This window comes from Enhydra lutris, unplaced genomic scaffold (genome assembly GCF_002288905.1).
Source record: "Enhydra lutris kenyoni isolate GAN:26980312 unplaced genomic scaffold, ASM228890v2 scaffoldscaffold1, whole genome shotgun sequence".
Taxonomy (NCBI): Eukaryota; Metazoa; Chordata; class Mammalia; order Carnivora; family Mustelidae; genus Enhydra; species Enhydra lutris.
Window position 1 is genome coordinate 46,620,921 of NW_019154085.1, and position 138,060 is coordinate 46,758,980.

Consider the following 138,060-nt stretch of genomic DNA (forward strand, 5'->3'; position numbering starts at 1 on the left):
AGGCGGTGTGTGTCCAGGGCCCGGGAAAGCAGGGACCTTTTACTCCCCGCAGAAACGTCCGACCTTGTCCCCTATCCTTGTGAACAGGATAATCTAGTCCCCATATTCACATTTTTCATATTAAATGTATCACATGTACGGAAGAACTCATAGAACATACCCGTACATTTTAACAGAATACTAAGTGCCTCTCATATGGCTTGAGAAATACAATAAAATCGATCTGTAAAGCAGGAAGATTTACTAAAGGACGTGTGAGTGGATTGGTGCCAGCTTTACACTCGGATGGAGGGAAATTGCATGTTCATTTTTGCTAAGTTCCCATGCCTTCCTGAAAGGGGCGATGGCCGAGGTCCCCCACCCTCACCACCACCACACTCAGCTGTGCACACACTCACACACTCACACACTCATGTGCACTCACACGCACTCTGCCTGGGAGCCCAGCATAGCTGGGGGCGTCCCAGAGTGCCGGTCCCGCTGTTCTGCCTTCCTCTGAGAGCCTCTCTCAGCCCCACTGCCAAGGCCTTGTGGCAAAGACCTGCTTCAGGAAGCTTCCTGCCTGGCCCTAGGCCAGGCACCCCCACACCATGCCCCCTTCTTGGTTCTCACCGCCTGCAGGGCCCACGCAGGGCTCGGACCAGGCCAAGTCCAGGCCTCCAGGCTGCAAACATCGCAGCCCCTGGGACAGGCTTGCTGCAGGACCCTCCAGGCCCCCCTTACCCCCGGAACCTGGGGGCTTCTGTGCTCTGGCCAGCTTGGCCCTGCTGGCCCTGCTCTGCCCTGGCCCTCCTCACGGTCACGGACATGACTCTGGGCCCAAGGCTCCTAGCTGACAGCAGCGGTGACTGCAAGGCCATCGGCCCGCCCTGTCCAGCAGACATCTGGAGACGGCCAGGCCCTGAGCCATGTCCCATGGAAGCTGCTCCCCACAGTCCAGAAGCCCATGCTCAGACGTGTGTGCAAGAGCGGTGCCCCAGCCCAGCCCCAGGGCCAGAGGGGGAGGCGGGAGGAGAGGCCTGGCCCAGAGGGTCCCGTGATGCCAGCCCAGCAGCAAGGCCAGGGCCACACAGGCCGAGTCACATTCCTCAGGAGTGAGGCAGAGGCCTGGTTATCGAAGGCTGTCATTGGGGGAGCCCACACTGGCAGCCTCCCAGCCCCACGGCAGGCATTCATCTAGGAAGTCTGCCCTTGGACACTCACGCAGCCCTGCACCCGGACCCCAAAGCCTCGGGAGGCAGCCAGGGTCCCAGGACAGGAAACACAGGGCTCCCAGACACTGGGCACCAAGGATGGCCTGGTGGTGGCTGTCCCATCCAGAACCTCCAGTCCCAGGCCTGGCTCAGTGGCCCAGGGAGGCCACAGCTGGGTCTCTCCTCCTCAGCCCCTGGGCCCAAAAACCCTGAGGACACCTGAAGGCCCAGCCTTCTGGGTGTGGGCGTCCCTTCCCCAGTGACCCCAGCCCTGCCCCTGAGAGAAACCTCCAGAACAGCTTTGCAGGGAAAATACAATTCCTATTGCTCTAGACTTGACTGAAGTTGGCTTTATTGTAATATTTAAACATATTTAAATGCACAACTAGATGTTTGCAAACTCAATGCCAAGTTTGCTCATGCTTGCTGCGCCGAGGGGAATGGCTGACAACGCTATCTGGGAGCCCCGCATCCCCCGCCCACAGCACGGGGTCTGACGCACCTGTGCCCTCAGATGCCATGGCACTTTGGCTCAGTTTCCCCCACACGTCTGCAGTGTCCTCAGGCAGCGCCGAGAGAGGCCTGCCGTCAGCCACCTGGAGCACATCAGGGCCGGGAGACCCCGACCAGTCCCCGCTTCTGGGCACCCCTTCCCATACCAAGGGCTATTTCCGTTCTCCTGCGGCCATGCGGGCCATTTCCAATTCCCAGAAGGGAGGAACGAGGCCACGAGGACCGTCTGGCCCTGTATGTTGGTGCCGTGCACACACGGATCTTGCTAAGGATCATGTCAGGAGCTGAGATGAAGATGCCGAGTCGGGGGGCAGGGTGAAGGGTACACCTTCCAGGCGACACCATGTGAAACCAGCTCCCAAAGCTCACAGGTGGCCAAGTTCCCATTGCGCCCCTGTGGGGTTCATGCTGTGTCTTTGCAACCCTGGGGGCCATGTCGCAGTCACACACCATAGCTCGGCCTGCAGCTCCCTGATCCCCACGGGGTTAGGTGTGAGCCCACAGGGTTCAGCATCCGGCCTTGTCTCCTGTCCTAGCTTGCCCCTGCGTCATGGGAGCTCGTGATACACTTCCCATGTAAGTTTTGTCCATTATACATGTTACAAATATTTCTTTCCAGTCTGTGGCTTGTCCTGTTTGGGATCTGGGTTCTCCTCTCCCAATTCATTTAACAAATCCTTATCAAACACAGAGGACTGGCTGCTGACTAGGACAGAAGAGGGCGTCCCTGCCTCTGGGACCCACCAAGTGCAGGGAGGATACATAGGGCCAAGCCGGCTGCAGCAGAGAAGGGTCCGGTTGGCCCACTGGTGGGGGCTTCCCCACAGGGCAACACTCGACATGGGTGGGTATCACGCAGAGGAGGGAGGCTGGGTTTTTGCCCGTAGAGCTCATGGTAGGCCATGTGCAGAGAGAGTCTCACCTGCCGCTCGCTTCCAGGAGCAAGAAGAAATGCTTCTCCCCATCGGTGTATCTCTGTCCGTCCTCAGAGCATGGAAGGGGGGCCAACACGGTGAGGGCCCAAAGCACACGGTCAGTCTGGGCAGCAACTACCAGACGCTGAGCCCGCAGCTCCCCACCCTGTGAACTTACCAAGGCTCATGGGCTATGACGAGCAGTGGCCAGGAGGATCGGGTGTGGACCGCCAGCCCTTGGCCTTGAAGCTCTGTGGGCCCCTCACCAGCAGCGGGAGGACGACCTCCCCTCCCACCAAGGCAAGGGTCCCTGGGCACACACTTCCTAACAGGAACGCAGTGAGCGAGTCATCTGATGATGGTGGCCTGCTGATTTATACGACTGGACGGAGAGCCTCGGTGACAACGCCAGCAGCCTCTCCCTGCTATGGACTCAGCCGCCCGCGAGGACAGGAACATAAACTCTCCCTCTCTGGAAACGGAAGACAGGCAGATGACAGGGGTCAAGTCTGGGAAGTTGGAAGCTCTCAGGGGTCAGACCAGGTGGAGGGAACCCCAGCCCCAGCCTGAGCAGAGAGCTTCCAGAAGCCACACCCCCTGTGCACACCTGGCCCTACCCAGCCGGGCAGACCCCCACGGGGCCCCCAGCCCTGCTGCTGCTCTTCTGCCAGCTGGATCACATGGGGACACGAGGAGCTGCAGGGCTACAGGTCACACAAAGCCCTTGAGGAGTCCCAGGGAGTATGGCCTCTCGGGAGCTCTGCCTTTGCCCAAAGCACCAAGCAGCTCGACCCCCGTTCCCACCCACTCCTGGCACCACAGTTGAGTCCCCACAGGCCAGAAGCAAAGCCAGGGCCCTGGGCCTCAGTCTCCCAGGGCCATGTATAGGCCTCAGATCGCAGGCACTGACCCCAGTGACTTTGCATAAACCATGATGTGGGGAAACGACTCCTTTTTTAAAACCAGAATGAGGAGAAAGTGATGGGAACAGATTTGCGCACAGATTTAAAATTGTACCTTAAAATTTTACCTCTGCTCCGAAGGTCAACGAGGCCCAAAGCAGCAGATGGAAATCAGCACCAGGCACCAATACAACAGGCTCAGAGCTAGCGAACACTGCCCCATCCGTCGGCAAGGAGGCCCACCATTGAGGGCCCTGGGCCTGCCCTGGGGTGCAGCTGGCCTGAGGAGAGGAGGTGGCTCAGCAATGCCCCCGGGGGGTGAGCCCTGTCTGACAGCCACCGGCCCAGCACCCTCGGGGCCTGAGATGAGTCAGGGGGCTGGGAGGGCGCCCAGGGTGGCTGAGAGGCATACTTCTGCACAGAAACTACTGTGGATTTAAATAAAACAATTCCTTTGCACTTGAATTTTATCCAGAAAAACCCTTTGGCCACGCAAAAATATTAAATATTTCACTAATGAAGTATAATATAATTGAAAATACGTATGCAAGCATATAAAGCTTCACAACTTTCCGTAATTCCTCACCTGCATACCCTACTTGGTGCTCTAGGACCAGTGACCACGCCCTCTTCTCCAGCGCCCACACACTTTTTACAAATGATCCCATACTAGGCCTAACAAATGTCATGATAAATTCTATGTCAGTCTTGCCTCTTTTCTCCATGGTGTATTTTTAATTAATGACTGTATTTTCTGAGCAGTCTCAGGCTCACAGCAAAATTGAATAGAACGTGCAGAGACTTCCCAGATGCCCCCCACCCCCCCAACGCATGCATAGCCTCCCCAACTGCGACCTCCCCACCACTCCTAGAGGTACGTGCGTATGGTCACCGAGAGCCACGTGCACGAGAGCGGGGCAGCGCCCTTCACCGTGGCCAGAACTGGACACGAGTGCCATCGACCACAGAACAATCACGGTCGCACAGCTGGATACGGCAATAAAAGCAGAATGAACTCCTGAGGGTAATAACCTGGACGTGTCGGAGCCCGAGAAACCAGACACAAAGAGTTCTCGCCGTATGATCGCATTTTCGCAAAGTCCAAACCCAGACAAAACCCCCAACGGTAATAGAAGTCAGAGTCGTGGCGCCTTGTTGAGAGGAGGCGAGGAGGGGCCGCAGGGCCCAGCTAACGTTCTTTGCCTTCGTCTGGATGGCGGGCTCGTGGGTGCGGTCGCTCTTTTAAAAGCATCAAGCTGCACATTTAGGATTTGTGAGCTCTTCTATGTTATTCTTCAGTGAGAGGGTTACTACGGAGAAAAACCATGCCCGTGGAAGGGCGTGTGCAGGTGTTGAAGCTGAGGGACCGTGTGGTCCCTGCAGGCCCCACTCTGTCCCATGGTGGAAGTGACTGGCCGCCAGGAGGGATGCGGGCCCCCCCAGAGGTGAGGCGTGCTCCAAGGCCTGGTCTCCAGGCAGCGCCACCAGCCCTCAGCTCCTGCTCACAGCCCAACCACCCGAAGAGCAAAAGGCTGCGGGCTGGGGCCAGGGCTGAGGGGAGGCCGGGAAGCAGGTGGGCCCAGGGCAACCAGACATCCTCCCAGGTCCAGGTGTCCCCAGGGCTGCAAAGCAGCAGGCATGAGTATGGCCAGCCCACAAGCCGGTGTCCAAGAGAGACTTGGTGGCCAGGAACAAGACTCGCTCAGGAACTGTTAAGTCAAGGAGCCTTGGCGACAAAGATGCCAGGAACACCCACAGTCCCAGGAGAAGGCCCTGGATATTCGGATGAGCTCCCTCTCCTGCCCCAGCATGTTCCACTAAACACACTTGGTGTTCTTTCTTCTCTCTTGTTTATGTCTCTCCGACTCACTAGGAGTGCCTGAGGACAGAGCCTGCGGTCACCAGCGGACCCACTCAACCCAGCCGGCTGTGCTCACTGGACAGAGAAAGGGGGCAGGGAGGGAGCCCACCCGCATGCCCAGCTTCGGCGCTCTTCCGGATCACAGAACACAGGCTGTGTTGGGGGTCCTCCGGGCCACCCCAGCAGCAGGGGACTGGGCTGGAGAGCTCCCCAGGATGAGCCTGGGTCTGGCAGCCCTGCCTGCCCCAGCCCACGTGGCCAGCCCTGTTCCACGTGCTCTGGCCCCAGTGTGAAGCCCAGCCCTGGAGGGATGTGAGCTCCGAGTCCCAGCTAGAAGCAAGCCCAGAGGTCGGTCCCATCGACGGCTGCAAGGTTCTCCATGCACCCTGCACGTGGCGCCCACATGGGCCCAGGCCCTTTCTTCCCCAGGGGGCCATCTGTCCCTTTCCACAGCACAGGACCTGTGGCCCTGGAGGCTGGCCCAGTTCTGGGGGTAACACTGATCTACCCTAATGTTTGTGACATCAGCAGTGAGCTGGGAAGTGCTTGATGCTCAGCACTTAGGAGGGCCAGACTCCACAGTGGCACTGGCTCACTTCCATGGCACTGACCTCAAACCGTGACCCACATTGGGTCACTGAACGGGGGACTGGCTCCATGCACTGGGGAGCATGTGCGGATTTGGGAGGCCTGTGATCAGCGACATAGCACTTTTTGCACATCCCATCACTGCCTCCACCCACCCCCTGGCTCCACCATGGGGACAGCTGGCCGAGGAGTCCTACCAGCCACAACTGCATGGCCCTGGGGGTCCTCCTCCCTTGGGCCTCGCCTCCAACACACGCTTCCCCAGATGCCACCAGCTCCAACCCACAAGCACACCGTGCTTTAGGAGGTGTCCAGGATCTGGGCAGGCTGAGCTGAGCTGGGCTGGGCTGGGCTGGGCTGGGCTGGACTGGGCTAAACTGGGTTGAGCTGGGCTGAGCTGGGCTGGGCTGGGCTAGACTGGACTGGGCTGGATTGGGCCAGGCAGGGCTGAGCTGGGTCCTAGGCTGAGCTGAATGGGCTCAGTTTATGGGCTGGTAAGTTTGAAGGACCAGACCAGCCTAGAGGAGACCCCTGGTTATGCCTACTCCCTCCCTTCCTCTTGGTCTGAAGGCTGGTATGGGACTGAAGCAGATGGTCTTGGGGGATGAGGGGGACTTGGGGACTGCAGGGCCCAGTGTACACCACACAGTGTGCACACAAGCTGCAGACCAGCCTGCCAGGGTCTGTTCCCTGGGGTGCAGTGGTGGGGACAGGGTGGGGGGCACCCCATTGCTCCCACCAGGGGCTGTGGGCGATAAGGTCTGCCCAGAGCCCAGGAGAGCAGAAAAGAGACCCCAGGCCTGACGGGAGAGGTGACAGAAGAGCTCTTGGGAGAAGACCAGGGGTGCGATTTTGGGAAACAATCTCCTGCATATTCCACATGCTCACAGAGAGAAGCCCTACCCAGAGGCCTCATGTGGCATGACTGCACTGATGTGAACGTTCCCGAACAGGCACACGTGCAGAGACAGAGAGCAGATGGGCAGCTGCGGGGGACCGGGGTGAGGGGCAAGAGTGACTGCTGTCAGCTGGCGGGGTTCTCTTTGGGGCAACAAAGACGTTCTGCAATCCCACAGTGGTGAAGATCGCACAAGGCCGTGACCACGCCTGAGAGCTGCCGAACGCACGCTTCACACGACGGAGTGTCGCCAAGACCACCCTTACTGAAAACCAACCCCGGCCAACACATCCGACCCCACCCCAAAGCTGGACGTGGGTCCCTGCCAAGCGCCCGCAGCGGGGGTGCCACACTGACCGGCACACGCCCCCCAACGTCAGCCGCCGCCTTCCAGCCTCTGCAGGCCCGGGAGCTGTGAGGTTCCTACGGCGGAGAAGGAAAGCGAGTGAGTTCATCCTGGTGTTTTCAACTCGGGCTCACGACTGCTAATGACGTGCTCCCCTGCCTGCCCCTCTTGCCTCTGGCACCAAAAACCTTGGTCCCCAATCACTGAACTACGTCCTCTTCTGCGTTCTTCAGGAGCAGAAATAGAAACACTTGACTGCCCGTGAGAGCTTAGGCCACAACACTTTGTCGCCTGTGACAAACCACTGTCAGGTCTCCGAGCAGCTCTGCTTTCCCCAGAAGAACCACATACCTTGAAATCACAGATAAATGTAACCTCAGCATTTCCATCAGAGCATTCACATTTCAGTCCTATAGGAGACACAATAGCATGACCTTAATAGAATCCCACAACCGTAATGTCACCAGCTTGTGCACTTAAGATCGATGAATCACAGGACTTTAAAACAGTCTAGTCATGCTTTCTCAGACGGCCAAGTCATAAATCAGATGATCCCTGAGTCACCTCACAGCTGCTGATTCACGGCGTCCCCAGTCCCAAAGCTCCAGAGTTGGAAGGGTCCCAGAAGTCTTCTCCACTGGGAAAGCTTGTCCAGAGAAGTCTGACCTGAGGCAACCATGCCCCTGCTTCTGGCTGTGGCCCATCCACCCAGGAGAGCCCTGAGGGACACCTCTTGACAGAGGGTCACCTTGCAGCCGCGGGGCCCTGGGCACTGTGCCCATTTCCAACACATAAGAGGAGGCTTCATCAGGCTCCAGGGGGTATCACGGGAAGGCCTGTGGCCAAAGGGACGTAGGTCCCTTCCACTGCTGCTGGCTGACCTCACCTTCACGCCCTCACCCAGCCCACAAGCAGGTGCTTCCCAGGAGGGAAGCCGGGTCCAAAGCCGGCCAGACATGCAGGCCTTGCACAGACCGAGCCCCCAGGGCAGCCAGCACCATCTGCCCGGGACAGCACCCCACAGCCTCCAGGGAAGTGCAGGCTGGCCGAGGGATCTCTGGTGGGGACTTTAGAGCTAGGACTAGGAAGCAAGTGTCCCGCAGGCCAGCTCAGCACTGAGCAAGTCATCCAGAAGCGTAGCCCCAGTGACCTAACCTCCAACAAGGAATGTGGGGGTTCCTCAAGACATGGGTAGTGGAAAGGCAGGACCGTTGGGGGCCTGAGTGAGACACAAAGCCCCTGATTGTGGGGTAGGGATCGTCAGGAAACCAGGTCACACTGGCCCATGTTATGAAGGGTCAACACCAGATTCTATCCTGAAGGTGACCCAGGTGCAGGACTGACCACTGGCATTCGGGGAGACCTGTTGGGCTGCAGCATGGAGAGAGCCTGGGGCAGGGACAGGCTGGGGGAACTGGGCAGCGAGCAGACAGAGGTGACCAGGCCTCCATAAGGTAGGAGCTAGGTCCAGAGGGAAGGAGGGCTCCACTGGGTCCAGTACCTGGAGCAGCATCTGGGGAGAGATCCCAGAAGCCAGCTGACAGATGTGTGGGTGGGAATGACGGGGGTCCTCGGCATCAGGCTGTCCTGGAGGCCATCGGGGAGGGGTGGGCCTGTCCAGGTGGGGGGGCCCCCAAGGGACCACATGCATCCGAGGACAGGAAGCTGCAGATGCCTCGGTGTGTCTGGACAGGGTGCTTAGGAGCGAGCACCACCTGGTCCTGGAGGAGTGAAGGGCCCTGCCCCCTGGTGACTGGACATGGGAGAAAGGACCCCACGGGCAGAGGAACAGCTTGCTCAGGGGGACAAGTCAGGGATGGTGAAATGGGCCTCCCCCCCCACCCCGGCGTCCTGGACAGGACCGAGCACCTGGGGGACTTTTTGGAGGCTTTTGTCTGACTGTGGCCATCCCAAGGAGTGCCACAGAGCATCCGGTTCTTTGTTCATGCCCTCCACGCCAATCAGAGACCACAGGACTGGGCTGACAGGACAACCCCCCCCCGCCCCCCACGGTGCTGCAAAGGGCAAAACACGTCTTACCCATCAGACAGCCATGGACACCCATGGACAGAGCATACTTGATCCCACTGTTTGGTCTTGAATGGCTGAGCCCTTCTGAGAGCCAAATTGGAATTTCCCCTTTAGTTTAGGTACCTCGCTGAGGTCACAAGGGCCCCACGTGAGCTGTGTTAGGAAGGTGGAAGCCTGGGGCGAGGGTTGCATGCCGGGGAGAAGGGCTCAGACAATCCTGCACCTACCACATCTGGGGGCCACCGGGGCCCACGCTGGACCTGGGATGGGCACAGGACTTCCAGAGTTCCCAGTGTGCTCTAGAACCCACACTGAGGAACCAAGGGTCTGCTAAGGGGGGCTCTGCACGTCTCCCCCTGACACTGGCTTCTATAGCCTCGGCGACTGGGAGCTGCCCTCCAAGGGACCCCAACCTGGGTGCAGGGTCTTCTGACCTCAGCACCACCGTGGGGAAAGGCTGCCCTGATGACACCCTCCATCCCATAAACGTGTCATGCAGGGTGGTTGAGAGGACCCAGCAGCACCAGCCCCTGGGGACTTGGGTAGTGGGCATTTGGGGACAGCAGCAGAGAAATTCAGGGTTCGGCTGTCCCTGAGAGCTGACCCTGAAGGCAGGCTCCAGTGAGGGTCCCAGCAGGGACCCCTTGTGTGAGACCCAGCCTCCCTCCTGGACCAAGGGAAGCAGGGGTGTCCAGGGAGAAAGGGAAGTCCCCCTGTACTTCAACCCCAAGCCCAGGACTCCCACAGAGGGCTTGACATCGGTTCCCAGCAGGGCAGTCTCCTTGGAAGAGGCCACGGCTGCTCCCTGTAGCTCCCTCCCACCCATCTCTGCCCTGGACACCACGGAACTGCAGAGGAACCTGGCTGCTCCCCCTTCCCCTCCTGTGCCCCTTCCCTTCCCATGCCCTACTCCCTGCACCCTCCCCTCACCCTGCTCCCTCCAGGCAAGGCCCTGATTCCAACACCTTGACCCCATCTGCTCCAGGTGGGAGCTCACACTCATCAAGGCAGGATTCCAGGTGAGGGTGTGGCCTACAAGCTGCCCAGGTGCCTGGGGCTGGAGACACAGGCACTGCACCTCACGTCCCCCCTCAAGTACATGGGGGTGGGGGTGATGGGTTGTCTGCAGGGAAAGGAGCATTCAAGGATGCTTGGGGACTGGAGCAGGGGAGGGTAGAGAACCCAGACCCCGGAGACCAGGAAGGGCGACCACGGGGCAGTGTGGACACGGTCCTGCAGATGGGGGGAACGGGACACCAAGTGATCTGGGCCCAGGCATCTGGCGTGGGGGCTGCAGAGAGGGGCAGCGCCAGCACCTCCCTCTGTCTTGCCCACAGAGTCAAGGGCTCTGTGGCCTCCCTGCTCAGGCCCCTTTCATGTGCCTCCCACGCCAGCCACAGTAAAGCCTCCCAGCTGCATAGCTGCCACGACTGCTCCCTGCTGGGCCTCCCCGCACTGGTCCCAGCCCCTTTCACTGTGGCCCCTGCCTCTCTGACAGCCTCTCCCAGCTCTAGGCCTCCCCCCGTGGCTCCCACAGCCCAGTTACTGACCTGGGGACTCTGCCAGGGGCCTGTGACCCAGTCTATCCCAGCGGAAGCCCTCGACCAGTGCAGTAGGATTCCAGGTGAGGGCGTGGACTCTCAGCTTCCCTCTCGTGGCCCTGGTACATTCTCACTGTCCGGAGTTCTGCCCCCAACCGCCCTGAGGTCGCGCACCTACAGGGACGTGGGGAGCAGGCCCCTGGCTCAATGATGGTAGATTCTCAGTCTGGGAGCTGGATTTCTGTCATTCCAGCAAGATCCTTTGTCCTGACCACTACAGAGGCTAGCCCAGTTCGGGCCGATAGGCAAACACAGGGCTGTGCATGACAGGGCCCCGCTCAGGCCCACACCCACAGGCAACGTGAGGTTCCATTCCCTTCGTGAGGCCTGAGGCCAAATGTGCTGACTCCAGACAGTAGGTTTGGGGTGAGTTTTCAGAAGTGACAAGGTGGAGGAGGAGAAGTTTGGATTTCATCCTGAAGCCCCAAATGGCATGGAGGGGTCCTCAAAGGGGTCAGACCATCAAGCTTGGGGACACTGAAACGTGGTCAGAGACAAGTCACAAACACCTCCTGCCCTGGGCACTAGCACCCAAGCAGCCAGTCTGGGGTCTGGGGTCCTAGAATCCACGACTGAGGACCCCTGTCCCTGCCCCACCCCAGGGAAATGAGCCAGGCAAACCCCAGCCAGCTGAGCGGTAGGGTCTCTCCAGGAGCCCGAAGAGGAGTGCCACCACTCCCACAGGATCAAGATCACAGTGCGCTTATGGCCTGTAGACACCACCTGCTCAGCCTTGCAGCCCAGAGCCTCCCAAGATCTCAGGGGAGACAGGGGTGTGTCCCAGCCCCCCAGGCCACGCAGGCTCAGCCCCAGGCTGAGCTCTAGAAGCAGGAGCTGCCCCAGGAATGAGCACATTCAGGGTCCCACAGGGAGAGGGATGGGCCCGGGGAACCGTTACACAGCCTGGGCTGCCCCCCTCCTTCCAGAGCAGGTGCCCTCACTCCGCAGGCACCCCCACCCCAAGGTGTGCCCTCCAGGGAGCACTGAGGACTCCAGCAGGCCAGGGCTAGAGCTACAAGCCTGCGCTGGTGGGCAGATTTCATGAAGATACTGTTTTTTTCTCTTATTTCTCGTTCTGCTCTATCTCCTGCCAGCAGTGAGCAAGCAAGAGGCAGGGAGCCGGGACCTTTCACCTAGGCCTCACCCGCTAAAACCTCAGCACGCTGCCTTTGCCCACCCACCGGTGGTCAGGTAGGAGAGAGGAGGGTGGGGGCGGGGCCAGGGGGCGGGGTGGGGGGCGGAATGGGCGGGGGCACGTGGGCAGGCCCCGCCCCCTGCCCTGTGCCAGTGCCTGACCCACCCATCCTTTCCCACACCGCTTTCCTGCCCAGTGTGTTCCAGGCCTGGGTCCTACCCTGGAGGGTCTCCACTTTCGTGACATGTGTCAGTGCAGGGTGTGGTGGTTGGCAGAGCCCGAGCAAGGGGTGTGGGGGAGGGCGAGGGGAGGGAGGGGGGCTGGGCTGTAGCAGCCCTTGGGGCAGCTGGCAGACCCAGAGAGGGCACGATGCCGCCTTGTAATCCCCTCCCCGCCACGGGACCTGGAAAGATCAGTTACTTAACAGAGGCCTCAGCAAGTGTCCCAGGGCCAGCAAAACCTCCCCTACCAAGCTTGGGCGGGGCCAGAGAAGGGACAGCCGCCTGCAGAGTCATCTCCCCCACTCAGGCCTCAAGAGGGCACTGGACAGTGGCGTCCCCCCGAAGCCAGGGTGGGTCCCACTGCAGGGCCCTGGGGCCGTCCTGGCTGAGCACTCCTCTCTGGCCCGTTCAGTCCGCAGTGGCTGGACGGGCTCAGCCGGCCCTCTGCCCACGGCTTGTGCATTGTTTTTACTTCTTCAAAGTGAGCCCAGGAAATGCTGCCCGGCATCTCTCCCTAATCCTCCTCTGTACAGCCTGAACCCCTGGGAGGATGCCAGCCCCATGGCCTACATTCACTCCCCGAAGCCCCATCTCCTGAGGAGCATCTAAAAATAGGGTGTGACCAGAGGGATGCGGCCAGGTCCTTGGCATGTCCGGCCAGCGCTTAGGAAAGAGGCCTGGGAGCCACGGCCCATCATCTGTTACTCACAGAAGCAGGACAGAAGCGCCTCGTCAGAGGGAGGCCTCGCCATAGACACCCCAAAATGCCAGCCCTGCTGGTGTCCGGCAGCCGGTTCTCCTCGTCTCCAAATGCCCTGCAGCGTGTCTGAGTCCCTTTGCGGTGGACTGAAGTACAGAGCCATGCACGGAGGCCATACCCCTGTGGTCCAGCAAGGGGCAGGCACAGCAGGTGGATGCCTGGCATTGCTCGGTGCCCAGAGAACGGGGGCTCAGGGGGGTGGGCCAGCTCTGCTGAGGGAGATGGACATCACGGAGCAGGAACAAGGGAGCAGGCTCCACCCGCATCCCGGTGTCCCCCTGGGCCCACGCCACTGGCACCGCATGAGGTCTGGGGCGAGCAGGCCAGGCAGGCGCTGCCCCTCTGTTGTGTCCAAACATCTTCCTGCAAGCCTCCCAACCCAGGACGCTCACGTCTCCAGCAGTCCCCGAGGGACTCGGGCACCATTCCCCCTGCCAATCCCCGCCCTGTCTCTGGAGTCTGTGAGCTCGGGCAGGGCACTGGTTCCAGAGGGAGGGGGGTCCTTAGTAGGGTGTGGGAGAAAGACAGTACACATGCTGAGGTCCTGAGCCCCAGCCTCCTTCCCGGTGTCCACGCTGGACACGCAGGGTAACAGGTGGCCCGTGCCCTGGCTGGAACAGATTCGGGGAAGCAGCCCACCCAAGCCACCCCTTCATGTCCCCAGAGAGGTGGGAGAAGCCACAGGCTGGGGACTCGGCTGGCAGGCCTTCTCCAGAGCCATGGTCAGCTGTGGGCAGAGGGGGTAGGTGGGGGCTGCAGCAGCAGCTGGAGCAAGAGCTGGGTGTGCTGTCGGGCCAGCTGGGGCGAGGCCAGCCCATCACTTAGCTGCCGAGTCACTCAGGGCAACTGTTCAACCTCTCTGAACCTCACCCGTGGAGTGCAGCGGACACTGCCTGCCAGCTTTCAGGATCGCTCAAGGACTAAAGGAGCCACTTTGTGCAAAGCCCCAGCGCCCAGGGCCTCCCAGCACCCTTCCCAGGCAGGCTGCACCTTCTCCATTCCTGGGAGTTCTGGCTGCCCGCTATGCCCAGCGCTGTGAGGGGTGCTTCCGCATTGATAGCACCAGTGGTGGCATGCACTGCTCACCAGGCCTCCATCCTCAGGATGGAACTCTGACTGTATGGGGCAGCAATGCCAAAACTTTTTTCCCAGCATCCCTGCAGCCCAAAGGCCCCACAGTACGAAAGCACTAGAGGGCTTCCAGGAGAGAAGGCCAAGTCAGCTCCGAGCGTCCCCACTGCCCTGGGCCTGTCCCCTTCCTCCCACCTGGAATACAGACATGAAGGAGGGAGCCCCAGCAACCATTTTTAACCATGAGGCTGCCACGAGCTGCTGTGCCAAGCACAGTGGAGTAGCAAGGCAAGAGGAGCCCGGGTCTCCGATGAGTCCGTGGAATTGCCACGTGGCCCCCAAACTTCTGCAGAAGAGAACCAGCAGCCCCAGACGTTTTCCAGTGCAGCAAGCCAGAGCTCTGTCCACAATCACATGCATTTTCTCATGGCTGCATCCGCTGAGAAGCCCTGACCTAAGGCCCAGGGCCATGTCCACTGTTCACTTGGGCATGTGATCCAATTGCCACAACCACCCTAATCCACCCTACAAGCTGGATCTTGCCCACCTCTGTCCTGTGAGGGGAGCGGAGTCCAAGAGGGTCGGCAACCTGCCAGAGAGCCGCAGCCAAGAGCAGCGCCAGGGTCAGACCCCGGGCTGTGGACTCCCAGGCACCACTTGGCCAAGGCCCCCAAGCACAGGAGCTGCAGCAAGAGTTAAACACCAGGCCCTCCACACGATGGGCTGGTGGCCAGTCCGAGCAGTGTGTGGGGCATGAACATTGGGGATCACAGTGGGGCTCATCTCCGGGGAGTGGGGCGGGACTCAAGAGACCCAGGCCCATGGGAGAGGCCCCTGCTCTCAATCCACATCAGCACGCATGGCACCCGGTCTGCAGGCCGGATCCTCACACTCTCCTGGCCCTCTCGGGGCCCGGCACCTGGCTGCATGGGTGGGGGTAGGGGGTGGTGGGGGACATCCCTCACCTCAGCATTTCATACCACCTTTTTCTGATTATAAACAAAATACAGGAAGGAACGCCTGGGTGTCTCAGTCAGGTAAGCATCTGACTCTCGGTTTTAGCTCGGGTCGTGATCTCAGGGTACTGGGATTAAACCCCACTTGGGGCTCCACGCTCAGCAGGGAGACTCTCTCACGCTCAGAGTCTCTCCCTCCCTCTGCCCTACCCCCTACCATCTGTTCATGCATGCCCTCGCTCACGTGCTCTCTCTCTGAAATAAATAAATAAATCTTTTTTTAAAAAAAGAAAATACAGGAAATTTAGAAATTGCAAAAAATTTCTCATCATAGAAATCACCATCCTTACAGTTTGGAATATCCATAAAGTTTCTAATTCAAAACAAGCCTGTGGCATTTTTGGCCCCAAGAGCTGGGCGTTCCTCTGCATGGTCTCTGCCGTGGCCACCCCCAGTGGGGAGGTGAGAGGTGAGTCACCTGCTCCTGGGAGATGAAGACCTGCTCTTGCACCACAGGCAGCTGTGGGCTTTCCATTCTGCTGACGTGCTTTTGGAAAAGCACACCTGTAAAATTTGCAGGTTTTCAAATCGGATATCTTCGTCTCCAGTCCCATTCCTCACTTTCATGCAGTGCTTTCCAAGTCCTTCTGGACGTGCAAAATGTGTTATTTTGCACGGGACCACTAACATGCGTGTGAAGGCAGGGAGGCACGGAACTGGCAGCAGATGCAGACCCATGTCCCAAATGCCTGATGCAGGGCATGGTGGGGGTGGAGCAGGACCGGCAGCCCCCCACCCCCCACCCTCCCACTAAGAGCTGGGCTTGCCACCAGGGGAATCGGGCCAGCGGGAGAACTCTGCAGAGACCCCACTGCCCTCCAAGCATCCCGTTCCAGCAAAGTGGTCACAGCCACCACGGCCTCCAGCCCCACCAGGGACCCAGCCACCACAGGGCCACCACATGGCCACAGGGCGTGAACCAACTGCAAGGCCGTGCCCATCCCCTAGGCAGTGGCTTCAAGGGTCGGCTTGGTCCCCAGGCATGCATCTAGAAGGCTAGAGATGACCTGACCAGGGTGGACAGCAGTACTGGTGCCCTCCGGCGGCTCGGAGGCAGGCTCGTCCCTAGCTTGGGGGACAGCCAGTCTCCCAGCATCTGTTCAGATGGGCAATCCTGGACACGAAGGCTGCACCTGTGGTCTTGTCTCTGCAGAGCCGGACACCAGGCTGGGGTAGGCAGCACCTCCTGGGATGCCCAGGCCCCACGAGAGTACAGGCTGTATGGCCACCGGGACAGCTGGCCTCCTGGACCAGGAAAGAAAAAAAGGACTAAGGGAAGGACCAGGGGCTCTGTCCCTTCAGGCCAGGCCAGGAGGGCACCAGACCAGCAGCCAGAGACCCCCTGCCTGTGTGCTACACCAGACATCCCTCCTCCGGCCCCAGTCTCGCCCTCTAAGGACTGAGGGCAGTGGGTGGAGGGATTCAGGATCAAAGGAGAGAAGTGTGTGAACTGGAAGACGGGGAGCCTCAGGCCAGGAGGCAGCAGGAGGCCCTGCTCTGGTCCCCTGCAGCTGCAGCACCCACGTCCCTGCCCTCCGGCCCCACAACCCAGAAGGTGGGGGCTGTCGTGCCTGCCCAGACAGAGCCCAGCCCAGCCAGGACCTGGGACACAGACATCAAAGGAGCCAGGCCGTGGGCAGAAGGAGTCAGGCAGGAGAAGGAGGCCTCACTTCTGGGCGAATATTTGCCTGCTGCCAGATAAAGCGCCTGCCCCTAAAGAGAGGGGTGACCTGCCTCCCAGGAGCCAGCTCCGCACCCTGGTCAGAGCCCCTGCCTGGGCCTGGGGGAGGCATGCACACTCCCCTGGGGGTGGGGTGTTTGCCGGCCTGGCTTCTGAAAACGCCCTCTCAGGAGCACGCACGGGCCCGAAAGTACTTGTTTTGGGGAGTGGCCGGGGAGACTGTGCACCTGCCTCAGGGGTGCCCGTGTGCACAGACGGGGATGCCCCCAGCCCTAACCGTGCTGGGACCACACACGCACAGACAGTCACAGGTCCTGCTGTCTGTGCTCCATGGACTGCATCTCCCAAGGGTCTTTGAGACCCCTGCCCACAGCCCCTCCCTGTATAGACAGGACATGACACTGGGCCGGGGTCTCTGGACAGGGCTGTACCCTGCAATCTGGACATCTCATGTTGCACCTGATGGGAAGCTCACCCAGGGGCTCTGGAAGAGCTGATGGGGGGACACCCAGAGGGGACAGAGGCATGGACAGCAGCACATCCCAGTCCCGCAGTCCCAGCCCTGAGCCCCCAAAAGGTCCCGGCAGGAAGCTGAATGTACACCTGCCTTTGGCCCGGCAATCTCAGCCCCAGAGTGTCCCCACCAGACAGCAGCACACACGTCCACCTGCAGGGGTGAGAACGTCCTCAGCAGTGATGCTGGCGACAGCCCCAGAGAGGGACAGAATCATGCCGCCTGAGACAACCACAGTGAATGCTCCAGACCCAGCAGCACAGGCCCCCTCATGCAGAGAGGACCTTTGTGGGGCCAAGGGGAGGATCCCAAGATGGGCCACTGTCCTGGGCTCTCTGGGGGCCCGGTGTCATCACGTGGGTCCTTACAAGAGTGAAGCCACAGGGTCAGTGAAGGAGATGTGTCAGAGAGCAGCGGGAGAGTGATGGGGCCACCAGGCTCCAGAAGCTGGAAAAGGCCAGAAGAGGGCTTGTCTTCTGGAGCCTCTGGAAGGAGCCGGCCCTGCTGACACCTTGACTTTGGATGTCTGACCTCTGGAGCTGGAAGAAGAAAATGGTGTTGTTTTAATGCATTAATTCAGGCGGACTTCTCAGCACAGGCACAAGAAACTCCCAGAGCCCCAGCCAAGCCCCAGCCGGGTGCAGGGGGAGAAGGACGGGACACAGAGAATGTCACGCACGCAGGGCTGGAACCTCCCCCCAAGTGAGCCCACCCCAGACAGCGCTCGCCTTTCTGGGGCCGGGGCCACAGTGCCCAGGAAAGGGCCTGGTTGTATCCGGCCTCCCGATGTGGGTGTTGGTTCGGGAATGCGTCCTGCTTGTCGAAACTCGCCCCGCGGGACACGCCTGTCTGTGCACCTGTCCAGCTACAGCTCACACTCCAGTAAAACCCAGAGCGAGATGCAGGGAAGCCAGAGGGGGTCCAGGGGGAGAAGCTGGAGGGGGCAGTGGGGTTCCTGACCACCCAGGAGCCTGACCACACACTTGAAGTCGGGACGCAGCCCAGCCAGCAAGGAGGTGCCGCGATCGCGGGCACGGGACCCCACGCTGCACCTCCACCTGTCGGCTCCACCCAGCCCCCTGGGGGCAGCAGGGGTCTCCAGCCCCACCTCAGTCAGTGACCCTGAGGCACAGGCCCATAGCACAGCCCGTGGACAGGAAGCTGGGGATGGTCTTCCTGCCCCCTCCCTCCCAGAGGCCACCCTGGGCCCAAGCATTTCACCATAGTGGGGGCGGGAGTGGGCATAGGGGTCCCTCTGGCAGAGGCTCCACTGGTAGAAGCAGATTCTACCTCTCTCGGCCCAGGAACCCTTCATGGGACAGGCAGGCAGACCGAGGCTAGAGAGGATGGAGTCCCCAAAGACCCTCGCCCTGTCCCCCAAGCACAGGCCAAGCCACCGTGGTTAGCAGACAGTGCCCGCCCACACAGCCCACTGCCTGTCCCAGGCTCACCCTGCCCTGATGCCAGTGCCCACAGACTCTGGCCCCGGGGCTGGTCTGCACTGTGTGTCCCCCTGGGTCTTCCCAGAGATTCCTGCCTGTCCTCCTCCCCAGGCAGGGTACAGGGGGTTGGGCTCCGAGTCCCCAGTGTGGGGCTCCCTTTCTCTTCTCCCCAAACTCATGGCAGCTTTGGTTTCCCTGTCTACTGCCTGCCATCTCTCAACCCCCGGCTCAGGTCCCAGGCCCTCTGGGTCCCAGCCGCTGGTAACCCACCTCCCTCTCTGCCCTCTGGTTCTCAATGATTCCTTTTTGCAATGTGTCTTCACTGAACAGACAAGGGAACAGAGGGACCCCTCTCACAACCAGGGTCCCCACAGCCCCTGTCCTCTGGCCCAGAGGAGCTTGACACTGGACCCAGGAGACTTTCTGCCAAGCTGAGTACCCCTTGGCCGGGCCCAGAGCTCCAGCTGCCCACCTGGGTGACCTCGCCAGGAGCATGAACCCCGGACTCTTCAGACTCCTCATTCCCTCGTGCCCTCATTGTGACCCTCCCCTCTTTTGGAACCCCCCTAGCCAAGGCCTCAGTGTGGTATCCTCATGCCCACCGGAGCCCACCATCACTTCTCCTGCCCACCCCGTGGGTGTCTCACAGCCTTCCCACAGGCCTCTCTGCTCACACCCCCGCCCCCCCGGCCTCATCCACTGTCCTGTGTCGCCTGAGGATCCTGGCCTCCTTCATGGCTGCCCCAGCACCTGGTTCCCTGGGAGATGTGAGTCCTGGACCCTGGCCTGGGGGGTATGCATGTGGCCTGGGGGGAGGGGAGGCCAAGGCCAGAATTCCCCCTGGGGCAGAGCTTGGAGAGGGCTGAGGGCAGAGGGTGGGACGCATAGCTGGGAGGTACAAACACTGGCTGGAAGCGGACCCCAGCATCCGGGACAGGACCATGGGAGGACCATGAGTCCTGCCGTGATTTCCTTCAAGTTAACAAGTTCTCCCTACAGTGTGGAGCCTTCACAAGTGGGGTGCGTCCTGGGCGCTTGGGAACCATGCGTCTACCTGAAATGACTGCTCCATGCAGTGTTTTCAAGTGAAAGTCCCCAAGTTTCGCTCCACACACAACATCAAGGAGACCCTGCGTAGTGCAAGTAAGATGCGGAAACAATATCATGTGGAAACGTACCAAGGCTCGAACCTTCAAGACCAGATTTACAAAATGTTGCATTAATCTCTGATGTGATCTTTGGCTATGAAATTGCTCTTTTCTATCAGATCCTGTGTTTTATGTCGTAACAAGGTAAAGAGATTGACACTGGCCACACACAGTGACTACCGTTTGCTGTTCCAGCCACGGAAGGGAGCCATGGGTCCTGAGCTGGGGAGACAGCCCTGGAGACCGAAATCTGACAGAGTCAGGTCCTCCGGGGACCCAAGACCCACGCGATTTCCCCACCTCACCCCACCCCAGCCCCCACCGCAGCAGGCAGCAGGGCTCTTCGCAGGAAATGTCCAACATTTTTAAGAAGTGCTAAGGACTCAGGGTTGTAGGGAGGGGGTGGCTGTGTAGAAGGCCCAGGAGTCCAGACGCCAGGGGGAGCATGCCCTTGGGGGCCACGCCTGCCCCAGGCCTGGCTGAATCCTGGGGGGGTGGGGAGGATTCAGCACAGGGGGCTAGGGAAAGCCTCCCTGTGGCTCAGGGCAGCAGCGGCTGGGGTCTGTGGGGACAGGTAGAGCAGGAGAGCCCACCCGGGCGCCTGACGCTGCCTGATGCCAGGCAGGTGTCCCTGCAGTGGGGACATGGACCCACTGGCGTTTGGGGCACTGAGGAAGAGGACAAGGTTGCTGCCTTGGGGAGCGGGGGGTGGCATAAAAAGTCTGCTCTGAGGACCATGGCGGGTGGGGGCAGGAGGCCCGGCATGGCCTGTCTTGTTTGGGGTTTAGTGAATAGGACTGTACCCAGGCTAAAGGTCAGTTTGGACAAATGCACTGTGGTTATGTAACGTGTGACCCGAGGGGGCAGGGGGTCTGAAGGGTCCATGGAAACTCTCCTGTCAGTCTACAATTATTTCAAAATAAAGAGGTGGGTTTTTGTTTTTTGTTTTTTTTTAAGATTTTATTTATTTATTTGACACAGAGATGCAGCGAGAGAATGAACACAAGCAGGGGGTGTGGGAGAGGGAGAAACAGTCCTCCCCCGAGCAGGGGGCCTGATAAGGGGCTCGATCCCAGAACCCTGGGAACCTGACCTGAGCCGAAGGCAGACACTTAAGGACTGAGTCACCCAGGCGCCCCAAAATAAAGAGTTTTAAAAAATCAACAGAGGTGAGGAGCAGCTGACACAGACCCGTCCTTCACCCATTCTCCGAGTGGGGAAGGGGACCCGGAGGCCCTGAAAACAGACCGCTGCCACTCCGCCTTGACCTCCAGGGTAAGAACAGCAGGGACTAAGTAATGAGAAGGCTAGCATCTCAGCTCAGACAGACAACCCAACAGGCACAGGCTCCTGCGCAGAGCAGGCCCGGGCTCCCACCACAGGAAACAATACAGCCCTGGAGCAGGGGGCCCTCTGCTCCGCTCCAGAGGGAAGACCTGGAGAGAAGCGCACAGAGGCCGTCCCACCCCACCAGCCGGAGTGAACTGGTGTGTGGATGCCCGCGGGAGCCAGGAATCCAGGGAGGCAGAGACCGCCCACCTTGGTGTGGGGGTGTCAGTTGTTGAAAGCCCTGGGAGCGGAGGGGACAGAGCCCTAGACCAAAATGACTGCCTCCTTGTCAGGAAGGACCCTTCAGCTGGACCTCAACTTCTGAGAAATGACTTGAAGACAAGGCTGGGAACAATCCACGCGTCCATCGAAAAGGGCAGGTCCAAGGACGCGCGAATGCGTAGGGGTGCGCGTGTGCAGGGTCGCGCGTGCGCATGGACTCGCGGGGAGATTTAGGGAAATGAGAACATCATGGGGTGGATTGAGATAAAAAGCCGTGGGTACAACAGTGGGAAGAGCGCACTCCCTGCGTGATCGAGAGGGTGGAACAGTAGGTGCGTGTGCGCACAGGCCAGTGTGTGCATCCAGTCCATGCAGCTGTAGGTTTGCAAATGCAGGACGTCCCCTCCCAGACCCCTCCCTGCGAACCGCGGAAGCTGCCTGAGCAGGAAGGAGACGCTGCTCTGCACAGCTTTTAGCATCCCTGAATGCTGACCGAGGGACTTCTTATTTACTCAGAAACATCAGCTCGTTGGAAAGGTTCTGAAATGGTCTGCAGCTGCTGCTGGGGAGGCCAGGGCTCCAACTCGAAAGCCCTTTGGGTTCACAGCATAGGGCACAGAGCAGGTGCCTTCAATGCAGAATGAATGGCCTTACCCTGAAGGTGAGCACCACTACACAGGCCTCTGCAGCCTTGTCTTACCCCCATCCCTCACCCCCAGGATAGCTGCAGGGGCCACAGGCTTTGGCGTCCAGAGCAAATTGAGCAGACAGGTCCTCTGCACCAGGGAGAGATTCTCTGGATACACATGTACCTTCACCGGTCCCTTTCCCTCTCTGCCCCATCACTATGTTCTCATCAGGCCGGATCCCCCCACCATGCTCAGGTGGGGCAAGGGTCCCAGTCCACCCTTGGGCAGAGCCCTGCACAGGCATGGGGGCAGTGCCCGCCAAACCCTGGTCCATCCTGAGATCCAGGTAAGCAGAGACACCTGCAGATGCGTCCCCAGTGCTCTGGAGCCAGGATGTCCCTGGGGCAACATTCAGTGTCATGCGTGTCTACTTGGCTAAGCCGTAGACCCCAGGGATTCAACTAAGTGCTAATCTAAGAGTTTCAGGAAAGGCTGAAGGGAGTCAGCTGACCTCCCTAACAGAGAAGAACCCCCGGGGTGGGTGGGCCTCCAAAAATCTCCTAGTATGTGTATAAATGTCCTCCTGTCTTCACCTCTCTGAGCCCTAATGGACACAGTGGGCTGGAAGGCTGGAGTGTGGGGACCCCACCCCTCCCCCAGCACAGCGAGCTTCAGCCTCGTCCATTTTTTAGATCAAGGTGGAGGTCCATGTAAGTTATTCTTTTAATTAAGTATTTCCTGCTAAAAATAATGTCTGCAAACCATTGATGGAGCCAATCCTCATCAGTGCCCAGAAGGAGGCACTGCGGTGGAGGGAGGAGGAGGCCCGGCTGGTCGGCTGGTCCAGGACGCTACACCAGCTGCCAGCCCCCAGCCTCCTGTGTGGCTGTCCTGTCCACCACGTGGGGATGGAGCTGGCCTGCACTGCAGGCAGGGGTGGGACCGAGACTTGGCAGGGAGCCCCCTGCAGCCATGCCTGGCAGCCGGCACCTCTCCCTGCAGCCATGCCTGGCAGCCGGCTCCTCTCCCTACATCCATCCCTGGCAGGCAGCCCCAGCTCTGTCATCAATCACCCAGGGTGGATGGAGCCTCTCTCCTGGAAGATTCCAGAACAATCTGCTTCCACTGTTCCCTTTCCTTCTCATGAAGTGGGGAAGGGGTCTCGACACAGGGAGCCAGTGGCCTCTTCTTTCTCTGACCCACCGTGACTCAGGATGGGGCTCCTGGTCCTTTTCCTGAGGCTGAGGCCCGGCACTCACCCCAGTCATGCATCTGGGACCCTCAGGGGGACTTGGGGGATGACCGTGAGGACTTGGGGGATGCTGCCTGCCTTCTGCAGTGAGGTGGAGCTGAGCTAGAAGACAGGCCAACCCCGCACCAGAGACCCCAGGCCCTCGGGAGCCCCTAGCACGCACACCCTGAGGGTTCCGCCCCCGCTTCCATGGAATCCAGTGGAGGGCAGCCCTCAGAGCCGGCTTGGGTCACCGGGCTCGAGCCAGGGAACAGCACAGTCTGGGGACTGCAGAAGCAGCTAGGCTGGTCTCCCGGGGCAGGTCTAGGGAGTGGAGAATTCTGCCTTGCCCCAACCGAGGTCTGCCCTCAGCTTCTGGGAGGTGCTCTCCGAGCCCTCAGGATATCCAGCCCAGTAGGAGTGCCTTTGTCCCCCCCCACCCCCACCGGGGCCTCAGGCACACCCACCGAGGCCTCAGGCACACCCCCCCCCCACCGGGACCTCAGGCACACCGGGGCCTCAGGCACACCAGTGACCATGCACCTCTGGGTGGGGGTCTTCAGGTCAGTATCAGTTGACTTCAAAAAGGGCTGGAGACTGAGGTCAGCTGCTTGCACAGTCAATCGATCCGAGAATCGTGCTCTGTGATGGGGCCACGGAGCCCCAGTAAAGACTCGGGACAGGGGCGTCCCGTCGGCGTGCTCCGTGCGTGCTGACCTCACGTTGATGCCTGGAGGGCACACTGTGCTGACTCCACGCGTGGACAGGGAAGCATCTTGTGCGGTGTGTCCTGAGCTCTACACCGCACCCCTCCCCCAGCTGCTCCTTTCCCTGAGTGCGAGTTCTGAGCACCGTTCAGGTGACTCATAGGACTTGAAGGTGGTCTTGGGGACCACAGACTTGCCACTGGTGTCAGAGTGAGGGCGTCTTGGGTGGATGATTCCCTCCAGCCTATATCTGGGGAACCCTGGGCCTTGTCCCCCTGGACCCCCATGTGGGAGAGCCCTAGACGTCTGGGGGCCTGGGACCACCCACGCCCTCCTCTGAATGCAAACGATTGTGCTCTCAGGTCGGGGAAGGAGGGTGAGGGCGTCTGGGAGCAACCCACTGAGCACTGGCCACTGCCCTCTGCTTTCCCTTGCTGGAGGGCCTCTGGGGCAGGCGCTGGGGTGGAACTCTACCTCAGCCACCTCCCAGGGCCACTCTGCGGTCACCTTGGGGGGCCGGCCCGTGGCTCCGCCTCCGCCCAGTGGCCAGGCTCAGCTTCAGGGCCATCTGCACAGACCTTGAACTTCAAGCAGAATCAAAGTGTTTTTAGAGTTTGGGTAAAAAAATCTCGTGATTTTTTTTTTTTTCAAATAGTTTGGGCTTGGCAAGTCTCAAGCTGTAGTGTGCCAAGCACTCCTTCCTCCTATAATTTAAAGAAGAAAATAAAAACAAAAAACAAAAAATAAAACCACTGTACATTTCAAGAGAAACTCGGCCTGCGTGCCACCGATCCTGCCACAGCCATCACAGTCACGGCTTAAAGAATCTGCTCCATGTCGGGCAGACTCCCGGGGCCTCCTGCCCAGCTTGGTGACTTCCTATTTATCTTACTTTTGTCTGTCAATGAGGTGCTACCCCTGCAGGGAGTGAGAAGCCAGCCCAGGCCACAGGTGGCCAGGTGGGGCTTGCCAAGAACCCCTCCCCAGGGCTGGTGACCAGGAGGCCGGGCCACGCACCCCAGCCTGTGCAGGGATCCTGGGCTCTGAGGCCTGCTCTCCACCCTGCTGTCCATGGCAGAGGTCAGGAATCTGCCAGCCAATTGCCTGAGCCCCCCGTCCCCCACCACCCGGTGTGCAGGACAGAAAACAGACCAGCCAATGCCCCCACACACACCCAAAAGGCCCAGGCAGGCTCTGCTCAGTATTTGGGGGCACATAGAGAGAGCTGCCGACTGCTGTGTGGGTCGAGGAGGGAGCATGAAGAAGGCCTTGGGGTCACAGCCAATGCCGGACTAAGTCCTGCCTCGTGAGAAGTCCCCCGGAAAATGCACTGAGGGATGAAGGATAGAGGACGGTCTCCTCCATGGGCAGACGCCAAGCATCGGAGCTCCGGAGGGACCAAGAACCCTGGCTGGGCTCCCAGGACAGGCAGCAGGAGCCCCAAGATGCAGACACGTGGCCAGGAGCTTATAGAACTCCTCCCTGAGGCCCCACGTCCTGCATTAGCGTGTTTTCTGTGGCCTTCAGTGGAGGATGGGACTGGTCCTTGCAGGGCCCTGTACCATCTGCAGATGGGCCCCACATCCTCGTGTCACCACCAGCCACCAAGCCTGTTTATGGGCCCAGGAACCAACCGTCCACAACGTTGAGCAGTGATTCCTGCTCAGACTAGGGGGTGAGCTTGCTCATACCCTCCACGTGCCCCATCGTGCAGATCTACCCAGGGAGCAGAAGCCTGTCAGGCACAGAGAGCCCCCAAAACTGTGCCCAGAGTGGCACCCAGGCCTCCCAAGGGGCCATCTCTGTCATCCAGCCTTACACAGTGACCCACTGTCTAAAGATGGGAGAGGAGGGACGGCAGGCCCCGGGCAGGAGCCCTCCTCTGCAGCAGGTGGAGGGTGTGGAAGCCCACCTGGAGACCCCCCCCCCCATTTCCAGGTCATCCTGGGAAAGCCCAGGCCACCAGGCTCCCTGTGGCAAGACGGTGCTGTCAGGATCATGCATGATGCTGAAGGAGTCTAAGAGGCCATGGGAAGCATAGAGGGAGGATGGGACACCGCTGGCTCCTCAGAGAACTTGCCAGACGGTGGGCATACAGCCCTGACAGCCGGCCACAATAGGGACATGAGCACCGGCCCCACAGACACAAGGACATGGAAGCCCCCCAAGCAGAAGTCAGCCAGACGGTCAGAACTGAAGGGCTTGGAGGCTGACTGTAGCAAACCACAGCAAGGATGTTGTTAAAGATGCTTCCATTTCAAGTCGGGCTTAACCCTGGAGCACGGGATGGTTCAGCGTCAGCAACTCTAGGAATATAATCCATGACAGTGAGAGGAAAGAAGAGAAATACGATCATCAAAACAGAAGTGGAAAAACTCCATGTCCTTCCCCACTAAAATTTTAAAAACAAACATCTTAGCAAGGAAAGTGTAGAAGTGAACTTCTCTAACTTGATAAAGATTTCTTCTAGAAACCTTCAGCCAACATCATGATGAGCGGTAAAACTTTAAAAAGAAGTCAGGAGGAAAAAAACAAGTGTCTTCATGATTGTCAATATTTTAAAACATTGCATCATCCACCAATATTTTACTGGAGATCTCAGGCGAGATAATAATATGTTAAAAAAAAAGAAAGAAAAGACAGAAATATTTGGAAATTAAAAGGTCAAGTTCTGGCTAATTGTAGGCGCTACCAAGAAATCAGAAGACAGTCAACTGAAATCCTATTAAAACTAGTCAGATAATTGGGGCGCCCAGCTGGCTAAGTCCCCGGAGTGAGGGTCTCCTGATCTTGGGGCCGTGAGTTCGAGCCCCATGGTGGCCATGGAGCCAACTTAAAACACAGAAAAGAATTGAATTAGTTGGGTGGTCTAGTCGGATTGTGAGTCAGATTGGAAGATCAGTGTTCCACAGTCACCACCTGTCTTGAACACAGCAACGACCCATGGAAATACGTTGTCAAAAATACTGCTCCTAGCAGTCAAAAACGTCTAAAAATAAATCCAAAAATTTAAGTCTAGATGAGGAAAAGTATAAAACTTTACTGAAAAGCAATAAAAAAGTGAATAAAAAGAGAAATTTGAAATATATTGAATTCTCAGTTTTGAGGGGAAAAAAATCGGTTCTCCTAAGCACTTATCTACCAATTCAGGGCAATTCCCATCTGTTATTCATGGGATTTGACGGGTTGAAGCCAAAGTTCTTGTGGAGGAGAACATTTGAATGAATAGGCAAGAAATTTTCAAAGCTAAGAAATATACGTCCTGTAAAACTACCATGTTCAAGTGAGCGTGGCCTCCGCCCAGAGAGAAATATACAGAGAAATCCAAGGATAAGAGCCCAGAAATAGATCTATGTATGTTGGGAGCTATTTACTGGCTTATCATCCGTGGAGGAGGGGGGAGGAGGGAGGTCTGCAGCATGGATTGCAGGCAAGAGCCCGATCTTTAATCCACAGAGAGCTCCTCCATGATCAATAAGACAAAGACCAACGATGAAGGGGGAAATGGCGGCATGCTGGCGCAGACAGGCCATGGGCTGAAGGAAACGCGCTCTACTCCTCCGTCCTCAGTATCTGCTGAGAGTACTATCCCACATCCCATAGCTCAGCGGACGTGTTTCGGAGCATCTGTCCTGTAGAAACAGTGACATGTGCTCACAGAAAGCCCCCGGTGCCGCTTTAATGTCAATTTTTCAAAATAACAACACTCTAGAGCAGAGGCGTGGATTCACTGAAGGAAAATGCAGCCATTTTGCAGAATGTAGGCAACGCATTGCAAATACCAAGGCGATCCACAGGTACAAATGCCAAAGGATCACAAGGACTTTGGGTGTAGTTAAAAAAAAAAAAAAAAAAAAAAAACCAGAAAAGAAAGCTGCCCAACAGTCCAACAGTATGCCTGCTCAGCCCAAACAGATGTGCCCACGTAAAAGCCCAGAGAAAGTTCTAGAAGGGCACACCTGCTGTGTTAACCTCAATCACACTGGAGGGAGGCTATGAATTGAAAGCATGAACAGGGACTTTCTGTCTTTATTATTCATATATTTCTGAATTCGGAATTTTGTTTGAACAATCACGTAGACATGCATTACTAGAGTCTGGAGTTTTGTTGGGGCTTTTTTTAGGTTTTTAGAAAATTTTAAATGCTGGTGTGTTGGTCACACAAACCAGATGTGGCTGAGAGCAGCCATCTTCGGCCACTTTCACCTCCTCCTCCTCTAGCCCCTCCCCCTCTCCAATAGGGGCTGCTGCCAGTGGTCCCTGTCCCAGCTGATGCGACAGCCCCACTGCGGGTCCAGTCAGGCGTGTCAACATGGAAGCACCGGGGTTCCAAGTGCTCCTGCTAATCGGTACAAGTGGCATCACTGCAGGCCCCCAGGGTCACTCCGGGTGTTTCTGAGCACTGGAGGGGGCATGGCCAGCAGGTGAGGCCTCTGTGTGTTTCGCATACCACGATTACCTTACAGTGCCCAATTCCAGATGGCTTGAGGGTGCAGCTGGAGAATCGGGCACTTGTCGAGAATAGCTCCTTCTGGAAAATCTGCAGACAGGGTGGGAAGGAGCTTGAGGCCAGAGGAAGTGGGCCTGGGGCTGGGGGTCTTCCTGAGGCAGTGAGAGTAGCAGACCCACTTCTCTGTTAGAAGCTGGACACATCTGCGCTTCCCACTCGAGCCTCATTCTGAACCTGGCCTTGAGGGTGTGTCTCACCCACTTAAGAGAGAGGCTCTGGGGGGCCAGTCACTGGCAGTGTTCCTGGTAGACACAAATCCTGGGGCCGGGCTGTTGGGTCTGGACAGGGCATGGGGCAAATATCCAGGTAGGGATGCTGCCCTCGGGTGCTGCCAGCCTGGGCAAAAGGGACTGTCCCCTTGCCCCAGGCCCTACTGGGAGTTCTGAGCTCAGGAGCCAGAGGTGGGGACGGGGAAGGGGCTTGGCGGGTGCAGCCACACTCCCCCATGGCCCCGCCTGGGCTGGGCGGCCGGCTTGCAGGGGAGGTGAACAGAGTAACTGACACTTAGGCCAGCTCCTCTCCACACTCCTGGTCTGCTGTGTGTGGCCCACAACCTCCCTGGGCTGGTAAGAAATGGGATGGGTGCGCATGGGGAAGCCTCTGTGGCAATTTGACACTGGGAGGGCATGGATCTTGTGCGTTGCAAAGGTAGCAATCCATTGGACGTGGATGGGAAACCAAAAGCAGAGCCCAGAACCCCTGGCCCTCAACTCTGAGTTTGAGAAGCTCAGCTCTTCCCAGGGAACTTCCTCTCCCCCCATCCCAACCATACCCACCAGAGGCTCCTGCTGTCCCTGCAACCCCAGGCTTCCTGGGACAGACTCCAGCATCCCAGTGACAAGCACAATCCAACCAGGGCCTCAAGCTGCAGTGGGGACCCCCGACAGCTGCTCCGAGTCCCAGGCTGTCCGCGTTCTGGAACACACACATCGGGACCTCGGCAAGAATGTGGGTGTCCCACCCGGCTTCAAGACTTCAATTTACACTCAGGACAGCCCAGCTTTGTTCTGCTTTGTTTTGTTATTGAAGTAAAATCCACATAACATGAAATTAACCATTTGAAAATGTTCATGCACTGAGCTCATTCGAAGTGTTGTATGATCACCCCCCTCTGTAAGGCTGTAAAATATTTTCACCCCCGGGGGTGCCTGGGGGCCTCCATCGTTATGTGTCTGCCTTAGGCTCAGGTCATGATCTCAGGGTCCTGGGATCAATCCCCGAATTGGGCTCCTGCTCAGTAAGGAGCCTGCCTCTCCCTCTCCTCCCTGCCCATGCTCTCTCTCTCCAGTAAATTAAAAAAGAGAAAACAAAAACAAAACCATTTTCATCCCCCAAGAAAGAAGCCCCTTACCTATTTGGGGTTACTTCTTGCCTCCCCGTCCCCCTAGCTCGGGGCCTCGCTCAGCTGCTTCCCGTGTCTGTGGGCTGCCCCGCTCCGGACCTTTCCTGTAAGTGGAACGCACGACGTGGCTTTTGTGTCTGGTTTCCTTCACGGAGCCTAACGATTTCAGGATTCGTTCATGCCGCTGTGTGTGTCAGAACCTTAGTCCTTTTTGTGGCTGAATAATACTCTGTTGTGTGGGTGGGCCACACTTTGCTTATCTTTTCATTAGTCAATGGGCATGTGCTTGTTTCCAGTTTTGACTACTGTGACTAAGGCTGCTGTGAACATTCATGTACCAGTTTTTGTCTGAGTACCTGGTTTTCATTCTTTCATGTATACACGCAGGAGCAGAATGGCTAGATCCAACGATAAGTCTATGCTTTCCTTTTCGAGGAACCGCCAAACTGTTTCCCACGGCAGCTGCCCCATTTCCCATTCCTGTCAGCAGGGCACAAGGGTGCCAGCCCCCCCACACCCCCGGCCAACACTATTTTCCACCTGATCCCAGCCATCCTAGTGGGGATGATGGGCATCTCACTGGGGCCTGGAGTTGCATTTCCCTGGTGACTGATGACGTGGAGCCTCTTTTCATGCGTTTTTGGCCACTTACATGTTTTCTTTGGAAAAATGTCTGCTCCAGTTCTCTGCCCATTTTTCAGAGGGTTGTTTGACCTTCTGTTGCGAAGCCAGAAGAGTCCATTCTAGATCCTGAATATGAAATCTTTCTCAGGGTTGTGATCTGCAAACATTTTCTCCTGCATGAGGGCTGTCTTTCCACTCTCTCCCTGCCAGGAAGTTTTTAACGCTGACAGTCCAATGTATCTAGCTTTTTCTTGGCTGCCTGGGTTCTGGTGTCGTAGCTAAGAAACTGTCGCCAAGTCCAAGGCCGCAAAGATTCCCCCAGGGTTTTCTTCTGAGAGTTTTTATAATTTTGGCTCTTCTGTGCAGGTTCCTCTGATCCATCTCGAGCTCATTTTTGTGTGTGGTGTGAGGTAGGGACCCAGCACCATCCATTGAAGGAACGAGTCTTCCTCTCGTTGGACGGTCTTGGCCCCCTTGTCGAGAAGCAGTTGACCATCAGTGTATCGGGCCTTGTTTCCGACTTTCCATTCTCGTCCATTGGTCTAGAGATTTACCTCTAGGAAGGTATCAGGCTGTTTCAACTTGCTTTGTAGCGATGCGGTAAGTTTTTAAATTGGGAAGTGTCAGCCCCTTGGTTTTGTTGGAGGTTTTTTTTGGCCAATCAGGGAACAACCATGTTTTGTGCCCATTTTTCCTATAAGAACATGAAAGCAGAGGCAGCAGGAGACCACGTGTGGTGCCCAGGTGGCTCAGCCAGGCGCCCACATGCTGGAGGGAGTGATGGGGTGGGCTCTGGGGAGCTAAGGGCTGTGTCTTCAGGGTCAGGGGCTGCTGGAGGCCCTGCCCCTGCCCCAGCTCCACCCTCCCCTGGCTGAACCCCCTCCCAGCATGCCTCCTCAGGAAGCCCCCACCTGCCAGAGAGCCCCCTAATCTCCCTGCAAGGCCAGCACCCTGAGAGGTTCCTGGGCCAAGGCTGAGGGCACAGGGGGGTGCGGGGCAGCACCCCAGCTCCCTCCTCCAGTTCCTGTCCCTCCCTAGCCAGACCAGCCTCAGCCCTCAAATCAGCCCTGGGGAGCCCTTTGATCAAGGGCCCTCAGGAAGACTGAGCTGCCCTGTCTGTCCCCTTCTCTGGAACAGCTTTGCCAGACCCTCACTGAAAGGTAAGCGTCACTGCCACGGGCTGCCTCTGGGGAAGGGCCGCCCTCCCCCCAGCACCTGCTCCTCCCTAGCAAAAGTGGGCCAGAACTGACCAGGGGCTGGGGACGTGGGTTGAGCTGACCCCACGGGCCACTTTCCAGCGGCAGGCTGTGCTCACCGGCCTCTTCCCTAGCTCCTCAGCTGTGTCTGGTTCTGGCTCCCTGCCTCCTTTATCCATGGAGACATCCCTGCTGTGCTTGGGGGCCCCCAACTTCCCTCACCCACTTGGCCAGACCATCCCCACCCTCTCCCCTGCCTCTGAGGCCAGTAGCCTGGCCCTATCTTGAAAAGACCACCCCATCCCACAGACCTCAGGAGTCCCACTTCCCCGCTTTAGCCCTGTGTCCCTGGGGTGGGCTGGTGGGTCAGCATCAGATGCCCCCTCCCACCAGCAGGATTTTACTGCTGTACAGATACACACACAGGTAGACCCGGCACTTCCCCTCAACCTGCCACAGGGGGCTGGAACCTTCTCTCAGCTCCACCTGTCAGTGTCTCACCCCAGGGTCCATCTCAGGACTCGGCCTCACCTGTGCCAAGGCGGCAAGATCTTCCTCGTCTGGCAGGGCCCCTCTCCAAAGAAGGGTCTTCACTGTGAGCCCCCAGATTTCTTCCCCACACCCCAGCCCTACCCTGCGCCAGCCAGTGCAGGGTATTCTGAGCCTCGTGGGGCCCGAGATGGGCCTGGGTCCTCCCCAGGTCCTCCTCCCTGCCCCTGATCAGGAATTGCCAGCAAGGCCCCGGGAGCCACAGACATCTCCTCCTCCCTGACCACCCCTGTGGCTCCTGGCCCGTTGTGGGGGACAGAGACGGGACTTTACTGCTATCTGCTCCTCCAAGGCTGGCTGACTCCCACCTCGACTCCCTCACCTCTCTGGCAGCCTCCCTGGAGAAGACCCTGGGACAACAGCCCCGTATGCCAGGCCCCTTCATCAGGAGCAGCAAAGATCAGGAAGGGAGGTCAGTTCCTTGAGCACAGCTCAGTGGCCACGTGGCCTCATGGAGTCACCAAGTCTCTCGTGTTTTGGCATCTAGGCCCACAAGGTGACCACAGGTCCCACACCTGCAGGATCTCAGAAAGTGCTTGGGGCTGACCGCATGAGGTCATGTCCTTGGACACCGTGGAGAGTGGTGGGACGCTCTGCAGGTGCTGAGGCAGCAGACTTCCCGCCAGACCCAGATGCTGTTGGACATCCCTGAGGCCAATAGCAGGGGGTACACAGATGCCACTGAGACCTGTCACACACCCAGCACCAGGGAGCATCTGGCCAGACCCAGCTCACCCAGTTCTAAACAATGGTACGGCTCCAGAAGAACAAGTTAGTAGCTTGTTTTAGATGCTGATTTGTTCCTTTTTTAAAAATGACAAGCAGAAACCAGACCCTCCTTCGGCCTCGAGGTGGACCCCTGGCTGCCACAGTATGGGCAGAATGGGGCCCGGTGCCTGGGCCGCCCTGTCTTCAGCCAGCTCATCCAAAGGGAAGTCCTTCACTGGGCTTTCAGAGGGCACCTGGACACCACGCATGCCCTGGGGGCAGGCCTGCCCACACCCTAGGAAGGGTGATAAAAGGACAGTGGGTGGCCTCACCCAGCAAAGAGTGACCCCCCTCCCCCTCCCCAGGTTTCAGGAGCCACATCTGCGGGACACACAGCCCCTCAGCTCCCAACCTCTGCAGCTGGAGGCCACCTCTCAGGCCTGCCCTGAGATTGAGAGACAGTTCTGGGGGTAATCCACACACGTCTGGAGAATGGTGAAGAATTTGGTTTGATTTAACGGACGGTCGGGCCAGCCATGAGGCCGGGAGCAGGCCAGACCTGATGCAGAGCCATACCAAGCTCCCCGGCTTTGCTCTGCAGGCGGGCTGTGATTGGAACTGGTCTGGCTCGCACACTGAGAAGCCACAGAGCCCGGGACAGCGGAGGTGTGTGGAGGGGAGCACCGGCAGCCCAGCAGGAAAGCACCGGCATCCCAGCAGGAAAGCAGCGAGCTTCCGAGGCCCAGGCGCCCAAGGGGGCCAGGCATACATGTCTGTGCGCCAGGCAAATGGGTGTTCTGTCCCAACATGTCAGCCTGCGCCTGGGCATCCCGGGACTGGGCTTCCCCCTTCCTCTAGGAGCCAGGGAGGGGAAGGCAGCCCGGGGAAGACCGCAACCGGCCCCAGGCCAGAGCTGAGTGTGTGGGCCTTGTCCTCCAGCTGGGTGTGTGCTCAGACCTGAGAAACCGCCCCCAGCAGCTCCTCCTTGAGGTGCGGCCGGCCCCTGCCCCATGTGGATGACCGAGCCTTGCTGCGCCATCGGCTTTCCCTCCCCTGGCCGTGGATAAGAGAGGCATGCCCCGACTTCTGGCAGATCAAAGGGCTTGCTGGGCCCAGCAGGCTGCCAGGGAGCCTTGCCTTGAAGTCCACTGCCCCAGCTGGGGTTTGGAGAGAGGCGGGGCTTGGTAAGGGTAGGACCACTTTTGCAGAATAATGGCACCCAGATTTTCTGTGTCCTGCAAACTTCCCCCAGATGCTGCCCCAAAGGGCCGTCTGCCAAACTTGGGGAGCAAGGGTGCTGTGCAGCTAAGACTCAGAGCTGAGCTTCTCTGGAGCGCATACCAGGCCTAGGCTTAGTGGCAGGGGGTGGGGAGGAGGGGGTAGATGGAATGGGGCTTCTAGAGTCCCACTGATTGTCCAGCAGGGCCAGACCAAAGCCACATTTCAGAGACTGCACACTGAAGCCATCCCTGGGGGTGGTCTTGGGCCCAGGTCCTTCCTAAGGACAAGAGAACAGTTCAATGAGCTGACATGAGAGACTCAAAGCATTTTTCCCAAATGCTACCATCCTGAGACAGGGCAGCGGAGGCCAGAGAGCAGCTCGCCTCCTGTCTCCAGGGTCCTACAGAGCCACTCAGAGCCCGCCAGCCTGAGCTTCTGTCCATCAGGGACTCTGAGTGCCACTGCAGAAAGCCCTGCCCGGCCAAGCCTCACCGAGGCCCAGGGTCACACCCTGTCCATCAGCCACACCCTGTGGTGCCCACTGCTTCCAGCAGGCTGTCCCTCCCCCCAATAGGGTCCCTAGCGTCCTGCAGAGCTACAGGACCCTGTGTCCTCTGCTCTGGCCCAGGGCATCACACCACCTCCCAGGGCCCCCATGGATCAGGGTGCTCCAGCCCAGTCACCCCTGCCCTGTGCCCTCTGACCTCACACATCTTATCGCCAGCAGGACTCAGCCCTTGTCAGGGGACACAGCTAGCAATAACATTCTGAGCAGGCACACATGGATAGAAGCAACTTTTGACTGTTCAGTCTACTTGGAAACTTGCTTTCGGGTTACCAAAAGTCATCATGAGGCCCAACAGAGAAAAAACCCTGTTGCTCCCCAGTAGCACCGCCAACGGGCTCACACCCCTAGGTCGAAATCGGGGGCCCCGCGTGCCCAGGCTCCTCCTGGGCAGAGGCAGGAAGCGGAGGGCAGAGGGACCCTGAGCTGCAACACGTGCCCTCCAGGACTCAGGCCGCTCCTCCAGAAGAGGAAATGTGGGGGAGCCCACAGGCGCCCCACTGAGATGACCCTAAATGGCCCCTTTCTTCCCAGCTCCTCACTTCACAGCAGGGCCAATCCAGCGTCTGTCCCATGCCGCTGGCTCAAGGACCCAGGCAATTTTCGTTTTTATGAGTGGGCAAACAAATGGCCCACTCGAACCTTCCCCCTTGCTGCCGTACGTGTGCACCCACAAGCGGACAGGCCGACACCCCAAGCAGGAAGGGGTGGCCCCATCCCCGCGGCTGGGCCAAGGGGCACACACAGCGAGGGCTCGTCAGCCCTGCACCCTCACCCCCAGGGATCCCCTGGTGAACCCCCCAATCCCCACTGCTGCTCCTGCCCAGCCAACGGAGGCTGTGGTGACGGCATGGGGGTGCTGGAGAACAGGGTGACATGGACCTGGCAGGCTCAGGTGGTCCCTCCCCAGTGTGGCCCGGACCTGGTCCCCATGTCCCCAGCTGCTTCTGCCAAGCTGTGCCCAGGCCTGGCTGACGGGCGTCCTTCATCTGGCAGGAAGGGTGGCCCACTGAGGCAGCCTGGGTCTCGGGAACAGGAGCTCTTGGCCGGCACGTGAGGCAGCTGCTCCCAGCAGATGACCCAGGATGGAGTTCAGGTCTGTAAAACCCAAGTATGCCCCTTGGTGGGGGGAGGGGGGCAAGGAAGGCTCTGTGGGTCAGACAACTGGACAGAAAGATGGCAAGGGATTCCGGGGTGCAGCCAGGACCTCCCCCCCAATATGCCCCCGCAGCCCCCGTCCCCACATAGGCAGCCTTTGGGAGAGCCACCTCCAGCAGTGACCACCTAGCGGCCACATGTCTACAACAAACTTGCTGGCTGCCCCCTGTGCTCGGCCTCCCTGCTCCTTGTCATCAATGCTCTCCAGCAAGTGCGGCCCCCTCAGAGCCAGGAGGACCACCCCGCCTACGGCCCTCCTGGCCACGTGCCAACCCCACAGAGAGGCCCAGTCACAGCTCCTCTCCTTGCCCCCAGGGCTAACTGCAACGATTCAGGGAGCCGGAAGCCCTTCTCGAGGGGATGGAGCCATGCCACACCTTGGAGGTGCCCCAGCTGGGCCATCCTGGAAACCTGCCATAGAAGCATGGCCCGTGGACCTTCTGGCCACACTGCTGTCTGAAGACCCAGCAATACCCTGGACACTGACCCCACCCTGAGGAATTTCCCAGTCTGGCTAGATTAAGAGGTGGCAACAGTGATCACCAAAACAAGACAGGAAGACCCTCAAGCAGGTTGAAGCCTCAGTCCTGGCTCCCGCCAGACCTGGAAGCACATGGCTATAGACGGGGCCTGAGCCAGTGCTCCTAACCCTCCCAGGGGTGGCCTCCGCCAGGCAGGCATGTGGTGTGGCAGGGAGAGGTGTCCAGGTGGCTGTGCCAGGCGTGGGCAAGGAGTAAGCCTGTGTGTATGTGCGCGCTGTAGGGGGGGGGGGGGGCTCTATGAGTCACCAACACGATGAGGCAGCAGGTGCGTGGGGAGGGCAGGAGGTCTGTATACTTGGGTTGGGTCCTCATAGCCTCCCTCCGTACAATGACTCAGTGTCTCTGGGTGAAGGGAGCAGCCTTCTCTGGGAGGTGGGGCAGGAGACCCCAGGCCCCTTCTGGGGCAGCTGAGTCAGTCCCTCAGGGAGGCAGGGGAGGGATGGCGGTCCCCCGACCCTGCTCACAGCCCACCCGGCTGATGGCCTGCAGACCAGGCAGGGAGGTGTGGGTGGCACCCCAGGGGCCTGCTCCCAGCAGGGAGGTCCAAGTCCAGGCACTCAGGGCCACGCTGCGGGTCATCTCAGGGTCCTCCTCAGGGATACCACCAGGGGTGCCGGATTATTTGCTTTCCTCCCGTTTCTGCCAGTTAGGCATCCAGGTTCATGGCCTGGTGGTCTCTGAGGCCTTTGCCCACATGGCAGTGGGGAGAGCAGGAGGCCAGGGGAGAGGCCCAGCAGCCCGAGAAGAAAGAAACGGAGAAGCCCTCCAGACACCAGCGCCCTAGTCTTCTTACCTGCCTCTTCACAGATTCCCCCCACCCCACCCCCGCAGGCCCGGTTCCCTCTGCAGCTAGGGGCGCTGCCCACTCACTGCACCAGCCTGCACCGGGCCTGTCAACCCCACCAGCCTCACCAGGAGCTCCCCGTCAAGCCCTCTGACCTGCACGCTAGCCTCACCTCCCAGACTACCTGACCTGTTGTTGTCTGGAGAGGCTACCTGCCACCGCCCAGCGCCCCAAGCCAATAGGGACGTTCTGCCTCGGTCACATTTGTTTCTCCGGGACCCACGCGGAGGGACCAAAAGCCCGCTGACAGTCTCCAATAACTAAGTCGTCGGCCGCCTGTCTGCAGGGCTGGGAAGGGTGGGGTCTGGTCTCCCAGCTAGTTTCCAGCGCACAGCCCCCCATCCGCCCCCACAAAAACCTCAGGTGCGAGCTGGAGCCGTGGGGGGGGGGGGCGCCGACTGCAGTGGACATAGGGGGCGAGGGGCTGGTAAAGGGGTGCAGGCGAGGAGGGGGCGGGGCGCAGAGGAGAAGGAGGCGCTGCGGGAGGGGAGGAGCGGGGCGCGCAGCCAGGGCGCACGGAGGCAGGGCGGGAGCGAGGGAGGCGGAGACCGGAGGGAGGCCCAGTTCGGCCGGGGGCGGGGAAGCCTCTGATAGGCGCGCGGGCGGCGTGACGTCATGTCCGGCGGGGGAAGCCCTGCCTCAGCGCCCCCGCCCCCGCCCCCCCAGGGGGGTGCCGCCACCCGGGGCGCTGGACTGGGGGGACCCGCCCCCGGGGACCCCGCCACGGCCCGCGCTCTCCCCGGCGGCCCCGCCCCCCTCCGGCCGTCCGCAGCTTCCCGCTAGCCGGCGAGGCCCAGGACCGGCGGAGCTGGAAGAGCGCCTGGCGCGCCCCTCCTCGCGCCCCTCCTCGCGCCCCGCGCCGCGCGGGGCAGCACAGCTCCCCGCCCCGCGCGCCCCGCCCCTACCCGCCCCGCCCCTGCCCGCCCCGCCCCTGCTCGCCCCGCCCCGCCCCGCCCCCTCCCCGGCTGCCGAGGGGCCGGGCCGCCCGCAGGGGAGGCGCCGAGCCGGGACTGCGCGCTAGCTCGCGGCTCTCTGTGCAGCCCGACCGAGCGGCAGGACCTCGCGCCCCGCGCGCCCCGCGCCGCCGGCTTTTGTTGTCGCCGCTTTCTCGGCCGCCGCCGCCTGCGGACCGCGAGACGCACGCGCCGGGACCTTGGCTCTGCCCTTCGCGGGCGGGGGCTGCGCGGCCCCGGGCGGGATCCGAGAGAGGCGCGGGCGGGCGTGCGGCCGGGGCGCCCCGGCCCCGCCATGGAGCTGCGGGCCCGAGGTTGGTGGCTGCTTTGCGCGGCCGCCGTGCTGGCCGCCTGCGCCCGCGGGGACCTTGCCAGCAAGAGCCGGAGCTGCAGCGAAGTCCGCCAGATCTACGGCGCCAAGGGCTTCAGCCTAAGCGACGTGCCCCAGGCGGAGATCTCGGGTAAGTGAGGGCGCGGCCCGGGGGGCCCCGGACCCCGGCGTGTCTGGGGATTCTCCTGCGCTCTCCTGCTCTCCCCTGGTCTGCCCTGCGCCCAGATCGCGCCGCCTGTACCCCGCTCTGCACCCCTCGGGCCCTCGCCTCCAAGTGCCGCCCGGGTCTCCTGCGCTCCGTTCGGCCGCCCTCCAGCCCCCAGCACGCACACCGGCCCCTTCCCCCGCGGAGCTGTCCTCGTGGGGCTGTGGGCCGGGCCGTCCCCGGCGGGGAGCGTCCTCCAGGGCCACAGCTAGAGCTGAGCGTCTTCGGCCATTGGCTCGGCACTGCGCGGTGGCGGGGCAGGAGTCGGAGCCCCCGGGCGCGCTGGGCTGGCTGCGGGGCTGGCTGTCCGGGCGCAGCTGACGGCGGTCTCGGGCTGGGGACTCCCAGTTGGCTGTTAGGGCTTCTCCGGGAGCCGCCTCCGGTCGGGCCTGAGGATTCCTGTGGGATCCCCAGCAGCGGCAGCCTAGCTGGGTTCAATTAGAGGTCCCCCATTCCTGGCGGGAGTGGGGCCCCTGCGAGGTGGAGTGCTAGCCCGGTGCCTGGGGTGGGGGTGAGGCACGACCTCTGCCACCTGGAGCGGGAATGCCTGTAAACCCGGATTCCTGCCTTGGGAACTTGTGCTCGCTGGCCCGCTGGCGGGGCACTCCAGGCTGCCTCTGGCGGGGAGTTGAGCTGCAGGTGGTCGGCGCCTTGGATCCCGCCCAGGGGCCTTGTCTTTTCTTTGTAAGAGCATCGACCCTCCCAGGCATCCTCAGGCTTGCAGCTGCCCTCAGTCCTGCTCACCCTCTCCCTGTGAGCCTCTGAGGAGCTTTGGAGCCAGGGTATGTGAGGGTGGGGGGTGGAGTACAGTGTCCAAAGGACCACCCCGACCCCCGGGCTCCTCAAACTGCAAACGTGTGGGGAAGCGCACTGGGTCCTGTGTGGTGTGCCTGGGACCAGGGAGCAGCAGCAGAGCAGTCCAGCATTCCTCCAGGGAGGGATTTCTCCCAAACTAAGGGCAGGCATGTGCAAGTAAGAGCTCTGCTCAAATGGTGACCCCGGGAGGACGAGGAATGACCACTGCAGAAATTCTGAATGACAGAGATATGGAACATTGTGAGGCCCATGGCCCTGCCTCTCTGGGGAGTGGGAGAAAGGCAGCTGGGCTCTGGCCCCCTAACCCCCAGAAGGTCGGACACAGAGAGAGCTGCCTTGAGAGGTCCTTTGACCTATCTGCCCATCCTCCAATGTTCTGGAGAGCCCCCCCTCACAGGGACCCCAAAGCAGGCCTTCTTGTGTCTCCCTCTGCTGAAAGTTCCTATCACTAGCAGGACTGCCTCTCTGGTGGGACAAGTGGACATGCCTGGGTGCCTGGGGCCGGCTCGGGGCCCTCTGCCCACCACTGCCCCTCCTCCCACACAAACAGGAACTTTTGCCTGGGTGTCCCTGGCCTTCCCGCTGGATCCTGCCCCATGCCTGGGTCTCAAGGTCCACTGAGCCACTGCCCCCACCAAGCCCCAGATCTTGGATGGAAGCCTTCCCCTGTGCCTCTCTTTCTTATATCCACTGCCATTGGCCATTGTGTCCTTAGGGACCATCCTAAACTTACTCGAATCCACAGGCCTCTGTCCTGGTTAGGCCGAGAGACAGAGTGGCAGAGTCTGGGCAGCCGCCAACGGCTGGGAGACAGTGGGGCAAACGGAATGCAGAGGTGGGGCTGGGCTGGGGCTGGGAGCTGGGTTTTGTTCCCCTTCAGTTGGACGCAGTGGAGTAGGGACCCAGGGCGATCAAAGTGCATCTCAGTCTGTGAGTGTGATGGGTGCACATGGGGTGCTGTCTGTCTGTCCAGCTGGAGGAGGATGGCTACTCAGCAGCTGTCTTAGCATCGTGCAGGTCAGGGCTCGAGTGCCGCCCTCCCCTGGGCCTGGAACGCTGGGGACTGTGCTCCGGGCAGGGTCACCACCCTCCCTGCCAGGGCCCCTTCCTCCCGGCGCCCCAAGCCTTCTCCATCCTAGGGCCAAGGTCTTCAGAGGAGCTCCTCTCCCTGACCCCCTGCAGCTAAAGCTCCCATGAGCACTGCAACTCCAGAGGGCCCTACAGGGCCAGGCACTGAGATGAGTGCCAGCGCCACGTGGAGCAAAGGATACAGGGTGACCTCCCGGGGCAGCAGCAAGCCCTGTGTCCCCTCCTGTTGCGACTGGGCCTGGCCTCTGTGGGCCAGGCGCCCTCTGGTGGCCCGAGCCACACGGCCTCTCTGGGAGCCCTGGCTTCAGTCTCCTCTCCCAGGCGCCCGGCCACCAGCTCCCTGCCCTGGGGTCGCCACCTGGTGAAAACCCACCCTGATTCAGCTGGCCCAGGTGGTGGGGGAGAGGGTAGGGAGGCAAGAGAGGGCCCTGGGTCTTCGGGCTGTGTTTCCAGCCTCCGTTGGGGGACCAGAAATGTCAGTGAGCTTGTGAGAGTGGGGAATGTCGGGGCTCCCGGGGATCCCAGGGCTCCTGTTTGGGACTTCCTGTGATGTTTTTGGGTGGCTGGGCCTGGCATTCGGTGATGACAGCTGTCGTCGTTTTACAGGGGAAGAAGCGGTCCTGGGGGTTTTGCAGCCCGGTAAGGCCACAGGGGAACCCTCCCTCTGGCCAGTGTGCTTCAGAGCCAGTGAGGGCCACCAGTCCAAGCCTGCCCAGGGCCCCTCTGCCAGGCGTGGGGCAAACGCCAAGCCCCATGCTGGCTCACACAGGCACGTAGGCCCACCGGTGCTGACCAGCTTGCTCCTGGTTCCCAGCTTGCTCCTGGCTCCTGGACATCTCTCAGCACCATTCTGCCTCCCGACACTCGAGTGATGACCTTTGCATGGCTCTGACCCTTCCTGGGCTGCTGGGGACAGGGACCACCTCTGTCTATACACTTCTCTGCCATAGCCACAAAAGCTGGCCCAGTTCCCGGCACTGGGGAGGTTCTCAGTCTGGGGACCCACCTGTGTCCTGCTCTCTGCTGAGCCATGCAAGGTGGGCGGGGGCTGACCAAGGGCCTGGGCAAAGTGGGAGGAGTCTAGGGATCCAGCACTGGGGGTTGGAGGCCGGAGGGGCCTGTCCATGCAATGAGAACCAGTTAGCTGCCCCTCTGCCCCCTTGCCAGCAGGGCTCCTGTGGACTGCGGAAGCCACAGCAGGGACCACACTTGGGCCCATCGACAGAAACTATGGCTTCTGTGCACCAGCTTTGACTGCGGGGGTGGCAAGGGATTCTAGGGGAGAGCCCTCAGAAGCTCCAGCCCTGCCCCCCACACCCCAGGGAGGGCCATCCTGGCTGGGCCCAAGAGAACCCACCCAGCATCTGTCCCTGAGCTGGGGGCTGGGGGCTCTCCCAAGCCACCTGGCTCATGGCCTGCGTCTCCAGGCCGTCCTCAGCCCCCAGTTGTGCCGCCACTCTGGCCCTCCACTGTTCGAGGACCTGTGGTTTCATCATCCCCAGCTTTGAGACGGGGGAGGCACGTGGTGGGGAGGCCCAAGGGAGCCAGGATTCGCAAGGGCCACCCGCATGATGCAACGGTCTGAGCACCTTGCCGGACATGCTACTGTGCTCCTGCGAGAGGAGGGACATCCTCCCCGGGCCTGGGTTCAGAAGGCAGTCCTGTTGCGCCAGCTTCCTGACCCACTTGGCTTCTCTGCCTCTGCATCTTCACGTATGACAGAGTAACAGTCACAAGCCCCCTGAAGATCCCCAGGAGGGACACTGGCCCCATGCACTGCCTCCTGGCTCTGGTGCATGTTCTGCCCCTCACCCCTGCCCCGAAGTCTCTGCTGGCCCGGGCAGAACCCCTCAGTCAGCGGTGTCCAGCGCTTGAGAGCCCTTTTTAGGACCAAGACTCGGTGCACGTCTCTTTCCGCTTCTGTCTCCCTGACCCATCAGATGAGGACAGGTGTTCTTAGACCTGACTTACCGATGAGTAAACCAAGGCCCAGGGAAGCCACGTAACTTTGCTAAGCGCACGTAGACCACATGAGACAGGCCACTAGGGATGGCAACCCAGTCTGTTGACCCCAAAGCCTGTGGCATTCACTGCTGCCCAGTCCTGGGCTCCCGAGTTTTCTGGAGGTCTCAAGCCCTTCCAGTCCAGAGGCCAGGAATAGAAATCCCAGGCCAGGCCACAGCCGACTATCAGCTGCCTTTTCCCGATGCCTCTCTGGGGCCTGGCTCCGTTTCTGAGGCCAGCTAGGAACCTTTGTGAGCCGAACTCCCCCTGAGCCTTTGGTCTGGCCTCCCTGTCTCCATCAGGACAGGGCTGTGGGTGAATTGGCCTTCTATGTAGCTGGGCTTTGTCCTCCGCCTGGTCCTCCATGCCTGTCTGCTGAAGGCCAGCTCTTCAGTGGGCCTCGTGGTGTACTGCTCCTGCCCTGCTAACTAGGGCTGTTCCTAGGCACCAGGGTGTGAATCAGGTGACCCCTAGGCGGACACAGGGTGGCCCGGCTGTGTCTTACTGGCCAGTGCAAGGAGCAGCCAGTATGTCCCCCGCACCACACTGGGCCGGGTCCCCCAGGAGTCACAGACAAATGCCTGGGCAAGTGAGCCTAGGAGACAGGAGACGTTGGTCTGGTTCCATGCAGGCAGTAATGAAGGAACAGTGTAAGCCTGAGCTGGAAGGCCTTTGGGGCCACAGAGGCCTCCTGGGAGAGGGACTGGGGACATACTGGCCTGGCAGCAGGCCGGGCGTCAGAGCCAGGAGGAGAGCCCAGTTGGCTGGTGTGGGCGTGTCCAGGCCCAAGCTGGGATATCCACACCCACAGGCACAGGTGTCTGTCTAGCCGGCCCTGGACAGGAGACAGGCCGGGAGAGGGGCTCACCCCGGGCCACCAGGAATCAGGTCGGGCATGGGACCAGCATCCACCACTCCCAGGCCTGGACATGCCTGGGCAGAGAGAGGCTGGGCACCTCTCTCATAACCCAGAGTCTTCTTCCAAGACCTGCTTTGGTGCAGTGTGTCACACCAAGACACGGGTTTCCAACCTGTGTCAGGGCCTGGAGGAACTGGACCCTGCCGCCTAGTTCAGCCCTTGCCGGTCACTGTCTCCTTGCTGGCACCATCCCTGATCATGTGCAGCTGTCCGCACAGCCCTGTGGGGTCAGCTCACTGCCCACATCTAGGAGAGGAAACGGGCCCAGCAGCGGGAGGGCTCCAGCTCGAGGCCACCCACCCTGGAGCCTGCCTCCTCACTGCCACAGTGGCTGGCCGCCTTTCTTGCTGCTGTTTGTCTAAGACAGGCCTGGGCAAGTGCCCTGAGCTGCCGGAAGTCTCCTGTGGGGGGTGGGGCGCACAGATTGGGGGATGTTTCCTCCCACCCCAGGCCTTATCCCGCCTTCCCAGGTGGGAGCACACAGTAGCCAGGTGTGAGGTGAGGGCAGGCCTGGCCTCCCAGCTGTGTCCTCTGCACTGTGGGGCAGGGTCCAGGCCACTAGCCTCCTCCACCGTCTTCAGACAGGCGGTGGATGCCAGGGAAGCTCTAGGTGGGAGGGTGCACACGTGCTCTCCCAGCAAGAATCCTAGAATCCTAGGTAGGTCTAGGAGCCCCTGAGACAGCCAGGTCAGCCTCATCCCATCCCCTTATCTGCCCGCGGCCTTGGGGTCACCTCCCAAGAGCTCCTGGCTGGCTCACCTTTCTGGCACACACCCTCCCACCAAGTGGGTCCTCCCGGTGAGCACCCATGGCACATGGCCGGGTCCATCCTCTCCAGGGGTTTTGGCCCTGCCACTCCACTTCCCTGGGCATCCCCCAGCCGCCCACATTCTGGGGCTCTCCCTGCGGTGCTCCCCAAGTCTGGGCAGGCCTCAGCAGGAAATGATTCCAGGCACCTCCCGTGTGCCAGGCCTGGGTCGGGTGCCGGGGGTCTGGGAGCGCACAGGCTTCCCAGGGCCATGCGAAGACACACCGGCGGCTTACACTGCAGAAGGTTCTCTTCTGGCAGCTCAGAGGCTGGAAGCGCAGGATCCAGGTGCAGCAGGGCTGGCTCCTCCCACTTCCAAGAGGCAGAGCCTGCTCCAAGCTCTCCGGGCTTCTCTGGGGGTGGGCGGGCCATCCTTGGCATTGGTTTCTCCGCCTATAGGTATCTGGCTTCCTCTTTGCAGGCCTTCTCCTTGTGCGGCCTCCAGACTTCACCCTATAGAAGTGAAGACAGCAGTCCTGTCAGATTAGGGGCCCACCGACTCCCGTGGGATCTTGTCGTAAGCAGTGATCTCTGCAAAGACTGCATACTCAGATATGGGCACCATCCCATATTCTGCGGGTTAGGACTGTGGCACGAGTTGGGCCACGGTGTGGCCCATGGCTGCTGGTGGCCCCGCACATCTGCTCCATGCTCTTAGGTGATCCTGGGCCCTGAGTGTGTTGTGACCATGGCCCCTCAGGAGAGGGCCATGCCTCCCAGGTCCCCATGTCTGCCACAGGCTCAGGGGCCCTGGTGACCCAGCAATGTTGTCAGGCCAACTCCTGGCTTGCTCTGCACCCCCGCCCGCCCACAACCTTCTTGGGACACATCCCTGGTGTGGGGGTGCTTAGAGACCACGGATCTGGGCCCTGACTGCCACCAGGTCTCCTGCCCCTGTAACCCTCAACTTCTCTATCCCAGTCAGGGCAGGAGGGCCAGGGGGCCTCGCTTTCTGACACTCAGTGCCTGAATGAGCCCCCAGCATGTGGCCTTTGTGTCATGGCCCAGAACCAGGGCTGGCAACAAAGGGGGCCAGCCTTTCCACCCTCGTGGGGTTGGGGGCACCTGGCTGACGTGGTTGTTACCCAGTGACACCAGTGTTCCTCGGGCAGGCTCGGGGTCCCCACCTGCAAGCTGGAGGGCCCCCAAGCAGGGGACAGAGCATTCAGAGCAGGCGAGCCCCCAGGTGGAATGCCAGGGGGAGGGAGTGGGGCTGAGGGGCCAGGAGGCCAAGCAGGGCTTGGAGCCGCAGGGAGGTGGAGGGCAGCCAGTCGCACACAGCCACCTCCTGGTACAGGGAGGTGGAGGGCAGCCGGTCGCACACAGTGTACTCCCGGTACGGCAGCCCAGGCGCGCTGCTCATTTGCGCTAAGTGCTCCCTGGGTTCTGGAGGCTTGGCTGGGTGACAGGGCAGCCCCGAGGGGCTCCATCAATCCTGCTCCCTTGCTGTCTGCCCTGACCTCAGCCCCCCAGAGGCCCAGAGCCCTGCCTGCCATCCCCACTGTGTCTCACAGGGAAGACCAGGCTGTCTGCGGACCCACCAGGTGGGGGCTGAGGGTGGGAAGACAGAAAACCAGACACAGCGCTGGGCATTGGTGCTAGGGGAGGGTCAGCTAACAGCCCCGAGGAGAGCTTCCCTCAGCACAGGGCAGGGGGGGGGCACTTGCAGGGGACCCTCAGCAGGGGGGAGGGGTGCTGTGCTGTGAGCTGCCCCCGGAGCCCTGCAGGGGACACAAGGACCAGAATAGAGGAAGTGGGCTGGAGCTGGCAGGTAAAGGGGGCCCTACAGGAGCCTCAGCTCTGTGCCTTTCCATCCCACCTACTGAGGAGCCAAGACCCTGCTTCCTTCCTCACCCTGGCCTCCTCTAGTCCGTTGCTCAGTGGTGCCTCCCACAGTGTCTGCAGGGCAGGCTGAGGACCATCTGGTCCAGTCATTTAGTTTGTGGATAAGGAAACTGGGTCCCAGAAAGGAGTCCCCAGAGCTCAGAGTCCTGTCCCTCGAGTGGCATCTGGTGTGGGTACCGAGTGATGGGTGGGTACCTGAGAGGGATCCCCTGGAGAAGAGTGGGGCGGTGGGGGAAGCAGTGGAGGAGGCCAGGCCCACCCGCCTCAGTGGGGCACTAGGGGACATTGTGTGGCCCTGTCCCATGGGTGCTGGGTAGGTGGTCCCGAGTGCAAGGATGAGGTCAGCCAGAGTACAGAGAGCTGGGGGTTTAGGCCCCAGAGCACCCGCAGGTGCAAGGAGAGATGGGCCCTGGTTTTCATGGTCGGGGGAGGGAGGCCTGGGGAAGGCCCAGTAGAGAAAGGGGCCAGGAAACCTACAGGCCCACATGAGGCCCAGTCAATGCCCTTGCGACCACTGGGATTACAGGAGGGCCTCCTGAGGTCAGAGCTGGTCGTGCTGATGAGCACCAAGTGCCTGAGCCCCCTTGCCCTACTCCACTGTGAGGGACGAGGGAGGCTGGCCAGGTGGGGTGGGGGGACAAGGACCCCCACCCTGCCGTCCCTTCATCCATGTGTGCTCACCCTCTGCTGGTCTCTGGAACACATGATGAAAAGCCATGGGCTCTGCCTCCCAGAAGATCAAAAGCTAGTGAGAAACTCGGTTGGGGCCTTCAGACCATCCCAAACTCAGCAGTCCAGAGCCTGCAGACCCTGGCCAGATCTGAGCCTCATCTGTACCCCGGCTGGTCAGTCCCCAGTGCTGCCAATACCTGGAGGGACAGGCCAGCACAACTCCCTCCCTGCTGGACAGCTGGGCCCTGACTAGGGTGCCTCCCTGGGCTCCCTCCCCATCAGCAGAGAATCTGGGGTTCAGTGGCCAGTGCCTACCTTCAGGCCAACCCTGAGGACCCACTTCCCAACCTGCAAGTAGCCATCCAGGCCCATCCCTGTGTCTGAGCGTGTCCTTGGTGCCATATGGAGCCATTTGGGCCACCATGGGGAGCTGTGTGTGACATCTAAGTGTGTCCTCAAGCATCGGGGCCCTGAGTGCCCATCCTTGGCTCTGGGGGCCAAGGGAATCCATCCCGCCCACCTGTGGGCCCCTCCGGGCCCTGGGGAGAGATGATGCCACCCACTGCCAGGCTTGGCTCAGATGATCGCTCACACCCCCCGTTGTCATGGAGCATGGGACACACCGGACTAACAGTTATTTTAAAAGGATGAGGCTGTCATTCAGCTCCACCCTCCCTGACCTCCTCCGGCTTGCAGCGGCCTGCCCACGCCACAGACCCGACACTGCAGCTGTCTCGGCATCCTCCCTCCAAGTGACCCAGGGACTGGCACCTCCCTGTCGCTGTGCATCTAGGGGGCTGGGGGACATGAGGGCCGCTATGGGCCAGACACACAGCCCTAAAGCCCCAGGCCTAGGACGAGGTGGTGTTTCCGACAAGGAGCAGTTACTAGGTGGCATTTTTGGTTGTCCCAGAGACTTAGGGGTGGGGCTGGGGTGGCCAGGGACCCTGAGAAGTGCCGGACACTCTTGAACAGCTAGGAGGCGGCTTCCAGAAATCCCAGCAGCCCCTCGTGAGAAACACTTCAAGCAAAGCTCAGAGCAAGGTGGAGGGAGTGGCCTGTGGAGCACAGGGGCGGGGGCACCCGTCTTTGCCCAGGGCGGGACAGCCCTGAAGGGTGGGTGGTGGGGTCGGCTATAGAAGGAGGGTGAGGTGGGTGGACGGACACAGGTGTGGAGGCAGGTCATTGGAGGCGAGGGTTCGTAACTGGGGTACATGGAGAGGCCCAGGGGAAGGAGTCAAGGAGTTGGTGAACGTGGCTGAGAAAGTGACAGCATGTCTGTGCTCACCTCTAACCGAAATGCAGTGTTTACGGCAATGGCAGGCCCCAGAATCTGGGACGTGGTCGCCGGGAGAAGCTGCCAATGCATTTGCAGCCTTTTCCATTTGCTGTGGGCAGCTCCGTGCCACTTGGCGATCCCAGCGGGTCTTGGACGTGCTGCCCAGTCGTGCGGATCCCAGGAAGGCCTGCAACGTGCGCCACCACACCTTGGTTTTCTCACCCTCTGATCGATGAAGCACTTGCCTTTGTGATCCGCTGCAGAATCCTCTGCTTCCTAGACACCTGAGGAGGGGTCGGCAGGCTTCTGCACACAGTCTCAGAGGCTCAGGGCACAGAGAAGAGACTGCACCTGAGAGAGGCTTTGGGGGCAAGGGCGGAGCGGGTGATGGGGACACTCAAACCTGAGTCTTTCTGCATCCCTGAGCAAGTGCTCCCTGAGCTCCTCCTGCGCATTGGAGCTGTTCTCCCTGCCGAAACCCAGCCACAGACCGTGCCACAGGCTCAGGGTCCAGACAGGAATCGGGGTTCTCCCGTGAGCCATAGGTCCACAGCCACAACGACAGGTGTTCCTTTATAAGTCAGAAGTTAAGACAATGAACAAGTGAATTCAGACAGACGCAGGGGGGTTGCAGTCACACCCCCAACCTGGAGCTGTAGAACAAAGACCCCTCCCCATGGGGCACCCCAGGGCCCAGCCTCCTGGGCTGCCCTTCCAGGACCCCTGCCTTGGGCTGCTCACTGGTCCCACTTTCTCTGATGCTGAGAGCTTGCAGTTGGAGGTCCTAGAGCACCCTGCCCACAGCTAGAAGAGGAAGGGAGGAGCGGGCTCTTTGCAGAAAGTCAGCAATGCCACACAAGAGGCAGAGGCCCCAGCTCTGAGGGAAATGGCATGCTAGCCTAACAAGCATGGTCCCAGAGCCACTGTCCCTCGAATCCAGTGGCCATTCCCAGGGGCTACCGTGTTAGGAAAGAAGCAGGTCTCCAGAGGAACCCAAAACCAGGTCTGCTGGGGTTCGAGTGCCAGTCCCACGTTCACTTACTGTGTGACCTTGAGCCAATCCCTGAACCTCTCTGAGCACCGCAGTGCTCTTCTGTAAGAGAGGGCTGATAGGGGCAGTTGTGAGAATCAGTGCCCTCTTGTGCCCAGCCTGAGCCCGTGCTGCAGGGCCCTGGGGAGACAGTCCTTCTGTCCCCAAGTCCAGCCTTCTAGCAGCACAGGAGGGGAGGTGCCCATGGTGGGGAAGCAGAGGACCCCCGGCCAGCGGCAGAGGTCTAGGCAGAGGGAGTGTTCTGCCCTCACTCAGTTAGCCACTGCCGCTTCCTTCCCCCACATAGGCTCCCGCCTGGCCTGCCCTGCTCACTGGTAGTTGAACACCGTGGGGAGAGCTGGCCGGGCCCATTCTGGAGGGTAGCCCATGATGAGGGACTGTGGGTGGCCTTGGAGGATGGCAGCCAGTTTTCAGAAGAGAACTGTGGGTGGAGGCACCAGAAATCAGCGCAGGCCCTGGGTAAGATTGGAGGGAGATAGGAGATGGTGCCGGCAGGACCTGCACCCTTGGTGGGCCTGGAGCCGGGCCTGGAGTCTGGCGGCCTGCATTAGAGCGGCCACTCCTCACAAGAGGGTGTGGGGCCTTCTCAGCATCCCTGTGGCCACTGTCTGGGGATGGAGCTCATTCTGTCCCCTTGGTCATCCACTCCAGGATTGCCCTGGGCAGGACCATCCCACCTCTGTCCAGAAATGTGTGCCTCTTTGTGTGCCCTTCTGCCTGCTGCTCAGGGCTGGACAGGGCAGGGCCAAGATGCTGGATGCCTGGGGGACCTGAATTCCCCCCTTCCTGAAGGCCCTGACCCTCCTCTGACATGCTTACAGCTTGACTGGTCCCTGAGAAACTGAGCAGGAGAAGCCAGGGAATGGAATGGCCCTCAACATTCCCACCTGCTCCAGGACCCACAAGAGGTCAGGGCTCCACCTCTGGGGAGGCCACCAGACTGGCCTCCAGTGGTCTGGGAGGTCTGGGAGCCCTCTGTGTGCTCAGCAGGGCCTGATGGGGGCTGTCTGTAGTGGTGGGTCTATGCTGCTGGCAGGAGCACCCAGCCAGGTGTCCCTCCACCAACAGAAATGGGCAGGCCTGCTCCAGCGAGGCCCACTAGGCCCTCATGTTCCAGGAGAGGCCTCATGTCCATACCTGGGACTCTCAGGCCACTGGTGGGCCCCAGGGCTCCTGTTTCCCCCACCTCGATGAAGGCAGGGAGGCCCATGGGCCAGTGGCATTAGGCAGCAGGTCTGAAACATTGAGCAAGTCACGTAACCTCTCCCAGCCTCAGTTTTCCCATCTGTTAGATGGGTAGAATGGTATCTTCTTGTTCAATGGTATCTTCTTGTTCCAGTATTCTCTGAGGAGGCTGGGGCTGTAGGTCTGAGGACCCCAGTGGGGGACATGTGACTGATCGTTGCAGGGAGGGAATCTGTGTGGCTTCCGTGAGACCTCTCCCCACATCCCCAGAAGGGCTGACAGATTTTTTTTTTTTAAGATTTTATTTATTTATTTGACAGAGAGAGATCACAAGTAGGCAGAGAGGCAGGGGGAAACAGGCTCCCCGGAGAGCCTGATGTGGGGCTTGATCCCAGGACCCCGAGATCATGACCCAAGCCGAAGGCAGTGGCTTAACCCACTGAGCCACCCAGGTGCCCCAGGGCTGGGTTTAGCAGGTAGAGCTACCAGCAATCCAGTTAAATTGGTGTTCGGGAATGTGAGTAACCCTACAGCGGAGGTTTGTCCTGAATATTTTAATTTGAAGTAAACAGCAAATAAGATTTTAGTGAAAGTGTGCCCCACATATTTAGTGTAAATGTGTTACACATATGGGGCGGGCTTGCTTTTTTGATGATAAAATGTGCATAAAAAGATACATCATTTTCGCTGATTTTGTGTACAGTTGAGGGTCATTACTTGCATTTTCGCTGATTTTGTGTACAGTTGAGAGTCATTACTTGCATTCGCACTGTCCTGGACCCGTCACCAGCCTCTGTCTCCAGAATGTTCTCATCTTCCCCATCTAGAACTCTGTCCCCATGAAGCACAGACTCCCCGCCACCCCGGCCCCTGGCTCCCATGCTTCTGCTCTGTGTCGCTGTGGGTCTTACCACTGCAGGGGCCTCATGTCAGTGGAGTCAGACTGGATTTGTTGTTTCGAGTCTGGCTTCTCCCCCTCAGCACGTTTTCAGGGTCGAGGTTCATCCACATCATAGCAGGTGTCCTACTTGCTCCTGGAATATCTCATCGTGTGGACGGGCCACACTTTTTTACGCATCCCTCCCTCCATGGATACTCGGCTTGTTTCCACCTTTTGACTGTTAGGAGTAAAGCAGTTCTGAACAGGGTGTGCAAGATTCCCTTCCCGTCCTTGCTTTCAGTTCTTCGGGGCCAGATTCTTTTATACTAAAAAATAACGCAGGTTATCTAAAATTGCTGTTTACCTGTGTCCTGGCCTCTGTCTCCAGCCCCTCGCTGGGGCAGCCAGGGCAGGGCGGGCAGAGGTGCTGCCCAAGCTGTACGAAGCCTGGGCGGGCCAGGCTGGTGGAGCATGCCTGCTCCCACGTCCACCTCCACTCTCCCGCTCCAGGATCCCCCTGGGACTGGAATCAGGGGCGGTTTTACAGCGCATGGGGGCAAGGGAGGCCCATCCTCCATCTCCCGCCAAGGTGGCCAGGTCTCTGTCAGAACAAGGGAGCCCTTGTGGGGAGCAAACTCACCCTGAAAACCCCCCCGTGGCCCCAGCACGCCGCTGGCTGTCCCGTGGCCCCCGGGGAAGGGTCGGGTCAGGGAAGTCTGAGACTGCCGCTCTGGGGCCCGGCTGGGGTTAAGCCTTGAATGGCAGCGCTGGACAAAGAATCCCTCTGTACCGCTCTCGTGCCCAGTTGTTTATTGACCCAGGTCTGGCCTGGGTGCTGGGCGGGGAGACAAGAGAAGGGAAGTGGAGGCTCCCAGCAGCAGGCAGTGTGGTGCTCCTACGGCCTGGGAGGGCAGCCAGCTGGGATCCGGGGAAGGCTCCGGGGTGGCTGCTGGCCTGAGCAGGTGCGATGGCCCCGAGGGAGCGGGGAAGGCTTCCCGGAGGGCAAGCTGAGTGGGCATGGGAAGAGGGCTGAGCCAGAGGGAAGGGCACCGAGAACCAGAGTTAGTGGAAGTGGCAGGTCATGAGCTGGGTAGGGGCAACGGGCTGGGATGCCAGGCTGAGCTTGGCTGTGACTTTGGACATGGCTACCAACTTTGTGGGAAGTGGTTGGGTCAGAGGGGATCAGCTGAGCCCTCTACCCCTTCCCAGTTGTTTTTCTAGCCCCCAGTATTTATGGGGCCTGAGCTGAGAGCGGACCCAGGTCACAGTGTGCCCCCACGAGCTCCCTCAGTTGGAGGGTCTGCTCGGGGTTCTGGTGCAGCTGAGAGTCTGTGCTCCCTCTGCCTGTTGGGCATTTACGGAGTGGATGGATGGGCCTGTGCTGTGTCTTTGCAGGGAGCACAGCTGAGAGGGTCTCTAAGCTTCTCTGTTCCCTCCTGCTGTTCCAGGTTGTTCCCTATGGACTTGTCATAGGGTCCCCTCAGCTGGCCCAGACCCCAAGGGAGGGTAGGCAGAGCCCCACCACTGCCCAGCCCCAGCAGGGACTGGCATGTGCACATACCCACCAGAATGCTCTCTGCAGCCCAACTTGGGCCCAGGATGAGAAAGCAGGGCTAACTTTGGCCCGATGGGAGAGGTTCCGGGGACACTCAACCCTGGGCCCCAAGTGTTCCCTGCCCTGCAGCCGAGACCTAGGGTCCTAGGTAGCACAAAGCCAGGGTCCTCTTCATCCTGATTTGTTCTGAGGCCATGGTATGAGCTGGGAACCTTGAAGCTGAATGCTGGGGAGGCTACTTGGAAGGGCCCGTCCTCTCACCCAGAGCTGTGACCACGTGATTGAGGCCCACTGCCTTGCCAAGGCACCCCCAAGCCTGGTGGCCACTGGCAGGGTGGCCTGCCCAGGAGGTCCTCGAGCAGGAAGCAGGCAGCACAGAGAGCAGCCTTGTGAGTTACCTCTGAACCCCCCCTGCTTCTGGGGCCCTGAGATGCCGAGGCCTTAGAGAGAGGACTTGGATCAAGAGTTGCTTGCCAGGCACATGTCCCCGCGGGCTGGCTGGCTGACAGGGGCACAGCCGCGCTGCTGAGAGAAGCCTGGCCTGGGTGGGTGCAAGGGTGGTGTTCTCCAGGGGGAGTGGGGGCAAGCGGGACCAGGGCCAGGGCTCCAAGAAGTAGAGGATACTGGTGAGAGGTATCCTGGTGTCCTGGGAGGAAGGGAGAGGCACCAGTGTGGGACAGCGCCCAGGGAGGAGGTAGGGGCTGGGCCGGTGGACTGTGTGCCCAGGCCGGGTTTACTGTTTCCTAGGGGAAGGATATCAGCAGTGGGGATGGAGGCCGAGGTCACCCAGGTGAGAGACTGGGGGACTGGAGGGAGTTAGGTAGGGGATGTGGGGTAACTGATGGTGGCTTTGAGTACCCAGGCAGCATTGGGGATCTGGCCACTGTCGGCAGGAGAGGTTCTTCCAGGTGGTCAGCTGTCATTCTCCATCCCCAGGGAAAAACCTGACACCCTGCCCCACCCAGACCGCCCTCAGCCTCCTGGGGTGGCTGAGCGGAGAGCCCCAAGCCTGCGCTGGCTGTGCTGCAGGGGCCGATCCGGTCCTCCCAGCCGGTCCTCCCAGCCGGAGCTGGAGATCCCTCCCCGGGAGGGGCCGCGCGGCGGGGAGCGATGGGTCTGCGGACCGCAGGGGGCGCGGGCAGGCGGCCCGCGGGTTCCTGGGAGACGGGGCGGTGCCGAGTGCGGCGGGGCGGGGGCTGCGGGAGGAGGCGCGTCCCCGCGCCTGGAGCCACCGCCCTCGCCGTGCGCGCCAGTGCGGTGGCGGGGCTGCCGGGGCCGCGGTGGCCGCAGCTCCTCCCCGGCTCGCGTCCGCCCGCGCCTCCTCCGAGCCCTCCGGCCCGGTCCTGCTCCTGCTCCTTCCCCCGGCCGGGTCCCCAGGCCCCCACGCGCCCGCACCCGGAGTCGCGCGCCTCCTGGAGCGTCACCGCCACCGCAGCCTGGGACGCCGCCGCTGGAGCCGCAGCCACCGCCGCGCAGGGCTCTCGGGCCACAGCGCGGGTGGCGTCTGCGGGGCTGAGATCCAGGCTGGGTCTCCAGCCAGCCGTCTGCCCCAAGCCATCTCCATCTCCCCGCCCCCCCACCTGCATCCCCATCCTCAGGCTTGCCACCCTTACCTTCACTCCCTCCGCCTCGACATCCTCATCTCCACCCCTGTACCCCATCACCACCGCCTTGGCCGCATTTTCTGTCCATCCTGCGCCTACCCTCATCCGCACCACAAGCGCATGGGGGCCCTCCTCCACGTCCCATCCCCTTCTCCACCTCTTCCCATCAGGAGCCCCATCGCCAGTCTCCATGCCCACCCCATCACCGCCGCACCCCAGCACCACCCCACTTCTTCTCCCCTCCCGTTCCCCACCTCCCCTTCCCTGGGTTCCTCTCTGCCCGTTGCCCCGCAGCATCCTAACACCCCTCCCCACCCCATCCCTTCCTGTGCTTCCCAGCGCCTGCCGCAGCCCCCTTCCTGCAGCAAGCCCCCCCTCCTCTTCCGTCAAACCCATCCCCCTCCCCTTCGCTTGCCGCAGCCCCCAGGAGTCCTCTCTGCTGCCGCGCCCACTGCGGCAAGCCCCTTCCCCGCCAATCGCTTGCCCTCCTCCCCCCCCCCCCCCCCCCCCCCCCCCCCTCCGCCCCCCCGCCCCTCCCCCGCGTGGCCCCCCTACTGCTCTCTGCCTCCCTGCCTGCCTGATGCAGCCCCCGCACCCCCTGGGCGCCGACGGGCCCACTGCACCAGCGCCCAGTCCCCGCGGTGCTGCTGGGCGCCTGAGCATCGCCACACTGCCCGCTAGCTGTGGCTCCTGCCCCATGGGGCGCAGGGCTCTGCACTGGCCAATGGGGACTATCCAGGGCACCCAGGCGCCCAGCCTTTGTTCCACCACCTGCAAAGCAGTCCGTTGCAGGCCTGGGGGGCCGACCCCTCCCACCCACCAAGGGAGGAAGTGTCTGCAGTGATGCCCCCTCGGCTGTGGGTCCTAGTGCGTGGTGGAAGTGACAGAGGGCTCCTTGGTGACGCTGTCGTTTGCCTGAAACGGGGGCGGGGGGGGGGGGGGCGGGCTTTGGGTGGTGGGTGAGGGGTAGAGAAGCAGGTTGGGTCAGAGGAGGCAGGAGGAGGCAGGAGGGGTTACTGCTGCTGTTGATGTGTTAGGAGGGAGGGTGAGAGATTGCGGTTGAAATGTCCTCTGCAAGGGGGGGTCCGAGGCCATCCTTCCGGATGATCAAGTGTGGCCCTCTTTCAGGGACCAGTCAGGGGCAGAGGCTTCCGGACAGAAGGATGAGAGAGGAAGGCCTGGAGCTCCTGTGTGGACAATGACCAGGGAATCTTCCTCTGTGTGCTCAGTGCCTCCCACCCCCAGCAGGCTGGTGGCCATGCCGGGGGGACCCCGTGGCCACCAGGGCTGGATGGCAGCCGGGAACAGGAGTGGGCAGGGGGCAGTGGTCCAGAGAAGAGTACTGCTTGGGAAAGCCTTCTCTACCTGGCTACCCCCGTCCTGCCAGCAAGGCCCGATGGAGGGTCCAGAACTAAGGAAAGAGGAGGAGTGGGGAAGCAGTGCCCTTCCTGCTCTTCCAGAGCTGGGCCTCTCACGTGGTGTGTCCTGGTACCTGGGGCTGTCCATACAACCGTGTCTCAGCCCCAAGGCGGCCAGTGCAGGCGAAATGTCGACAAGGAATCAGTGTGCTAGGGGTGGCTGGGTCGGTTGGTGCAGAGTCTTTGGGATGTGGCTTTAAAGACAGGTTGAGCAGCAGGCTGCATACTCTCGTGTGAGCCTTAGAAGCTTCTGGAGAGATGGGCTTGGCATGGCGCCACCTTCCCTCTGCAGTCTCCACGGAAGGGCTCTAGCGCCACCACCACAGGTGGCTGCCAGGCATGGCCTGGACACATGAGGTCTGTGTCCAGCACTGGACAGAACGAGCACTGTTGGGGTGAGGGTCTAAAGCGTTGGGGTGACAGTGCTGGCGAGGGTGGCTGCTGGGTGGGGACGCTCTTGGGAGGCTGCTAAGACAGGACAGTGGGAGCCGTGGCTCAGCAGGTGGCAGGAGGGTGTGGGCCCTAAAGATGTTTGGAGCCCCAGACTGGTAGGGGCTTAGTGAAGAGAAGTCGGGGATCTGGGGTGACCCCAGCAAGTCTGGGACTGGAGGGGAGAAGATGGACATGGGTGGTCTGCTGCCGAGGAAGAGAAGCCATTGCTGATGGGGTTAGGGAAGTGGGTGCAAGAACTTAACCCTGAGGAGCAGGATCAGAGGGCATCTTGGAATTCAGGGGCAGGGCCTGGAGGAGCAGTGCCACAGGGACTGGGGTGAGGAATGAACCGCCCTTCCCCCTTCCCCCCCCCCCAAAATTAGATCACCCATGGGAGGAAATGTCCCACAAACTAGGGAAGGCTGTGGCCAGCTTTTGCAAAAACAGCAAAGCGACTGAGGGAGAAAGGAGGGATGGTCGCTGGCCGGCTGGGGGAGGGGTCAGTGGGAAGAGTGGACCTGCCGATGCCTCCCAAGGCTAGGGGAAGCATTCCCTCCCTCCTGGGCAAGCCTTCCTTCCTCTGCAGGTATTGAGCTGAGAGGAGAGGTGGGGGTTTGGGGGCAGAGGGTCTGGAATGACAGAGTACAGAATGCCACCAGTGGGATTTGCACACCGCCAGGGGCAGGGAGCTCATTTGCCCTCCTGGCGGCCCACCACCCCGGCACAAGTTGGCTCTGACCAGACCAGGAGGCGCAGGCTTGCTATTTTTGAGGGGGGGTGCAGGAGGTGCCCTGCAGAGCCCATGTCCAGCTGGCTGACGTCCAGGGCTATCAGTGATATGCACACTAGGCCAAGCTGGGCGAGAGTGGGCAGGAGGAAAGCACAGAGCTCTGCATTCTGACTGTCACTGTTGCACCAGCCTCTGCATCCGCCCTGCAGCCGGATGGGGGCCGCCTCGGCCCAGCCCGCCCGGGACCTCAGGCCGGCGCCCGGGCTCTGGCTCCGTGTCTTCACTCCCGTGTGTCCGAGGAGGGAGGGAGGGACGGGGGCTGTGCTGGGGCAGCTGGAACGGCGCAGGCCACCGGGCGGCTGGACGAGGTGGCCAGGCAGGGCTGGGAGGCTCCGGGGAGGTTACTGGGGTGAGAGTGATGGCTATGCTGGCAGTGCCCAGGGGCCCACTCAGAGCCTGCCCACAGGGTCGGGGGGGTGCTCCCTGTGTCTCCCCAGGTTTAATCTGCAGCCCCATCTCTCTGCTGCCCACATGTGCTAGCAGGTTCGGGGAGCTGGTCGGTTACCCCAGGGTACTGGAGGGCAGCCAGTCACGGACGTTGTCCATCCCTATGGCCTTCCAGTGCTTTCTCGCTTTGGCAGCCTGTGCCCACCCAGCCAGCCCGAGTGCCCAGTGCAGCAGAGCCCAGGCTGGCACCTGCCCCCGTCCCAGGGCACGCCCCCAGTTCACCCCCCAGCCCGCCTAGACCCTGGTATGCAGAGGATCCTGAGAGAGGATCCTGAGAGAGGATGCTGAGACAGGGAGCTCATCCTGCCCAGCGTCCTGCTGCCTGCTGACAAGGGTCCAGGGCCACACCCACGAGTCAGCAAAGGCCCCAAGACAGAGGGATGGGAGGCATTCTTCGGCCCAGCCCTTCCTGCCTGGAGGCCCCTACCCACCCAGCCCTCATGAGAAGGGGTGCAGGAATGTGGGTGGGTGCCTCCTCGCTCTCAGGCCCTGGGGAGCCAGGCTCTGACCCTTGACCCCAGGTGGCCCTGAAAGCCCTGATTCACCCCGGGGGTCAGGTCTCAGACCCCCAACTGTCACACCCCCTCAGCCCTATCCCAAGGTGGGGGCCAGAGCCCCCCTCAGACACACACGCTACCATCACTTCCAGGCCCTGGGAGCAGGGGTGGTGGTTCCCCAGACGGGCAGCCCCTGCAGGGTGAAGGTGTTTGAGAGCTGAGGGCACCTGGGGCCTGGGGAGTGGGACTGCTCAGGGCCCATGTGGGAAGGGGAAGAAGGAGAGACTGGCCTTCTCCCTCCATCTCCACACTCCCAAACCTCCCCTCCCCCGCTGTGTCTGAGTGGTCTCCTCCAGGCACCTCTGACATCCTCCCTCCAGTCCCACCCAGTGTGCAGGGCCTGCAGCCCGCGCAGCATCGCACAGCACACGGTCGGCACAGGGCATGTACACGGCCGCTCTGTTTTGTCCGCTGCTCACCCAGCCCAGGCTTGTGCAAGTGAGCATGGGAGACCAACACACTCCCGCCCAGTCTGACCTGGTGGTTCCCACCAACTCTTTAGGATTAATTCAGCCTCAGGATAATTACCTTTGTCTCCCACCCCCCACGCCAAGCTTCTGCTGGAAGCTGCCTGTGCCCTCCAGGCCTCCTGCTCACCCTCCTCTGAGGGTCACCTGGGAGCCCCCCAGCCCTCAGGTCAGCCTCGGGACCCCCAGGGCTCTGCCCAGGCTGATCCAGCCCCCAACAACAGCGCACGGGGTGAGCCTTCCACAGACCCTGTTCAGGTTAAACCGCCGCCTCCACTCGGGGCCCAGCCTCCTCCACAGCCCTGGGGCCAGAACCACAGCCAGTAGGGTGTGGAGGGGAGTGGAGGGCTATGGGGGCCTGACAGCAGGCAGCCTGACAGAGCTACTTGGCTCCTCGAGGCATAGCATGGACTGGACAGGAAACCGAGTCTCCACCAGCCTGTTTCCCGGTCTGTAAGATGGGGTCCCAGCACCCGCCTCAGAATCGCTGTGGTTGTTAACACTGGCCCCACCGCATTTTCAAAGGCTCCTGCTGTGTGGCCCACACACCTCCCTGCACAGCTCCATGGTGTGTCCGCAGGGCTGTGTGCACTGAGCCTCTGGCCCTGCCCCCAGGACAGAGCGTGGGTGGTGCGTTGCTGGGAGATTAAGGGGTGAGGAGGGCTTTGGGGACAGAGGAAGGGGCGCACACCTGATGGGGACCCAGGTGTGTCCAGGCCCCCATGTGCAGGACCACTCCTCACCAGGCACCCCATTCCCCCAGTCAGTAGCCCCACTCAGGCCTGCAGTCCTCACTGGAAAAGTGCACCTCTGGACTAGGGGTAGGAGGAGGCTCTGATGGTCCTGCCCTGCCCTTCGTGGTGGGGGTAGCCCTCCCCCCCCATCCTCAGCCTAGGCCAAGGGCACCCTGCAGGCCTGGAAGCTTGCCCTGGGAAGCCAGCAGTCTGGCAGTCCCACCCCTCTGCACAGACCCAGCGCCCTGAGGCCGTTCTGTGCTGGGGCACACATGTCCTGAGCTGTGCCAGGACTCCTGGGATGGTCACCTCACCTGTGTGGTGGCAGCAGGGGACATTCAGGGGCTGGGAGGACAGCGGACATTCCGGCCCTAAAGTTCAGCCTCCTGCACCCCTGCTTTATGCCACCCCCTCTGGCTTTGCCCCCGAGGGCCTGGAGGCCATACACAGAGGGCAGCCCCACTCCTGTGTCCTGCGCTGGGGACTGCACGATCAACCCAGGCCCCCGCTGGAGCTGTGTCCCATTCCAGGGTCTGCCCAGCCTCCGGGGTCCCTCCTCTCCCTCACAGCAGCCCCTCCCCACAGGAGAGCACCTGAGGGTCTGCCCCCAGGGCTACACCTGCTGTACCAGCGAGATGGAGGAGAAGCTGGCCAACCGCAGCCGTGCTGAGCTAGAGGCTGCCCTCCTGGACAGCGGCCACGCCCTGCAGACCACGCTCGCCACCCAGCTGCAGAGCTTCGATGGTGAGCAGGCCCCTGGGCTTGGGGGGACCTGGGCACGAGGGCAGCTCTGGGCGAGGCAGGAGCAGAAGGCTGTGTGCAGGCCTCCTCGTGCATCCTGTGGTGTGCACAGCAGTACGCGTGTCCGTTTGGGGAGATCAGGCCCAGCCCCTCAGGGGGGACCTTCTCTAGAAGTGCCTCTTTGTCACCAGCAGACAGGGATAGGCCTTGCCCCGGCCACTGGTGGCGCAGAGCCAGGACGGGACTGAGGCTGGGGCTGCCCTGCTATGGGAGCAAGAGGCGGTTGGGGCCCCGGGTGTGGCCTTCCTGTCTCCAGGGCAGCGTCTTGGTGGTTGGGAGACTCTCACCAGGTCTCACACCAGGTCCAGGCAGAGAGCAAGTGCCTGAGACAACATGGAGCTGGCTGGTATGATGATGCCCACAGTGGTCACCTCAGGGGAATGAGGTGGGAGCTGGGGTGGGGCCCCCAGGAAGTGACCTAAAGTCTAACTGGAGGGGGAAGGTGCTCTGGCAGAGCCTGAGTGGACAGAAGAGGGAGAGTGTGTGTCTGCAGTCATCAGGCAGTCCCAAGAGGCACTGAGGTCCATGATCTTAGCCCCTGAACCCCTGCTCACCGTTCCACAGCCTGGCCAGGAGCCGCCCACTCCCACCTGTGGAGCTGTGGAGGATCTCTTGCCCCAGCCAGCCCGATAGCCCAAGGCCTTGGGGGACAGGGGTAGATGTTGGGGAGCCTGCCCAGGGTCCCAGGGCCTGTGCAGGGAGGGTGGCCATAGCTCTCAGGGACAAGTCTGAGTGGAGGGTCTGTGTGGTTACAGACTCTGCTTCTCCCTGCCAGAGGGGGTGGGAGCTCTTGAGGGTCCCATTCTGGGCACTTAGGGTGCAGGGGCATTTCCCCAAAACCATGGAGGTCTGCTCCACATGCTCATGCCCTGCTCTCCCCCAGAGGGCTTCAGCACGCCTGTCCAGGTCCTGGGCACATCCCAAAGGTGACAGGAGACCCTCCCCGGGCCATCAGGCAGGCCAGCTTCTGGGTGCAGGACAAGAGCTGAGGCTTATGGAACCCAAGGGAGGGTATCTAAAAGAAAGAGAAGGACAGCCAGACTCATGGGGGTTGGGGGCAGTGCAGGGGGCAGGGGGCAGAATGGAGGTGGATCCCACCCCCTGGCTCAGGACCCACCTTACAGGTGATCCCAGTAGGTCACTAAAGCACCCTGTGTCTGTGCCCGGCCTCAAAATGTCAACTGGAGTCCCAGTTGGAGGCCCTGAGGCCCAGGAGGGACCCCCAGGCAGGCTTTTGCACCCCAGGCAATCGAGGAGTGGGGGGTCTGAGAGTCCCGGGGCACCCAGGGACCTTCCAGCCTCCACAGCCTGGGCTCTGATTCTCCCAGAGCATCGGGGATGCTGGGCAGAGCCTGCCACCCCCAGGAATCCGGCTCTGGCTGAGACTTGGGGAGTGGGCAGGGGGCCAGGAGACCCTGGGAGGCCTCACACCCACTTCCCCGGGCCCAGATCACTTCCAGCACCTGCTGAACGAGTCGGAGCGGGCGCTGCAGGATGCCTTCCCCGGCACCTTGGGCGAGCTGTATGCGCAGAGCGCCAGGGCCTTCCGGGACCTGTACGCCGAGCTGCGCCTCTACTACCGCGGCGCCAACCTGCACCTGGAGGACACGCTGGCAGAGTTCTGGGCCCGCCTGCTGGAGCGCCTCTTCCGGCAGTTGCACCCGCAGCTGCTCCTCCCCGATGACTACCTGGACTGCCTGGGCAAGCAGGCCGACACGCTGCGGCCTTTCGGAGAAGCCCCTCGCGAACTGCGCCTGCGCGCCACCCGCGCCTTCGTGGCAGCTCGAGCCTTCGTGCAGGGCCTGGGCGTGGCCGGTGACGTGGTACGGAAGGTGGCCCAGGTGCGCACAGAGGCCCCGCCTCCCAGCCCCACCCCCATCCCTCTGCCCTGGGCTTGCAGACAGCGGTTCCATCCCGCGTCCCATCCGGGCACAGAGCTCTAATGTGGGCAGCAGTCCCTCCTCTGTCGGGCTGGGTCCCAAGCAGGATGGGGTGGGAGGAGAAGAACAGGGAGCTGGATGCTGAGCCAACCGCAGTGGTCGGGTGGACGGGAGCGGGGAAGTGGGGTGGACAATGTCGGGAGGCCAGAACAGGCTGGGCCTGAGGCCTTGAGGGCCAGCAGGATACCTCCCCCAAGAGGCAGCCCGAGTCAGACCCACACAGCCCTGGGCGTGAGCCACCTCCCTCTCAAGCTGGAGTCCTTAGTGAGTCCCCTTCCCAGCCGAGCCCCAGTCCCCTTATCAGCATGGAGGGGAGGCGCACACACACTTCTCATGAGGCTCGGGAACAGCGCTGTTCCAGGGACTCATGCGCTGGGATGGCTGCAGTGAGGAGGATGGCCCGACCCCTGGGAGCCTGCTTGACCCTCTGAGATGAGACAGGGTCCCCAAGACAGGTTGGGGCTGAGCTGCAGCCTCCTGACTTCTGTCCTGAGCCCTCTACCCTGGGGCTCCTTGGAGGGCTGGACATGGCCAGCTGCCAGCAGGGCTCAGACGGCCTTGCCTCCCCAGGTGCCCCTGGGCCCGGAGTGCACGAGGGCTGTCATGAAGCTGGCATACTGCGCACCTTGCCTGGGGGTCCCTGGCGCCCGGCCCTGCCCGGACTACTGCCGCAACGTGCTCAAGGGTTGCCTGGCCAACCAGGCCGACCTCGATGCCGAGTGGAGGAACCTTCTGGGTGAGCCGTCCCCACCGCCACGCGCCAGAGGAGGGGTCTGCAGGTGCAGGGACACAGCCAGCCTGCCCTCTGGAGCGTGGGCCATGGCCCTGGGAGGGGGAGGGGCCTGGAGTCATGGGACAGGGAGGCCATTCGGAACAGAGCGTGACTCCAACTGCTACCTGGCATGCAGCCCTCTGGGGTCATGACTCCCCATCCTCTCTCCCCTCCCCACCCCCGAGCAAGTGCCCCGCTGTGCACACATACAACACACCTGTGACCTAGGGCAGGCCACCCATGCCTGAACTAACATGCACGTGTGGCACACGTAGTGGGCTGACATTCGTGCACATTTGCACGTGTGCGCAGACATGGCTGACGGAAGGTGTACCAGCAGGCCCAGAGGCCAGCCGGTGTACGCCCTAACGTGTGCTGGCACGGCTAACCCACACACGTGTGCTGACGTGTGCTCACACGTGCGTGTTAGGATGAGGTCTGAGCACATGTCAGCTGGCACAGGCACATGGTAGGCCAATGCAGTTCGTGCCAACACACACATGAGGTTCCGTACACATGTTGCGTGCATGCACCAGCCAGCACACATAAGAGCTAACGTGTTCGTGAGCGGACGCCTGGTGGGCTGGCGTGCATGTGTGTCAGCACGTGCATGAGCTAGCATGTTGACGTGAGGTAGCTAGCGTGCATATTTACAAAATGCTCTCTGTGCGTGTGTTCATACTTGGGCCAGATTCCATGGTGCTCATCACTGACAAGTTCTGGGGCCCCTCGGGAGCAGAGAGTGTCATCGGCAACGTGCATTTGTGGCTGGCAGAAGCCATCAACGCCCTCCAGGACAACAAGGACATACTCACAGCCAAGGTGTGGGCAGGCAGGTGCAGCGGGCATGGCGGGGCAGCCCAGAGTTGGCCTTGTGCCCCTCTAGGACCCCCATGGTCTTCCCCCAGGTCATCCAGGGCTGTGGGAACCCCAAGGTGAACCCCCAGGGCTCTGGGCCCGAGGAGAAGTGGCACCCGGGCAAGCTGGTATTACAGGAGAAGCCTCCCACTGGCGCATTGGAGAAGCTGGTGAGCGGCCCTCAGCCGGCCAGGCCTGGGATGGGCAGGGGACGGGAGGGCATGCTGAGCGGGGTTCCCCATGGCCTGGCCGCTGCCCTGCAGGTCTCGGAGGCCAAGGTGCAGCTCCGGGATGCCCAAGACTTCTGGATCAGCCTCCCTGGTGTGCTGTGCAGTGAGAAGTTGGCCATGAGCAGCGCCAGTGATGACCGCTGCTGGAACGGCATGGCCAAAGGCAGGTGGGTGCTGCCCAGCTGCCCATAGGCCGGCTGGCCTCAGAAGCCTCATCCAGGCCCCTCATCTGGCCTATGTCACCAAGTGCTATGTGCATGGGGCCATGCCTGACGCCGGGCATGCAGTGGGACACGGGAAGCCTAGACAAGGGCCTGGGCCAGCCCCTAGTGGCGTGCGCCCCACTCGGTGCATCCACACCATGCTCTGTGGGCTCCTGGAAGCCCCGACAGGCTGCGGGGGTCTCAGGCTTGCCAGCACCTGGACAGGAGGAGAGGAAGTGGGAGGGCATGCCGGAGTAGCACCCCATTGCAGGGAGCAGGCAGTGACCCAGGGCCTGTCCTCGGCCGTTCCAGGTACCTCCCAGAAGTGATGGGCGATGGCCTGGCCAATCAGATCAACAACCCCGAGGTGGAGGTGGACATCACCAAACCCGACATGACCGTCCGCCAACAGATCATGCAGCTGAAGGTCATGACCAATCGGCTTCGCGGCGCCTACAGTGGCAACGACGTGGACTTCCAGGACGCCAGTGCGGGCGGGGCCCCAGGGACTGGGAGCCACAGGGTGGTGTGTGGGAAGGGCACAGAGCAGGGTCCCTCCCAGCCCCTGGGCCCTCATGGTGGCTCTGGTTGCTGCTGCTCCCTGGGCATGGACACCAGGCACCCCCATACACACACAGACACCCATATCCCCAAGCACAGCTGCCTGGCCAGGATGTCCATCAGGACTTGACAGGTCCAGGTGGAGCACAGGAGGGCCCCATGGCGGGAGGCTGGGCTCTGGGTCCCTGGTGCTCAGGGTCCATGGCAGGGCAGGCCTACTGGAGCATCCTCTCCTCCCCAGGTGACGACAGCAGTGGCTCGGGCAGTGGTGATAGCTGCCCAGACGACCTCTGTGACCGGAGGGTCAGCAAGAAGAGCTCCAGCTCACGGACAACCCTGACTCATGCCCTCCCCGGCTTGTCGGAACGGGAGGGCCAGAAGACCGCGGCTGCGAGCTGCCCCCAGCCCTGCGTGTCCCTGCTGCTGCTGCTCCTCGCCCTGGTCCTCTCAGCTGCCAGCCCCACGTGGCGGTAACTGCCCCAGGCCCCAGGGACCGAGGCCAAGAACTGACTTTGCCAAAACGCAGAACAGATGATATTTAATTCTCCATGGCCTAGAGGCCCCAGGGCAGGACAGGGAGGGACAGTGAGGGACCCCGGCTCTGTGACTGCACTGGAGGGGGTGGGGGGCAAGGGCGTTGGCCCTCCCTCCTGGCTCCACCGGCCACCCTGGCTTTTAGTTTTGTAGGAGGCCCTCAGGTCAGCCAGGAACAATGTCCCCAAAAGCCATGTATTTCAGGGATCTGGGGGATGCCGGTGGCCACCTCCCGCCTGCCCACCTGCGCCTCTCCCCCCAGCTCCCTGAGCAGCATCCCGCTGGAGAGAGCGAGCCTGTGCCTTCCTCTCCTGCCTCTTCCCACGGAGAACTTTGGGCTCCAGGTGTCAGAAACCGAGGCCCAGCCCTGGGTGCCTCAGGATCCCCGGGAGGGCAGCGGGGTGTCTGCCATTTAGGGGCGAGCGGACCCCTGAGATTATGCATGAACCTTCCGACTCAGCCAGGCCCCCGTGATCACACACACACACACATCCGCCGAGCCCCTCAGCCTCCAGGAGAGTTCTACCTGGGCTGGAACCCTTGCTGACTGTCCATGTGGACCTCATTCTCTCCAAGGACCAGCTGCAAAGGCCTGGGGTGCACAGGGGCCGCCATGGGCACAGCCTCACCCCTCTGGGCACTGCTCTTGGGTGACCTGTGTGCGGGGCTGGGGGTGCTGATCCTGGCCTCCCCAGGAGAGCAGGCTAGGCCCTCCGCAGACATGGGCACCCCCTTGAACACAGGGCCCCACGACTGTGCAGAGGGCCTGCCCACCTATGCTCCTGCCTCATCCCCACCAGACCCGGGGCCCCAAGCTCCAGGTGATGCAGGCAGTGCTGGAGGCCACACCTGGCCAGAGGATCTGGGTGGCCGGTGAAACTTCAGCTCGGCCAGGGGGCCTGACCCCGAGAGCCAGAGGGCCACCTGGGTCCCTCCTGACCCCGCCAGCTGTAGGGGCCTGGGGGGCTTTGATAGTTAAGGGCTTTTCCAAACGTACAGACATTCATAGACGCTTTCCATCTGTTCACTCAGAGCTGCTTTTCAGCTCCTCCTCCCAGAGCTTAGAAGGGCTGGGGGTTCCCGGACCTGGGGGCCACCCCTGCTCACTCGGGCTGTCCAGACCCTCCCCCAGGCTCAGGACCTCCCTCCCTCCCTTCCTGGCCCCAGCTGCCCTGGGCCCTGGGGAGGGGGCTGGACCCCGCCAGAAAAGGGCTCAGGCAAGAGGACCCTCGAGGGTCTGTGGGATGCTGAGCCACTGTGGCCAGGGACAGCAGTCCTAACCAGCACCAGGGCCCGACAAGGCCACTTAGCGCTGCTTTGCCTCACCTCCCATGCTGGCCAGGGCCCCCAGCCTATGTCCCACCGAGCAGCACACTCCCACAGGCACTCCCACCCCACAGTAACCCTGCTCATGCCAGGCCGGGGGGCAGGGCCTGGGGCCTCCTTCCCTGTAGGTGAGGGCCAGCTGGACTCTCAGGGTCTCTGGGGCGGTGGCTGCCTGCGTGCCTGGATGGCAGCATATGGCTGCACATGGCTGTCCCGTCGGGGGCCTACACTATACGTCTCCCTGCAGAGGCGGCCCAGCACAGCCCCCAGCCAGGTGGTAGCCAGGTCTGCTGTGTCCTGCTGCACGGTGTCAACTGGCGTCCTATGCTCTTGAGTCCTTGTACGAATAAAAGGTTGGAGAGCTTGTATGGCTGCCGCGGACCCCTCCTGCACAGCTTGGGCGGGTGCATGCCCCTGGGCCGCACACAGCAGGACGTGACTAAGGCACGTGGAAGGGGTTCTTGCGCCCAGACAGCACCCCTGGTCTGGGTCTCCCCGTCCCACCCTGGGCTCACACAGTGCCTGGGAGAAGGAGGAGGCCAGGACCCACCTGCTGTCTACTCCTTCTCTGCTCTGGACTCACATCCTTTCACCAGCCCCGGGAAGCTTCCAGTTCCTCCAAGTAATCTCCAAGACACCCAGGAGGCCAGAGCGTGGGGACCGCGTGGTTCTGAGGCCAGGCCTGTCTGGACATCCCAATGGTCCAGTCTGTCCCCAGGGCCGAACAGGGCCTGCACCCGGGGCAAAACTGCCAGCCCCACCCTCTGCCCGGAAGCAAGAGCTGCCGCAAGGTCACTTTATTTGGGAACTGCGGCCATGCTAGTCTGCCTGGAAACGCCTCGCACAGCCTCTCCTCCGTGGGCCTATGTGCCAAGGAGCCAGTGGCCAGGACCCTGTTCCCCTGTGCAGGGGTGGGGGGTGACATGCCCTGGGAGGGAAAAACAAGGCTTTTCTAGGGCTTGCGGCTCCTTGTGGCCCAGCAGCGACCAGGGGCTCACCAGCCCACCCACCCTAGAGCCAGGGGATGGCAGGGTGGTCCAACTCCTCCCAGCGGGTGGGGTTGGGGGACGGCCTCCCTCCCTGGGCGGGCTGGGACACAGCCTCCAGAGTCCACGGAACACGTGGATCACCAGACACTCATTCCTGGTTGTATGTGGAGTAGTTTTTCGGCCGGCCTGGTGGCTTTGGGGGCTCAGGCTTCTGGCTCGCCTTCTTGCCCAGGTGTTTTGAGGACTTCTGGAAGTTCTTTGTGAACACAGCTAATTCTGTTTTCCCTGTGGGGGAAGGACACAAATGAGGTGGGCTTCCAGCACCAGCCAGGGGCAGGTGGGGACCAGGTCAGGGAGAGGCCGCTCCCTGGCTCTGGGTCCCAATTCATTCCCCTGGAGACAGCCAGGAGGCCGCAGACATGAGGACCAGCCCCTGCTGGCAGCCAAGAGCAGCCAGCCCCTCCAGCGGGCAGGCCGGTGCTGGGCTCCACATGCACACATGCGTGGGAAGTCATGTCCTCCTTCCCTCCAGGAGACCAGGGCTGGAGGGAAGCCCTTGATCTACCTGGAGACAAGCCCTCTGGCCAGAAATTGCACGTATAATCAAAGGGCTAGCTCTAGTTCAGGGTAGACAACAGATCTCCTAGTAAACGTGGAAGGATTGGAACTGGGGGCCTGTGCTCCTGCAGGAAACAAGATAGGTGGCAAGTCGCGGGTCCAATCAGTCAAAGGTGGGGGTGGGTGTAGGGCTGGTGACGGGGCACGGACGGACAGGACCCAGTGACGGGCAACCTCGGTGAAGGGAAATGCTTCCCTCCTTCCTTTGCGGGGCCTGAAAATGCAAGCAGGACCCTGCACGGTTTCTAGCAGAAACCCATTTCCGGGCCCGACCTGGGAAGGCAAAGAAGCGAGGCAGCCAGGAACCTCTCAGGAGCCTCAAACCACACAGCAGCAGCAGTGGGAACCAGACAGACTGTCCCAATCAAGCGTGAGCCTTGGGAGGAAACACCAGGAAATGTCTGGTTATGATGCTCACAGCGATGAGCCCGCCCCTGTGGACAGCTCGGCGGACAGCTCTGCGTGCTGCACACTGCACGAGGCAAGGAACGCCGCAAAGCCAGTAGCCGTCCTGGGGCTCCGGAGTATTGGGGGGCGGGGCGCTGCTGCCGGGCAGGGCTCTGCCCAGAAACCATCTCCCCAGAGCGGAGTCCCACTGGGTCCTCAGCCCTATCAGGCAGGATTCCCCGACCCAGGCAGAGTAAGAGGCCCTTGGGAGAAGGAGTCCCATATCACCCATGATGGGAACTTAAATTAAAAATTACAGCATGCCCCAAAGACACCCACCACTGAGAGCCAGAGCCCAAGAGCGTCAGGTTGGCGGACAAACCGTCTACAGAAGTTTGTGTGGGGTCAGAGAGACGGAAGCCCTCGGGTTAGAACAAGCCCATTGTTTAAAAGAAAACAGCAGACTGGGAAAAGCATCAGCCAGAGCTGAGATGGGGACCCCCCCAAAGGAGACAGGGACCCCACAGACATGGGGACCCCACAGGAGGCAGGAACCACACAAGAGGTAGAGAGCCCCCCACAGAAAGCAAGGGCCCTCCCCACAGAAAATGAGGACCCCACAGGAGGTGGGGCCCACACAAGAGGCAGGTTGGCAGGAGCTCCATGCCTTTGGGCAGCTGTGGCAGGGAGGCAGGTCAGGGGCTCGGTGAGCTGGTTGTTTCAGAGAAAGGAAAGCCCCCTGCACCTCACCCACAGGCTGGCAGCCTGAGTGCAGCCCCCAGGCTACAGAGACCAGGCCTGTCTGAGTCCCTCTGGAGGAAATTCTGGAAAAGGCAAGTCTGAGGAGGGGAGCAGATGAAGGGCTTGCCAGGGGGTGGGCGAGAAGGGCACATAAAATAACCCGTGGGGGGCCCTCGACTAGCTACATGGCGAAGTTCAAGCAGTCCCCTACCTTACACCAGCAACATGTGAACTGGGGACAGACTAAGAAGCAAACTGTGGAAAGCCACGCTTCAAGCACAGAGAAGACAAGGGGACATTATGACCCGAGGGCACAGCAAGCATCCCTGGAGACAAAGAGCCTCAAGCCGCAAGGACGCCATGGGCATCTGTGGCCACTCCAATGTTCCGTCCTGCACAAGATGGACCAGACACGAAAGCACAGGCCATGGCACACATCACTCGAGAACAGAGCCATCCCAGCGAGAACATGCACCGCAATCCCACTCCCATGGAGCCCAATCCCTGACACGGGACTCCAAATGCCAGAGAAATAATAAAGAGGATGGCAGGGCAGCTCAGTCAGTTGAGCATCTGACTCGACTTCGGCTCAGATCGTGGTCTGAGGGTCATGCAATTGAGACCGAGCCCCGAGTCAGGGATTCTCTCTCTCCTGTCCCTCCCCCCGCTTGTGTGTACGCACTTCCATGCTCTCTCTCAAATAAATAAATCTTTAAATAATAAATAGGATAAATAATTAGTTACATATGAAAAAGTGCTCAATTTTCCTTATCATCAGAACGCAGAAAGAGATTTTCCAAAGCGCTATGCAGTGTAAAATCTTACAATAGAAAGCAGTCCCACATGCCTTTTAGGGACACAAGAAGGAAAAGTGAAACCATCTAAGGGGACAGGAGTGGAGGGCTGGCTGCCTCTCATTCCAGTTCTTTAAAAACCAGGCATGGGATGAGCACAGCTCAGGGTGGACATCAGTGAGGACAGGTGTCCCACCCGAGTGGTGGTAGGTCAGGGATCCTTGTATTGTTTTGTGGATTTTTTAAGATGTTCAAGGTGAAACCAGCCCAGATACAGGTTTTGTGGGGCTGTGAAGCTTTTCAAGTGTGGGGAGAGGTGGGTTCTTCAAAATAAAAGAACCCAAACCACAAACAAAACTAAGCCAGACACACTGGCTTGTGGTCAGTCTGCAGCCGGGGCCCAAGGAAGGGGACAGGGCAGTGCCTGCCTCCCAACGACAGGGTGGGGGGTGCCTCCAGTCTGTGGCAGGAAAGGAACCCACAGCTCCTGGCCCTGTGTTGTCTGTGTCCTTCCTGTGACCCACCAGGCCACCCCACTGCCCGTCCCTCCGGAGGTCACAGAACACTGGATTCTGGGTGGAACCCTGACAACTGTGGGTTCCAGGCCCTTGGAGTCCATCACTAACATTCCAGACGGACCGTCCCTCTCCATCCTGAGCTCATCTCGGGCTGCTCCTCTCTCAGACGCCCTGGATCACTTCTGTTCCTGGCTACCTGGGCATCTCCTCCCAAGGCTTCCTTGACCTCACCTGGCCTCCCCTCAGGGTGCCACCCGCTCTCCCAAGGGCCCAGGAAGGGGTCATAGCAACGAGCCCAGTCCCTCCATCTCCCCAGCCCTGGCCCTCCGCTCACACCCCGAGGATGGGGCTTCCTCTCAAATGCCTCATCCTTGCCTGGCCCTGTGGGCTCCCCTGATCCAAGTGGAGCCCATCAAGCCCTCGCTCCCCCTCCTGGGCCTCGCCCTCTCCAGAGCACACCGCCACAGATGCCGTGTGCCCGTGGCCCTGCACGCTGGCTCCCCAGCCGGAGCATCCCTCACCCACCCCCTGCCAGGCCCTCTTTCTCCAGTGCCCTCCTGACCCACTGCTCCCCCACTGAGCCGGGCTCTGTTGTAGGCCAGGTCCCTTGGAGCCATGGGCACTTCCAAGCTGTGAAGCCACACATCTGGTCACCGAGGGCACCCCACACACATCTGCCGTCCTGCTCCCCACCTGCCCCAGCTCACCTGCACCCGGCAGTGACCTCCTAGCACCCGGGAAGGGAGCAGGGCATGTCTTTCCCCACCAGAGAGAGGGTGCCAAGGGCCCAGGTGAGTGACCAAGTAGAGCCCAGAGGTTCAGGAAGACAGGAGCAAGGGTCAGGGGATGGGTGAGCAAGGGGGTTGTCTGGGCACACTCCCAAGCCAGAGGAAAGGGGGGAGTGGCAGGGAGAGAGGAGGTGGGTGGGCTAATCCCAGACCAGCCTCAACAAACCTAGCCCTCGGGAGCTGCCTGGATGAGCCCCCTGTTAACCCAGCACTCCACCTGCTCAACACTACCCTCTACACACACATGCACACACAGAGACACACATGCATGCACACATGCACACACACAAGCACACAGACAAGCACACAGAGGCACATGCGCAGACACAAAGACATATGCACACACATGCACAGACATACACACACAGAGACACATATACAGGTACGTGCACACATGCACACAGACACATGTACAGACACAAAGATATACCTGCACACAAACATGCACACAGAGACACACATGCACACACAGACATACGTGCACAGAGTCACACACACACACAGACACACATGCACAGACTCATGCGCACTCAGACATATGCACACACACTTGCACAGACACACGCACACAGAGACACATGTGTAGGTGCACACACACATGCACACAGACACACAGAGACACATGTACAGACACAGAGACATATATGTACACACAGACACACATGCAGAGACACAGAGACACATATACACATGCACAAACACATGTACACAGGCACACACATGAACACAGACACACATGCACACACACACACACACATCCCCTCCACAGTCCAGCGGAGCAGGAGGAAGTCTCACAATCCACTCCTTGTTCTATAGGCCACCCCCTCCTCCCACAAGCACTCCCCACAGCAGGACCAGCCGTGAGATCACACCCCACCCCCAGTACAACTTCCATCGCTGACCACGTCCACCCTGAGGGCTCTCCCACAGCTCCTGGAGACACAGGGCATGTTCTCTGCAGCCCATCCCCCACAGGTGTCCCCCACATGCTGGGTGTTTCCATGCTGTGCTCTGCCCCTGCCCCAGCAGGTTCCCCCTGGAGCACCCATCCTTCCCACACCACTGCCTGGCTGGCCTACACTCCTGCCCTCACGGTCCCGAGGCTCAGGGGAGCACCCAGACGGACCTCTGTGCCAGGTCTGCTGAGGCGTTCCCATTCCAAGGTGAGTAGGCCCTCACAAGTCACCAGGCCCTGTGCCCTATCCCCTCTGAGTGCACACCCCCACTGCTGTCCTCCCACACCCCCAAGTCCCAGGGAGGCCAGCTCCCCATGACAGTGGAGCCCACAAAGCAGGGGCATGGGGACGGGGGGGTGGCTTGGCATGGGGCCTGACCTGGGCACAGTGGGACCCTGACTCTGCAACAGGGCCCAAGTGACCCCAACTCCATGTTCACAGGGAGCCAACAGGCTGCACACACTACGGTCAGAGGAGAAGGAAACGGGTCCCCCCAGAGCCTCAGGGACACCTCATGCTCACAGAGCAGAAGCAGGGAGAGGGACTCAGCGTCACAGAACCTTCTAGGAGAGAGCTGTGTGCTGCAGCTTTCCCCAGGACAGGTGGCCAGACAGGCACCCCTTGATCCACACTCTGGCAGGACTGGGCCTTGGCTCCAAGTGGAGTAAAGACAGTTTGGTCACGGAGATTCTGAAGACCAGATCAGCTGCCCACTGCTCTTGCAACAGGCTGGCTGCGCCCTGCTCTGGCTGGGGTCTCCGTGGACCACCGTGGGGGGGATTGGACCGCAGGGAGGACACAGTACTGTCCTGCCAGGCCAGCCTCCCTACAGCCCTCCCCCCACCCCGGACAGAGCTTGGCACAGAGCAGGGTGATGAGGCGCACAGCACCCACCCCCACCCCAATGCCCCAGCGCCCTGTAAGGCCCAGGGAGGAGGCGCCTGGGTCCGGGTATTCCCAAGATACAAGCAGCAGGATTCCTGAGGAACAGAATGTTCTGGATGACAGAGGGGCCACGGGTGGGGGTGGGCAGGCGGGGGCGCTTCACATGGAAGGGAAAACACACAAAGGCACCCAGACCAGTAAGTTAAGGGAAGTCCAGAGGAAAAGATTTAAGCCGGGATGATTAACTTTGGTGTACAATCCCTAAAATGTAGCGCCTGTATCCTTTCAAGAAACCGGCTAGAAGCATCCCGCGTAGACACAAGGCTGCCGCACTGCCACTGGCAACAGGGAAGAAGGAGCCACAGGCTTCTTCCCACTGAAGAAGGAGCCACAGGCTCCAACCCAGAGAACCGGGGCCAGGTTCGGTGCCATGGACGCCAGGGAAACCCCAGGCCCACAGGGAGGAGGGAAGATGGGGCCTGTGCACCCCCAGGGGCACGGGGGAGGTGGAGCCTGTGCCCTTCCCCACCCCCCACCCGCATGTATGCAGGGAGGTGGGCCTGTGCCCTCCTGGTGGGGCCACCCCTCCCTGGCCCCAAGGAGCCCTGCACAAGCTGGCGTCCTCGCAGCCCGGGAGACTCTGCTGGAAGCACCATTCCTGTCCTGCTGGAGTCTGGCAAGGAGGCATTTGTCCCACAGGATGGCTCTCCCTTCTAGAACGCAGACTCCCGCATGGTAGGGATCCAGTTATCTAGTCTATGATATTCTGGAGCTGGGAGCATGGCAGTCAGGGGTAACAACCCAATGCTCCTGTGACCCAGAAGCTGGAGAGGACTCCACAGTGGCCTTCTGGGAACAGGAGGGGAAGAGCCACAGGGACTGAGGGGCAAGGGCCAGTTGGGGGCTGAAAGGGGGGCTGGAGCAGTCCTAAGGGGGACAGTGAGCTATGGGTACAGGGGAGCAGCCATGCAGGGGACTTGGATGGGACACAAGTGAGTGCAGGAGCAGCACGGGCTAGCCTCTGCTGGCTGCAGGGACAGAGAGGAGGGCCTTGGTGGTGGGGGCAGGAGGTTCTGGAAGTGGCCCAGTTGGGAAGAGCTGAGCAGACTTCCCCAGGGATGGTGTGGGGAGAGACAGGGAGAGCAGCCAGTGGGGATGCCTCTGCTCAGGAAACTGTCAGACTCGACCGGACAGGGACAGCACAGACTTGCCTGGAAGCCTTAAGCCACTGAAGATGCCACATGTCTCCCAATCACACTAAACAATTAGAATAGTTACAAAGTGTCAACAAGACATTTCTGAACCCAACAGGCCAAATCAAGTCATCTGAAGAAGCACCTAGTAACAGCTAGCGTCTTCCGCAGGGACACGGAGCCCTGGCGAGACTGTCCCATGGCGGGGACAGGGCATTCCGAGGCTGCAGGAGCCACAGCCTGGAGCATCCCTGGGAGACTTGCCCCTCAGTGGGATTCAGTCAACACTAGCCCCGTGGGGAGTTCTTGCCAACTGGCTCTCAGATCTTACACAGTAATTCCGGGCTGACTATAAAATTATAAGTGAAACAATGCATGAAGATTAAAATCTGATCGAACCTTGTATAATCTTAGTCTGGTGACTGCTTCCTAAATCTGCCAGCAAACCAGACCCTGAAGGACAGGACAGATGGATTTGACAACAGAGTGAACAACTCCACGTAGCAAAGTTCAAAGGGAGAGAAGGTCCTCCCCGAAACAGGCTGCAGGGAGGGCGGCAGGGTCTGGAGAGAGCTTTCCGGAGGCTGGAAGGGCAGGCGTCTCCAGTAAGGGACCCGAGGAAATACCTCAATGCCACATTCCCGCATCCGTGTGTGGAGAGGACCTTCAGCTCCTGCGTGAGTCCCCGGAAGACGGAAAGTGGAAGCTCCTGGCAATGCTCCCTACGGACCAGGTGTCCCGGGGGCGCCACTCTCACTGGCCTCACCAGCAAGCAAGCTAAGATGATTATGGGAACACTCCTAAAACCTGAAAATGCAACCTCTGTGAATTCTGCCCAAAGGAAAACTAGGTGGGAGGTGTGTGTGTGTGTGTGTGTGTGTGTGTCCCATCCACGAGTGAGCCCTGAGACAGTAGACGTCCAGTGGGGCAGGTGGTGGGCCGGTGCCTCTGTTCCTCCAGGAAAATGGTAGGACACACGCAGTGCCCCAGGAAGGCAGGTTAAAATCACAGAAGGAGCCATTTAATCAAAAACAAATGGACACATGAAAACACATGTGTGCATGTGCATAGGGGCGTGTGATATACTTGGTGTGCACCTGGGCACAGATTACAATCTAATCTGTTCAGGGGATCTGTTCCTGAGCAGTACGATGAGGATTTTCAGTTTTCATTTATTTTATTGTGTCCTTTTTTTAACAATGGGTGTAGATTGCATGCATCATCAGAATAAAAATACTATTTTCATTTGGGGAAAATTACGTTGCAGAAAAATATATCCTAGCATAGAAAGATGGGTGGTTAAGTTTAGAATATACCGATCACGCTCCCACATCACGCGCGTGGTATGTGCTGTGTGGCGCGTGGTGCGTGTCTGTGGTGTGGCGGGTGGTGTGGGAGGGTGTGACGGACAGCGTGTGTGATGTGCGTGGTGTGTGTACACAGACACAGATGGGATTGGCAGCACACACACCAAAGTATTGGCAATGGAAACTTCCAGGTTTGGGGATAATTGGCATCCAATTTTTTCTTGCTTTTGTGTGGACACATATCTCTGAATGTCATAATTAACAAGAAGTTCAAAATTAGGAGGTGCTCATTAGGAGCACTCTGGAGGTGGGAGCCACCCACACCTCTCCATGGGCTTCCCCCACCCTGGCCCCGGCCCCTCCCTGGGAAGTCCCCCCAGCAGCCACAGCCTGGGGCAGAACTGGCCAACACACACCTGCAGAGCTACACAGGTGCTCAGGTGCCCTCCTCAGCCCTTTTTCTGGGAGCCCCCCAGGAAGCTTCCCACAAAAGGAGTCCCATCTTTTATGAGAGCACCAGGAAATCAGGCAAAACCATGGCTGCCGGTGGGGCTGCCTTGACGGGCAAAAAGCTGGCCTAGTTGGGGTCCCTGCCCCAACTCAGCCCCCTCCCTTTCCCAAGTTCCTCTCCCACCTGCCCCACCCCGCCCCCCTCCTCCTCCCTGGCCATGCCCACCACCTTCTTGCTCTGCGGCCTGGCACCCCCGTCTTCAGTCCTCCCTTTCTGCCACCCTCTCTGTGAAAGCAGACCCACCACCACCACCACCACCACCGATGTGCAGCGCTCCTCACAGTCACGCCCACACCCGCTCTGTCTCAATCACTTCAATTCTCCTACCCAGCGTCTCAGCCCCAGAGGCTGCCTGACACACACAGACACTCAATAAATGCACCCAGAAGAAATGGATGCGTTCCCCCTGCCACCCTGCAACTCTTCCGGGCACCAGCAGGGGGCCTGGAGCCTTCCAGCAGGAATGCAGAGGGACACCCCCTGGGAAGCCCCCAAACGTTCCTCAGGGGTGCAGGAGTGACCTTCTGATAGTCATCTCTAGAGCTCCAGTCTGGAACCTCATCCACCCAACCTTCCCGTCAACTGACAGATGCCAGGCACCAAGTAGTCAGGGAGACCCTCGGAAACTCCAGGCTTGGCGTGGCAGGGGCGGGCGGAGCAAGGCACAGAGGGTTAAAAACACCCCCCATGGGACCATTTTATTCTGAGATCAGGAGGGCCCTTGCCATGCAGGTGCAGACAGCCTTCATGAGGCCAGAAGAACCCAGGGCCAGCAGCCTGGAGGCGGCCCCGGGTTGTGGGTGCCCGCAGGTGGGGATCAGAGCCACCTGGCCTGCGCTGGGCCCTCCCTGGCCTCAGGCATCCAGGGCTGCTCGCTCCGTTATTGAGTTTCTTCTGCCCTCTGGTGCAAGTCCTCCAGGTGGGGCCCTGGAGGAGGAACTGGCAGGGAGGAGGAAGGTGAGGGGTCTGGGCTGTCCCCGGGGAGGCAGAGGCCCCTGCAGGAATGCAGAGGAGCCCCACGCCCCCTGGGGGCCCTACCAGCTTGCCACAGTTTGGGGCATCCCCCCAGCTCTGCGAGTCCCGGGCTCCCCACTACATTCAGAGAGACAAGAGCCCCGCCCGAGCCCTGCTTGGCGTCATGCTTGCACATGTGTGGCATGCATGGCGATGACTCAGTCTCTTCAAAGTGGGGAGACTCCCAGATTGGGCTCTCCATGCCAAGGGTGCCTTGTCCAGGCTCACGTGCACCCCACAGGAGCCCCAATTCACAGAAAGGGCCTGGAGACGACGGAGTGTCAGAGCTCAGAGAGGAAGGGTTCCAGTGGCACAGGCCCAAGGGCAGCAGTCAGCCCAGCCTTTCTGTCCGTCCATACCAAGGACAGGCTCGGAGAAAGAGTGAAGCAACACCTGCCCCTCTCCCTACCTGGTCAAGTCCCAGGGGGCAGCTGTGCACACAGCTTTGTTCCCCATCAGCTGCCCTCAGAGCAGTGGAGCCCTGGTCCTGAGTCACCATGCATGTGCCCACAGCTCCTCCCCAGATCATCCAAAGGAGGGTACATTGGGAGGGTGGGCTAGGAAGAAGCTTCCAGAACCAGTGCCAATGCCAAGGGCGCTGTGGTCCAAGGAAACTGGTGCCCACCAGGGCCCCCACGTGTACAGAGGAGCCCCAGGGATGGTGCCCTGGTTCTGCAAGGCCCTGGCCACGCCCACCTCCAGGGAGCCAGGGGCTCATGACCCCTAGAGGAGGGGAGGGGAGAGGGTGCTCAGCCCCACCCTGTCTGCACAGCGGGCCCACCTGGGAGTTCTGGAAAGCAGCTGGAATCCGAGAGGTTTTGGGGAATAATACAAACCTCATCCCCCTCCCCACCCCACAGGCCCATGTCCCCAGACACAACAGCCCCCACGGCAGCCCCCACGGCCAGGCGTGCAGACTCACCGATGACCGACAGGGAGCCGCAGTCCCGCTTGTGGAAGTCGCCCCAGGCCCTGGTCTTGCAGGACTTGCTGCAGGTCAGGATCCCGTAGCAGCGGGTGCAGGGAACCAGGCGCACACCCACAGAGCGGCCACACTGGGAGCAGAACTTGAAGAAGGGAATCCTGCACGGGAGCCACGGGAGCCACAGGGGCAGTCGGGCGGATGCCCGCCCTCTGGGCCCTGCCGTCCCCCACAGACGGGTGCTGGTGCCAGGCCCACCGTCCTCCTCACTGGGTGGCCACTCGCATGCGGACGGGGACCTGAAATCCCTGTCCAGGGATGTCCAGCTCTTTCAAACCGGAAACACAACACCGTGGTCGGAACAACACAATGCCACGGCGTTGGGGACCCTTTTGGGCCACAGCGCAGGTGGAGCTGACCCTGCAGGCCCACTCACATGCTCTGCATCAGGAGGAAGGTGAGCCCCCAGGGTGGACACCACCCCCTGGCCTGTCCCCGCTCAGCACCCCCTCCTCACCCACCGGGGTTTCCTGGGCAGGCAACTTCCATGATGCTCACGGGGATAGCGAGGTGCCCATTTATTTAGAGACCCCGTTCTGGAACAGCAGGCTGTGTACAGAGCCATGATCCCAGGGAAGAGCCGGTGGGGAAGGGACTGGGAGGGCTGCAGGACCCCAGGGCAGCCCAGCTGCTGTGACGGCAGAAGTGCCTTCAAGAAGCAGAGCCAGGGCTCAAACCCCCCGGGCCATTCCACAAGGGCCCTGCCACCCCATCTGCCACCCTTATCTTGGCCCGCGCCCATGGCTGTCCGGGGCAGGGGCAGTCCAGCCAGCCACACAGCCCAGCCCACAGCCCCACTAGCCACTTACATCTCCTGCTCCTCGGTGCGCAGCGACTTGGATGGGCTGGTGCTTTTCCGCTTCAGCCTCTGGTAGGGGGTCAGCTCCACTGCAGCGACAGAGAACCGTGGGTCCCCCTAGCCATGCCGCAATGCCCGCGGGCAGCAGGAACCCGGAGCCTCCTGCCTCAACCTCTCTCCTGTGGTGGGCCCATTTCCAGCACTGCAGAGAACCAGGGGGGACCCCAAGCCTTCTACAGCCCAAAGCAAGTCGGAGGACACAGAGCAGGGTCTGGGGCACTGGGGCATCCACCTCTGGGGAGGGGGCTTCCCCTCCTTGGCTTCCCTCTGCTTCTGCATCCGTCTCTGCCATCGGCTGGCTCAGATAAGAGGCCAGGCTTTGGCCTTGACTAGCTCATGATGCTCTCCGGAGTGAAGACTCCTGGAGGGCTGTCAGGCAGTTGGCAGCAGGAAACACGTGGGCTGGGGACCAAAGGCCAGTGAGGCCCCCCACCAATGACAGTCTCAGGTTCTGCTCCACCCGCCACCTTCCTCTCCTCAAACAGCATGTCAGCCCCCCAGGAAGGCCACCTAACCTCTAATGTGGCAGAAACCTCCCAAAAACCTGCCGGCCCCAAGAAGAGAGATGGTGGGAGCTGCTCCTTTCTCCCCCATCCTCCCTGTGCCCACCAGCACCTGGGGCCACACTGCAGCTGCTCCTGGGGGCTCAAGCATGGGCCCAGGGGCCTGCTCTGCAACACTACACCCCGAGTCAAAGCCCTTGTTGTGAGGACCCCGTGGTCCCAGAGCCAAGCTACCAGGAGAGGTGACAGTCATGCAGAACCGGAAGTGGGGCTGAAGGGGCCATAGCTCTGCAGTCAGTTCTTTTGAAGGACATGGGCAGGGTGAAAGGAAAGCACTTCCTTGTGTTAAGGCGGTGGGACTCTTGCAGCTCTGATGATCTAGCATTCGCATTCCATCCCGTCCACACACGTGAAGTGCACAGAACAGTGGCTCGCACATTTGCAGTGTGCAGACATCACCATCCTCAACTTTACAACATGCCCATCCATCCAGATGGGAGCCTGGCCCCTGACAGCTGCCTTCCCCCTGGTCCTAGGCAACCACTGACCTACTTTGTCTCTACGGATCGGCCTATTCTGGACATTTCCTATGAATGGAATGGTATGTGTGTGGTCTTTGGTGACTAGATTCTTTTGCTTAAAACAATGTTTTTTGAGGTTTATCCATGTCCTAGCACGCACTGGCAGTCCATTTCTTTTTCTGGATGAATCATATCCCATTGCGGGGATATGCCACAATTTGCTCATCCATAATCCTTTGATAAATACTTGGGTTGTTTCCATTCTTTGGCTTTTCTAAATGTTGCTACAAACGTGTGAGCACGAGTTTTGTGTGGACATATGTTCCCATTTCTCTCAAGTGTATACCTAGGAGCGGAATTGCTGGGTCATATCGTAACTCTATGATGAACATTTAAGGAATGGCCAGACTGCTTTCCGAGGAGGCTGCGCCATTTTCTGCTCCCACCTGCGGGGTGGGAGTGCTCTGCTTTCCCAACGTCCTCGCCAGCACCTGTTACTGACTTCCCGATTATCGCCATCTTCGTGGATGTGGAGTGACAGCTCAGGACAGTTTGATGTGTACGGGACTGGAAACTGATGATAGCATCCTCTCATGAGCTGTTCACCATTTGTAGTATTTCTTCAGAGAAATTTCTATCCATAGTCCTCGTCTATTTTTAAATTCAGTTGTCTTTATTATGGAGTTGTAAAGTTTTTTAATTTATCATACATACAAGTCCCTTATGAGATATATGATTTTCGATATATCTTCCCACACCATGGATTATCTTTTCATTTTCTCGATAGGGTCCTCTGAAGCATGAAAGTTTTTTAATTTTGATGAAATCCAATTTATCCATTTTTTTCTTTCATCACTCGTGCTCTCAGTGCCATAGCTAGGAATTCATTGCCAACTCAGAGGATTTGAAGATTTGTCCCTATATTCTCTCTGAAGAGATCTATAGTTTAAGCTCTTGCAGTTAGGTCTTCAATCCAAATTGAATTCAGTTTTGTATGTGGTATGAGGTAGGGTCAAACTTCATTCTATGGTGTCTGGATAACCACTTGTCCCAGTCTCATCTGTTGAAAAGTCTGTTCTTGCCCTCATTTCAAAGTGTGGGCATCCTTGTTGAAAATCAGCTGACATGCACATGTATTTATTTCTGGGACCTGCGTTCCAGTCCATCGGTCCATATGTCTGTCTTCTTGCCAGTGCCACACTCTTTTTATTGTCATTTCGCAGTAAGTCTCGATTTAGGAAGTGTGAGTCTTTCCACTTCGCTCTTTTCTTTCCAGATCACTACAGTTATTCTGGGACCTTTGTAATTCCATATGAATGTGAAAATCAGCTTCTCCATTTGTACAAAGGAGGCAGTGGGATTCAGATAAGGAGATGTCTTCCCATTTATTGAGGCCTCCTTTAACTTCAGCAACATATTGTAGTTTTGAGAGTGCAAGTTTCACATGGCTGTTGTTAAATGTATTTCCAAGTATTCTATTTTTATTGATGCTACTGTAAATGAAAGTTTTTTAAATCTCATTTTTGGTTTGCTTGCATATTGATCTCATATCCTGCGACCTTAGCTTAATGCATTTGTTAGTTTTAATAGTGTAATCATTTTATATTTTGTATTTTAATATTTATATGTTTAGTTGAATATTAGTTGCAGTTTAAAAGGATTCCCAGGATTTTCAATCTTCAGGATAATTTCTGCAAAGAGAGACAGTTTAAGTCTTTCCTTTCCAATCTGAATGACTTTCTTTTTCTTGCCTAGTTACAATGGCTAACAACTCCAGCACAACATCAAAGAGAAATGGTGAGAGGACACATTCCAGTCTTCTTCCTGATCATAGGGCAAAGCATCCTGTCCCCCACTGTGGGGTCTGATATATGCTGTGGGTACATCACAGCAGTGTAGGACCCCCTAATCAGGTTAAGCGAGTGCCCCTCTCTTCCTTGTTTATTGTATGTTATCATGAAAGGGTGTTGGATTTTGTCAAATGCTTTTTCTACATCAGTTGAAATGATCATGTAGTTTTCTTCTTCAGTCTAAAAATGTGGTGTATTACACTGATTTTGCTGTTGTTAAACCATTCTTGCATTCCAAGTTCTGGCTGCAAGCAACCAGGGAGCAGAGGGGACAGAGCTCAGAGGTGGAAGAGCCAGGGTGCAGGAGTCAAGCTGTTGGGGCACAGGGGTCCGGCGGCCGAGGCAGAGCTAGGTAGAAGCAGCAGCCACCATCCAGAGGGAGAGCCTGTCCTATGCTACCGCGGCCAGAGCAGTGACCTATGTGATTCCTGGCAGACACAACCCCAGCCCCCTTGGTGACGTGAGTGCAAAGGCCACTGTCCTGGGTATATGACTCTATACTTCCTGGGGATACCCCACTGTAGAGAGGAGACACAGATGGCTGACCAGCATGCTAAGGGGCTGGTCTCGCACAATGTCCTGCTCTCTGGGGAAGTGTGCTCGGCTCTCAGCAGATGGCTTTGTACCAGGAGTCCGGCTCTTGTTAGAATTGCCATTACTACATCTAAGAAGTAAATTCCCTGCATGCACTTAAGTTTTTTCCAGATCCTTCTGGGGATCCATAAACCTGTCTTCCGGGGCACCTGGGTGGCTCAATGGGTTAAAGCCTCTGCCTTCAGCTCAGGTCATGATCTCAGGGTCCTGGGATCGAGCCCCGCATCAGGCTCTCTGCTCAGCAGGGAGCCTGCATCCCCCTCTCTCTCTGCCTGCCTCTCTGCCTGCTTGTGATCTCTGCCTGTCAAATAAATAAATAAAATCTTAAAAAAAAAACAATAAGCCTGCCTTCCAAGTCTAATGACCTTGCAGCCCCTCCTTCCACTCTCTCGCTCGAAACTCCACTGCCTCAGGCTGGCTCTGCTGTGTGTTGCCCCTTGGCCAGCCCACGTGGGGCCTCAGGACCCAGGGCCACACCCCCCAAACCAGGCAACACCAGGCAGGGGCACGGTCCCCATTTCAGCCCCCGGGAGGTGGCTCTCCAAGCAGAGGGCAGAGCGGGTCCCTCTTCCTCCTGCTCCAGAGCTGATCAGCCCACCTCGGGAGCCTGTGGCCCCAGGCCGAGAGTGTCCTGAGGTTACCCTCAACTACTGGCATCCCATGGAGCAGTGGGGTCTGCCCCCATGACCCCCGCCCACAAGAGAGCAAAGCAGGGTCCTGGAGCCACTGAGCTGTCATGGAGCAAAGCCCCTGCTGCTTCCCATTGGAGGGCGGCATGGCAGCCTTAACCAGCTCAGCCAGAAACTCTCCGTGTCTCAGGCGTCAGGCCTGTGCCATGGCCTATGAGGACAAACGTCACGGCCTGTGACCCCCACCTTTCTTGCTCAGGGTCAGCAGCTTCGGATCCCACTGACTCTCCTTGGCAAAGACAGCGCGACGCAGCTGGAAGCCCATATATTCCAGGAGCCTCTTGCGGGCCAGGAACAGCTCCCGCTCGGCTGGCATTAGCATGTGGAAGGGGCAGTGGGCGATCTTCCGGTCCTGTGGCACAGCATCCCATCACCACCAGGGACCGCACGGCCCCAGCCCACCACCTGGCCACCCAGCACGGGAGGGACACGGACCCACCTCCCCAGGGTGAGGACAGCATGGAGCAGTGCTCAGAAAGCTGGCAACAGGCGCCCCGGTGGCAGGGTGTGCTGGGGGTGCAGCTCAGGCTGGGTTTCACTCCGAGGCAGGAAGGGCCTGTGGCCCAGCCTTGCTCAAGGGACTCTCAGGGCCCCACCTCTCTCCCCTCATAGCCAGTGGGACACTCAGAGCCATACCTGATAGAATTTGAAATACCCGTAGTCGACAGCCGTGCCCACAGCCACTCTGTCCCCCTGCATGAGCGTCACGGGGTTCAGGATGTCAGCCCCATGATGAATGAGCCGATCAATCTGTGGAGAGCAGAGCCTGAGTCACATGTGTGTGGACTCCCGGGCCACCAGAAGGCAGGATTCGGAACCAGGGTGCCCAACACTGTGGCCCACATCACCTGCGGCTTCCCAGTCTTTGCACCGCGGCGGTGGCAGGGGGCAGCCCGATGATAGGGCCCCCCGCCAGAGAGCAGGTGCAGCCAGCAAGGGCTGTCATTGCCCTCACTGGGAAGGCAGGGAAGCCACCCTCTCAGGTATAAGGAGAGTCGGCAGACAGACAGACAGACAGGATAGATATGCTGACCCCACAGATGACAAGTTAGGGCAGAGCATAAGGTAGGTCGAGGCTGGTCCACTGCTCAGGGAGCCCCCTCCCACCCCCCACCACACCAGGGACTTGCTGTGGGTCTGTAACTTGAGGCTGGTTATGGTCCCAGTCCCCAGACCAAAAGCGAGAGGACAGCAACCACCAAGCACGTTCCGACCACACCCCCAACGTCCAGGGAGCTCAGGGACTGCGGGTGCCTGTGCGCGCACGTGGGGACAAAGTGCGTTGGTCAGCAAGCACAGGCAACTTCGGGCTTCTTCCCACTGAGCTCATTCACAGCAAACAGCACCCAAGAGAGGGGCCCACCTCCACCCTGAGGAGGGAGGGGGCAGGGTCCGTAAGAGGCTCCAGGGTCTTACAGTCTCAGCTTGAATCTTAGCCCAACTGCAGAACCACGGGGCTCAGTGCGGCCCCGTCCAAGCAGACGAAAACCAGGCTGTCACCCGCCAAGGCCGCCCGCACTGCATGTGGCCTACTTCCCGGCCACATGCCAGTGGGCTGTCACTGGGGGGTGCTCAGCAGTCCCCCAATAGCCAGGGGAGCACAGCGCCCATGAGCGGGAAGCCCCAAGCCTGTCCCCAAATGTGTGGACCCTGCTTGCAGCAGAACTGAGGGGCTAAATGCCTCTCTTGTTGGAGACCCCTGGGCACCCCACAGCCCACGTGGGCGGGGCATTTAGCTGCAGCTGCTGGGCCTGGGGATGGGGATGGGGTGCATTTTCCTGGGGAAGCACAGACAGGAAGTCAGCCCTTGCACAGTCTCTGTAGTCATATGGGCCTCAGAGACACAACCACCGTCCCAAGAGCAAGAGGCCAGCTGGCAGGACAAGCTCCAGGCTCACGTCAGAGTAGGAGGGGTTGAAGGACGCTATCGGACCATGAGCCGCGTCAGGAGAGTGGGGGGCTGCCAATGGCAGGAGGGCAAGGGTTGGGGGAGGCCTGGTGTCCCACATCCCTATCACACGTCCAATAAATGCGGACTTCCTTGGTATGACAACACGAAGGCCAACCCCAGCTGGGGCTGGCACAGTGCTGGGTGGCAGGTACAGGGGAGTGTCAGGGAGCCCAGAAGGTGGGGAGGTGGGCGGCTAAGGTGTGAATAACCCGTGCATCTAAGAGAGGGGATATGGCATTCCCATGCTGTTTGCCGAACTTTTATGCCTTTGTTGTGATAAATAGTAGTACTGAGTAAGTTGTATGTAATTAAATCACTGAAAAGCCAACTGATGGGTGATTCAGGGGCAGGGTCAGGAACCCACAGGTGTGTGAGGGTCCCCTTAATGAACCAGAAAGCAAGGCAGGCATCAGAGGCTGAGGGGACCCAGGGAAAGGCTCCTAAGGTCAAAGACAAGAGGGGCGCCTGGGTGGCTCAGTGGGTTAAAGCCTCTGCCTTCGGCTCGGGTCATGATCCCAGAGTCCTGGGATCGAGATGCCCACATCGGGCTCTCTGCTCGGCAGGGAGCCTGCTTCCTCCTCTTTCTCTCTGCTTGCCTCTCTGCCTAACTGTGATCTCTGTCTGTCAAATAAATAAATAAAATCTTTAAAAAAAAAAAAAAAAGGTCAAAGACAAGATGATTTAACGGTCAAGAAAGAGAGTCCTTCCACTTCCCAGATAATTATGGAGGCAGATGGCATGGTTGGGGCAAAGCTGACCTACCCACCCGCAGATCCAGAACCACAGAGAGGCCCCAGGAGCACATGTGGGGGCACTTCTGGGTGCTTAGAGGACAGGAGATCAGGATCAAGGGAGGATCCTTAAAATGAGATCCAGAAACATGATCTCAAGGAAAAGGGTTACTTCTTTTTCCCTAAAGTGGAACTGTCAAGTGTGACAGCCTCCAGAAATCCAGGCTCTCAACCCCCGTCTGGTGCCTCCAGCTCTCGGGGAACCAGACCATGGCCCTCAAGGAGCCGGGATAGCGAGCAGCCCACATAGAGCTGTCCCCCCATGGGTGCGGGAAGGGGCAAGTGCACAGCACAGGGAGGGCCTGCCCATGCCGCACTGCCGTGGGAGACCCCAGGCCCCAGCATGGGAGTGAGGAGGGGGAAGACACACAAGGGGCCATGTTGGGGGCCTTGCGGGGCCAGAGCAGCTGGGAGGACAGACGGGGACTCTGAGGGAACAGCATAGCATGCAGGACCTACAAAGCAGAGTGCCCTCCTGGTCACACTGAGCCCACCCGGAAGAAACAGCAAGGCTACCAACAGCCAGGACACGGTGCCCCCAAAGACCCCCGCCTGGGGCATGGCACCTCCCCAAAACTCTCGCCCAGGGCCCGGCACCCCCCCCCAGGCCCCCACCCAGGGCAGGACCAATGCCGTTCCAGCACGTCCTTGACCAGGATCCCTCGCCAATGCCCACTCTACTCAGAAAATCCATGGTCCTGCCACCCAACCAAAGTGATGGCCTACGTCTTCCTTGAGATGAACCAGAGGACTTTGTCTGGCCTGTTGAGTGGGTTGGTACGTCACATGTTCAGGCCCATATAACATAAAAGGCAGGAATTCTGTGTTCTTAAGTACCGAGCAAGATTACTTGAAACCCTACCTGCCAGGAATGAAGCCTAAGGCAAGGGTTCCTATATACATGCCCAGACCCCTACATGCTAGGGCCCCCTGCCCTGCATGCCAACCCCCCACCCCAGCCTCACCCCTCACCAGGGCCAGCTTGCTATCCATGCTCCTCTGGTGCTCATAGGTGAGGTCACAGGCAACACACAGGGCGCTGCCTAAGCCTTTGGTCAGCAGCAGGTTGGGGTCAGCTCCGTGGGACAGAAGCTCCTTCACAATCTGGTCACAGAGAAGCCCGTCAGCACCCCTTCCGCCCCACTCTCCTTGTACGTGGAGGAAGTAGCTAGAGGTTTCTGCCGTCCTGAGCACAGTGGCAGCCACACCTGGCCACTTCCTATCTGCCCCCACCCACCCACCACAGGTACCACTGCTGTCCCAGCTCAGGGGACGAGGTTGGGGCAGGGAGAGGGCACACGGTGGCTCCCCATGGATGGCTGTGACACCCACCCCAACAGCCCAGGGCTGGCACTTTCTCTGCACACTGTCTGTTTGCTCTAAATTGCTCCCGGCTCACATCTTGTTTTCCAGCCCCAGGGGCCAGCACACTGCCTGGTGTGCGTCCATCAGCCCTCCTCCCTGGAACCAGTCTGCCTTTGCCCCCAGGCACCTGAGTCACTGTGGTCACCTGACCAGACGCAGAATGGGACATATCTCACTTGCTCCCTGCTGTGTCCCCAGCCACTGGCCCAAGTACCAGCAGGAAGCCAGGAGTGACAGCATCTTGGCTCAGCAGGAGACACACAGGTGTGAGGCTCTCTCAAGAGCTTCTGTCCCCCAGAAGGCAGCTCTCTACCCTGCCTCGCCCACCTACATGACCAGGCACAGAGCAGGTGCTCCTCATAACTTGCTCAGTATATGACTCAAGGTACACATGAAGGGAGGAGGATGGAGAGAAGGACCACAGAAGCCCCCACAACCCTCATCACAGTGCCTCCCTTTTCATCAGGTCTCTGCTGATATGTCACCTCACCACAGGCCAGAGCGGCCCCTGGTCACCTGCTACAACGGTGCACCCTCCATCATTCTCTACTCTTTATCCAGCTATTACTATCTTCAGAGCACTTACCACCACCTAAAATTTTGTGGCACTCTGGATTATGGTCTGTCTCCCACAGGAGAATGTAGGATCCTTGAGAGCACAGACCTTATTTTATTTAACACTTAATGCCTAGAATGGTATCTGCCTAGCCCTAGTGGATACTCAAAAAGACAACAGTTAAAGGAAAGGATGAATGGCTGTATGTATTATAGATTGCTGGAAGGAGGAAGGAAAGAAGGAAGGATGATGGATGAAGAAGGAATGGTGGAAGAATGGATGACGGATGTATGTATGGATGGATGGATGGAAAGACAAATGGATGGTTGATGGTGAAAGGATGGACGGATGGGAGAACAGATGGAAGGAAAGATGGATGGAAGGAAGGATGGATGTATGGATGGACATATGGATGGATTAGATGGATTGGATGGGTGGATGGCTAGAAGGATGGTTGGATGGTTTGGATGGATGTGTTGTTGGTTGGATGGATGTTTTGTTGGTTGTATGGATGGATGGATGGAAAGATGGACTGGATGGACGTGTGGCTGTATGGATGGATGGATGGAAAGATGGACTGGATGGACGTATGGTTGAATGGATGGGTGGGTGGGTGGATGTGGGTGAGTGGATGGCTGTGTGGGTGAGTGGATGGCTGTGTGGTTGGATGTGTCATTGTGTGGGTGGATGGATGTGTCATTGGCTGGTTGGGTGGATGGATGGATGGATGGATGGATGGAAGGGTGGGTTGGATGGATGTGTGTTTGGATGGCTGGGTGGAAGGCTGGAAGAATGTATTGATTGGTAGGTGTGGGTAGGTAGGTGAACAGATGGATGAGTGGGTGGGTAGGTAGGTAGATCGATAGATGTATGGATAGATGGGGAGGGGCAGGCAAGGGAATGGATGGATGGACAGGTGGATGCATGGATGGTGAACACATAATCCTTGGTGGCAGCAGAAGATGGTGTAACTGGCCAAGGTTCCTCTCCCAGTGTCCTGAGGGGTGAGTGCCCGGGGTAAGCAGGGGTTGTCATCCGCCCATCCTGAGGGAGCATCCACCCAGCAGAACCATCATCCCCACCACCCACCTTCCCTTCTATTCTCTTCTCTCTCTGAGGTGCTCCATCCACCAGGGAGAGGAACCACCACATCCCTTACACTGTGCTGTCTTCATGCTACCCCCACCAACAGCAAGTGCAAAAGCCTGACTAGGGAGGCAGTCACATTGAGGCAGGAACCCTGCAGGGGCCCCAGCCGTGGGTATAGGACACCTCACCAGGTCATTTCCGCTGGCAATGGACAGGGAGAGTGGGGAATGGCCACTCCACAGCATGTTGGGGTTCGCCTTGTGGGAGAGGAGGAGCCGGACTATGTCTCTGGCACACTGTGGGGGGAGAAAGGTGGGGCCACAGGTTAAAGAGGTGCCCTGACTCCCAGGAGCACCTGGGACAGATCATTAACTCAAATGCCATAAAACCAAGTTCGTCGCTGAATTGGTATTTCCCACACACCGGCTCCTGGCATGGCACACAGAGACAGTTCTAAATTTTGGATGGATGCACAGACAGGAGGGGGGTTGGGTAGATCCTCAAACAGGAAAACGTTTGCTCAACATACATCATTTCCAGCACAAAACAGGAAGGACACATGACGCACAAATTGCTTTAAGGCTTGTTCGCAAAGTGGAGGGGAGCGTCGGGACTATGTGACTCCAGGAGCCAGGCTGACCCATGGTAGCTATGGTCAGAAGAACATGCCCTGCCCCAGGGCTCAGGGACCATATAGGACACCAGAGCACAGGAGAAGCCCAGCCTCAGCAACAGGGGTGCATTCCACGCTGGAAGGACCCATTCTTGCTCTCCCTGCCCTTCTCCCTGGGGACACCGCAGCTTCCCCTTCTCTCCTGCCTCTTCTCCCAGAAGCGCTCTGGAAGCGCTTGCAGCTTTGATTCCCCCCACAAGGACTCTTCCAGGCTCCAGTTCCCCCTGCAGGTGTGCAGACCCAGTGAGCAGGTTTGGCCCCACACCCCCGCCCACCCCCAGCCAGGCCAAGTCTGCTGAGGGGCTTCTAGAAAAGGGTCCCCCTGCTCTCCTCCCTACCAGGACACACACATGATGGCTCAGAGTGGTGGTCTGAGCTCAATAAGGCTTCGACCAGGGCTACTGTGGGGCAGGGAGGCATGTTGGTGCCTCCACCTGCCCCTGCAGCACCACCCCACATCCACCCTAATGCAGGTCGTCACACCCTCACAACAGGACAGGTGTGCCCGATTGCAACCCTGTGTGGTGGCAGACCACCCATGCCACAGGCCCGAGAGGCCAGCTATGATTTCCACTCTGTGGGTGGGTAAACTGAGGCCCAGTTTACTATGTGCTCCGAGGCTTATTGACCCAGGCTGCACTGGCCTGTAGCACAAAGCCAAGGCTTGGTTCCCAGCTGCACCCACGCCCTCCACAGCCACTCGGCCTCCTGTGACAGGTTCCTGCACCCAGCTTGTTGACAGTTAATCCCCAAGGTGGACAGGCGGCACAGCCCAGGGCTCTATGGAACAAGGCCACCCCAGGGTCCCGAAGCCAAGATGGGGACTGGCAGGGCTCCCCACATACACAGACGCACAGGTGCACACGCATCCCCCATGCACACACACAGAGCTTGCACACATATGTGCCCATAGACAGGTGCGCTCTGGCCTACAAGTCTAAGTTTGCAGAGTCACGTGTGCACGCACACAGGTATGCACACACAGAACACACACATACACATTCGTGTGCATACACTTGCCTGGGCATACCCAAGGCACTCACACACATGTACAGAGGCACGTGCACACATGCTCCCCACCCAGCTCACCTTGTCGTTGTCCTCCCGCTCACAGGCCACGTGCAGAGCCGTCCTGCCCCCCTCAACTGGTGGGGCCATGGGCTTGCTGTGGTAGATGCTGTCCGGGCCTGGTTCGTTGCTGAGCTTCAGGCTTGAAGGCAACAGGTCTAGCTGCGTACAGACAGGGGGGGGCACGTGCCGGCCCCCAAGCCTCCCCCACAAGCACCAGGCTGGGCCCGGAGACCTGCAGGTGCGACCTCCCACGCAGACATGTTCCCACAGAGGAGCACAAGCCAACGGCCCTGCTCACCAACGGCGGGTCTGAGCACTGTCCCGTGGAACCCTCTGGCCAGCCCACCAGCACCCACGGGCCCCAGGGAGGGTCAGAGCTGGGCCCCCACCCCACTGTGGTCCTGCAGGCAGGGAGCACATGAATGCTGACAGAGGCAGACTGGGTGGGCTGTGGGCCCACAGAGCAGTAATCGCCCTTGTCAGGGACCGTGACACGGAAGTGACGTTCTGAATAGAGCAGTCAGCACTGGGCATGGGGAGGCCCCCCGGGGCCAACAGCCCCCCCCCTCACCCCGCAGGACAGGACGCGCACCTTGCCGGGCTTGTACGTATCGTCCTGGTCGGCAGCCATGGCGTCCACATCCGTGACAGCGTGGAGCAGCAGCTCTGTTATCTTGACACCCTCCTCCCCGGGAAGGGCAGCTGCGATGTGCAGGGGGGTGAGGGCCCTCAGCTGCAGAGGCAACATGGGTAGGGGTGAGGGCTGGCTCCCAGGTGAGCGGCACCCCCAGGGCCCCACCCCTCTCAGAAACCCCACAGCACTGCCTCATGGTGATATGTGGGAACGTGACAAGGTGTTCCTGTTTGCTGGGCCTGCAGCAGGCCAGCAGCCCCATCTTCACTTTAGACCAACTGTTCCTACCTTCCTCTGAGAAGAGCCACTGCCCTTCCTGCCCGGCCCTCAGCATGGATGGCCAAACAGCTCCCGACTCCAGACCCTGCCCAGGCCGGTCCCTTCTCCACCCACGGAGCCCCTGGCCATGTGCTGAGACACTGGCGGGAGGACCATCTCCATCTCCAGGTTCTGCTCATTCTGGGCTGGCCCCGTGGAGGTGTGAGCATCCTGCCAGGAGCGCGCAGCGGACCAGGGGCGAAGTGGAGGGCTGTCTGCTCCCCACAAGCAGAACCCCCAAAGCAGGGTCTCAGGGTAACAGCTGGTGCCCATGTTGAAAGGTCGGGAGGACAGCAGCCCGCCGCACACAGGTGCTCTCCGGCCTGCTCAGTGTCCACCCGAAGCTTAGAATAGCATGGAACCGCGCCTGCAGAGAGGACTGCGGGAGTGTCAGATGCCTGAGCAGGAAGTGGGGTGGATGAGCACGCGAACGACATCTGTCTGGCGTTCACAGGCTGCCCCTAGGCTATCCTGAAATTATCCCTGGTCTCTTGCAGACATCCTACCGTCCTGCACTCAGGACACCTCCATACAGAGAAGAGAGGGGGTGCACGGCCTGGCGGGGGGGGGCGGGGGGCAGTGGGGCTGGCGAGGAGAGACCCACCTGCTGCTGAGCCAGGACACCGAGCAGCAGCTGAAGCCAGACAAGTCTGTCAGCCTCACTGCCCCCCGCGACCCGCCCCATGCACACCCCCCGCCCCCAGGCACACCACCCTGCAGGCCCCCACCACAACTCCCCCACCCCCTGTTCCACTCCGCCCGGGCCCCGCCCCCAGCACCGCAAAAAGCCTGTGTTCTTATCATCAGAGAAGAAACGGTACCGTGAGGACATTTCAAAACCAAGTGCTCTAACTTCTTGTCACTAATGAGCCCCCGTCAGCCCACCCCCTTGGCCTCGCAGGACCCCTCCGCACCCCGGCAGGGGGTCCCACCTCAACAGGGAGCTGGATGTCCGTCCTGGCCCTGTTCTCCAGCAGCAGCTTCACCCCGGCCACGTCCCCGGCCTTGACGGCAAAGAACAGGGCCTGCATGGGCACGCGGCACAGGTTGGGGTCCGCGCCCCGGTGCAGCAGAAGCTTGATGGTCTGCCACCTGTTCCTGTGTCTGCAAGGATTAGTGTGAGGGTCAAGGCTGGGGGACAAGCACAGGACGGCACCCTGGGGCAGCAGTGGCGCTCCCTGGAAGAGGCGGCTCAGGAGCCCCAGCATTCACAGCCCCTCAGCATTCTTTCCAAGACCTCCGGCCCCTGCCTGGTGCCAGGGCAGCCCCCCACTGCCAACGCCCCCTGAGCTGGCCGCCCAGCTCCAGTCCAGCTGCAGCCCTGCCCTGCTCCGGCCTTGGGTGCCCGCCCAGCCTTGCTGGGGTCATCTGTGAGCCAGGGTGTGTGGTGGGGACCAGCCCTCTCTCCCGGGTGGCCAGGAGCTGACAACATAGAGCACCTTGTACACATAGGGCATGACATCGTACCCAGACATGCACACATGCACACACATGCCCATACTACAAACATACCACACATATGTCCATAGGTGTGCACATACACACTGACACACACACAGCTCTGATGAGGGGCAAAGAGCCAGCATCAGTGGGGAAGCCTGGCCAGGACCTGGCCGGCCGGGATGGCAGCCCCACTGGGCAGGAAGGCCAAGATGATGAGGAGCCACGCAGGCATTAAGAATGGCCAAGTGAGGGGCACCTGGGTGGCTCAGTGGGTTAAAGCCTCTGCTTTCAGCTCGGGTCATGATCCCAGGGTCCTGGGATCGAGCCTCACGTCGGGCTCTCTGCTCAGGAGGAAACCTGCTTCCCTTCCTCTCTCTCTGTCTGTCTCTCTGCCTGCTTGTGATCTCTGTCTGTCAAATAAATAAATAAAATTTAAAAAAAAAAAAAAAAAGAATGGCCAAGTGAGCAGGCAGATGGAGGGTCTGGCCCATTCTGCCGATCCCACCTCCCGCATGGCACAGGTGGGGCAAACAAGGAGGCAGTGGAGAGGCAGGGTGAGTCGAGAACAGTCGTTCTCAAATGTGCTGCTTGTGGGACCCCTCTCTACCCCTAACACCTTCGGAGGACCCTAAAGAGCTTTGTTTATGCAGGTTCTATCTGCCCACATCTACAGTAGTATAACTGAGAAAAAAAATTTAAATACTAATACATTTAAAAAGTAACAATAAACCCATTGCATACTAACAAAACAATCTATTTTTATGGAAAATGTGTGCTGGGCTGCATCAGAATCCAGCACTTGGAGGGCTCCCAACCCTGCATGAGTCTGGGACATCAGGACATCACCTCCACCCACAGACTCCCTGACAGGGTCTGGGACACCTGGGGACACACTTTGAGAGGGCAGGGGTGAGGGCATGCGAGTGTGTGTGTATGGGGAGTGAGGGGTCAAGTGTGTGATGAGTTGTGTAAGCGGGTGTGTGAGTGCACACGTGAATGTGTCACACAGTGTAGGGGAGTGAGTGTGTGCAGGCAAGTATATGTGAGCATGTCTGTGGGTGTGTACCGGTGCATGTGTGTGGGCCCTACACGGTGTTCCCCGCCCCGCGGCAGCCAGAGCACACTCCCTGGATTCTCACTGCCACTGTCCCCAAGTTCCTAGCCAGGCCCCTGGCCTTGGAGACCGTGTGCAGGACAGACCCCATGGCATCCCTGCAGGATCGGGGGTGTGGGACACACAAATCCAGAAATGCTCCCTCCTGGCAGCTGGGGAAGTGATGCTGGCCCACTGAGCCTATGACCCACCCCCGAAAGGGACCCTCGGCCCTGATGCCCACACTCCAGAAACCTACTCGGTCATGGCCTGTGCCATCTTCCTCATGGTACCATTTGTGGTGCCAGGGGCACTGAAGGAGGAGGTCTTCAGCATGCTGTGGGCCCGGGCACTCTTCTGCAGGAGGTCCTGGGACAGCGTGATGGAGTAGTTGCGCACACAGATGCTGGACTCGAAGGTCGTCTCCTGGCTGCCCAGTGTCTGCCCGTCCAGACTCCTGACCACAACATCCACCTCTTTCTCTAGCTTGCTGATGCTGTCCCGCGGTGACAGACGGTCCCACTTCTGAGGGTTGCTCCCCAGCTCGGGGGATTCCTGAGACAGCTGGGTGCCCGCAGATAGGCGGTCCTCCTTGCTGCCCGACACAGTGGACTTCTGCTCCTGGCTGCCCAGGCTGGGCACCAATTCCTCTAAATACACAGATTCCTTGGCCACTTCGGGGAATGAGAAGACATGGTTGGGAGTTCCTGGCATATTTGAAGCTTCCTTTGGAAAGTACAAAAAGAGAAAAAAAAATCATGTGCAGAAAGAAGATGGAGCGCCCATCGCATCAAGCCAACTTCTCAAGCAAGGACCGACGCTCACGGCGGATAGCCTTCTTCCAGGCGTCTCAGCTGACAACACTAAAATGCTTTGCAGAAACCCAGGGACGGACGCAAACATCTGGGGGCATCACACAGAGACCCAAGCCATACAGCAGCCACCAGCCACACGTGGCAATGGAGCTCTCCACCTGGGGCCCGTCCAGATCCAGGGTGCACATGAGCAGACAAAGCAGAACATTGCCCTGTCCTGATACTGATTTTACACACAGAGAGAATCAATTGTGGATACACATGGTTAAATAAAATAGATGACTAAAATTAATTCCACCTGTTTTACCTCTTTTTAATGTCGCTCCTAGTGACATTTATTTTTTTAAAGATTTTATTCATTTGAGAGAGAGAGAGCACGAACGAGGAGAGGGGCAGAGGGAGAAGCAGGCCTCTGGCTGAGCAGGGAGCCCAATGCAGGGCTCGATCCCAGGACCCCAAGATCATGACCTGAGCCTAAGGCAGAAATTCAAGGGACTGAGCCACCCAGGCGCCCCAGCCCTAGAGACATTTAGATGACAGGACTGGCAATGGGGATTGTGTGACCTTCCTGCCCACAGATGCTCTCCTGCATGCCCGGTTCACAGCCTCTGCTCTCTAAGCGTGGTCCCAGGACCCATCAGCACGGCCAAGAATGCAGATTCTTGGGCCCACCCCAGACCCCTGAGGCAAAAACGCTGGGGGCAGGGGAGCGCCAGGGGATCCCAGAGGACTCAAAACTTGCTGTTTAGCTTTTCAGGTGAGATGAGGGTGTCTGTGGCTAAGAATGTGTCTTTAGGGGACAGCTGAAGCCCGCTGATGTGGATGGAATTCTCTCTGAACTGCGCGCAGCAGAGCAGGGGGGCATGGCAGGCTGGGGACACAGTTGGGGGGGCCTCCTACTGGCAGCTGCCTAGTCGGGACCATCCCCGCACGCTCCCACACGTATTCCTCCTCTTATGTTGTGTTACATGTCGTGTGTTTCAGAGTAAGAAATTCAAAAAAAAGTAGAGGAGTGATTTTTACGAGTATTTTAAGTGCACGAATAAACGCTTTCTGAGGTTCTCGCTGCCTCCCCAATAATGGATGAGGCTTCCCCACAGCCAGCGTCCCCCTGGAGACGCTGTGGGGACAGTACTCCCAATGAAGGGGTGACCACACAGGGGCCAAAGTGATCTCCACCCCCGTTCACACCGTCACCTTGAAACTTCAAAGTTGTCGTTACTGTACATTAACCACCTCTGGCCAAGAAGGAGAGAGTACTCACAAACCAGATACACGTGAATGGGCCCATAAAAGCAAAGGGACCCTACAGCTGGTTCTCAAACCCTCCACCTTCGACTTCCTGCGGGCTCCTCAGCTCCCACCTCCCTGGGAGACCTCTCCCGGCTGCCTGCACACAGGACCCACCCAGGCCAGCGGGACCCTGTGGGGTCTGCCCTTCTTCTCCCCACAACCAACCCCGTGCACCTGCTCCTCCTCCTCACCCAGGCCAGCAAGACCCTGTGGGACCCGGCCTCCTCACCTCTACCACACCTGCTCCCCCTCCCCACCCAGGGCAGCGGGACCCGCGGGCTCTGGCCTCCTCCCACGTGCACCTGCTCCCCCCACCTACTCCCCACCCTGAAATCCTCAGGACCTGGTGTGGTCCCCCCCTCCCAGAGAACTGAAGGCAGGAGCCGAGGCCTGCCCAGGAGGAGCAGGGCCAGGGGCCATGGTCTGGTAACTGAGGAACTCTGCCCACCGCAGGGCATAGGCCATGGCTCAGTAAAAGCCTCTTCTCAAGGGAGAAATTCAGGAGACAGGGATGAGGTGAGAGAAGGGTCCCACTAGGGACCTTTTCTAGTGCCGTTCCCTCACTCACCCAGGAGGGGCCCTGACCACGAGAAGAGAAAGCTACAGCCCCCACAGAAGGCTTGCTGGGCGGAGGTCAGTCCCACGCCTGCTGGCCTCACAGGACTGACCCTCAGGGTCCAGGGCTTCCCGAGGGGTGTGGAGATGCGGTCCCGCAGCCGGCACTCAGGAGACCGGCCCTGGGGGTTGCCCTGCCCTGCGGAGAGCAGGCCCTCGGACACCACCCTGCTGGGAGCCCGCACTGGAACAGAGGTATACAGGGCACCCCTGTGGCGGTGGTGGGGCTCCCGAACAGGTGAAACGCAGGACCACCATGGGACCCCATGGTCCCATGGCTGGGGGTGCTTCCCAAACAAGCCAAAGCAGGAGTTCACGCCAACACTTGACCGGGGATTTTTGGGCAGCACTCTTCACAGCCAGCGAAGGGGGACCTCCCTCCCAAATTGCCAGCCTTCCCTCCCTCCCTCCACGTCTCCTTCCCTGGGCCTGTAGGAGGGTCTCCAGCTGACCACTGTGCATATGGCCAGGATGGGACACAGATCCTTTGGCGTTGCAACAAGAGCTCAGGACACCCGAGCAGGTGTGCTGGCTCCGTCCCTGCCTCCTGCTCCCTGCCCGTGGGCCTTAGTGTCCCTTCACCCTACCTAAAGCCGATCTGCACAAAGATGGGGAGGCTGGGGACCACTACTAGGAGAGCAGGACAAGTGGATGGAGGATGGGGGACAGAGATTGGGGGATGGGTTCTGCAGACACCAGGCCAGGCTGAGGAGCTGACCTGGGGCTTGGGCTCTGTCCTCTCAGCGATGTTGGGCTTGAAGCACTGGGATGGGTAGTAGAGAAGGAAGCACATGCTGAGTGCCGTGAGGCCCTCGTCTGTGTACTTGTTCACGTCGGCCCCATTGTCCAGCAGAAGGCTGACGATGTTGTTGTGATGGTGAACCTAGAGGGAGGAAGCCAGCCTCATGAGGACAGCAGGTGAGTGAGGCCCGCACTAACAAGGTCCCCAGCCTTCTGTCCTCTGACCCTGTACATCCCACTTATGGGCTGGAAGGACAGAAGCCCCGCAGAAGGGAGAGGACCCCAGATTGCCACTGGTCCACAGTCCCTGGGACACCCCGCATGGGGACTCACGGCAGCCGTGGCGAGGACGGTGTAGCCCTTGGCATCGGCCACGTCGGCACTGGCAAGGCCATCCCTGAGGATCCCGTAGATCCAGTCATAGTTCCCTTCCCTGGCCCTAAGGATCATGCCCTCGGCAAGCCTCTCCCTGGGCCCACGACGTGCAAAGCTCCTCCGGTCCCCCTCCAAGATGGCACCCATGTTCCAGCTGGTGTGAGCCTTCTTGTTCCTGGCAACACAATGGGCTTCAGTGGTGAGGGCCCAACTTTGGATGCCCACTCTGGGCCCTCCCTTCCATACTCCTTCTCTTCCTTCCTCACCCTGCTCAACCCCAGGCCCTCTTCTTCCCCTTCCAGGCCACTCCTCAGGCCCCATGCGCCTTGGGGGTTACCCCACCGGGCAGTCACAGTTAGTGCGGACGCAGCACTGCAGTGTGACCCGTGGCCCCCAGGTGCGAAGCTCAAGCTTACCATGGGCCCCATACATCCCTGAGTCATCGGCCACTTCATGTGTGTGTGAAGGGGACTCTCCCAGGACCAGCCCTAGGCAGGAAGGAGGCCGGGCACACACATGGGTCTGGGGCCCAGCACCAAGCCCTCACATCCCAACTCTGCTCATTTTCTTTTCTTTTCTTTTCTTTTTAAAAAAGATTTTATTTATTTACTTGACAGAGAGAGAGACAGTGAGAGAAGGAACACAAGCAGAGGAGTGGGGGAGAGCGAGAAGTAGGCTTCCCACCGGGCAGGGGGCTCAATGCAGAGCTTGATCCCAGGACCCTGGGATCATGACCTGAGCTGAAGGCAGATACTTGACTGAGCCGCCCAGGCGCCCCTCATTTGCTTTTCTATTTGAGTAGATAACATGCAAGTCCCATGGCCTGTTCACCAGCACACTGAAGCCTCCTGTGTGCACATAACCTCCTCCACAGTCAAGAATCTATGGGTTTATGACAGCTTCTGTGCCCAGTTACCAACAATTACTGGCTCAGCTGATGTCAGCATGATGTCATGATGGATGGACGGATGGACAGGTGGATGGAGGAGTGGGTGGGTGGATAGGTGGGTGGAGAGATGGATGGGGGAGGGAGGGACGGGGAGGGATGGGGAGGATGCATGAATCCCTAAGTAGCCAGCCACTTGTGCTCACAAAACATGAGCTTTTTAAAATAGTTTAGTGATATCAGAGGACAAAGTTAAGTAAACAAATGAAAATACTCTTGAAAATTTTAACTTAAAAAGATCAGTTTCCATCAGGTAGCTGCTAACTTTTCCAGGGCTGGGATGGAGAGGAAGAGGGTCTTTGGCAATCAACAGAGCAGCGCCATCCTTCCCAGCCATTCTGAAGAAGCCCAAGGCTCGGCCAGCCCCCCGACGACTGCTGCCCTGGTCCCCAACCTTGGCTCTCGGGTCAGAGCCATACTCATCCATCAGGGTGACAGCAGTCCCCTCTCTTTGCGTGGACTTCATGCAGATTCCAATGTATGGGACACCTGGTCACACACGTGACCTGCAGAGGCTGGTGTGCTAGTTCCAACAGGCACAGAGGAAACATGTATAGGGTCCCAGAACCCATATTTGAACTCAGCCCCACAAGCTCAGGAGCTGACCCTCTTCCACAGCGCCTTGCCAGGCTCTACACTCTTCTAGGGGCTGCCCTGGCTCCATGCTCATCAAGCAACTTCCTGACAGCTCCTTCCACCAATTGCTGGTGAGCAGGAGCCCGCGTCCCAGTCTGCTGTGCCACCATCGATGGCCCCAGCACCTGCCTGCCCCAGCCCTCCCCTCAAAACCCAGCATGTCCCAGCACACAGGCCCAGCGTGGCGTTCCCTCCCCCTCCATCACTGGGTTGCTTGCATCAAACAGGAGAAGTACATTTGATTTAACCTGACAGATAGCCCTGCAAATTACTCAGCCAGGTCCCAGGGACCCCCAGGGGGCCCGGCGCCAAGCACAGGCCGGTCAGAGGGAGGGAGGAGCTGGTCTTCTCGGCGCATAGTGAGGAAGAACGGTGTGAGGACTTACCTGTACTTGTAAGCTTGCTTCTGGATTTTGACCATCAAGGGGGTCTCATTTTTTATAAACCATGGCTCTCCGTCCTCAACAAACGGAGGGATATCATTAAGGAAGATCTGGGCATCTAATTCTTTGCGGAAAGAGGCGGTCATGGGCAGGTGGCTGTTGTCGGTCGAGTAGATGTACATTTCTGGAGGCAGGGTTAGGTCATCATTCAGAAGAAATCGCTTATAGTCATAAAAAAAGGGGTCGTGCTCCTCAAGCAGGCCCCACTCCGTCTTCTCCTCGCCTGAGAGGCTGATTCTCGCAGGAGCGTGCGTGAGGAAGCCCGAGTACTCGGGGTAGTTGTGTATGGAGAAGCTGCCGGGGACCTCCGTGCAGAGCTTGATGAGCTGCCCCCGAAACCATAGCCCGACGTCCTGGCTGCCGTCGGGGTAGGTCTCAATGCCCGGCCCGAACCGCTGGTCTGCTTTGTACAGCCCCTGCAAGCCGGGTTCACCGGTGCCAAAGAGACAGCTCAGCGGGGCCGTCTGCTCTGCAACTGGCTTTTTCAAATCAAAAAACTCAACCATCCTAAGAAATGTATGCATTCATTCAACAAATATTTGTGGAGGCTTAGCAGGCACCAGGCCCAGGGGCCAAAAGCAAATGTATAAACACAGAACATGTTGGTGGAGAAAGGTGCTGTGGGCCAGGGGTAGTCAGGGGCAGCCTCACTGGGAAAGGGGGGATACCCCCCGGGGGTCTCCATGCAGAAGTGTGTGGGGGATATCACGTGTGGGCTCATCTCAGGGAACCCCTTGCCACACTGGGGGGCCCAGCCCAGGCACCCCAGCAGCATGGGGGGCAGAGCTGCTGAGCACTGGGTCAGAGAGACACCAGAGGGCATGAACTGAGAAGGCAGGAGGAGGAGGGGGAGAAGGGAGAGGAAGAAGGGAGCAGGAGGGGGAGGAGGGGAAAGCTAACCCTCCTTTTCAGCAAACCCAGCGGAGCACAGTGATTCCTGGACCTCCCTGGGTGCTCCCACTGGGCAGGATGTTGTCTGTGCTGAGCGGAGGATGTATGGAGCAGGAACAGCCAGGAGGGTCTTGAGTGAAAGACAATGCCAACCCACCCCCCAAGAAGGAAATTGGGAGAAGGGCTCCAGCACAGGGAGTTCAGAGAGAAGCCCCCTTCCCAGGAGAGCTGCGTGCCCCCTGTGCTGGCACTGAAGGACAGCCGGAGGTCACCGGGAGGACCAAGGAAACAGCCTGGGCAAAGCTGCAGGGGCCTGACCCAGTGGGGGCATCTATGTCCCTCCCAGAATCTGTGTGCTCATCTGTGAAACAGACCAGGGCTGCTGTGTCAGAGCTCTCCGGCTGCAAGCCCCAGGGCTGGGCACGTGGGATATAACGCTCTGTGACACACGGCCCTGCCCACAAGAGCTTGCAGTCTAGAACAGGCCAAAGAAATGAGAAAAGAATGAGCAAAATGCGTTGAGGATGATTTCATTGTGCAGGAGTTTTGGGGAAGGAGGAAGGCAGAGGACTTCTGGAAGAATCTTCGGGGCAGCCACAGGGCAGGAAGTGTCACCACAGTCTGTGAAAGTGGCTTGGGGGGGCAGTGCACATGCAACCTAGAAGCTCCCGGTCACTGAGGAGGCATGAGCCACAAGATGGATGGGCAGGGAAAGACTGGGGACAGGGCAAGGCAAGAGGTGCAGGGAGGCAGGCAATTGGAAAAGGAGCTGCTGCAGATCTATGAGGAGACCAGAGGCTCGTACCCCAAGAGCTGACCCAAGAGCTTCCCTTCTAGGAATCTATCAAAAGGAAATAATCCCAACGTCCTCTAAGCTATGGTCACACATACATTCACGACGGTTGCAGAGCAGCAGACCATAATAATACTAACAGCTACAATGCTAATAAAATACAATCCTAATAATGGTCATGTCTACAGGATGCAACACGACACAGGCTTAAAAATTTGTCTTTGAAACACATTTATTTGCAATCAAACAATGCCCTTCCAGGAATGAATGTATCCGAAAGATCTCCAACAAAAGCACAGAATGATTAACGAGCGAGACCTTCACCGCTGGGCCCTTTGGCACAACAAAGACTGGAGAAAGGCTCCCATTTTGGTCAATCCTTCCCAACCAGCTGTAAGGACACAAGATGCCCGGATGACGGGAAACGTCGGGCAACCATGGAAAGCGTGCAGAGCACATGTCTAAGTGGGAGGACCTCGCCCGGGCCCGTGTGTGCACATGCGAAAATAAAGCAGTAGAAACAATCACCAATGACAAGAGCGGACACCAGAGAGAAGAGAAGGGATGGATGTCCAGCTCCTCTGGGTGGACCCCATTTGCTGGGTTTGCCTTCAGAAAAAAATCAGGTTTTTTACATAAGTACAAAACAAGATTAAGGCAAGATTTTAAAAATCAGATCCTAAAAAATGAAAGCAAAACAAGTGAGTGCAGCTCTACATCCAGGTGTTGGATTAACTGAGCAGAGAGGAATTCTGTTCCATGACTATGTTCCACATTCCTGAGGGGTCAGCTGCGGGGACAAAAGGAAGGCAAACGAGCATTGAGTTGCTTTCAGGAGTCATAGTGGGGGTCACAATGCTATGTTATTATTCTGAAACTGTCATACATATTTTATGATGTAAAACAGGTAAGAAATGTTAATGGTTAGAAATGAAGATTTTTAAGACCAAGAGGAAAGATATGCAAATACAATACCGTGGCTGTTGAGTAAAAAACCAGGGGGAAAACTGGGGACTCCTCATAGCAAAATGTGAGAAAACCACCGAAGCCAGCTGGAGTTGTGTCAAGTGCAAGAGCCAAACTCCAGGGGCTCCCGCGGGTGGAAGAGCACCAACCAGGCCTCAAAGAGCTTAGCGACTGTGATGTACGGAGGGAAACCAGATCTGTTAAAATCCATGAGTTTGTAAAGACACGAAACCCCTTCCCTAAGCTCCATGGATCACCACTGAAGAACATTAGATGGTAATCACCTTACAACTCTGACAACCGGCAAAGAAAGGGAAATGGTCAGGGGTCATTTTGCTTTTCCCATTAAACTACCTCCAAGTAACCAAACAGCTCATGAAGGGTGTCATAAATCAAGGAATTCTGGTCAATAAAAGGAGGAATTGTAGATTTAGAATGTCGCCATCTTGCAGCCTCTCATGAAATAATGGTCATTGATATTCTCCAAAATCACGCAAAGGGAGGCGATGGGACTGCAGACCCCGTCCCCCACCGGCCAATCCTGACACTGCATGAAGAAAGACAACCAGACCTGTGTCCCGCATGGGGTTTCTGACAAAGACGCGAAGGCCAGCAGTGGAAAAAGGACAGTCTTCTCAACCGACGGCCCGGGAACAACTGGACACCAGCACGTGGGGGCAGGGGAAGGGAGGAGAACCAATCCCCGTGTCACGTGAAATGCAAAAGTTACCTCAAAATGGATCACAGACCTGAATGTCAGCACCCAGACCATAACATGGAAGCGAGAACACAGACGAAAAGTCTTGGTCACCTTGGGTTAAGCTAAGATTCTATAACTAGGATATAAAAAAAAGCAAGAACTAGGAAAGAAAATTTGATAAGCCTATGAGTGGCTGAAATGAGAACAGCAGACAACACCAAGGGTGGACAGAACGTGGAGCAAGGACAACGTTAACATCTGATGGGCTGCAATGGAACGTGGCACAGCCACTTTCGAAAACCACTGGGGGATGTCCTGTAAAAGGCGCCACACACCTAACACGTGGCTAGCAATCCCCGCCCAGGTATTTATGCAAATGCAAAAAAAGACAGGCACATGAGGACTTGTAATCCAGTGTTCTTAGCAGCTTCATTCATAAGAACGAAAAACTGGAAAGAACTCAAATGTGTGGCTCTCTGCGAAGCAACGAAGACTGTGCCATATGCACACCATGGAATACTGCTTCCTAGTAAAAGAAAGGAATTGCTGACATATGCAAATATGTCTGAATCTCAGGGTCATGGGGGGCTGGAGGGCGGGGCTACACGTGCACACAAGACACCATACATAAATGTGTGTAGCAGGTTGATTCACAACCGCTCAAAGCTGGAAACTAGCCCAGAGCCCGTTGGTTGGGGGGACAACGGTGGCCGAGCCAGGCGCTGCCAGAGCGCTCAGCGCTGGGGACTGAGTTTTGGACTCATGGCAATGCAGGTGTATCTCTGATGCCCTTTGCTAAGTGAAAGGTCTACATACTGTATTTTGTTAACAGGACATTCTTGCAGAGGCAAGAGGACTGGCTGAGGGCCGGGCAGGAGGAGGGACTGTCCCAAAGGGGCACGGGTGATGTCAGAGGATGGAAGTTTCCTGTGTGTTGATGGCAGTCCTAGTCACAGGGCTCTACACCTGAGAAGGGGTAAACCAATGTGAATGGGTTTTCCAGGGAGGACGTAAGAGGAGGAAAGGTATGTCATTGGCAAGTTTCAAGACGCCGTATGTGAGATGATCTGGTTTATGTATAAAAGCTAAACATTTATGGTGCATTTACAGTTGACTCTAAAGGACACACAGAGACTGATATCCAGCCCTGCTCTGGAAAACGGGATCTGGGAGAAGCCTGTCTTCTTGCCAGGTTCGTCTTCTTCTCATGAGCCCTATTATTGTATCTTATTCCTGGTATGTTTTAATCTTCACAAATAACAAATCTACCACTTGGTACACAAATAAAATTCCCCAGAACCTAAATATCCTTTGATCCGGTGGCCTGGAGGACCCCAACCCTCCCCCACACAAAGGGTAGCCCTGCCCCTCCCCTGCACATGGAGCAGCCTCGCCACCCCCTCCAATACAGGGCATCCCAACCCTCCCCTGCACAAAGGGCAGCCCAGCCCTCACCTGGAAGAGCCTGGTCTTCTGGAACATGGTGCCGTAGCCTTCTCGGTAGCTCAGGTAAAACATGCCGGTGAAACTGGAGCCGTCGGGCCACAGGTAGGTGCCCAGCCCGTGGCGGTGGTCGCGATAACACTGCCCGCGGTAAGTCTGTGGAGAGAGCCCAAGCTGGAGGGCCTGAGAAGCCACTCCTTGCCACCCCCCAGGACCCTCCAGGAAGCCCTCCAGGCTGGCAGCAGAGCGGCCCCCGGGGTTGGTTCTAGCCACGCCAGCCACAGGTCCCCTCCAAGTCGGGGAGCACAGTGTCCATTACAGGTGGTCCCTTACCTGCGTAGAGCAGGTGCTCGGGGGTGGGTGCCCTGGTGGCCACGGTCGCTCCTTCCCTCCCGCCCTGGCCCAGGCCAGGGAATGTGCACAGGTGTGGCTGCAGCCAGGACAGGGTTTGGGTGGGAGCCGGCTGCACGCAGGAGCTCTGACCCAGGCTCAGCTCCATCCTCCTGGGCTCCTAGGCAGCAGGCTGGCCCAGGCAGCAGGGAGGCCACCAGCCTCAGGGTCCCCTGCATGGCCCCAGGGACAGGCTATGAACCCTGGCTGGGAACCCTAGAGTGGCTTTGCTTTTAAAGGCCTCCATCCTGAGCCATGGGTGCAGGCCTCTATCTGCTCTGTGCCGAGCCCCACAGATGTCAGGGGCGGGTCTGTCCGAGCCTGCCCCTCTGCAGGGGTCTTGGGAGGAAAAAAAGAATGTGATGCCCATTCTGAGCCCTTTCCAACCCCCAGACTGCTGCTGGTGCATGGCTGACAGCCTCTGTCCACACCAGGAGTGGGCTGGGTCCAACAGTGCTCAAAGACCATTCTGGAGGAATGAGGTGGCGACTGTTGCTGGCTTGCTGTCCCTTCTCTTCCCTCTGGTCATGGAGAGGACTACCCATGGGGTTGGTGGTAGACTGACCCCAGCCCCCAGGCACATGGTACCAAGCCTGGCCAGCCTGAGGACTCCTGCCCTTGACCCGAGCCCTGACTTGGGTTTGGCCACAGGACCCACACTCCAGCCAGACCAGCGCCCTGAGTGGGCCTTTCCTCTCTCCCAGGAGTGTGTGATGCAGCTCCCGTGGGCTTGCCAGATGGTAGAGGGTCCCTCTGGACCCTCCCACATGAAGATGGGGAGAAGGAGGCCCAACAGAGTCATTGGAATCCGTGGATCCAGCCAAGCCTAGGGCAACATGACCCCCAGGGATGGACTTTTCAGTTCCAATAACCAACAGAGGCCCTTTTTAGTCTCCCTGGGGTTGAATGTGAGCTCAGTAATGGTTCCTGGGGAGCTCGTCCAGCCCAAGGACACTTGCCAAGTAGAGAGGCACAGGACTGTCCCTCTCCCACCAGCACCCATCTAATTTGCATGGTTTTGTGGGAGCAAATCAGAGTCCACCCAACTTTAAAAAAAATCTTAACTTGCACACTTCTTTGTGTAGAACTGCAAGGGGCAGGCATTTAGCATTCTGGTCACTTGGGTGTGTGTGCACAGGGCGGGATTTCTCTCCACTCCCCGGGAGAAAGCCCCGGAGGGACCCTGAAAGTCTATAAGATTTCTCTCTAGACACTTCTCCAGTGAGAAAGAGGTTAGCCTAGCACCCTTCCTGCCAGTGGTCTGCAAGTTCACCTCACGCCCCTCTTAGAAGAGAAGAGACAAGGGGCGCCTGCGTGGCTCGGTCAGTTGAGCGTCTGACTCTTGTTCTCAGCTCAGGTCATGCTCTCAGGGTTGTGAGATCAACCCCATGTCTGGCTCTGCGCTGAGCATGGAATCTGCTTAAGATTCTCTCTCTCCCTTTGCCCCTCCACCCTGCTCCCTCTCTCCCTCTCTTAAAAAAGAAAGAAAGAAAAAAAGAAGAGGCAAGACAGCAGTGGCTGGCTGAGCCTGGCCAGGAGGGAAGCAGCAGTGGGAGCCGGTTACCTCACCCGTGGGCCAAGAGAATTCACCATGCCCCAGCTTCATGTCCAGCCCGAAGTCCCCTCGGTACACACAGCCGTCCTGCCACTCCTGCACACCTTGGACCAGCTGGATGTAGGTCTCCTTCAGGTCCTGCTCCCCGGAGGGACCCTCAGACTCCTCCTCCTCCTCCAGGGCCTCTGGGATGTCTCTAGGGAGGTGAAGAGCAGGGGAGGGACACACTGACACAGGCCTGAGGAATGACGGTGCCGAGAACCCCAGGCCATCTCAGTTCTTCCTCCCAACAACCCCCCTGGGGCAGATGCCGTTGCTACCCTCATTCTGCGAAAAGGGAAACTGAGGTACGGGGGTGCAGTGATGGCCCCAGGTCACACAGGAAGTGCGCAACCCTGTGTCTGTCCCACGTGCCTAAATGGCAGCCAGTTTCCTGGAGGTGCACCCAGCTCTGCTACCAAGAGGATGACAGCCGCCCTGCTCCACCTGTTTGCGGGGCAAGCCTTGTGCCCTCCACCAGCCCAGAGTGCTCCTGGCAGGGTCTTCTCTCAGGAGCCGGCAGCTGGTGCACAGCCGGGCAGGAGGTGGACACGGGCAGACTTGCATGGACCCGTGAATGGCCTAATGAAGGAGAGGAGCAGCAAGCTGACCCGTAGGACAGACAGACGGATGGCCGCAGGAATGGGGCCGAGAATGGGCACCAAGGTGAGGTTGCTTCTTTTTTGCTCTTGCTATCTAAAAGTACAAATCCTGACTTAAAAGAGGACCTACTCCTACCCCCATCACACACACACGGCCTCCCTCTCTGCCTCCCTCTCAAGTCGAAAGGGCTCTCTGGAGATGCTGCATCTTGGTGTCTCTGGTCTACGGACCTCTGCCACTGTCAGGTGGACAGTCTAGGATGGGCCTGGGCCAGTGTGACTACTGTCCTTCAGCCAAGGGGAAGTATGGACATAAAGAAGCACATGAAGAGGGTGATATGTAGACACACGGAGAAGACAGCCACTTACAAGCCAAGGAGAGTGGCCTGGAGCACAGTCTCCCTCTCACCCTCAACAGAAACCACCCTGCCCACACCTTGACCCTGGACTTGCAGCTTCCACACTGAAAGACAATAGGTTTCCTGTGTTCAGGCTGCTCAGCCTGTGGCAGCCTGTCGCAGCCCCAGCAAACTCCTACACCTCTTCTCCTCCCACTTGGCTACCCTAGTTGCTTAATTCAACAAATAGGAACCAAGGGAAATGTTCCTTTAAAAAACAAATGGAGATGGTTTTAAGATCAATCAGGAACATCATTAACACAACCAGTCAGCTCCAAGGCCCGCGGCAGGGTCCCCAGAGACGGCCAGCTGGCAAGGTGAACAAGGGCTTGGCCACCCAGTTCTGCCACCAGACTGGTCCCTTCCCCTCTTGTGATTCAGCAACTTGCCTCCTCTGCAAAAGGAGGGCTCTGTCAGTCCGCTCAGACTATTGCAAAGCCCCACAGACTGGGGGCCTTGGACCGCACACATTTGTTTCTCAGTCTGGAGGGGGCCCTGAGGCTGGGGGTGCGGGCAGATTCCGTTCCCGATGAAGGCCAGCTTACTAGTTCACAGATGGCACCTGCTCACTTGTGTCCTGGTGAGGCCAAGAGGGAAAGCTTTAGCTTCTTCCTCTTCTTATGAGGGCAGTAATCGTACCATGGGACCCCATGACCTCATCTAAATCTACTCCCTCCATCTCCAGGGCTGGGTGGGGGGGCATGGAGGACAGCTGATCCGTGGGAGGTTGTGCTGGGCTTCTGTTGACAAATACAAGTCACCATGACATTGGGGGTGAGGCCTTTAACATGGATTCTGGCGCTGGGGAAGAGCCAGGGAGACACAGTTCAGTCTGTACCAGGGACAAATACAATAGGATTACAGGGTGGGTTTCACAGGAGGCCAAGATAAGGCTCTGAGGGCAGCGTCTGGCCCAAAGTAGACCTTCTCCCAGTTACCCTACTGTGAAGAAGCTGTGCCAACTTGGGAAGGCCACAGTATAAAGCCGATGTTCCTAAGGCCATGAGGAGGTGACACGAAAGGCAGAGTGGGCGAGCTAGGAGGAGTGTGCAGACATCAGGCAGGGGGCTCCTTACCAACTGTTGTAATTTTCCTCAGTGGTTGCTGATACAACGTTAAGGTTTTCCTATCTCTCCAGAGAGGAGTTTTGAGGAGCAAAATAACTTTTATCGGTTTTTAACACCTGCCCCAATGCCGGATCCCAGCTAAGTGGTCCCCAGGGTCAGGCAGGAACCACCCAGTGGGAGCCCCCACCCCACCCCACACCTTTTGGTAAAGAGCATCTCCATTGTCCTGGACATCTCCAGGGTTCCCTGGTCCTGGGTGGCAGCAGGCACGACGCCCCTCCCCACCGGCTGATTTTCATAGATGTTAACATCTGGGATTTCGGAATAGAAGGCTGAGGAATAACTATTCTCCATGCCTCTCGTCTTCGAACCTGGAAGCAAAGCCACGGACCCACATTCGCCCTCAGGGCTCCTGGCGACGTCCGGGGACTGACCCACAGCCCCCATCCGCCTCAGAGAAACAAAGCCCCCTCCCCCTAACCTAGATACCCCATCCTATTGGGAACTCCGGGAGAAACCTTCGCCAGCGCCTCTAAGGAGTCCCGGTCCCCCCCGGGCGGCGGGAACCACATTAAGGGCGGGGAGCCACCCTCCCACGACCTCTTAGGGTCCTGTGTTGGGCTCAGTATTATGCCTGCTAATGGCCCCAGAGGGGCCACAAACAGCGGGCGCCCCCTCCCCCACGGGCCTCTGGAGCCAGCCGGCGAGGATGGGCCGACAAGTGCAGGGACGCGGCCCTCGCCGGACCTCACACTCACAGCCTCTCAAGCCCGCCGGGTCCCGAATAGCCTGCCTGCCCCGGGCCTGGGGGTCAGAGGGCCAGTCCCAGGGGACGTCGGGTGCCAGGCACGGGCCTCCGCCGCCGCCGCCCACGAGCTTCGCGACACGGAGCTCCCCGCGCTCCCGCCGGGATCCCGACCGCACCCCTGCCGCGGGGCAGCACCGAGGCTCGCAGAGCTCACACCCAGCGTTCCTGTCGGCCCAGAACCGTCAGCTCAGAGCAGCCCCGCGCTGCGCCCCGCAGCCCAGAGCGTCGGGTTTCCCTGGAGACCGCTTCTCGGCCTCCGCCAATCCCCGCGCCCACCCGCCCAGGCCCCGCCCAGGGGCGTCCCTCTGTGACTTCGCAGGGCCCCGAGCGCGCTCCCCCGCCGAGCCCCCCACGCTCCGGCGCTTGCTGGGCTTCCTTCTGAGTCCCGCAAGCCGCGCGGCGAACCCGCCGGCCAAGTCTCCACTGCGGACCCCGACGTCCACGTCCAGCAGAGCACGGGGAGCAAGCTGTGGGACAGGGCCTCCCCGGGGGTTAGCGCTAAAAGCTCCAACGCCTCCGGGAACAGAGCACGGGGACTGTGCGTGTGGGACACCGGAGGAAACCGAGGCACAGGGAGATTCGCTTGACCAGCGCCGCGTGCCCGCACGCCGCAGAGCCAAGGTCTGATGGAGCTCTGCCAGACTCCAAAGCCGATTTTCGTCCGTTCCGTGCAAGTCTGTAGCAGACACGGAGCGGGAGCTGTCCGCTGCTGCGACAGGGCGACCGATGGGCTCCAGGTCACGGAGACAAGGATTCGCTGTGTGGACCGTGGCGTCACTGGAGAAGACTGCGGAGGAACGAGTCCTGGATACGGTCTCAGAGGCGGCGCGGGAGCTCTCCAGAGAGAGCGCAGTGCAGGGAATCGGGCTAGGAAGCAGAGGCGCCGCAGGGGGAAACAGCTCAAGGGCTTTCTGCCACTGAAGCCATTGGAGGCTTTGAGAGGGGTGGGGCTCTCTTCTGGCGCCGGGCCTGGAATCCTCGGCCCAGGCTGCAAGGGGAAAGGGATACGCAAAACCCAAGCCCAGTCCTTTCCCAGTTGCTAGATTCTGTCTAGGATTCTGGGGTACTTCCTCCAGCCCTCTACCTCCCAATTCACCTCTTCTTTCATACCCACCTTGGTTCCTGGATCCCCTCTCTCTTTACCTCTTATCTTTCCCCCTGAGGTCCCATCTCTCTGCCACACTCCCTCCAATTGCGGGTTTGGGAATTTAAAGCACAAATGAGACTGTCTTTAAAATTCCTTTGGGGGGCGCCTAGATGGCTCAATGGGTTAGGTGTCTTTGATTCTTGATTTCTGCTCAGGTCAGGATCTCAGGATGGTAGAATCAAGAGTCCCCCACATGGGGCTCTGTTCAGCGCAGAGCCTGCTTTTTCCTCTACTCCTCTCCCCATTCCTGCTCTTCATCTCTAAAATAAATAAAATCTTAAAAATAAAATAAAATTCCTTTGCTATGGAAAGAGAAAGAGGGACGCCTGTGTGGCTCAGTCTGTTAAGGGGTCCTGGAATCAAGCCCCACTTCAGGCTCCCTGCTCAGTGGGAAGCCTGTTTCTCCCTCTCCCACTTCCCCTGATTGTGTTCCCTCTCTCGCTGTCTCTGTCAAATAAACAAAATCAAGAAGAAAGAAAGAAAGAAAGAAAGAAAGATAGATAGATAGATAGATGGTAAAGTCCTACAAACTTGGTAAACCATACCCTCTGTTGCAGGTTGAATGGAATCCCCCAAAACATTAAGCTTAAATCCTAAACCCTGGTACCTGTGAATGACCATATATGGAAACAGAGTATTTGCAAATAATCCAAGAGGTCATACTGGATTAGGATGTGTCTTGAAGTAAATGACTAAGTGTCCTGAAAAGAAGAGGGAAATTTAGAAAACCCAAACAAAAAGGGAAAAAGAAACTTCTGTTGTTTTAAGCTACTGAGTTTGTGATGCTTTGTTACAAATGAATCAGAAAAAAAGTTTACTATTATTAGAATAAAACAAAGTGCAATATTATTGTATACAGGGTTGCAAGACCACTACTTTCACTGAAACCAATCCAGGAAAGACATCCCGGAATGACACTGGCCATCAGAAAAACCTGAATAAGTCTTCTTACTCATGTCAACATTAAATGATGTGGGTTTTTTTTTTTTAATATATATTTTTTAAAGATTTTATTTATTTATTTGACAGACAGATCACAAGTAGGCAGAGAGGCAGGCAGAGAGAGAGGAGGAAGCAGGCTCCCCACCCAGCAGAGAGCCCGATGCCAGGCTCGATCCCAGGACCTTGAGATCACGACCTGAGCCGAAGGCAGAGACTTAACCCACTGAGCCACCCAGGAGCCCCTAAATGATGTGTGTGTGTGTGTGTGTTTTAATTTATTTGAGAGACCACGAACAAGCAGCGGGGGCAGTGGTGTCTGGCAGAGGGAGAGGGAGGAGACTCCTGGTCGAGCAGGAAATCAATTCCGTGCTCGACTCCAGTACCCGGGACTCCAGGATCCTGACCTGAGCTGAAGGCAGATGACAAACCACTGAGCCACCCAGGAGCCCCTAAACGATGTTAGTTTTTAAAAGTTAGAGTGATGAACCAAAATTTAAGAAAAATTAAAACCCTTGTATTTGAAGAAATGATGAAAATTTAACAGCAAACAGTTTCATTTCATATGAACCGTGTTTTACAGTAAAAGGGAAAATAAAATGCAGAAATTACAAAGGGCAATTAGGAAGCAGAGACAAGGGAACAAACAAAGCTGTATTAAAAGGCACCTCGGTACGGACATTGGGGAGGGTATGTGCTATGGTGAGTGCTGTGAAGTGTGTAAACCTGGCGATGCACAGACCTGTACCCCTGAGGATAAAAATATATTATATGTTTATAAAAAATAAAATTTAAAAAAAAATTTTATAGCTGTGAGACACCATGATAACAGAATAATAAAAGTTAAAATCTGCTTTATTGGGAAAAAAAAATAAAAAATAAAAAAATAAAAGGCACCTCGGCCGGCATTACAATTATTAGTTCCTAAGAAGCGAAGCCAGGCAGCCTACCAACCAAACGATACGGAGGACAGGACCTGGTAGCTGGAGGAGCTACCTCCCCGAGCCCAGCCGGGGCCCTGCTGCCCGCCCCCTCCACGGCCGGACCGCTCCAGGACAGGTGCCCACGTCTGTGAGCCACCCCCTATCCCCAACGCCCAACCTCGGGAGCAGGGTCAGGCATTGCAGCTCTAGAAGCCCAGCCCCACAGGTCCGGCCCGGTCGCGGCCTGCCCAGCCCAGCAAGCGGGAGAGAACGCCGCGCGCTCGCGCGGGACTGCAGCTCCCCGGCCTCCGCGTCCCCCAGGAACCACCCATTCATCACCACGTTCCGGCCCCGCCCGCCACGCTGCAGCCAATCCCACTCGCCCACCCGCCCACGAGCTCAGCCAATGGCCACCACCCCCAACCGCAGCCAATCAGAAGACGAGCCCGCCCTGCCCGGCCAATGCGGAGGCGGCCGGGGCCCTGCGGGTGGGACCCTCAGAGGCCTTTAGGACCCCGGGGGTGCCCCACGGGCCGCCCGAACGCCTAAACTCGTGCTGAGACTCGGGCGCGGGTCATGGACCCGGGACCAGCCGACCGCCGCGAGGTCCCCGGGGTTGCCTCGCCCGCGCCGCCGCCGTTCGTGCGCGTCGCCCCCTCGCTGTTCCTCGGGACTGCACGCGCCGCGGCCGCGCCGGAGCTGCTGGCGCGCGCGGGAGTCACCCTGTGCGTCAACGTTTCGCGCCAGCAGCCCGGCCCGTGCGTGTCCGACGTGGCCGAGCTGCGCGTGCCCGTGTTCGACGACCCGGCCGAGGACCTGCTGGCTCACCTGGAGCCCACCTGCGCCGCCATGGAGGCCGCGGTGCGCGCCGGCGGCGCCTGCCTGGTCTACTGCAAGAACGGCCGCAGCCGCTCGGCCGCAGTCTGCACCGCTTACCTCATGCGGCACCGCGGCCTCAGCCTGGCGGGGGCCTTCCAGGTGGGACGGGCCATCCAGGTGGGACGGGCCTTCCAGATAGGGCGGACCTCCCAGGTGGGGCCGGCCTCTCATATCGGGCTGGCCTCCCAGGTTGGTGGGGGGGCGTCCAGGTGGGGCGGGCCTGCCGGGGGTAGGGGCGCAGAGGACCTTGTGGCGCTGCGTTCAACCTCTGCCTCTCGTACCCAGGCGGTGAAGAGCGCCCGCCCAGTAGCCGAGCCCAATCCGGGTTTCTGGACTCAGCTGCAGAAGTACGAGGAGGCTCTGCAGTCCCTGCCCCGCCTGTCCATGGAGCCCTCGGGACCGTGCTCCGGAACGGGAGGAGATGAGCTCCAGAATGAGCCCTAGCCCTTCAGTCCCTGGAGAGGAGCCAGCCCCGAGTGCGGGGCGCATGGAATTGGAGGTAGTTGAAGCGCCGACCAGAGGGGGTCTTTGTCCTCCTTCCTGTGGCACAGAATTTTCATTTTCTGCTTCTTCCTGAAATGCAGCTCGAGCCCGTTTGACAGTACTGCAGGTTTGTGTCTCCTGAAGAGGGGACTGGAAGTGCCCCTTCCTCAGTCAGCAGGTTTACCAGACAGGGCTTGGGTCAAGAAAATCAAAACCACGTGAGGAATTTTAGGCAGAAAGGTATTTAATATACAGAGCAAGGCCAAGGAGCCAAGGTCAGAAGGTAGGAAAGTACAGGAGTCAGGGAGACCCCTTCCCTCTCCCCAGTCCTGGTTGCCTGTCACTCTGATGTGGGCAACTCCTGGGAGGACATCAGCTCTGCTGGTAAAGCCTGTGCCTGCCACTTGTTGGAGCCATAGGGCTTGCCCCAAATCTCACCTGGTCCCATCAGAATCCAGCATGGGACCCAGGCCTGGAAATGCTGCAACACAGGCTGGGATGTGAGGCTGCCTGGTGACAACCCAGCACCTGTGCCCGCCTCTGGCCGTACTGACCTCACAGCTTCCACAACAGCACTGAGCCCTGGCCTCATGTCACAGTTGCATTCACCACCTGTGCATCTGAGCCTGTGGCTTCAGACACATCTCACCTGCATCCTGGGGTCTACAGGCTGTCCTAGAAAAGTAATCACCATCGACACCCTTAATTAAATAAGATGGGGGGGGAGAGAAACCATGTTACAATGTGAATTACAGATAATACAGCCCCTGGTTAATATGTGCCTCCCTATACACATCAAGGTAATTAATAAAATACCATAATTAGTGTTTATTGTTTCTCATCCCCACTACTCATGTTATCAGCCTGCACCTTGCTGGTCCTGGTCTTTCCTGGTGAGGTGACTCGAGGCTCCATTCCAAAGGGCCCTGGGTGGCCCTGCCTGGGGCTATGGCTTCCCTCATGTCGTCCTCAGCAGGGAGGACGGGAGGCATCGGGAGAACGTCCCAAGCTCAGCACACTCCTCCTGGCCCCAGCCCTCTTGCTCCTTCAAATCAGGACCAGTCACTGTGCCCAGTCCAGCAGCCTCTGATGTGCATGTTGCCTCTGTGGCCTGAAGAGCCTGGAATGGCCAGGTGGTGTCTCAGCCTGCCATCTTGGGGGACACCTGTGTCACTGGGGAGAAGCGTTGTAGCTGGGAACAAAACCTCGGACCCAGCAGAGCCCGGAGTTTTGGGGATGGGACGCTCACAGCTTGTGAGTAAGACACTGGGATGTCTGTGAAAGGGGCCCTCTCTCCCCGCCATTAGACCTGCACCTGGGTCCTGACTATGGCAGGAATGACACCCTCTGTCGGTCCCTGGCTGCAAGCATATACCACTCATTGAAGGCCAACACCTAGCCTCTCGCAGTGTCACCAGTCACCAGCTCCCGCCCCCGAATGCTGCTCCTGTCATGACCCCTTTGCAGCTCACCTCGGCCAAGCCACCTTCTACCACCTTCTACAGGACTTGCCGGCCGCCTCTCTCCAGGCCCCTCAGTGCTCACATCGCGTTGCCGCCAACCCCTTCCATAAGGAAGCTGCCATCACTGCCTCCACTCGGCAGGCAAGGCTACAGTGGCTTAGAGGTGAGCCGAGCAGTTTCCCAGGACCTGAGTCCAAGTTTTTAACCCAGCACGCTCACAGCATCTTTGCTGGGACACCCTCCCACCGCTGGCTGGCTGATGTGGCTCTGGGTAACAAAGGTGCAAGGGTGACAGTGCTGGGCCGGGTTGAAAGACATCTGTGGGCTGCATCAGTGTTTTACCCACTGGTTCTGTTTGAGACGCTCTCACCAGAGGCCCCATTCTCCTGAGGACCTCTGCCTGCCTCCACGTCCGCCTCCCAGCAGGTAAGGCCAGGGACCTGCCCCCTCCCAGGCAGAGTGCCCCTGGAGGGGGGTGCCAGTCCATGAGCATTAGGGGAAGGCTGGGCATAGGCAGTGTCTACTACTACAGCCCACCCAAGCCACCCAGGATTTGATCACCAGAAGACAGTTTCCGTGGGAGAGACCCCAGCATCTGATAGCCCTGATTCCGCCTTCATCTCCCTGGGTCAGGTCAGGGTGGAGAGAGGGGAGAAGTGCATTGCAGCCGCTCCCAACCTCCCTTCCCTAGACAGTGGCTTTCCAGAAGGCTGGAGTGCAATGCTGCCTCCTGCTGCAGGGGAACAGACTGGCCACAGGGAAGGGGCTGTGTTGAAGACACTGTCCCCTGCAGGACAGAGACAGGGTGGAGACTGAGGACAACCACACCCCTCCACCTGTGGGCCTCACAGTTCACAAGGTGCCTAAGTGGGCTGACTTTGGTCCCACAAAACAGCTTTGTTTGCTCTAAAACTGGCTTGTTTTGGTTCCTTTCATAAATGGGTAGCAGCACCCCTACCCCAGGAGAAGTGGGGCATAACAGCTGTGGACCAGCTAGGCTGCCCCACTCCACCCGTCCTGTGTGCAGAGTTGACCTTGGGGAGATACGCAGGGCCCTCCAGCAGAGACGGGATGAGAGGTAACCCCTGCTTCTCCAAGTTCAGGGAACTGGGAAGACAGGAAGCCCCTGATGGCTTCTGAGGGCACCGGTTGTTGGTCAACCTGACTGAGGGGATGAGGGCAGGCTCATCTGGGTACCTACATGTAGTCCTGATGCTCCTCCAGCCCCAGCCAACTGGCCTGGGGAAGGGGCTCAGAGAAGCTCCTAAATCTGGGAGTACAATCTAAAACCCTCTGCCCAGCGCCTCAGGACCGTGCCACGTGGGCAGGCGCTGGGCCATGTGAACTTAGGACCAATCAGACCCCAGCTCTCTCCTCTTTTGAGTCTTAGACATAGAATTGATCTCCTCTTCCAGGTGACTACGGGAGCCCTGGGGTTCCTGGGGAGTCTGGGGTTGTGTTACCCCAGCTAAGAGGATGCATGGGAAAATTAAAGCAATGCTTCAGTGCAAGTACTCCACACAGGTGGACATGGTCCTCCCTCCCACCAACCATCCCTCCCACCGCTCCCCTGCTCCCAGGGAGGAAGGCAGGCACCACCGCATGGGTTATAGGCAGAGACAGAGTCCAGAAGGATTAAATGCTACTCCGGGATGAGCAGAGGAGAGCGGTGTGTGAGACTCCTGGATGCCCTTCCAGGCCCCGGAACTCCTTTTCCCTGAAAATCGGAATTCTTCCATCATGATAACAGCACCATCTTGGTGGCCCCTCTCGTTTCATGGCTTCTAGTGGAGGCCTCCCTGGTGTGTAGCCCTCTCTTCCGGACCCTGGTCTCTGGACAGGACCCTGCAAGGTGGGGTGGGGAGCAGGGTGGATCCCTCTAAGGCCCCAGCACTCACCTGCTCCACAGGGGGGCCTCCAGGGCCCTGCAGCATTTTCTGTGAAGATGGACTATCCACTCGGACCAACACAGTTGCCACTGGCCAGTACCCTACACACACGTAGAGACCTTGAAACACGGCTATGCCAGGGAGGAACTAAAATTATAATTGTATTTCATTTCAATCTAAACAGCCACACGTGGCTAGAACCGCCTTATCAGACAGCACAGCCCTAAGGCCCCCAAGCTCCAGCATGGGCCACAACACAGACCACTGGTCTCATGGTGGGGGGAGGGGGCGCGCGTGTATGCACCTCCTGGCTTTGAAGAAGCAGAGACTGCACTAGGCAGCCGTTGCCCCCAGGAACCGGCCCACAGCAACCCTGAGGAGTCCGGGCAGAAGGGCACAGGGCTTGGGAAGCCGCTTGGGCAGCCGGTGCCCCCAGGCCCCCGTGCGCCCTGGTCCTCCAGAACACAACACACCGGCACCCGCGCCCAGGACCCCCGGTCTGCTGGCCCACCGCGCGCACGTTGCCCCCGGTGCCCCGCACCCAGCTCCCCCGGCTCCCAGCCCGGCGAACCCCCCACATGGCCCGCGCACCGGCACATGCCGTCCCCCGCTCCCAGGTTTCCCACGCATGGCGCCTCCCGCTCCCTACTCCCCGGCCTGTCCCCAAGCAGAGCGCCCCTGACCTCGGGTCCCCCGAGCACGACTCCCCCGCCCGCCCCCGCCCCGGTCCCGTGCGCTCGGCGTCCCCGGCTCCCCCGGCCCGGCCCGGGCGCACAGCGCCCCCGGCGGCTGCCGAGCGGAGCCCGAGCGGGGCGGCGCACGGCACGGGGCCGGGCCGGGCGGCTCCCGGCGCGACTTCCTGTTGTGCCCGCGCCCCGCCGCCGCCACCGCCGCCGCCCGGCGCCCCTTGCCCGCTGTCCGCGGCCCGGCGCGGCCGCCGCCCATGGATTTCACCTAGCGCGGCCGGCTATGGCGGCGCAGTGCTGCTGCTGCAAGGCGCCCGGCGCCGAGGCCGCGCCCGCCCGCCCGCCGCCGGAGCCGCCGCCCGCCCTGGACGTGGCCTCGGCCTCCAGCGCGCAGCTCTTCCGCCTCCGCCACCTGCAGCTGGGCCTGGAGCTGCGGCCCGAGGCGCGCGAGCTGGCCGGCTGCCTGGTGCTCGAGCTGTGCGCGCTGCAGCCCGCGCCCCGCGCGCTCGTGCTCGACGCGCACCCGGCCTTGCGCCTGCACTCGGCCGCCTTCCGCCGCGCCCCCGCCGCCGCCGCCGCCGAGCCCCCCTGCGCCTTCGCGTTCGCGGCCGCCGGACCCGGGCCCGCGCCGCCGCCGCCGCTGCCCGCCTTCCCCGAGGCGCCCGGCGCTGAGCCCGCCTGCTGTCCGCTGGCCTTCAGGGTGGACCCGTTCACCGACTATGGCTCCTCGCTCACTGTCACGTTGCCGCCCGAGCTGCAGGCGCACCAGCCCTTCCAGGTCATCCTGCGCTACACCTCGACGGACGCCCCGGCCGTGAGTCCGCGGGGCCGGGGCTCAGGGTGGTCTCCAGGCGGCCTCTCCCCGCGCTGCCTGCCCAGGGGGCTCTAACCGGCGGTCTGCCCCTGGGGCACCTGCAGAGAGGGCGGAGCCAGCCCAGCCCCAGGGAGCCTGCGGCCTCCGGCCTGGCACCCTCCACCTGGCCCCGGAGTCCTGTTCAGGTGACCACAGTGATTTCCAGCGGATGCCTGGGGAGTTTTTAGGAGCCTTAGAAATAGTGAGAGTCCTGGTGCTGGCCCAGTGGAGGGGGAGCAAGGGACAGCATGCCACCCAGGGAGACCTCTCCTTTCAGTAGTGCTCGGGTTGTCCCTGCCCTGGGACGAGGACAGCTTCCAGTGGCTACGAGCCAGTCCAGACCTCTGCTGGAGCCTGGAACCAGGGGCGGGCTGGTGGGTGATGTCAGAGGTACAAGGGCCTCCGTGTGACCTAGGTCTTCAGAGCACCCAGGGGCAGCTGATCTGCTCTCTGGAGGTGGCGTGAGAGACTGAGCTGCCAGAGCCACACAGGGTCCGGCTTGCCTCTGTGCCTTGGGCCTTGTGGGTGAGGACTGGCAGGGGCTGCAGCCGGATGTCCCCGCAGATAGGCACGTGGACTCTGCAGGGCTTTGGGCGCCCAGCACCCACCGCCCCAGAGGCTCTGCCAGAAAGCCCGGGTGGCTCAGGTCTGCTGCAATGAGGCCCTTAAGACGGAGCAGGCCCTTTCAATCCTGCAGCATGGAGCCTGCCTGGGTTCCCATGTGGACAGCACACATGCAACACCGCTCTCCCCTCACGGATACAGCATGCACGCAGCTCTGGGAGGCCCTGCGGGTTCCATCTGTCACTGTCTGTAGCATGCAAAGGGACAGGTGGGGTGGTGGCATCTGGCCAGGAGCCACCAAGGTGACATCCGGATGGGAAGAGCTTGGACCAGATGCACACCTGTGGGCTTCCTGTGTGATTCCGTGGAACCCTCAACAGGCCCCACCACCCACAGTGCCTGCCCTGAGCTCCCCCGAGTGTGCCAGCTTGCTGGCCTGCTTGGTTGGCCCCTGCCGCCTGCGCAGGTTATCTGGGGCTCTGACGGGTGGCAGATGTGTCTCCTGCACGGCAGTGAGAACACAGAGACGTGCTTCTCCCTGACCTCAATCTGGGAGCTTGCAGCCTTTGCGTCTGGTCCATTCAAGACCATGACCAGCAGAACGGTGGGGCCGGGACCCACGCCAGGCCGCTGGAGATCGGGGCAGGCCAGTGAGAGCAGCCGTCATCCCTGGGTGACTGGAGCGGAGGGGGGCATCATGGTCCCCACAGATGGTGCAGCTGTGGGCATGGGGACTAGGGGCGTGGCCCGCCAGCTGGGTCACTTGCAGAGGATGGAGGCTCTGGCCTCTGACCCCAGGCCCCCACCATCCTGCAGGAACACCTCAGGGCTCAGGCTCTTCCTCTCCCTAGCTTGTTCTAGGACTCAGGCCTAGATCCCTAAACCTGTCCCAGTGCCAGGTGAGGCTGCAGCTTCCTGGGAGTGGGGACCCACCCCTCCAGAGGCAGTTTGTCTCTTGCATCCCATTCCTGAACACCATACCCTGCCCCCACCCCAGCAAGAACAGCTTTCTTCCTGCCCTGTGGCGTCCAGAGTCAGCAGCCTCCCCCTTCACCAGCCCCTTGGACCCTGCACCCTGAAAGAATTTGGCGGCTCACCTCCGGGGCCGGGCCTTGCCTGCCTGGGGGTCTGCGCCAGCCCCCCACTCCCAGGGAGGACTGTGGCCCCCGTTGGTCTCAGCTAGGCTAAGGAGAGAGCAGTGCTAGCTGGGCCCTCTGGCTGGGCTGAGAAGTGGATGCTGGTGGTGGGAACAGAGAGCCTGAGCCGGGCACAGCCTGCGGATAGCCCCAAGGAAGGGAGGGGTCAGTGGGAGGGGAGGCTGTGGTGGGAGAGGGTCTGGGGGACTGTGGGCGCCTATCCCCAGCATGGGCCAAGGACCACCTGAAGCAGGATCTGCTGCAGTCTCCTTAACGCAGATTCCTGGGTGCTAGCCCCTGGCAGTTCTGGGGCGGGGCCCAGGACTCTGCAGTTTCAAACAGGCGCAAATGGGGCTGCCTGGGGTGGGGGTTGGGGGGTCATCAGAAAAGAACATACAACTGCCGGCTTCCCAAAGTGAGGGGACAGAGACGTAGCAGCCAAAAGGAAGTTTCCAAAAGAAACTGGTGAACACTGGCCAGGAGTCTGGCCGGAACCAGATAGGCAGCCCTGCACGGTCTGGAAATCCACCTGGGTCCGTGGTCTGTGGTGGTGGTGCGGGGGTGGGGGGGTGGTGGCCCCTCCTGGGTCTGGTGGTCCACCACTCCTGCGATCTCAGCATGAACCACTGCAGGGGGGCCCACAGCCATGGATTCCACGGGCTCATCACTTGCAGAGGCTGGGTGGGGGGTGCTTCCTGGGTGGAGGCTTGTGTGCTTGGTCACTGGAGCAGACAAGGAACAATCTAGTTTGCTCCAGTGATCACATGCCAGCAGAGGGGAATGTGGGGAGAACAGAGTCAAGGGGCCACACATAGGCCCCAGCAGCCCTCCCGTGGCCACTCCTGGCCCGCCCAGCCCATCCTTTCCAAGTGCCTGGTCCCATGCTCGGGGGTGGCCCTGGGCTCAGGAGCTCCCTTCCGGTATGTGGGGTCATCAGGAAACACCGGTTTCTCCCATGTTCACGTTCTCGGCTCCCTTTCCTTGCTGCCGGCCTGTAAGAACTTGGACTTGAGTCTTTGACACTGCTTCAGTTTCCCTTCAGAAGCTTGGACGAGGGGCTGGGGCCAGGAGACCCCTTGGGCTGGCTCCTGGGTGCCCAGCCTCCTGCTGGCTGCGTTCTGGGTCCACTAAGGGCTGGGTAGGTGATGGTGACCAGGAGCGGCTGTTGGCCCTGGAGGAGCCCAAGCAGGCCATCTCTTCCCGGGCCCTCGCTGTCTTCCTCTCCATCTGCTGCCCCCAGAGGCTCTGGGCCAAGAAGCCTGAGCAGGACCACAGGTTTGGGGCCGCTCATAAGGCCCTGCTCTTTCCTGCAAACTTGCCCAGCTTCCTGGAGTGAGGCATGGTTGGCAGGGGGGGTCCTGGCATCCCCATGTGACCCTTTCCGGGGACAGGGGCCCTGGTGCCTCGCTGTGGTGGGGAGGGTGGCCCCGGCTGATGGCCTGCCCACCGCCTGCCTGCAGATCTGGTGGCTGGACCCTGAGCTGACCTATGGCAACGCCAAGCCCTTCGTCTTCACCCAGGGCCACTCGGTGTGCAACCGCTCCTTCTTCCCCTGCTTCGACACGCCCGCGGTCAAGTGCACCTACTCGGCTGTTGTCAAGGTCAGCATCCCGCAGCCCGGCCTGCCTACTCACCACCCTCCAGGAAGGAGCCCAGTGTGGGAGGGGGCAGTCAGAGAGGGGTTGCCAGCAGAGCGTGGGGGCTCTTTGTGATGAGAGGTGCCCTGACGGGGATGTGGCTGTCCAGCCCAGGTCGCGGGGCTCCCCGTCGGGGATGTGGGGCTCCCTGCAATGGATATGGGGTTTCCTGACCTGGGGTGTGGAGTTGCCATAGGTCACCCTGACAGGGGGCATGGGACTGTCCGTCCTGGATAGGGCGTGCCCTGTTGGAGGATGTGGGGTTCCTAGTCGTGATCTGGGGTTCCCTGGCCTGGGTTGTAGGGTTTTCCACCAGAGCGTGGGGTTCCCCATCCAGGATGCAGGGTGCCCTGATGGGTGGGGGCTCCTCGCACGCAGGCCCCGTCGGGGGTGCAGGTGCTGATGAGCGCCACGCAGAGCACCTACGTGGAGGAGGAGGGCGTCTACCGCTTCCACATGGAGCACCCCGTGCCCGCCTACCTCGTGGCCCTTGTGGCCGGGGACCTCCAGCCGGCAGACATCGGGCCCAGGTAGGGCCACTGCTGCTTGCTTCCTGCGGTGGCTGCCGCGGGGGGAGCCCAGGCTCTGGGGAAGTCCTACCACGGGTGGGGCACAGGGCCTGCATCTGTGGCTGCCCCGGGGGGACCCCGCAGCATGGGGCCTTGTCTTGCCTCAGCCAGAGCCCATCCCTGCCAGGGCCCTCGCACCTGCCCATCCCCAACCCAGAAGCTGGGGGCTCTTGGCCTCCTCAGGGCCCCCCTCAAGCCTGTCCCCCTGCCAGAGCCGCACCACAGCCCCACGCACCCTCCAACCTGGGCGGGTTTTTTCAAGTCAGTTATGGAAGAATCCCAGCCCCCAAGTCAGCATGTGTCTTGGCCGTTGCCATGGGAAGGGCCTGCGGGGGCGGGGGGGGGGGGGACGGGTAGCCCTCAAGTGAGGCGGGGCATTTGGGCCCATAGGAGAGGGGAGACCTGGTCGGGGAGTTGGTTTAGGTGGCCGGTCAGCCTCTGCCCGCCCTCTCCGCCCTGTGATAGGAGCCGGGTGTGGGCCGAGCCGTGCCTCCTGCCTACGGCCACCAGCAAGCTGTCGGGTGCCGTGGAGCAGTGGCTGAGCGCAGCCGAGCGGCTGTACGGGCCGTACCTGTGGGGCAGGTATGTCTCGGGAAGGCAGAGGGCAAGTCCCGCCCTCCCAAGGGGTGAACGGGGGCCTACTGGGGAGGAAGAGCCACATACCACCCAGGCCCACAGCGGTCTCGGGTTATCTGCCCACCCTCCCACCCCGAGCAGGTACGACATTGTCTTCCTGCCCCCCTCCTTCCCCATCGTGGCTATGGAGAACCCCTGCCTCACCTTCATCATCTCCTCCATCCTGGAGAGTGACGAGTTCCTGGTCATCGATGTCATCCACGAGGTGGCCCACAGCTGGTTCGGCAACGCGGTCACCAATGCCACGTGGGAGGAGATGTGGTTGAGCGAGGGCCTGGCCACCTACGCCCAGCGCCGTATCACCACCGAGACCTACGGTACTGCCTGTGACCAGCCCTGGGCGGTGGGGTGGGGTGGGGGTAGGGAGGGCCCGTAGCAGGAAGCTGGTGCCACCGAGGGGCTGAGAGCCCAGCCTGTCCCCCAGCATGCGTGTGTCCAGCAGGGTGGCCTTGGGTCTGCCCCATGAGGCTCAGGGTGGGGAGCCGCTGGGGCAAGTAGGCTCAAACTTGCCCAGGTGCTCAGGCTGCCTGCACTGTCCCCCTGTCCCGTCCAGGGGCTGCCTTCACCTGTCTGGAGACAGCCTTCCGCCTGGATGCCCTGCACAGACAGATGAAACTCCTTGGGGAGGACAGTCCAGTGAGCAAGCTGCAGGTCAAGCTGGAGCCAGGTACCCACTCCCACCAGGCCTCGCCCCAGGCCCTGCAGACATCACCCTGCAGAGCTTTATCCTGCCACCCCTTGCTTTCTCTGGCCAGAGTGTCTCTGGCTGAATCCCTGCCAAGGCCAGGCCAGGCTGCTCCACAGCACGTGACACCCACCCACCAGGTCCCCCTCCCCATCCCGGGAGACCTGTTTGGGGTAGGGACACTGCCCAGACCCATGGGTGTTCCCCTTGCAGGGGTGAACCCCAGCCACCTGATGAACCTGTTTACTTATGAGAAGGGCTACTGCTTCGTGTACTACTTGTCCCAGCTCTGCGGAGACCCCCAGCGCTTCGACGACTTTCTCCGGGTAAGCAGTGCTCTCCCTGGGACAGGCCCTGCCCTCTGCCCACCTCGAGCTCCTCCCCACCTCCCAGGGCTGCCTCCTGTCCTGGGTGCAGCAGGGCAGGACACCACCTCCTCCCTCTAGCTCCCTCTCCGTTTCAGCCACTTGGCCAGGCCCATACGGCCACACAGTGCCTCTGTGCCCACACGGCTCTGGTGGGGATGGTGTGCCCAGCCCCCAGGCCTGCTGAGCCCTGCTCTACCTGTGTAGGCCTATGTGGAGAAGTACAAGTTCACCAGCGTGGTAGCTCAGGATCTGCTGGACTCCTTCCTGAGCTTCTTTCCAGAGCTGAAGGAGCAAAGCGTGGACTGCCGGGCAGGTGAGGCCCACCGCCTTCCCTATGTCTGTGGCCAGCTGGCCCTCAGCCAACTGGGGGAGCAGAGGGGATGTGAGGATGGCAGAGAGATTTACTGCACAGGCTGCCGCTTCTGCCTAGGGAAAGGCCCCCTGGGTTCAGCTGTCCCTCCTTCAGCTGGATGGTGTGAGCCTCACGCTGGGACACCATGGGTACGGAGAGGAGCCTGTGCTTCCTTTCCTGGTGGGGCCCAGGAGGCTTCTCTGAGGAGGCACCATTTAGGTCAAGCAGACTGAGTTAGGCAGTATGTGCAAAGGGCTTGGGGTATGGTTGCTTGGGTAGAGGGAGGTTTGTGTTGGAGCTGTCTGAGGCCTGGCCCACCTGTGTGATGCCCATAAAGATGTCTCTGGGGCTCCGAGGGCTGGGGTCCAAATCAGAGACTGGGGTCTGACATCTAGGGAGAGGCCAAGATTAGCTGGAGAGCAACGAGGTATGGCTGGTGGTCTGGACAAGGTGGCTCTGCTCTGGAAGGCTAATAAGTACACCAAGAGTTTTTGGGGTGGGAGGGGTGGACAACACCTGCCCCCAGAGTGGCCCAGGGCTTTAGAGCAGACTGTCGGTTTATCAGCTGGCTGCTGGCCAGCCCCCTTATGGTGCAGACCACCCCCCATACACACTGACTCCTGCCATCACCGCCCTCCACCACACCCCCGGTGCCAAGGTTGGGTTTAAAGTGCCTCACTGTTTGGTATCCATGAGAGGCATGGAGGGACAGGGGTACCTTATTCACCAACCTGATTCTTCTGCACCACCCCTTCATGCTCCTTCACAGAGGGCACACCTGTGGTTCAACGTGGCAGGTGCCAGAGCTGACCCCAGCCTGCCCTAGCTGCCTCTCCCTGGGGCTCCCAGGCCCTGGGACAGCCACACCCAGGGACACCCTCGGCGTCTGGGGTCTCCTGGCTTGGGTGGGGACCCCAGGATGTTATCTCCCAGGCCTTGGGACAGTCACACCCAGGGGGACCCCAGGACGCTCTCTCCCCTATAGGGCTGGAGTTTGAGCGCTGGCTCAATGCCACGGGCCCCCCACTGGCCGAGCCAGACCTGTCTCAGGGATCCAGCCTGACCCGGCCCGTGGAGGCCCTCTTCCAGCTGTGGACCGCGGAGCCTCTGGACCAGGCAGCCGCCTCAGCTAGTGCCATCGACATCTCCAAGTGGAGGACCTTCCAGACAGCGCTGTTCCTGGACCGGCTCCTGGATGGGTCCCCGCTGCCCCAGGGTGGGTCCTACAGCTGCCAGGGTGGCTGGGGTGGGGTGTGCCTTCCCAGCCCTGACCTGCCTGTGGCCCCACAGAGGTGGTGATGAGCCTGTCCAAGTGCTACTCGTCCCTGCTGGACTCGATGAACGCTGAGATCCGCATCCGCTGGCTGCAGATCGTGGTCCGCAACGACTACTACCCCGACCTGCACCGGGTCCGGCGGTTCCTGGAGAGCCAGGTGCGGGCCCCCTGCACAAGCACCCCCCCACACATTGCCACCATAGCCTGGGCATCCAGAACAACCGGGTGGGGGACATGCAGGGTCTGGGCTGCCATGGGGGGTGGCACACCAGGTGGGATGAGCCTGGACCCCATCAGTCCTCCAGAGGGAGAGCTGGGAGCATAGTCTGGAGGTCTAGGCCTCCGTGGCCCTAGGCCTGTAGGCAGTCCCATGTTTGACCTGGTCCCAGGGCTGTCTGAGGATCCCAGGCCTCCAGGGGCTCTAGACACCCCCCAACCCCCGTTCCACATGGGTTGTCCCCCCTCAGTGCCCCTGAGTCCAAGCTCCCTGGGAATGAGGCCTCTGCAGAAGGCCCATAGTGGTGTATGAGGTGAGAGGCCTTGGCGGCATGAGTGAGGGCAGTGCAGGTCTGGGCAGGCGGTGGGGGCCGGGCTGTGGGGGGGACGGGAACCTGGCTGGTATTGGGGGTGGGGCTGGGGCTGGGAGCTGGCTGGCAGGCTGGCTGTGGGGGTCGGGGCGGGCTGGGGCGGGGCCAGGGCGACAGTGTGCCCACCTCCCCAGATGTCCCGCATGTATACCATCCCGCTGTATGAGGACCTCTGCACCGGCGCACTCAAGTCCTTTGCCCTGGAGGTGTTCTACCAGACACAGGGCCGGCTGCACCCCAACCTGCGCAGGACCATCCAGCAGATCCTATCCCAGGGCCTGGGCCCCAGCGCCGAGCCTAGCGTGGAGCAGGCCAGTGCCGGAGCGGACTCGGAGGTGGACGCAGACACGCCGGCCCTGCTGCTTGGCGACGAGGCCCCCAGCAGCGCCATTTCTCTCAGGGACGTCAACGTGTCTGCCTAGCCCTGACCTCCCAGACACCACGATTGTGCCTTCCGCGGCCTGGGCATGCCTTGACTGTGCCTCGGCTCTGGCCGGGAGCTCCCTGGGGCCCATGCCCCCTCCTGCAGACTCTCCCAGGAACCTCCTTATGGCTGGCGCTGCCCGTGGACCTGGTCCCCCCAGCTCTCTTGCACTGCAGGCCCGTAGCAGCCAGCACACGCCATGCCTCCCTGTCTCGACACTGACCGCCGGGCACTGCCCTTGGGGTGATAGCCCCACAGTCCCCACGGCTACTGCCACACTGTGCCTTACATCTGCCGCGACGTCCAGGCTGCCCTGTCCCCATAGCGCGCCTCCACACCACGGAGCCCTGCACCCCACCCCGGGGGTCGGCAGTCTCAGTTGGCCCCTGGCAGAGGACAAGGACACAGACGTGCCCTTAGCATAGGGTCAGGGGACACTGAGGAGAGGGTGGACCTCCCTGGGGAGGGGTCCCCAGAAAGCCTTAGCCCCTCAGGGAACATGGGGTCCTGGGCCCCAGGGGAAGTGGGACAGGACAGTCTGTCTTGTGGCTGTAACACCCCACAGGGAAGAGGGCAGGTGGGGCTGGTGCTCTCTTTAGGCCCACCGTGCTGGGAGAGGCCTAGGGGCCCAGGCAGTCCAAGCTGGGCTACTGGGGGACCTCTGCAACAGGGTCACCATGACTGTCCCATTAAACCTCCACTCTGCAAACAACCTCCCAGCCTGTTCACCCGACTCATTTTCCGAGGGCACTGGGTTCCCCTGGGGTGGGGGCTAGGGGCTGTGCATGGCCTGTCCTCTGACAGGGGAAGACTGAGGGGGCCAAAGGGTCCTCCTTGTGCTCCACCGCTCCTCAGTCTGCCTTCAGAGGCCCCAGATCCTGCCCTGCAGCCTGGGGTTTCAACCTGGAGTGAAAGCAGGGGTGTGTGGTGGGGGTGAGTTTGGTCTTGGATGGCCAGGCGTGAGGGGCCGCAGACATCCCGCACAGGTGCAGCAGAAGCTACCGCTACAAATGCAGCCCAGGAGGGGGAACAAGGCGGGGACTCCACTCAGGCGTCTGCCACTACAGGTGACTGACTAAGCAGTGGGCTGTGGGAGCAAGGCAGCCACTGAGACCACAGGCTGAGCCCAGGCTCTGCTTACGATAGCACATGGGCTCAGCCTGATAGGGCAGCGCCACCTGGCCAGTCCCAGGCCCAGAGCCCTGCTTTGGGACATGGGAAGACTGGAAATGGTGGGCCAGGAACCCCAGCACCACCACACCCGGCCACCGGGTCACCAATATCCCATCGATTGTTCTGCACTCTACACCCTCCTCCCCCCTCTCCCCAAGGAGACGGCCCCGTCCCCCTGCTGTCATGGTGCAGCCCACAGCTGGCACCTCGGTGGTCTCCGTGAATGTAGGGCTGTGCACCAGGGCTAAGTGGGGCCCACTCAACCCAGAAACTTGTGAACTGGGCCAGTCACCCGTCCTGCAGGGAACAGGGACAGGGCCATTGTAGCAATATACCTGCAGAAGGAAGAACATGGGAGGCACCCAGCAGCCCCCCCACATAGCAATCCCAGCACCCTGCAAGGGACCCAGTCCTGCCAGTAGGGGCCGGGTCCCAGGCTCTCTTTGGCCCTGGCTCCGCCCTTGGGAGGGTCCATTCTCTTCCTGAACCAGGTATCAAGCAAAAAGCCCTGAGGGTACTGAGCTGCCTTTTCAGCTTTTTCCCTGCAAAAGGGAAGGTGGCTTTCAAGACTCTTGTTCCACACTTTTTAGTCCTGGGCTCTTGGTCTCTTTCGCAGTTTGACTCTCAAAAACGCAGATCTGCTCGCAGCTCCACGGCCAAGGCCATGGTACCTTGCTAGGCCCCAGCTTCGGCTTCCCTCCCACCCAGCTGCGCCTGCCTGCTCTCTCCCAACTCTGCAGAAGCGACTCCCAGCTGTCATAACGGGGAAGCGATGCCCATATCCTTGACATTGTCCTTGTCACGGTCTGTCCTGGCCCCGAGCTGCCCTTTGGGGCGAGCACAGTGCTCCCAGCCCTGTGAGGCCCTGCATTCCCAGCCTCTTGCCACTCCTCTTCCCTGCTGCTTGAAACCCCGGAATACAATCATGGCCCAGCTCCTCCCTGTACTGTCTTGCTCGATGCCACCCGTGCCCAACATGCTGCTGCTCCCGCCAGACCCACTACCGTCTCCCACACCATCTGCCCGTGAGTCACCAGGGCTGGCCTTGACCATGTCGCGCCACCGCCTCACAACGCTTGGCTCAGTCACGGCCCCACCCACCCCACATCATGGCACACGTGTCCCCTGTTCTGATTGAGGGGCACCCTCCTCAGGACCGGCTTCTCGGCCACAGGTGGAGTCACTCTCCAGCAACGAACCCTCTGAAATACCAACGTTTTCAACAAGGGGGATTTCTCCTTCCTGCTATAGGCGGGCAGTGGGGTGGGCTTCCCATTGCTGTGGTTCCTCGGGGCCACCCGTGCTGACAAAGGAGATGACATCTGGAACATTCCAGACATCTTGCCAGAGATGAGTGAGAGCTGAGGAGGGGCTCACACTGGCCATGGCAAGGGCACGCACTAGGGGGCCCGCATAGCCACTCCCACCACGTGCTCTAAAGGGGGTGGCAAGTGGCAGTAGTGACCTCTGTAGGGCTGAGGACAGAACTCTGGGGAACAGCTGCATTTGGGTGATGGAGAAGGGAGCAGCCAGCCAGGTGGGAGAGCGGTGTCCAGGGAGACGGGCATGATGTCCAGAAAGAGGATGGCAATGGCCTCCAGCAGTGGCTCTCGTGGGCCTGTGAGGAGAGCAGACACTCAAGGAAGGTAGGAGGGAGGCTGCAGGTTTGCACATGGTGCCCCACGCTGCTGGGAGCCTCTCTGGTCCTAGGGTCCCTCAGGCAGTGTCTTGTGTGGTCCGGCCTGCCTCCGGAGTGCCCCCAACTCTCTCAGGGACTCACTGGGGGTAGGCCCCTCCCCTAAGGCCAGGTGCCTGAGGCACAACTTCAGGTCTAAAGTTGTGACTTTACTCAGCCCGGCACCCCCAGGAGCGGGTCAGCACCAGCCAGACCAAATTCACACCCAAGGGAACAGCAAGCAGAGTGGTCAGAGGACGACATCACAACACGTGGAAGGAAAATTTCAGCCACAATGGCGGGGGTGGGGGGCTTGAAATATGCCATAAAGTAGGGATGGGCACTTGCAGGACACTGGGACACATGGAAAAGAACCAGGCAGAGGCTTGGAAACTGTTTTAAAGAGCCATCACTACAATAAAAAAATGACCCCTCTCTCCCCCAAAAAGATCACAATGCAGAGAGGATTCATGGGCTGGAATACGGGACAAAGAATGTTCTAGAGTTAGCAAAGGAGCCTGAAGGGTAAGTACAGAGGAAATGTGAAGTGGGATTCCTCAAGACCAGGTGGTCACAGTGAGACAAAGCCACACAATGTTCACATGAATTGAGGCGCCCTCCCTCTGCCTGTAGCTTGCTTTTCCGTCCACAGCAGGCCCCCCGGACCCCAGCCTCATTTCCTTAGCATTGCCTCCCCTCTGCTCCCCCCTGCCACTCTTCCCATCAGCTCTCCTGGCCCTGCTCCTGCTTACCCTGCACACCCAGCACAGATTGTCTTTCTGCCAACAGAACCCTAATGTTAGCTGCCCCTGTCCCCCGCCCATTTCCTTGGTAAACCGCCCCCAGCCCAGACACCCTGGGAGAGCAAAAGCCCCAGAGCAGGGAAATGACCACGAAACACAGGCTGGGCAGGGCGGTCGGGCGCTGGCCAGCCCCCAGCACAGCCCATGGGAGGGCTTCTGACAGGCCCGGGGCAGGCTGCTCAGGAGCTCACCGCCCACCCGCCTACCCAGGCCAGGGGAGACCTCTCCTTGGTGGAAGGTGAGCAAGCCAAGGAGAAGACGGCACACACCCAGACGCAGAGAACAGCTTGCAGCCCAGATGGCTCGCCAGCCGCAGGGCACCTGTACCCTTCCCTCATTTGGAGATTCCCAGAGAGAAGGCCTTGCCCGGAGTGTACCCTGTTGCCCGCAGGACCAGGACACTGTGTTCATGGCAACACTGAATGCATGACCCCTAGGACCCTCTAGAGCAAGAGTTGGGGGGAAAATTCCTATTAGGTGCTTGGAAAAAATATTAACCTATAACACCAACCGAAAAGAAGCCATTCCTCTGTTGCAGTGAGCAAAGTGAACTAGGTCTGGCTGGCTGGGGTGCGGTCTTTGTGCTCCCCACGGCAGAGCACGCCTGGCCCACCACCTCCTCCCTTTGAAGCTCAGGCTCCTTGTCCTAATATGGGGCAGTGATACCTGCTTTTGGGATGGGCAAGGACCACACAAACTCAACACTCATCGTGTTTCAAATGAGTTCGACCCTTCGAGCCCTTAGCGGTGGGACCCTCTTTCTTATGGTGCAAGCATGGCAGAAAGGGCCCTGTTCCAGCCCTGCCTCAGAATTCCTTCAGCTCGAACCTTCCATCTGGGGAACAGAGACCCAAGGTTCTAGGACCCAACTCCTACTCCACCTCAAATGATCCCACAGAGAAGCAGTCCATGTTCTCACGGACCACCCTCCACGACCCAGGACTATCGTCCTCAATGACCATCCCCCCACCTGCCAAGGGCAGCCAATGTACCTTGCATTCTTTCTCACTTAATTGTCACGACCACCCTGGGTACTCTGTACCACAGGGCTTGTGGTTGACACAGAGGCCAAGAGCAGTCAGGAGAATCCTTGCTCATGTGACTTTAAAGCGGTCCAGGCTCTGGGCCTCTGAGCTGCTGGTCCAGACAGCTTCTGGACCTGCTGGGGTGGCTGACTGGGTTCCCGTCATCCCTGTGGTCTGACGGCAGAGTTGGCTGTCGGACAGGCATGTTAGGGGGCTGCTCCTGTAGGCTGTGGGCCTGGCTAGGCCGGGGAGCCTCGCACCTGTACCCTTCCCTCATTTGGAGATTCCCAGAGAGAAGGCCTTGCCCGGAGTGTACCCTGTTGCCCGCAGGACCAGGACACTGGGCCCCTCTCTGGCTGCTGGGGGTGGGACCCAGGGCCTGCATGGTTTTGTGGGCCAGAAACTGCCCTGTGATTCAGACCTGGCCTGGCCATGTGACGGAGAGCATGCCTGCCCTGATCCACGTCAAGGCATGTCCCTGAACAAAGACCGTTCTTTCGAGAGGAGTCCCATGAGCTTCCTAAACTGATGGGGCACAAAGCCAGTCTTTCTTACAAGTCCACAGGGCCCCCAGGGCTGCTCACTTGGCACCACCATCCTGCAGCACCCGCCCTCTCTCTGACTCACGTGACTAGTCACCAAGCACCTTCAAAGAAACTAAATCTCTTTCTCCTTCGCTGGTTCAAAACCTGGGACCCTGGGCTCACTCTTCCATCCTAGCCTCAAAGACCTCCTTCCAAGCCCACCTCACAACGCGTGATCCCTCGAAGTAAAAGCCCTGGGCAGCCACCCCCACCCTCCCCAGGCTCCCACATGGCTCATCTGGTCCCTGCACAAACCACACTCCCAGCCCACCCCTTAGGGCCTACAGGGGCCTTAACGCATGTGCACAGCTTCTCATGCTCCCTCTCTTGAGTGTGGACTGCACTGAAGAGAACGTGGTGGAAACAATGGAGGACGTCCGAGATGGGTCATAAAACGCCCTGGAGGGACGCCTGGGTGGCTCAGTCAGTTAAGTGTCTGCCTTCCACTCCCAGTCATGATCCCAGGGTCCTGGGATTGAGTCCTACATCAGGCTCCCTGCTTACTGGGGAGTCTGCTTCTCCCTCTCCCTCTGCAGCTCCCCCTGCCTGTGCGCTCTCGCTTGTGCACTGTCTCTCACATAAATACACAAAACCTTTAAAAAATAAAAACCACCCCGCAGCGTCCGCTTTCCATTCCCCTGGGATCGCTTGCTCCAGGAGAAACCCCGAGTGGTGAGAACACTCAAGCAGCTTCACAAAGGCCCACATGACAAGGAGTGGAGGTCTCCGGCCCCAGCCAGTCTCCAGCTGGCTCAGTTCTGGCCGACACTGTGACTGCCATCCCCAGAGACCCTCAGCCAGAACCAGCCACCTGCCGCCAGGTTTCCTAACCCATAGAAACTGTGACCTAATAAACGTTTAAGTTTCTAAGTTTTGGGGCAACTTGACTCACAGCAGTAGTCAATGCATACAGGCCTCTGGACAAGGTGTACAGGGCTGAAACAAAAGACTCAACTCAAAATTTACTCAAACTGTAAAACTGTATTTATCATCTATGAAATCATAATCCCAAGGTGGACGATCCTAGGACCAACAAGATCAGGGGCTCGGGGACATCACCGGGCTCTTTCTGCTCTGGAGTCTCCGTGTGCAGGCCTTTGTCCTCTGGGTTGTCCCCCTGTGGTCACGAGCTGACTGCAGCAGTCTCTGTCACCAGCCCTCCACACGCCAGCAGCTAAAGCTGGCTACAAAAGAAGGCGCCATTGAGTGCCCTGGGCAGATTGTGGGGGAACGCCCCCCCCCCCCAGAGGACTGTTCCCTGTGTCCTGTTGCTCTGAGCTGGGGCACGTGCTCCTCTCTAAAACTTCTGGCCCTGAGCTAAGGAGAGGTCTGGACTCCCCAGATGACTTCAGCTGTAGCAACTAAATCAGGTTTCTACTCTCTGTGTCCCCATGAGAATACAGGGCCTGGTTATTGCCCACTGAACAAGGAAGAGATGTGGGGGTTCAGAAGAGACAACCCCCAGCCCCAAGTGGTGAAGTCAGAGACTATCCCTTGAAAAACAACAGGGAGTCATCCGGGCATAAGTGTGAGCAAAGTCATGGAGCACAAAAACTCCAGAGTAGTGATAACCTGGGGAGCTGGAGGGGAGGAGGCAGGGCTCAGATTCCACAGAACCCGTTAACACCCACAGGCTCGGGAAAGGAAATGGTCATGTGTGTCGCACATGTCCGCAGAAAGCTGCCTGCTCTCCAGATGGTGGACTGGACACCCAAGCCTCTAGGACTCTCCCCAGTGTGCTACCTGGAGAGAACAGTCCAGCAACCCAGGGCACATAGGAAATGTCACTTACTTCGTCAGAACCTAACGTGAAGCCAAGTCCAGGCCTTTCCAGATTCCTTTCGGCTCCAGTGCAGCCGCCAGCCTCCCAAGGAGTCACTGGCATCTTCTGCAGGAGATAACGCTATAGGAATGCCGAACAGTCGTGAAGTCCTAACATCCCAGAGACAGGAGTTGAGATATCTAGTTGTTTTCCAGAACTTCAACAGAGCCCTCCAGGACTCCGAAATAGCCTGGTGGGTGGGGCTCCCACAGTGTGACACCGTCGTAGGGAGGAGCTGCCGCTGTCACGGGAACCTGGTTGCCTCTCTCCTGGCAGCAGGGACTTGTCCGCTCCATAGCAGAACCCCTCAGACTGGACTACCCTTCCTGTCTGGGGGTTAGATAAAGGCAGCCTGGAATGCAAGATCTGAGTAACCCCAGTAGTAGCGGAGAGCTGCCACGACAAGGGCTGAGGTCGCTTCTCCTCCCCTGCCCAGCCCTCTGGGAAGGCTCCGAGGTCACTGAAGCAGGCTTCGCGGGGCCGGCGGACAAGCCTCCGGAGGCCTGCCTTCCGTCCTTCCCAGGAATGGGGAAATGCCGGTTCCCGCAGCGAGTGTAAATACTGAGGCAGGGCCCGGGATCCCTGTCCTTGCCTGCCCGCAGCCGTAACCGCACGTCCAGGTCCCTCACTGTCCCGCCCATAGGGCCATATATCCTGCCATCTGCGGCCGCCTCGTCGTCTGCCCCGCTAAGGAGACAGCGTCCCAAGCCCGACAGGCCCTCCCCGCGGCCAGCTGCAGCCAAGAGCCCAGCCCTTGGCCACCGCAGCGGCTCGCCGCCGCCTTACCCCGTGAGCCTCTCACGGACTCCTCCCTGACCAGGCGGCCCGACCCGCAGCCGCCGCCGCCGCCGCCGCTAGGAGAGGAGCATTCCGGGAGGCGGTGCTGCATGCTGGGACCTGTAGTCCGCGGCCCGACCTCGGTGGACAGGCCTCTCAGGTCCCTTCAGCCCCAAGAGCCCGCGACCCCAAGCGGCCCCGACGCCCCGGAACGAGCTGCACCGGCTCGACCACACGGTGCCCGTCGGCCCGTGGGGTATCAGTAGCGGCCCAGTCAACCCCCCAGACCCCACCCCGGAAAGAGAACTGCAGCCGGGGCGACTACACAGACCCGCGACTGCAGAGCTCGGGAGCCACGCCTCCCCGGTGGGAGGGCACGTTCGCCGTTTGAGTGCGATTGGGTCGCGGTGTCACGTGGTCCGGCGGTTACCGGGGCGACTGAGCGGGCGCGCGCGGGGCGTGCGGTGGACTCTCCTTCCTTCCGGGGCCTAGCTCGGCGCCGGGGGCGCGGGCAGCCCATGGGAACCCGGGGCGCCCAGGATGCGGGCGCCGGCCAGGGAGCTCTTCCGGGACGCCGACTTCCCGGCTTCGGACTCCTCGCTTTTCTCCAGCTTCTCCACGCCGCTGGTCCAGTTCCGCGAGGACATCACATGGAGGCGGCCGCAGGTGGGGCGGCTGGCGCGGGCCCCGAACCTCGGGTCGGGCCCCGAACCTCAGGTCGGGCCCCGAACCTCGACCTGGGCCTCGAACCTCGCGCAGGGCCCCGAACCTCGGGCTGGGTCCCGAACCTCGGGCCGGGCCTCGAACCTTGGGTCGGGCCCCGCGCTCTGCCTCAGGCTGGGTGCCGCTGCGGCCCTTAGGAGCGGGGTGGGGGGAGGGTACCCCCGCGAGGGAGCCAGCGCGAATCTCGGTTCCGAAGGCGGTTCGGGCAGGGCGAGAAGTCCGGTGCACCAGACGCCAGCCTGGCCCCGCTTCTCCTCTGACGGGCGTCCGGCCGGCCGAGCCTCTGGCCCGCACGGCTCTTCCGGCCACAGGCGGCCGGGCTCTGTTTCCCGCGTTTGCCGGGATGGACCGCGCTCCTGCTCTTCTGGAAGGCAAGGCTGTTCGCACCAAGTGCACCGGCATTTCCGCATGGGAACGCTTGACGCTGTCCATGGAGAGGGACGCTCTGGCCTAGTGCTGCGTGCGCTAGTGCAGACCATCTTTACAAATGGTTCATCTGATAAGTAAAACCTCGGGGAGAGCCCTCCCCTGCCGGCAAGTACACGGTCTTGGTGGAGACCGCTGCACGGTCTGTCACCAGCCCTCGGAGCAGCGTGGCTCAGGTCACAGAGGTGCTCGGGAAGCACGAAAGTGCCAGTGGAATTGGGATTAAAAATGCATTTTAGGCACAGTGGGAGGCCTTTAGAGGGTTTTAGTAGAGGAGGGATTTGAGTGAGTTTATGTTTGAAGAAGCTCACTTTTACTGCTGGCTAGGAAGTGGACTGACAGGGCAGGAATGCAGTGGTCCTAGAGAGAGGTGCAGGGGCTCAGGGTAGCATGGCACCCAGTAGGACGGGGCTTTGAAGTGGATGGATTTGAGAAATAATTTGGAGGGTGGTTAATGAGTCTTAGTGACCAATTGGAAGTAGAGGGTGAGGATGAAGCAAGGATCAAGAACGACTTCCAGGGGGCGCTTGGGTGGCTCAGTGGGTTAAGCCTCTGCCTTCAGCTCAGGTCATGATCTCAGGGTTCTGGGATCGAGTCCCTCATCGGGCTCTCTGCTTGGCAGGGAGCCTGCTTTCTCCTCTCTCTCTCTCTCTGCTTGCCTCTCTGCCTACTTGTGATCTCTCTCTGTCAAATAAATAAAATCTTAAAAAAAAAAAAAAAAAAAGAACGACTTCCAGATTTGTAGCCTGGGCACCTGGGTAGATGGTGGTCCTGTTTGATGTGCTGGGGGACACTGGGAGGTGGGGGATAGCTAGGAATGGAACTCTGGCATTCCATTTTGCTCGCACAGGCGTGAGCAGAGCTGTCCACAGGCAGGTGGGCTTGAGAGGTGCTCAGGAAGTTCTGGGCTAGAGGACCCAGACATCTGGGAATGGGGCCCATAACAGGGCCGAGGGCCCCAAACAGTATTTCAGGAGAAAGTGGGTCTGAAAAAGAAGAGAGGGCTTGGAACTGAGCCTTGAGGGCCCCTAACATTCCCTAGAGAGTTCAAGCAGGTGTCTTGGCAGGTAGCTTGGAGAACCAGCAGGCGGTGAGGTGAAAGGACAGCCAGGAACACGTGGAACCCTGGGAGCCAAGAGGGGACTGTGGAGGAGTGCAAGGGGACAGCCACTGTTCTGTGATGCTGCCAAGTGTCAGGAAAGATGAGAACAGAGTGAGCCCTTTGGATTTGACAACACAGAGGTGACTGGCCCAGAGGCTGGAGGGGCCCATGCTTAGGGAGCAGGATGGAGGAAGTAAGGAAGGCAGCTCTTTCACAAGAAGTCTGTCAGAGAAGGGAAGACTCAAGGGGAGATAATACAGAGGGAGGCAGTATCTTACAGAAGATGGGGGTTCTCTCTGCCTTATGCTGGTGGAATTTTCCCTGCAGGGGTGGAGGAGGGAGGGGGTCATGGGAGGAACGCTGGCTCTAAAGAAGGCAGGAGAGGGGGTCAGGCGGGGGTAGCTTCTGAGGAAGCTTCTGGCAAGGTCATCAGCTCAGAGGGCCGTGGGAAAGGGTGGGGGCATGGAAGTGTTGAGAGGAGGGGAAAGGGGAAGGTATAAAGTAGTCTGGGTTTGGGGAAATTAAGCAGGATCCGTCTGAGATTTGCCATTACGAATTTAAAGTGAAACCATTTTCTAGGGCAAGTTAGCGGTTTCGAGAAGGACTCATCTAGAGTTGCAGTTTTGCCATTTTAGGAAGGTAGACAGAAAGAGACAGGGACCCTAGGACTTAAGCCGGATGGGGTGATCTAAAGCCAGGAGGGGCTATGGGAGGCCAGCTGCTTCTCCTTCCCTCTTAGGCAGTATGGGTGACCAGAAGAGCTCCTCCCCAGGCCTG

General features: G+C 59.7%; 5 protein-coding genes across 6 annotated transcripts in view; 4 read left to right on the forward strand and 1 right to left on the reverse strand.

The window, feature by feature from the left end:
• Positions 1-38,460: 38,460 nt before the first annotated feature.
• On the forward strand, positions 38,461-66,762 carry LOC111142233 (glypican 1). The gene is made up of 9 exons (XM_022495276.1): positions 38,461-38,626; positions 59,839-59,997; positions 61,504-61,895; positions 62,565-62,730; positions 63,458-63,588; positions 63,675-63,794; positions 63,888-64,021; positions 64,370-64,545; positions 64,860-66,762. The coding sequence occupies exons 1-9, from the start codon at positions 38,461-38,463 to the stop codon at positions 65,090-65,092; spliced, it is 1,677 nt and encodes a 558-aa protein (XP_022350984.1). The 3' UTR covers positions 65,093-66,762.
• Positions 66,763-67,615: 853 nt separating this feature from the next.
• On the reverse strand, positions 67,616-109,223 carry LOC111142289 (ankyrin repeat and MYND domain containing 1). Its single transcript, XM_022495350.1, has 17 exons — positions 109,069-109,223; positions 106,773-106,959; positions 104,831-104,974; positions 99,969-100,441; positions 97,959-98,175; positions 97,579-97,767; positions 94,421-94,887; positions 92,558-92,729; positions 91,266-91,406; positions 90,692-90,832; positions 89,118-89,225; positions 86,892-87,023; positions 83,814-83,927; positions 83,364-83,529; positions 78,971-79,049; positions 78,102-78,262; positions 67,616-67,752 (listed from the first exon to the last, which is right to left on the reverse strand). The coding sequence occupies exons 1-17, from the start codon at positions 109,221-109,223 to the stop codon at positions 67,616-67,618; spliced, it is 3,183 nt and encodes a 1,060-aa protein (XP_022351058.1).
• A 4,012-nt stretch (positions 109,224-113,235) lies between these two features.
• Positions 113,236-114,878, forward strand: LOC111142299 (dual specificity phosphatase 28). Its single transcript, XM_022495354.1, has 2 exons — positions 113,236-113,664; positions 113,851-114,878. Exons 1-2 carry the CDS (start codon positions 113,263-113,265, stop codon positions 114,007-114,009), a joined length of 561 nt encoding a protein of 186 aa, XP_022351062.1. The 5' UTR covers positions 113,236-113,262; the 3' UTR covers positions 114,010-114,878.
• A 3,465-nt stretch (positions 114,879-118,343) lies between these two features.
• LOC111141797 (arginyl aminopeptidase like 1) lies at positions 118,344-127,885 on the forward strand. Its single transcript, XM_022494655.1, has 11 exons — positions 118,344-118,900; positions 122,100-122,240; positions 122,655-122,806; positions 123,311-123,427; positions 123,563-123,798; positions 124,035-124,148; positions 124,380-124,492; positions 124,739-124,847; positions 125,872-126,102; positions 126,177-126,319; positions 126,884-127,885. Exons 1-11 carry the CDS (start codon positions 118,370-118,372, stop codon positions 127,169-127,171), a joined length of 2,175 nt encoding a protein of 724 aa, XP_022350363.1. The 5' UTR covers positions 118,344-118,369; the 3' UTR covers positions 127,172-127,885.
• A 7,643-nt stretch (positions 127,886-135,528) lies between these two features.
• LOC111141886 (calpain 10) overlaps positions 135,529-138,060 on the forward strand; it is an 11,966-nt gene continuing 9,434 nt past the window's right edge. For both annotated transcript variants that reach the window (XM_022494753.1, XM_022494839.1), the window contains exon 1: positions 135,529-135,698. In XM_022494753.1, coding sequence (XP_022350461.1) covers positions 135,573-135,698 — 126 coding nt within the window. In that variant the 5' untranslated portion in view covers positions 135,529-135,572. The remainder of the gene's footprint in view (positions 135,699-138,060) is intronic.

Bases quoted from the DNA above. Each gene is read 5' to 3' on its own strand.
- LOC111141797 (XM_022494655.1), top strand. From the start codon at position 118,370: ATGGCGGCGCAGTGCTGCTGCTGCAAGGCGCCCGGCGCCGAGGCCGCG. The intron at 124,149-124,379 runs GTACCCACTCCC...TTCCCCTTGCAG, and splicing joins GCAGGTCAAGCTGGAGCCAG to GGGTGAACCCCAGCCACCTG. The intron at 124,848-125,871 runs GTGAGGCCCACC...TCTCCCCTATAG, and splicing joins AAGCGTGGACTGCCGGGCAG to GGCTGGAGTTTGAGCGCTGG.
- LOC111142299 (XM_022495354.1), top strand. From the start codon at position 113,263: ATGGACCCGGGACCAGCCGACCGCCGCGAGGTCCCCGGGGTTGCCTCG. The intron at 113,665-113,850 runs GTGGGACGGGCC...TCTCGTACCCAG, and splicing joins GCCTGGCGGGGGCCTTCCAG to GCGGTGAAGAGCGCCCGCCC.
- LOC111142233 (XM_022495276.1), top strand. From the start codon at position 38,461: ATGGAGCTGCGGGCCCGAGGTTGGTGGCTGCTTTGCGCGGCCGCCGTG. The intron at 59,998-61,503 runs GTGAGCAGGCCC...CCCCGGGCCCAG, and splicing joins CCAGCTGCAGAGCTTCGATG to ATCACTTCCAGCACCTGCTG. The intron at 64,022-64,369 runs GTGGGTGCTGCC...CGGCCGTTCCAG, and splicing joins AACGGCATGGCCAAAGGCAG to GTACCTCCCAGAAGTGATGG.
- LOC111142289 (XM_022495350.1), bottom strand. From the start codon at position 109,223: ATGGAGAATAGTTATTCCTCAGCCTTCTATTCCGAAATCCCAGATGTT. The intron at 106,960-109,068 runs GTGTGGGGTGGG...TCACCTCCCTAG, and splicing joins GAGATGCTCTTTACCAAAAG to AGACATCCCAGAGGCCCTGG. The intron at 92,730-94,420 runs GTAGGTTTCTGG...TAATCCTTGCAG, and splicing joins ATGGCACAGGCCATGACCGA to ACACAGGAACAGGTGGCAGA.